The sequence below is a fragment of the Dipodomys spectabilis genome, unplaced genomic scaffold (genome assembly GCF_019054845.1).
Source record: "Dipodomys spectabilis isolate Male_0828 unplaced genomic scaffold, ASM1905484v1 ptg000533l, whole genome shotgun sequence".
NCBI lineage: Eukaryota > Metazoa > Chordata > Mammalia > Rodentia > Heteromyidae > Dipodomys > Dipodomys spectabilis.
Genome location: NW_024871210.1, coordinates 4,758,099 through 4,902,277, shown reverse-complemented (window position 1 = coordinate 4,902,277; position 144,179 = coordinate 4,758,099).

Sequence of the window (144,179 nt, the reverse complement as noted above, 5' to 3'; positions counted from 1 at the left end):
TAATAGTTTTGGGAAGTCACAACATGATCATGATGTCACAGTGGCAATGTGATGTTAAAATTAGTCGGTGATGGGGATGGGAAGGTGGCTCAGTGGTAGAGTGCTTACCTTGTATGCATGAGGCCCTTGGTTCCATTCCCCAGCACCCCATAAACAAAATGAAAAAAGCTGGAAGTGGCACTGTGGCTCAAGTGGTAGATTGGTAGCCTTGAGCTGAAGAGCTATAGGACAGTACCCAGGCCCATAGTTCAGGCCCCACGACCGGACACCCCCCAAAAATTAGTTGCTGATGCCATAGTGGTGATGTGGTTACAATGTTTGTGATGTCATAGTGTGTTAGCAATGTCAGAGCAAGTTTGTAATATCGCAATGACATGTCAATTGCTACTAATTCTAAATGAGGATATCAGTTCACAGAAGGAGATGAAAGTCCCAAAGTGCATCAATTGTCTGTCATGAGATCTTACTAGGTTTCTGAAAACATGATGGGACAGTGATATAAAATGTTAGTATGATCATGAAACCACATTAGCCATTTTATGTCACAATGCATTGGTGATGTCACAATGGTGATGAGTTTACATGGGTTGATACAGTCACAATGGGTTCGTGATGTCACAATGAATATGTAATATCACAATGACCTGTCCAGTTTGGATTCCTACTAATTTACAATGAGGTTACAAGTTCAAAAAGGAGTTGAAAGTTCCAAATCCCATGAATTTTCTAAAATGTTAGGTGTTTATAATTTTTTTGTGAAAACACAATGGAACCGAGATATCAAAATGTCAATGAATTGTTAGAATATCAGATCATAAAAAGGTTTCATTATCACAATTAGTTGGTAACGCCATAAGGATGAAGAGGTCACAATAGGTTAGTAATGTCACAATGGGTTGGTGATCTCACAATGGCATGCCAGATCTCTAACTGTCATTAATTTATAAGGAGCATATGAGTTCACAAAGGGACTTTGATGTCTCTAAAGCCACGAATGTGATGAAGTCCTAACAGGTTTGTGATGTCACAATGTGACAGAAATGATTGACTGAGATATCAGAAAACCACGTATTTTTTCAAAAGTGCTAAAATCGCAGAATAGGTTGGGTTGTCACCATGTGATTGTGCTGTCAAAATGGCAATATGCTGTCACAGTGGTTTTGTTTTGTGGTGTCACCGTTGTGATGAGGTAACAATGGGTTTGTGATGTTACAAGTTTATAATATCATACTCATATTTCCTATCTCTGTTGTTTTTTGTTCATGAGGATGCAAGTTCACAGAAGTAGCTTCAAGTCCCAGTACATGAATCTCCTAAACTGTTATGAGATAATTCTAGTTTTATAAAAACATAATGTGACAGTGATATCACAATAGCAATATGATGTCAAGATATTATATAATAATGTTTTTATGTCACAATTAGGTGTTGATACCATACTGGTAATGCAGTCATAATAGGTTTATGATTTCACAATGGGTGTGTGATGTTACAATGGCATTCCAGGTTTAAATTGTCATTAATTCACAATAAGTATATGAGTTCACACAAGGACTGTGATGTCTCCAAAGGAATGTCTTGTAAGAAATGTGATGAAATCCTAACAAGTTTATGATGTCACAATGTGAAACAATTGTCATGACATCTAGAAGTAATATCACAATGATCCTGAAATCACAGTAGATGTCTGATATCACATGTAGTACCTGAAATGTTCTGAGGTGGAAAACTGTCTCACAAAAGGCCTAAGATATCACAATGGCAGCATGTTACATAATTTTTGAGTAGAGGGCAGGTTTGTGATATAGAATCAACCCAGATGCCCTTCAGTAGATGAATGCATCAAGAAAATGTGGTATATATATACAATAGAATTCTATGCCCCATCAGACATAATGAAATCACCCCCTTTTTTAGCAAATGGAAAGATGTCACAATTTGTTGGTGATGCCATATTAGTGTTGAGATCCCAATAGGTATGTGATGTCACAATGGTTTTGTGGTGTCACAATGACATGCTATATCTCAATAGTCATTAACTCACAATGAGTATATGAGTTCACAAAGGACTGTGAAGCCTAGAAAGGCATGTGCTGTCACAAATGTTTGACGTCCTAAGATATCAGGCCTGTGATGTCACCTTTGGTTTGTTATATCATAATGGCCAAGTGAGGTTATGAAGGAATTGTGATGTTACCATCAGTTTACAATATCAAACTACGTGCCATTTTGAAATAACATGAAATCACAGAATAGGAATTATCAATGTGATTATGATGTCTCAAAGATAAAGTGATGTCATAATGTTATGATGTCATTGTAGTTTTGTGATGTCCCAATGAGCTGTTTCATACTCAAACAAGTACATTGTGACATGACATTCCATTGTACCATCAGAATCACATTGTGACATCCCAAATCTATTATGTCTTCTTAGCACCTTTGAAAAAGCATATGCTTTTTTGACATCACACTATAGTTGTGTGCCAATATTTTTTTTATTGTGAAAATACTGTACAGAGGGGTTACAATTACATGGGCAAGATAATGAGTATGTGTGCCAATATTTTGAATAACAATTATATGCATGCCTCTGTAACATCACAACCACTTCGTGACATCATCACCACCATGACACCACACTGTCATTATGACACCATCAGCTCATTGTGATTCACAAACCACAAAGACAGCATAGAATTATGGCTTCACATTGTCATTGGGATGTCATAGACACATTGTGAATTCCTATTATGTAATTCATTCTATTTCAAATGTGGCATATGTGTTATCAAAAACCTATTGTGACCTCATTACTATTCATCACCGGTGAAACACCAATTTGTGGCATCAAAATATTATTATGGTATGATATTGGAAATCCCATTTGTGTTTTGATATCAGTCGTATTTTCTCAATTCAATTATGATCTCATAACATATTAGAAAATTCATGGCCTTTGGGACTTGAAAGTCCTTCTGTGAACTCAGAGCCTCAGTGTGAACTATTAGCCATTGTTTTTAGACATGTGATTGTGATATTACAAATTCCTTCTCACGTCATTGGCACATTGTGACAGCGTATTCCATTGTGACATCACAATCATTTTGGGACATCCCAAAGCTCTTATGATCTCTTAGGTTCTTTGAAAAAACACATGATCTTTATTACATCGCAGTCCCTTTCTGTACACATATCCTCATTGTAATCTAATGACAATGGAAATCAGAGATGCCATTATAACACCACCAGCCCTTTGTCACATCATCACCAGTGTGATGTCATATTGATCTTCTGACATGATCAGCTCATTGTGACATAATAAAAAGAGAATATCATAACATTATGACATCACAGTGCCATTGTGACATCATAGTCACATTGTGAATACCTATTCAAGGATTTATTTCTATTTAAATTGTGGCATGTTTGTAAACATTTGGGTAAATGCCCAAAAGTGGGATTGCTGGGTCATAAGCGAGCTCTATGTGAAGTCTTTTGAAGATTCTCCATACACCTTTCCAAAGTGGTTGAACAAGTTTACATTCCCACCAACAATGAAGTAAGGTCCCCTTCTGTCCACATACCCTCCAGCATCTGTTGTTGTTAGGAGTTCTTGATTTTTGCCATTCTAACTGGAGTGGGGTGGTATTTCAATGTTGTTTTGATTTGCATTCCTTTTAAGGCTAAGGATGTTGAGCATTTCTTCATGTGTCTATTGGCCATCCTTCTTTCTTCTTCAGAGAAGTTTCTCTTTAAGCCTTTAGCCCACTTATTTATTGGGCAGTTGTTTCTTTGAGGATTTGTTGTTGGGGGATTTTTAAAGCTACCAGCACAACTGCTGCATTATTTACCATAGCTAATATATGGAACCAACCCAGATGCCCCTCAGTAGATGAATGGATCAAGAAAATGTGGTATACATACACAATGGAATTTTATAACTCCATCAGAAAGAATGACATTGCCCCATTTGTTAGGAAATGGAAAGACTTGGAAAAAAATTATATTAAGTGAAGTAAGCCAGGCCCAAAGAAAAATAGGTCCCATGGTTTCCCTTATTTGAAATACCTAGTATATGTATGAGTCAAGCAAAAAGGTCAGATAATGTGATGTTAGGAAAATGAACCCTTTGATATGTATTCTAATGTTTTTTTTTTCTTTCATGCAATTGATTCAAATGCATTCATAAGATTATCTCTTTGTTGCTTTGTATGTCCCTCCCCCACAGTATAACCCCTGCTTTCACTATACTTGATTTCAGTATAACCTGTGGAGGAGATGGGGAAAAACAAGTCATTTAAGGATACAGGTGGACCTGTTGCAACAATGAGAAGTACAAGATTTCATGTTGAAAACGAGCTTTACAACGTTGGTGCGGGGAGGGGGGGTGGGTAGGATTGCGGGGGGAGGCTGGGAATGGATGTGAAGGGTAAACAATGGAGGAGGCTGCAATGCTTGATAAGAAATGTACGTATTTTCCTGCCCATGTAATTGTAACCCCTCTCTACAGTATGTTCACACAAAAAAAAAATTAAAATAAAAAAATAAATTGTGGCATGTGAGTAGATATCATGAACACATTGGGATCTCCTAACCACTGTGACATCATAATCCAATTGTGACATCATATTGCCAGTATGCTATCATTAATTCACTGTAACATCACAAACCTGTCCTGTTCTCATGACTTTTTTGTGTCTCAATCATTGTGCTGGAATGCTGTGCCTCAGTGCTGTCCCTCAGATCTTCAGCTCAAGGCTACAATTCTACCTCTTTACCAGAAGCACTACTTCCATTTTTTTGTGGTTTATTGGAAATAACAATCTCAAAGACTTTCCTGCCCATGCTGGCTTTGAAGCACAATCCTAACAACTCAGCATCCTGAGTAGTTAGGATTAGAGGCAGGAGCCACTGGCTGCTCCTAAGTTTTGTGAAAAACCCATTGCTACATCACAAACTATTGTGACCTCATCACCAGTATGGAATCACCAATTAATTATGACATCAAAACATTTATATGACATGATATTTTGTTATCACATTGCCACTGTGATATCACAGTTCCATTCTGTTTTAACAAATGACCTTAGAAAATTGATGACTTTGGGAATTCAAGCTCCTTCTCTGAACTCATATCGTTTTTGTTTACTAGTAGCAATTGAAATCGAATGTGTGATTGTCATATGTAGAACTTGTGAAATCACTATCCAATAGTGACCCAGTCACTACAATGACATAAAAAACCCATTGTGACATCACATTGCTTTGTGACATTGTGATCACATTATGACATCCAACTATTGTTATGTCCTCAGTACCTGTGAAAGAACACAAGGCTTTTGTGACATCACAGTCCATTTGGGTAACAACATTATCATCGTGAATGAAAGACAGTTGAGAGATTTGCCAATTTAACATCACAAAATCTTAATGACATGACTAGTGTGACATCACATTGTCATTATGACACCATTAACTTATTATAACATCACCAAAGTACAATTATAGGATTATGACATTACATTGTCATTGAGCTATTGTGGACATATCTTGCATGCCTATTCTGTGATTTCATTCCTTTTCAAATGTGCCATGTGGATGGCAGAAACCCACTGGGACCTCATAAACACTGTGAAATCATATTGTCATGGTAGTAACCCTAACCCACTGTCGCATCGTAAACCGGTGCTATCCTCTTAACTTTTGTGACATGCTGCTTTTGTGATAACTTAGCCCTTTTTGAAGTCATAATCTGTTTTCAACCTCATAATATTTCAGGTATAACATGAAATATGGAAATCCACTGTGATACAATGAGCATTGTGATATCAGACTGCCGGATATCATGATCATTGTGTCACTTTGTGGCATCACAAACTTATTAGGACTTTATCACCTTTGTGACAACACATGCCTGTGGATTCATCACAGTTCCTTTGTGATCTTACATATTCTTTGTGTGTTAATAAAAATTAATATCCCCATGCTATTGTAACATCCCCAACCCATTTTTGATATCAGAAAGTTATTGTGAACTCAACACCAATTGTGACAATAAAACATTAGGACAAGATGGCATTCTGTCATCACATTGCCAATGTGATATCATATTTCCATTGTGTTTTCAGAAACCTATTATTATATCATATTTTTTTAGAAAATGCATGTACATTGGGAATGGAAGCTCCTTTTGTGAATTTGTTCCACATTGTGATCTAGTAGCAATTGAAATTGTACATGTCATTGTGTTATTACAAACTCATTTTGACATTGCAAACATATTGTGGCATCATCAATTGTGACTTCACAAATCTATTAAGATAACACATTGTCATTGTGACATCAATACCAAAATGTGAAACCTATTATGAAAATAACTTTGAAAATAACATTGCCTTTGTGCCATCAGAGGTTCTTCATGTACCTGGTTAAACTCGTTATGAACTAATGGCAATTGACATCCAGCATGCCATTGTGACATAACATACATATTGTGATTTCATCACCAGCATGGCATCACCAACTAATAGTGATATCTTAAAATTATTATGTCACAATGTTTTGGCATCACATTGCCTTTGCTTTTCACAAACGTATTATGATATCATACATTTTAAACAATTCTTGAACTTTAGGTCTTCAAGCTCCTTCTGTGAACTTGTATCCTAATTCTGAACTAATAGCAATTGAAATTGGACAGGTCATTGGACTATTTCATACTCCTGTGATCTCAATCACCCATTATGACCTCATCAAACCACTCTGACATCACAAACCTGTTATGATATCATAATACTGATGTGACAACATGATCACATTCTGACATCCCAAAACAATCATGACTTCATTGCAACTTTGGAAAAAAAATGTCTTTTGTGACACCACAGTGCCTTGCATATGCCTATCCTCATTGTGACCAAAGGACAATTGAGATCAGACAGCCCATTGTAATGTCAAACCCTTTGTGACACCATCACCAGTAAGACATCATATTGTATTTATGAAATGATCAGCATATTGTGACACACAAAACTACAATAACATCATAAAACTATGGCATCACTGTGTCATTATGATGTAATAGACAAATTATGAATACCTAATCTGTGATTTCATTTTATTTCAAATCTGGCATGGGGCTTCATATCAGAAACCCATTGTGATCACATTACCATTGAGACATCAAACTCCCTTTGTTACATTACTTTGCCATTGTGATATCACTAAGGCATTGTGACATCACAAGCCTATACTGTCCTCAGTACTTTTGTGCCATTCTGCCATTCTGACATCTTAGGACTTTTGTGAGCTTATAATCTGTTTATGATCTCATCATATTTTAGGTATGATATTTGATATCAGAAATCCTCTGTGACCTCATGACCATGGTGACATTACAGTGCCAAAAATCATGAATATTGTGTCACATTGTGAATTGACAAAACTTTTATGACTTCATCTCCTTTCTGACAACACATGACTGTAGACAACACAGTCCCTTTGTCAACTCATATACTGATGGTAATTTAATGACTAATGAGAACTGGCATAATATTATGAATGACCAACAAAATTCATTGGATGTTATCACCAGTATGGTCTCACCAAATAATTGTAACATAAAAACAAGATTATGACATGATGTAGTGAAATCACATTGACATTGTGATATCAATGATATATTGTGTTTTCCCAAACCTGGAAAGGGCTCATAACATTTCAGAAAACTTATGGACTTTGTGGTCTCAAGCTCCTGTGAACTCATACATAATGTGAATGAGTAGCAATTGAGTTTGAACATGTGTTTGTGATATTACCAACTTGTTGTGTCTTGACAAACTGATTTTGAATTCATTATGGTATCTATGACATCACAGTATTGTTCTGTGTCCATATCCTCATTGTAAACTAATGACAATTGAGATCAGACCTGCCATTATAACATCACAAAAACTTTATGACATCATCACCACTGTGACATTGCATTGTAGTTATGATACCATCAGCTCCTTGTGACAACACAAATGACAATGACATCATAGAATTATGACATTACAATATCAGTGATGTCTTAAAAACATTGTGAATGCCTACTCTGAGATTTCATTCTGTTCCAAATGTTGCATGTGGGTTGGTATCAGAAACCAACTTCGATCCATAAAGGTCATCATCAAATAATTTTGACATCAAAACTTTATTATGACATGATATTGTGACACACATTGCAAGTGTGATATCACTGTCCCATTGGGCTTTCCAACCCTATATTGACCACATAACATTTTAGAAATTTCATGTACTTTTGGACTTTAAGTTCCTTCTGTGAACTCATATCCTCATTGTGAACTAGTAATAATTGAAATACATGTATGACGTGAGATCAGAAATCCATTGTGACATCATCACCATTGTTACATCACAATGACAGATGTCATGATCATTGTGTCCCATTGTGACATCAAAAACCTGTGAGGACTTCATCACATTTGTGCAACACATGCGTTTTGAGACATCACAGTCCTTGTGGGAGCTAATATACTCATTATGAGTTAATGACAACTGGGATCTGACATGCCATTGTGACATCAACAACTGATAGTGACATTACAAACATATTGTGACCTCATGACCAGGATGATATCAACAAATAATTTAATCAATACATGGTATTGTGACATCACATTGCCCTCATGATATCAGAACCGCATTGTTTCCAGAAGCCTATTGTTACCTCATAATGTTTTAAAAAATTCAAATTAACTGGGCACTGGTGGCTCAGGAGGTTGTAATCTTGACTACTCAGGAGGCGGAGATCTGAGGATCATGGTTCAAAGGCAGCATGGGCAGAAATATCCATGAAACGTTTATCTCTAATAAACCACCAGAAAACAAGAAGTGGCATTGTAGCTCAAGCTGTGGAGCGCTAGCCTTCAGCTAAAGAGCTGATAGTGCTGAGCCCCAAAGTTCAAGCCCAATAATAACAAAAAAGTAGAAAAGAAAATGCATATTCTTTGGGACTGGATGCTTCTTTTGTGAACTTGTGTCATATTTGAGAATTAGTAGCAATTGAAAATAAATACATACTTGTGATATTACCAATTCATTGAGATATTCCTAACCATTGTGACCTAATCACCAAAGTGACATGAGAAACTCATCATGACATCACATTGCTGTTTGTGACATCATGATCACATTGTTACATCACAAACCTATTATGACCTCTTAACACCTTTGAAAAACCAACTCACATTTTTGACATCACAGTCCCACTTCTGTCTGAAAACACGCTTAAAAAAGGCTCTGAGTCTCCAATAGGTGGAGTCAACATACACCAAAAGGTTAAAAGCACATTGAAGAGCATACTGGAGAAATCTGAGAGGGAATTATCAGACATGAAAAATAGATTTCAAAAAATAAAAAAGGAACATGTAAAAGTAAAAAAATGAGAAAAATGCTCAAAAGGAATCTAGAAAACAGTCAGTTTGAAATGAAATCCATGACCCACTAGCCTGGGTGAGAATGAGGCAAAATTGGAGACCACATGTCTGAGGCTGAAAGATGCACTGGATGCCAATGCTGCCATCCTTGCTGAATGCAAGCCAGCCCAGGAGGAGAACCTGATGCTATATGTGGAAATCAAGGCCTATTAAAAGGATTTGGACATGATACAAGAATGTATTAGGCTGAAGTACAGACTGATTACAATCTTTGAAGTGTGTGAGCAGAAATTTAAAGCAACAGAAAAAGAACTGATAGTGTAGTTAGTGAAGCAGACACAGAAGTGTCATGTTCTAGAATAGGAGGCCAAAAAAGTAAATAGAAAAATATCAGGCTCAAGAAAGAGATTGTTCTCTTCAGAAAGAGATAAAGGACCAACATACTCGGATAGGGAATGACTGCAAATGGGAAAAAGTATTAGGCAGAAAAACAGAAGAGTCAAACAGTTGAATGATCTGTCACAAAAATACACAGAAGTGAAAAAAAAAGAAAAAGATGCTACTAGAGGAAAAAGACCAAGAGAGCAACAAGGTCCTCACCAAAAATGTAAGGAGAAGCATTGTGGAGCAATGGAACAAGTGGAGCAAGGAAACAAATCCACTCAACAACACCATTGAGAACTTTAAGGAGGAGCTGCATAGCAAGCAAAGGTGCTGTGAGAAGGAACAGCAGTTGGACGGTAAAGGAATTCTGCTGTGACCCTTGCAGAACACTTTTAGGTTAAGGAAGACTTTGAGAAGGAGATTGGGATCATGAAAGCAAGGAGCAGGATAAAATGGAAGAAGTCTCCAAGCTGCAGACTGAGGTTCAGAGTACTAACCAGAAGTTAACGAAACTAGAGACCCCAAGGATATGGCAACAAGTGAGCTGGTCAGGTAGCTCAGGAGACCACTCTAAAATCAGTGGGGTCACTAGAGATATTAGTGATTAAGATTAAAGGAAGAAGTCAAAACACTGGTAACAAGCTTGCCACTTGTGGTGACTCAACTTGTGAAAAATGGTTACATGCCTTTTGTCTGTTTATATCTAATTATTGGGCACCCTGATAAGTTGTCCCGTGTCACTTCCTAAAACTGTCTTCAAAACCAATAGGCCCTCAGCCTAACAATCTTATGTGATGTATATAGAAAGTTGTGAACTGGTAAATGCCAAAGAGCTTGAAGATATAGTGAAGGCTTATGTGAGGAACCTCACCTGATGAATTTTGGAAAGCAGACTTCACAGAGAGAAAGTCTGGAATGTATGGTTTTAGGTATCTGTTATTGATAGTGGACACTTTTCCAAGCTGGACTGAGGCATTCCTGACAAAAACTGAAACGAGTCAGGTAAAAGCCAAAAATTTATTCCATGAACCTATTTCCTCAATTTGACTTACTGACAGCAGTGGGGTCCTACAATGAGCAGGACTTTACAGCCCAGGTTGTTGAATTAGCTAAGGCCCTAGGGATAAATTGGAAATTACATTGTATTATTGACCTCAGAGTTCATGACTGGTAGAAATTTAAGGAAACTTTATATTAATTACAGAGACTAGCCATGACTGGGTACATAGGCTGACCGTTGGCTCTCTTTGAGCAGGAATCACCCCATATTTAAAGAATTCACTCCCTTTCAAATAATTTATGGTAGATCACAGCCTTTGGCTCCTAAATTTCGGAAAGCTATAGTAACATAAATGTCTAACCACAATCTTGTATAGTCCCTGCAGGTTTTGCAAGAAGTTCATTTATGTCCTTCTACTTTGGTAGCTAAGGCTTATCCTGAGTAAAACTCCACCAACCATTTCTTGCCTGGACAGCTGGTGTGGGTTAAAAGCTATTGTGCTCCTGAATTGGAGCCCATGCGTCAAGGACCTTAATTGATTGTGGTAACTAAACCACTGCCTATTAAATATGCATGGAAACAGCATATTTCACTATCAAGTGAAACAGACAGCGGACCAATATCCAGAGAAGACTACAAGATGGACAGTTCAAGACACTCAGGATCTGTTAAGGATAACACTTACTAAGTGGTAATTATTCTTAGCTAGTGTGTTTCTATGGATTCTTCCATGTTATCTGTTAAATTTGCATTTCAAGTCAGTTCAATGCAGGGAGAGAAGGGACGCTTAGGTTTTGGTCTAGAATTATTCAAGGATTTGATTGGACATGAAAACCAGTGGAGATTGTAAAAACCAGTGGGGACCTACTAATTGATGGGACCTGAGAATCAGCATAGTCCCTTTGCAAACACATCTAAACGACATAATATCATAATGCTATGATGCTATTGTAATTTGGTGAAGTTACAATTAGCAGATGGTGTCATAAAAAAACTATGATGACACATTAGAGATGATGGAACAAAGTGTTTTTGATGTTAAAACCGAATATGTGATCTCATTTGACATTAGCTCAAAATAAGGATATGAGTACACACAGAGACTGTGATGACAGAAAGGCCATGTCTTTTTACAAGGTGCTATGAGTTCATGAGTTTTGGAATGTCACAATGTGATCTTGATGTCAGAACAGCAATATAATATCACAACTGGTTTGTCATGTTACAATGGTGATGAGGTGACAATGGGTGTGTGATGTCACAATGAGTTTGTAATATGGCAATCGCATTGCAATTGCTACTAGTTCAAAATGAAAATATGAGGTCACAGGAATTTAAAGTCCCAAAGACCATGAATTTTGTAAAATGTTACCAGGTCAAAATATGTTTGTGAAAACACAATGGTATAGTGAAATCATAGTTTAAATATGATGTTACATCATGTCATAAGAATATTTTGATTTCACAATGAGTTGGTGATGACACACTGGTGATCAGGATACAGTAGGTATGTGATGTCACAATGGATTGGTGGTGTCAAAATCACATGACAGATCTCAATTTTCATTACCTCACAATGAGGATATGAGTTCTCAATGTGATGTTGATGTCTCAAAAGGCATATTTTGTCATAAATATGATACAGTTTTAACAGATTTGTGCTGTCAAAATATGACACCAAGGTCAGGTGTCTGTAAGAGTATGTCACAGTGATCCTTATGTAACAGTGGATTTCTGATATCACATATCATTCCTGACATATTATGAGGTGGAAAACAGACTATGAGCTCACAAAGAGCCTAAGATATCACATTGGCAGTATTCATTGTCTTTGGGACTTCAAGCTCCTTCTGTGAATTCATATCATCATTGTAAACTAGTAGCTATTGAAAATGGACATGAGGTTGTGATATTAAAAACTTGCTATAAAGTCAAAAAAAAAAAAAAAAAAAAAAAAAACAAAAAAAAAAAAAAAAAAAAAAAAAAAAAAAAAAAAAACAAAAAAAAAAAAAAAAAAAAAAAAAAAAAAAAAAAAAAAAAAAAAAAAAAAAAAAAAAAAACAAAAAAACATTGTGGCATCACATTTACGCATTGACCTGATATCCTCATTGTGAACTAATGACAGTTGAGTTCAGACATGCCATTGTAACAATACAAAACATTTTTTACATCATTACCAGTGGGACTTCACATTGTCCTTTTCACACCATCTTGTTGGCTATATCCTTTTCCCTGCAGAAACATTGCAATTTCATGCAATCCCATTTGTCCATTCTTAGATTTGTTTGTTTCTAGGACCTCATTAAGAAAATTTCAGCTTGTGCCAAGGAGCCTAGAGTTTCTCCTATTCCTTCCTGTAATGTCATGCAATCCAATTTGTCCAAACTATCTTTGATTTGTTGCATTTGTGGATCTTTATTAAGAAAATTTTGGCCTGTGCCTACGAGCCCTAGATTTTTAATCCTATTCCTTCATGTAATATTTGCAAGGTGTCTGCTTTGACTTTGAGGTCTTTGATCCATTTACAGTTGAGTCTGGTGCAAGGTGATATATATGGATCAACCTTCATTTTTCTGCGTAGTTTACCAATATTGCAAGCACTGTTTACTGAAGAGGATGCTTTCTTCCATCCTATATTTTTTGCTCTGTTATTGAGAATTAGGTGTTTCTAGGACTGTGGGTTCATTTGTGGACCTGCAGGACCTGATACTCAGGCCTGTTTTTGTGCCTAGTACCAAGTTGTATTAATTACTATGGCTTTGTAGTAGAGTGTGAAGGTTTGTTTTGATATTATTCCAGTAATTTTCTCTCTGCTAAGAATTATTTTTTGCTATTTGGGGTCTTTTTTTCATATAAGGTTTTGGGTTGCTTCTTCTATTTCATTTGAGAATGAGGTTGGAATATTGATGGGTATTGCATTGAAATTGTAGATAGACATTGGCATTATTGCCATTTTCATGATGTTAATCCAACCAAGACAGGATCATGGTAGATATTTCCAAATACCCAGATCTGCTTTAATTTCCTTTTTCAGGTTTCAAAAGTTTTTATCATAGAGGTCTTTCACTTCTTTAAGTTATTTTAGTTTTTTAGTTTTGTGTGGCTATTATAAAAGCAGTTGCTTTCCTATTTCAGCCTTGTCTTTCTTTGTATTGACATACAGAAAAGCCATTCATTTTTGAGGTTTAATTTTATATCCTCTTCCTTTGCCAAAGTTATGAATCAGCTCCAGTAACTTGAGTGTGGAGTCCATGGAATTCTCTGTATTCCAGATCATGTCATCTGCAAAGAGAGGTGAGTTTTACTACATCTTTCCTTTGGGATCTCCTTTTCTTTTCTTATTTTTTTGGGGTCCGGTCGTGGGGACTGAACTCTGGTCCTGGGCGCTGTCCCTCAGCTCTTCAGCTCAAGGCTAGCACTCTACCACTTGAGCCACAGCGCCACTTCCAGCTTTTTTCTTCTTGATTATGTGGTGCTGAGGAATTGAACTCAGGGCCTCATGCATGCAAGGCAAGCGCTTTACCACTGAGCCACCTTCCCAGCCCCTCCTTTTCTTTTCATCTTGTCTTATTGCTCTAGTGAGGCACTCTAATTCTAAATTGAAGAGAAGTGGAGAGAGTGGACATTGTCTCATTCCTCAATTTAGAAGAAATGGCTTTAGCTTTGCACCATTAAGTATAATGCTGGATCTAGGTTTGGCCTACACATCCTTTATTATATTGAGGAATGTTTCATGGATTCCTTGATTTTTGAGAGCTTTAATAATAAAAGGAGGTTGTATGTAGGTAAATGCTTTACTTCATGTGGTTCTTATCCTGGCTATTGTTGACATGGTTAATTGTATGGATTGACTTGCAAATATTGAACCAGCTTAGCGTCCCTGAAATGAATCCAGTTTGATCACGGTTTATGATTTTTTTTTTTTTTTTTTTGCTGTTTTTGAATTCGATTGGTCCAATTTTTTTTGAGAAATTTTGCATCGATGTTTATCAAAGAAAAAGGTCTCTTTCTTTGATGAGTTCCTCCTTGGTTTTGGAATAAGGGTTATTACAGCTTCAAAGAAATTCTTAGGTAGTGAACTTTCACTATCAATTTCATTGAAGATTTGGAAAAGTATTGGGGTGAATTCTGCTTTGAATGCCTTGGGTAGTCCACATGTAAATCCATCTGGTTTTGGACTTTTCTTGTGTTGGAGGTCTCTTATTGCTCTTTTATTTTGATGCTTGATATGATTCCGTTAGTTGCTTTAAATCATCTTGGTTTAGTTTGGGCATTACAAAATTTGCTAAAAAATCAACCATTTCCTTCTGATTCTCGAACTTATTAGCATAAAGGTTTGGAAGTATTTCTTTAGAATGTTCTGAATCTTGTTTTGTTGTTGTTGTTGTTGTTTTCCTGTGGTGATGTTTCCATTGTCATCTGAGTTTGTTTATTTGGGTGTGTTCTCTTTTTCTGTTATAAGATTTGCTAAGACTCAATTTTGTAATTTTTTTCCCTAGAACCAACTGTGTTTTGATGATTTTTTATATGTTTATTTTGGTACCTGATTCATTTAATTCTGATTTAATTTTGATTAATTTTACTGTATACTGGATTGGGGTTTAGTGTGGAGGGCTGCGGGAGCCACGCCCAAAGACGGTGCAGCCGTAAGGCGCGGCCGAAAAAGCAACATTGTAGCTCCTTGGTTCATGGCACGGCTGCGACCAAAGATGGCGCTGGCTCCACCTTCCGCTGGCTCCACCTTCCGTCTTCCCTGTGATGAGTGCTCTCTGTAAAAACAACTCCTTATATGGCTATGACTTGCTCCTAGTTTGCTTCCGCGTTTGCAGCCCTATGGGTATATGCCACGTGGTGCTTCAGGATTGGCCATCCAGGAGGCTTATAACTGGAGCTCGTGGGCGGGGGGGGGGGGGGGGGGGGGGGGGAGGGGGGGGGGTGGGGAGGGGGAGGGGGGAGGAAGGAGAAGGAGAAGCAGGAAGAAGCCAGAGGGAGAGAAGCTTGTAGACAAGGTTCCTGAATAAACTGCATTGAGAAGAATCCCGGGTCACGTCTTCCTTGCTGGTCGAGGTGGTCGCGACAGTTTAGATTGTTGCACTTTTTCAAGAAGGTTAGGTATCTCATTAAATTTTGGTTTCAGATATCTCCAATTTGTTGTAATTGGAACTCAGAGCTATAACCTGCCTTTGCTGTGTCCCAGAGGAGCTAGTAATTTGTATGTTCATTTTTGTTAAATATCAAGTACATCTGAGGTTCCTTCCTAATGAATTCCAAGACACACTAGTGGTTCAATTGTGTGTTGTTCTGCCTCCATGTGATACATGATTTCTTTTTTTTTTATTTTTTTGGGTCCTATTGTGGGGTCTGAACTCTTGGCCTGGGCGCTGTCCCTTAGCCCTTCAGTTCAAGGCTAGCACTCTACCATTTGAGCGACAGTGTCACTTCCGTATTTTTTTTCTGCTTACGTGGTGCTGAGGAATTGAACCCAGGGCCTCATTCATGCAAGGCAAGCGCTCTACCACTGAGCCACCTTCTCAGCCCTCTGATACAGGATTTCTTTGGTGGCTTTTGGCCTTGAATTCCACTTTTATTATGCAGGGGATAATTTCAATATTTCTGAACTTGCACATGTGGTTTATTTTGGAGAATGTTCCACGTGCTGCTGAGAAGAGTGAATTCTGCTCCTTGTGGGTGAAATATTCAGTAGATGTCAGGACTACATGATCTATTTAGTTGTTTAGGTGTGAGATTTCTTGAGTTTTTCCTAGGTTGATTTATCTAGCAAAGATAATGTTGTGTTAAAGTCTGCAACATTTAATATCTTTGTACTTATGTTATATTTTATGGACTGTAATGTTTCTAGAATAAATATGTGTGCTCCGTTTTTGGTGAATAGATATTTAAACTTGTAATATCCTCCTGAATTAGAGATCTATTAATTAGTATGTAATGATGTTCTTTATCTCTTCTCATTAACTTTAATTTAAAGTCTACTTTATCTGATATTACAATTGCAACTTGCACCCGTTTATGGGGACTGTTTGCTGGGTAGAAATTATTCCAAATTTTCAGGATGTATTTGGTTTTGGGGGGCAAGATCTGTCTCTTGAATGAAAAAGATAGAAGGATCTTCTTGCTTTCATTGTTTCTGGTGAGTATGATGAAGTTTTTCTGATAGGTTTCCTTTTATAAGTGATTGACTTTTTCTTCAGACAGCTTTAAGGATCCTTTCCTTTCTTTCCATTGAACTTTTTGGATTACAATGTAATGGTGGGATGCCCTGTTCTGCTCTGATCTCTTTGGAGTGATAATGGCTTCTTGTATCTCAATCAGTCTATCTTTTTGCATGTTTGGGAAGTTCTCTGCTAGGATCCTGTTAAATTTCCCACACCTTTCACATCTGTCTCTAGTCCCTCTTCTATAACCCTCAGCTTTAAATTAGGCTTTCTGGTGGTGTCTTATAAATGTTGAATAGATCTATTTTATTTCTTCAATTAGTCTTGAATACTTGTCTGTTCTTTCTTTCATGTCTTGACTGTGTTTAACTACAGAGATTGGATCTTCTTCATGGGCTAACCTACTGTCAATGCTTTCAACTTTTTTTTTCTTTCCTTTCATTCTAATTGGTCAGATTTATGGTGTCAAATTTCTCGTTGAAGCTTTGTTTTAGGTATTCTATAGACTTCTTTAACTCCTCAATTTCTTTTCATAGTTAATGCTCAAATCCCTTAGTTGACTGGTTATAGTTTTTTTGGACTGCCTTTCCTTCAGTTGGCTTCAATCAGCATTCCATTTGTGGCCTCCATATATTCCTGCAGCTTCCTGTTTGTGTGTTCCATGATTATATCTATTAATTTTTTTTTACCTCTCACTCAGGCAATTCCTTTCTTAATCTATCATTGGCCTTCTAATGTTCATGAAATTCTTGAATTAATTTTTGGTTAGTCTCATCATGCTGATGCATATCCCTATCATACTTATACCGAGTTCTTTGCAGGCTTTCAATCTTCACTCAGCAAGTTTACCAGTAATATTTCTAGAGAATTTGGGAACTCTCCTCTGGATTATTCATTAACTACTCTTTTGCCTAATTACCATGTTTGGGAGTTGCCATTTTACTTGTGTTTCTCTGGCTTGTTCTGCCCATTCAGTCCTAGAGCACTATTTTAAGTCAGGCATAATACAGAGCCCTCTAGTTGTACAGATTGATGCAATCAAAACGAAAAGAGACATAATCTAATTCAACAGATACAACCTAGTTCAACATAAACCAACTAGGGATCCATGGACTAAGAAAATAAAAGCTAAGTCATCAGACAAGAAACTAATAGGTTTAGGGAGAATTGTGAGCAGAAAATATTAGAGGAATGTGGGGAAGGAAATGGAGAGAAGGAATATCTATATAATTGATGCTCTCCTCTATCTAGTTGCTAGATGTCAGAAGTAGACAGCAACATTTCTGCCAACTTCAGTACAGATTAGAATGCAGGAGTTATAAAGTATTCATTTTAGCCAGGTCACCAATATTTAATTTCATGCCCCAAACTCTTCCACTTGCCTTTTGCTCTCTAGTAGTTGTTTTTTTTTTTTTTTTTTTTTTTTTTTTTGGCCCGTCCTTCCCTGCTGCACTCAGACTTCATTGAAGGACTACCACCAAGGGACAGCTGCTGCCTACTCCCGGAGGGGACCACATTTCAGCATTTTACCCCTGATGTCAATGTTTCTAGCCAGCAGGTACTAGCCAGAGAGAATCTGCACCCTTTCTATAATTCTCAAAGGCTGGAATGTAAGGTCTGCCCAAGGCCATGCAGTCCACTGTGCAGACACTTCCTTACCTCTTGGATAAATGTCTGTCCATTTTCTGTTACATAGGTAACTGGAACACCTGGAAGTACTCCAACTTGCCCTCTTTTTAGGTCACATCCTGGGTCGCCCCAGCTCATGCCTCCCATCTGACCATAAGAGTGTCACTGTCCCTGAGGTTATATCCAACTCCAGTGTAGCCATAACCTTTTGCTACCTGGCACCCTCTCTTCCTTTACCTGGCCGAGATAACTCCATGTCCAATAGTAGGACTCCTTTTGCTGCCATGGCTCTCCACCATGCAGGGTGCGGGCAACAGTTTGGTATTTTCCCTGATTAGCACATTTTCTTCATCATGTACCTAAAGAAACCTACCAACAGAGTATACCTTAAAATCACAAATCCATTGTGTTCTCATCACCCCTGTCATATCAAAAACCCATTGTGACACCACATTCCCATTGTTACATCATGATCATATTGGACATGCCTTTGTTATACCTTTGTGTACTCATATCCTCATTATGAACTAAGGAAAATTGGGATCAGACATACCATTGTAACATCACAAACCCTTTCTGATGTAATCACCAGTATGACAGCACATTGTCATTGTGATACCCTCAGCTCATAAAGACATCACCAAACTACAATGACATAATATAATTACATCACATTATCATTGTGATGTTATAGACACATTGTGAATGCCTACTCTGTGATGTAATTCTACTTCACATGTGTCATGTGAGTAGATACCATAATCCCATTGTGGCCTCATAACCATTATGACATCACAATCACTTTGTGACACCACATTGCCATTGAGAAATCACTGTCCAATTGTAATCATGGCCTCTGGGACATAAAGCTCCTTCTGTCAACTCCTATCCAAATTTTGTACTAGTAACACTTGAAATGGGACATGTGATTCCTATATTTCTAACTTGTCATAATATAGCTAACCTATTTTGACCTCATAACCACTGTGACATCTCATACACATGAAATCACATTGCCGTTGTTACATCACATTCACATTCTAATACTCCAAATATAGCATGATCTCTGAGCACCTTTGAAAATGAATATGGCCTTTGTGACATCACTATCCCTTTGGGAACTAGTGTCAATTTTTATCAGACATACAATTTTAACATCACAAGGCCTTTGCAACATTATTACCAGTGTGGCATCACACTCATTTTGACACAATCAGCTCATTGTGATATAACAAAATTAAAATGACATCATAGAATTATGACAGCATATTGTCATCTTGCTATCATAGGAACATTATGAATGCCTACTGTGTGAGTTCATTCTATTGCAAATGTGGCATGTTGGTTGATATATGAAAACTATGATATCCTCATAATGATAATGATATCATATTTCAAAAGTGACATCACTCAAACAATGTGACATCACAAACCTGTCCTGTCCTCTTAAATTTTGTGACTTGCTGTAATTTTGATACCTTAAGTCTCTGTGAGATCATAATCTGTTTTGGAACTCATAATATTTCTGGTATGATATGTGACACTGAAATCAACTGTGACTGTCAAGGAGAAAAGATCAATCACTTCAAAAAGGAAATGAATTAGAATCACCTCAGATTTTTCAGGAGAGACAACGCAAGAAGAATCTGGAATGATGTATGCCATGCCCTAAAGACAAACAACTATCAACCAAGAATACTGTACCCAGCTATATTCTTCTTTATAACTAAAGGTCAAAGAAAAACCTTCCATAGCAAAGAAAAACTGAAACACTACTATCTCCATCAAACCAGACCTATAAAAGATACTTAAAGATGTCCTATACAGAGAAAAGCAACAAGACCAGAATAAAGGCCAAGAAACAGCACACAAATGGAGAATCCAAGAAACATGGGAAGAACCCAGTTGACACAGCCCCCAGCCACCAAAAACCTTTCAGTCCTAACTCTCAACATTAAGGAACTTAACTCTCCAATTAAGTGACATAGACTGTCTAGTTGGATTAAAAACCAAGGTCCTTCTGTTTGCTGCCTTCATGAGACACACATTTCCCATAAAACAAACACATTTTAAAAGTGAAAGGCTGGAATAAAATCTACCAAGTATAGGACCCCACGCACAAAAAAAGAGGTGTGAGTTGCAATGTTAATATCAGATAAATAGACTTCAAATTAAAATTAGTGAGAAGAGATAAAGAAGGTCGCTACATACCAATTAAGGGATCTCTCCTTCAGGAAGATATTAAAATTATAAATGCCTATTCGCCAAACAATGGAGCACCAAATTTATCCACGAAACTCTGCTTTCCCTCAAATCTCACTTAGATCCAAACACATTAATTGTTGGGCATTTTAATAAACCACTATCCCTACTAGATAGATCAATTCCACAAAAACTCAACAGAAAAACCCTAGATCTACTACATAGATCAAATAGATTTAACATACATCTATCGAAATTTCACCCAGAAGCATCAGAGTACATGTTTTTCTCAGCAGCACACAGAACATTTTCCAAAATAGACCTCAATTTATGTCACAAAGCAAACATCCAAATTCAGAAACATTGAATTTATACCTTGCATTCTCTCAGACCCCAAGGGAATAAAATTAGAATTCAACACCAAAAGCCACCAAAGAAAGTCCTGTAACACATGGAGGGTGAACAACAACACACTATTGAGTCACCAGTGGGTCATGGAGGAGATTAGAAATGAAATTCAAATGTTCATGATATTCACCAAAAAAAACACACAATTTACCATCTCCTCTGGGACACAGAAAAGGCAGTACCCAGAGGTAAGTTTATAGCTCCGAGTTCCTACATCAACAACTTGGAGAGATCTGAACACAACAATTTAGTGAGATATCTGAACCTCTTGGAAAAAGAGCAACAAGATAAACCCCAGTCCAGTAGACAGAAAGAAATAATGAAAATTAAATCAGAATTAAATGAATTAGAATCCAAAAAAACACAGAAAGAATCAACAAAACAAGGCTTGGTTCTTCATTCGCATTGTGACTTCCGAATCCTTTTGTGACATCACATTGCCAATGTGATATACCTAACCCACTGTGACATCACAATCACTCTTTTCTCGTAACTATTATGCCATGCTGCTATTGTGATATCTTGGGCCATTTGTGAACTCATAATCTCCTTTAAACCTCATACTGTTTAAGGTATGACATGTGATATCAGAAATCCACTGGAATTTCATAAACATTGTGACATCAAACTGCCAGAGGTCATGATCCACATGTCTGATTGGGACATTACAATGCTGTAGGGACTTCATCACATTTTGACAACAATTTTGGAGACATCACAGTCCCATTTTGAAATCATATTCTCATTGTGAACTACAGACAATTGAGAGCAGATGTGCCGTTGTAATATCACAAAACCTTTGTGATATCATCACCAGTATAATATCTCATTGTGTTTATGACACCATGAGCTCATTGTGACGTCAGCAAACTACATTGGCATTATAGCACCTTGACATTACATCATCATTGTGACATCATAGGCACATTTTGAATGCCTACTCTGTGATTCATCTTAATTCAAATGTGGCATGTGGGTTGATATCAGAAACCTATTGTCACCTCATAACCATTGTGATATCACATTTCCATTGTGATAAAAGTAAAACAATGTGACATCACAAGCCTGACATTTACTAACTGTGTGACATGTTGATATTTTGAAATAGGCCTTTTGTGAGCTGATAATCTTTCATTCTCTTCATATTGCAGATATAACATGTGATATTAGAAATCCACATTAACTTCTTTATCATAGTGACATCACACTGCCAGACATCTTGACCATTTTGTCACAATCTGATATCAAAAACCTGTTAGGGACTTCATGACATTTGTGACAACACATGCTTTGGGAGACATAGTGTCAATGACTGAGGTATTGGGATCCCTGGGTATGGTTCGTGAAATCACCAGGACACAGAGTATGCTGAGTGCAAACAGCAATTGCCACTGCATGCTGTGCTTTATTCCTTGTGGGTATTTAAAGACAAGCAAGCATTATCTTTGCCATGATTTAGTCAGGAGACATTCACACAAAAAAATTTCAACAGATACAATTTTGCTTAAACTATGAGACAATATCTTTGTATATTTTTATCTAAACTATTTTAGAGCAAGCTCAAACCACTTCCTCATACTCAGGAAAATGCTTAACTAGCTGTTCATCTATGTGACTAACTGTTCGTCTATGCTTAAGTAAGCAGAAGAGCTACTTTCTCAGCTCCCAGAAGTCTGTAACAAGTGCTTTGAGATAGGGAGAGGGAACATGTTCCCTCTCTAGCCCCGCATGCCAAGAGCTTCCTACATGCACAAACACAATCCTCAAATAATCCTGAGGCTGGAGTCTGCATTATTCTGCCCCTCCAACACAGACACTGAGTCTTCACAATTTCCTTCTTTTTTCTTTTGTTTTAAAAGTAAAACTTTCCACAGGGTTATCATAGAAGCTTGTATTGGTTTCATAAAAATCAAACATAACAGTACAAGTATAAACAAAACAATAGCAATCATAATTCCCATACCACTAGCAGCATGTGAAATGCTTTGTAGTAATTCTTTTGGTTCCAACCCTTCCAACTGTTTAATAAATGCATCAGCAATATTAGAAACATCATCATTTGTAAATTGTTTAAGAAAATATCATGTACATTACATTGTAACTGAGCAATCAACTGAGCCGCAGTAGAATTTCCAAATAAATACTGCTGTATTACATTCCAATCACATATAGATTCATTATATTTTACATTAGTAATGCAAAAGGTAGTAGAATTCCAATCACATTTCAATAATAACTGTTTTTCCACAACCAATAACTTTTTTCCTAACCATCCAACCATCTGTTTAAGAACATTAATCTGTGTTTGTAACTGAGCATCAATTTCTACCAGTGAAACCGACAATTCATGTCAATCCCAGTGCCAATCTTCCACAGTGTGTAGTTTTTAAGGAAGTATGTAGGGCAATTCCAGACACTGCAGCAACAGTGGTAATAGCAATTAAGCTTAAAATCACAGCTACAGTGGCTCCAATCATACGCTTTGTACGTTTTAGCAGTTAGTTAAAAAGTTGATTAACAACACTATCCAGGGGATTTGGGGACCATTCTCTTCCTAATTTAACAGGCAACCAAATGTGAGTTCTTTGTTGAAAAGTCATAATACTATCACTGCCTTAAGATCGAGAGGAATTAACGCAAGAATACAGGCGACAATTAAAACAAGAAAGAGTAGGAGAAACTGTAAAATTTCCTACTAAAAATACATAAGCCAGAGGTACACAAGCAGTTACATCATAAGATTTGTACAAAGTAAAATTATAAGTGGACGCAGTGATCGCCGTTCCCAAAAACGATCCATTTGATAGCATCACGGGTTTCAGCACTGCTGCGACCTTCCCCAAATGAGTCTAAATAGCAGTGGGTGGAGCCATGAAAGCCCATTGAGCATCTGCAATGCCTCCATCTCCCCAGGCCATCAATCCAGCTCTGGTAAGCGATCCATTAATGGCATCAGGCATCCGAGTAACATTAGATAAATCATATCTAGTAATATTCCATTCTGAACATGTATTAATAAACTGTCCAAAAGGTCCCCAATTAATTAAATTATACAACATTTCTCCAAATGTTCATCTACACTCTTGCCACACAAAAGCCTGATATTTTAAATCAATATAAGTGAAATCAGGGCACATAGGTAAGGATAACTCTCTATCCAAGGTGATGCTTTCCCAGCTACTATTAGTGGGCCAACTAGGCAATCACTGCAGCTGTGTTCTAGAATTGGAAGTGCCTTTAGCAGGGAAGACCCAGTGTTGCCAATTCATAACTAAACACAGAGGAGGTCCCAGAAAAACTGGCAAGGAATGAGTATAGTAAGTAAAATTTCAAAAGCTACCATCATCCTTATTGTTAATTGTCAAATTATTCCAAGGAGGAGATGAAACAGCAGGGAAGGTATTGAGAGTTATATGCATGTCTCCCCATACAACGGGTTCCAATAAAGGAGTTTTAGGAACAAAGGCCCAATAACTTACATTGGCATGGGCAGAGTTTACAGAAAGAAGGGTGCACATGGCCAGGAATAAGTTCTCGGCTGTGACAGGTATACTAGTGCGTTGTAACATCTTTTGTCCTTCTCCAGTCAACTTTTTAACCTGTCTCCAGTTGGGCAGCGGGGCAGCCCACTGACACTGATGGTGACGTCGTCCCAAAGCTTAGTGAGACATGGCCTGCACGGGGGATTTCTTCTTCCTCAGTAGGTGGCCAATTCCTTATAGGATACGGGGCTGTCATCACTAGGCCGTGTCTGTATTCATCGGGCATGAAACCAGTATTGTCTGCCATCCTGTGTAAACACAAAACCATATCCTCGCCCCTTATGCAATAATGTTCCTGTTTGTCATTCAGCATCCAATGTAATCTTAATCCATACGGGACCATTTAAATAAGGTGTTCCTAATATTTGTTCAAAATGGCCCTCAGCTGTAGTTAAAATATCTCCTTGTGACAACTTTAAAAAGTTAAGAACATAATGAGCCTGATGTAAAATTATTTCAGGATTTTGCATGGAAAACCACAAAATATCCATACATTTGTCCAAACTTTTCCTCCTTCTTAATTTTTTTAAAAATTTGTTGTTTTACTGTGCATGAACTCGTTCATTAACGGCTTGTCCTTGGGGGTTATATTCTATTTCTGTAATATGTACCACTTCATAAAGTTCACAAAATCTTTCAAATTTGATACGTATATAGGCTGGTCCATTATCAGTCTTTATTTTGGCAGATACTCCCTTGATGGCAAAAGCTTCCAATAAGTGTTGTATTACATGGCTAACAGTTTCTCCCATAAGGGCAGAAGCCCAAACAAATTTGGAATAAGTATCTATTGTAACATGTACAAAGGAAAAATGGTCAAAGGCTTGTACCTGGGTAATATCTATTTGCCAAAGTTCATTAGGTTGTAATCCTGGAGGATTTACTCCAGGAGTTAAAACTCTCAGATGCATTGGTCTGCAAATAGGACATTTTTAAATAATTGGTTTAGCTTGAGAATAATGCATATGTAAAAGGTCAGCATTTGTATATAAATGAGTGTGATCCTGTTCAGCAGAAGCAAAACTAATTTATCCACCTGATCATTGCCATACACAAGGTACCCAGGAAATGAAGAGTGAGCCCTAATGTGTTTTACAAACATTTTGGCATTACATTGTTGTAGTAATGCTTGTAATTGTTCATTTAATTTGTTTAACTGGGGTTTAGATGAATATGTAATAGCAGTGACTCTCTTAGTCACAACTCCTACAGCATAGGCAGAATCAGTATCAATATTAATATCTCCCACAAAACCTTGCAACACCTTAATAATAACAAAATGTTCATCTGTTAAACTTATGTTAAAGTAGTACTTTGCACCGAATATGTATTTGTCGTCAAATAAGCACTCTTTGTTTTGAAGGCATCTGTAAAAACGGTAAGAGCAGTGGGAATAGAGTCCTTGGTAATTATATCATTAATGACAAATTGTTGTTTACCCAATGAATCCCACAGTTTACCTTTGGGAAAATTGCACAGTAAAATTTACTAATGCTATTTGTAGCATTTCAGACATGTTTAACAGGAAAAATGATTTCAAACAAATCATACCCCAATAGAGTATATACCCGTTGCCTGGCCTGTTGAATAATAATTGCCAACTGTTGTTCATAAGCTATAATATTTTTGTAAATCTATGCAACGTATAAATACACTCTAATGACAGCTCATTTTGTCCTATAATTCCTGTTGGGTATATCCAAAATATATAAACTTTATGGATTGATCCAGGGTTACTCGATGTATAAACATTTCTGTCATGCTCTGTTCTACATATTGTAATTTTCTTTCAGCCTCCTTGAAGTTCTTTTGCTATGTAAATCAGGCTCCCCTTGTAACAATGAAAACAAATTATGTAATTGATAAGTAGGGATTCCTAGGGCCGGTTGCATCCAAATAATAACTCCTCCTAAATATTGAAAATCATTTAACATATGTAATTGATCATATCATAAATATATTTTTTGAAGTGCCACTTTGTCTAGAAACAACATATCCTAAATATTTTACTACTGTATCTTTTTGTATTTTTTCAGGTGCTATTATTAACCCAAAATCTTTAAATATACAGGGTAAGCACTGTAACACCATTTCTAATTCTGCCATATTTGGTCCTGCAAATAAAATGTCATCAATATAATGAGAAATACAAATGTGAGGCCATTTTTGTCTAACAGGTTTTAAGGCGTTATCAACATATATCTGACACATGGTTGGAGAGTTCCCCATTCCTTGGTGCAACACCTTCCATTAGAGGCGCTGACAAAGGCCTTGATAACTTATTTTTGGTAAAGAAAAGGCAAATCTTTTACAATCTTTTACATGTACAGGAATGGTGAAAAAAAAAAACAATCTTGTAAATCTATTACTATTTTTGGCCAATTTTTAGGAAGCATGACAGGCAATGGTATACCATGTTGTAAAGCCCCCATAGGGTACATGGATGCATTAACTCCTTGTAAATCAGACAGCAATCTCCATTTCCTTTACTTATTTTTAATAACAAATGTTGGAGAATTCCATGGTGACATAGACGGCTCAATATGTCCTTTGTTTAACTGTTCTTCAACTAATTGTTGAGCTGCATCTAATTTCTCTTTTGATAAAGGCCATGGTTCAATACAAAGAGGTTCGTCAGATTTCCATAATATGTTTATGGGCTCCATCTAAAAATGTTAAAATGAATATGAGCTCCTCATTGTTCCTGTACATCTCTACCAATTATGTTAACTCTAATTTCCATAATATAAGGTTTAAGGACAGCGGTCTGTCCATCTTCTGAGGTTATAGTAACATACAACACCACTTGTCCTATAGAATTTATGGGAGTATTGCTAACTCCTTTAATATTACACGGGATTATTTCATATAATAAATGATAGGTCATTCATGAGTGTTGATAATAGTAACATCTGAGCCGTTATCTATTAGTCCTGTTAATATCTTTCCCTGAATATTAATTTTAATCTTAGGCTGTATTTTAGTAATAGGAATAGTCCAAAACACCTTTTGTTGGTTAGTATTTCCAAATCCCCCAAAACAGGCTGTAAATGACTTTCCAATAGATATATATGGTAATAACAAAATTTGAGCAATTCGATCACACTTTATGAAGGAAATATCTGCAGCAGCTGACATTAAGATTTTTATTTCTTCAATTTAGTCAGCATCAATCATTCGTAAATGTACTAAAACTCCTGCATTAAGAGTGGATCTACCAGTCAATATGCCAAATGTTCCTTCAGGTAAAGACCCATAAATTCTGGTAGGAATTTTTTGTGGCCTATCACCAACTTTCAAAGTAAAATCTAAGATTGGCATGTCCACTGCAGCGCTGTGGGCTGTGGCAGGGACAAGGGAGAAAATGATTGGCTGTCTTCGGTTATTAATCCTGGGCCCCTGGGCTAGCCCGATGGAGACTTTCCCTGCATAGGGTAAGCATTTTTTATAGAAATTCCAGTATTATGTAATTTTGATTACAATCTCTTGCCCAGTGCTGTCCTTTTTTAGTGAAATTACTGGTTTCTCTTGTTAACATCAGTAGCCTTTTTACAATTCTCCTTTATATGTCCCATTTGACCACATCCAAACATTTTAGAGGCTTTGGTTTTAAAGCATGCCAGGTAGTGGCCATAGGTTCAGCAAAGAACTGCATACGTCGGGATTTGGATGTAATATCTTTACACATCCTTAAATATTTATTTACATCCCCAGATTCTTTAATAAGCAATAAGGCTTGTCTAAAGTCTTCATTAGCATTTTCATAAGCCAGCATGGACAGCAGTTTTTGCCGTGCAGCCTCTCCCACAACGGTACATTCCAAGGTAATTTCAATCGTGATAAAAATTCAAAATAAGATTCATTAGGTTTTTTAATTACTTTAGTACAGGAGCCATAATGCTCTCCTACCAGCCTAATCCTCTCCCATGCCTCAATATCTATGTCTGGTAACTGCTCAGGGATCTCTTCAGGAGAGTTCATTTGCATATGAGCATCTGCATATTGTTCTGTTGTTCTGTTCCTCTCAACATGGGAAAGGTTATGACCTGCAGGCATGGAGTATTGCCCTGTCCATTTTGTCTAGCCCTTTCTGTAAGTAAACCATATTTTCCATTGTAGGTATTCAGGTTCCTTAAGCAAGACTCTACAAAGCATCTATCAATCCTTGGGAGCAAAATTATTGTAATGTCCGGAAAGCCCATTAAGCAATTCCTTAACATAATGAGACTGAGGACCATATAAAATCACTACCTTTTTAAGTTTACCAATATCATCTATAGCACACCCTCATATCTGGCTGGTTGAGCTATAACATTCATAGTGGGTGGTCGGATTACAGGATAAGAAAAAATAGGCATTTCATCATCGGACTCACTGTCTGAGCCCTTTGTTTTGTGAGGGAGTGGTGCCATAAAAATTGCATCCGCAAGCGGAGGAGCCGAAGGCTGTTTTACTTTCACTTTCTCAGATTCTCCTTTCACTCTGCTAATTTCTAACTCAATATGTTGTAAGCTTGATAAAATCACTTCAATTTGCTCTGACCTTCTATTTAGGCTTTCAGTTTATTCCTTTTCAACCTCTTTTACCTGTTGTTTTTATTCCGTTAATTGCGATGCATCCTTATCTATTGCGTCCTTAACCTCAGAGTTCAATTGTAAATCTACAATAGAAGGGGCAGCCTCTTTCTTGAAGTCTGCTATTAATCCTCATTTAAAGCTTTAAGAAGGGTATGTAAAATAACCCAAATGAACGAAAATCTAATAGGAATTCTTTCCACTTCTTGAACAGCTCTTTCTACATTATACTCTACTCATTTCCTGTTATCAACATCTACCGTCCCTTCCTCTGGGAATCAAGAATTCCATTCCCTAAATATATTAATACACATTTCTATGTCAGAAGAAGAAATAGTTACACCATAGGCAGCAAGTAAATGTTTTAGCACATGTAAGTACAGAGTAGACTTAACTTGTCCCATCACCCTGTAATTAAAAATACTTACCTGAATATCCCTTCCTGAATTCAACACTGCAAGGTCCCTGTTCAGTCAGCAATTGTCAACAACTAAGTTGTTGGGGTCTCTGGGTAAGGGTCGGGAAATCAGTAGGACACAGAGGACACAGAGTACAAATAGCAATTGCCACTGCATGCTGTGCTTTATTCCTTGTGGGTATTTATAGACAAGCAAGCATTATCCTTGCCAAGATTTAATCAGGATACATTCACACAAAGAATTTCAACTGATACAATTTTGCTTAAACTATGAGACAATGTCTTTGTATATTTTTATCTAAACAATTTTAGAGCAAGCTCAAACCACTTCCTCGTATCAGGAAAACGCTTGACTACCTGTTCCTCTATGCTTAAGTAAGCAGAAGAGCTACTTCCTCAGCTCCCAGGAGTCTGTGACATGTGCTTTGAGATAGGGAGAGAGAAAATGTTCCCTCTCTAGCCCCACATGCCACGTGCTTTCCACATACATAAACACCATCCTCAGATAATCCTGAGTCCAGTGCCTGCATCATTCTACCCCTATATTACAGAACCTGAGTCTTCACAACATAGTCTCTTTTTGAACTCATTTACTCATTTTGAATTAATGACAATTGAGGTCTGGCCTGTCATTGTGACCTGGCCAACACATTTTTATTTCTATACCTATTGTGACCTCAACACTAGTATGGAATCACCAGGTATTTATGATGACGATTTTTTTTTTTTTGGTCAGTCATAGGTCTTGAACTCTATGCCTGGACACTGTCCCTGAGCTCTTCAGCTCAAGGCTAGCATTCTGCCACTTGAGCCACAGAGCCACTTCTGTTTTCTCTGTTTATGTGGTAATGAAGAATCAAACCCAGGGCCTCATTCATGAAAGGCAAGCACTCTACCACTGAGCCACTTACCCAGCCTAACATACAATATTATGACATATTTTTCCATCACATTGCCAATGTGACATCACTGTCTCATTCCATTTTCACAAACCTATTATATCCTCCTAACATTTTAGAAAATTCATGGTCTTTGGGACATGTGCACACCTGTCTTCACTGTTTACTAGGAGAATTGAAATTGGTCATGTGGTTTTCATATTACAAACTCATGAAATCATAACTTCATTTTGAATTCATTATCACAAACCCAGTGCAAAATCACATTTCCTTTGTGACATCACCACCACATTGTGACATCTCACACCTATTATGAAAAACCACATTGCCTTTTTGGCACAGTCCTTTAGTTTACCCATGTCCTCATTGTGAAATAATGACAGTTGAGATCAGCTATGCCTTTGAAACATCACAAACCCTTTGGGAAATCATCACCAATATGATATCATATTGTCATTATACCATCAGCTCATTGTGATAAAAAAAATCTATGACATCAAAGCATTATTAAATCATATTGTCATTGTGACATAGACTCATTCTGAATGCCTATTCTCTTATTTCATTCTATTGCAAATGTGGCATGAGTTTTAATATCAGAAACTCATTATGACACCATAATCCCTTTGTTAAATCACATTGCCCTTGTAAAATTACTGACCCAGTGTGACATCATAAACCTCTCCTGTCCTCCTGATTTTTGTCATATGGTCTCATTGGGCTACCATTTTTAGTTCATAATCTGTTTTTGAATATAACATTTCAGTTATGATATGTGAATATAATATTTCAGGTATGACATGTGACATTATGATCATTATGACATAACTCTGTCAGATATCATGACCATGAGTCATGTTGTGACATCACAAACAATTCATGGCCTTTGGGACTTCATGCATATTTGTTTAAATTGTGACCTCATTTAAACTAGTAGCAATCGAAATAGGACATATATTTTGTGATATTACAAACCCGTTGTGAAATCATAAAACCATTGTGACCTCATCAGTGCTGTGGCATCACCAAGCTATTGTGAAAGCACATTGCCATTGTGACACCATAATCACCTTGTGATATCCCAAATCAATTAACACCTCAACATCTTTGAAATCTAAATGGCCTCTGTGATATCATAGTCCCTTTGTGTACCCATATTCTCATCGTGAACTAAGTATGGGACAGGTTTTTGTTGTCACAGTGGATTAGGGTTTTCACATTGGCAATGTGATGTCACAAGCTCATTGTGATGTCCCAATAGTTATGAGGTCACACTGGGTTTTTGATAATCTATATAACACATATAAAATACTATGAAATCATAGAATATGCATTCACAGTGTGTCTATGACATCCCAATGGCAATGAGATGTCATGATTCTATGATGCCATTATCGTTTGTGATGTAACAGTGAGCTGATGGTATCATAATAAGAATGTGATGACATTCTGGTGATCGTGTCACATAGTGCTTGTGATGTTATACTGACCTGTTTTAAATCAGTCGTCATTAGTCCACAATGAGTATACGGGTATATATAAGGACTGTAATGTCACCAAGGCGATATGTTTTCAAAGAATCTAAGAGGTCATAATAGTTTGGTGATGTCAAAAGGTGGTTGTGATATCACAGTAATATTTGACATCACAATCATTTTGTGATGTCACAATGAAGATGTGGTGACAATGATTTTGAGATGTCACAAAAAGATCGCAATAATGGAATGGTCAGTTTCAATTGTTAGTATTTCAAAATGAGAATACAAGTTCACAGAAAGAGCTTGAACACCCTAAGTCCAACAATTCTGGAAAATATTATGTCATTATAGGTCTGTGAAAACATAAATGGGCAGTGACATCACTATAGCAATGTGATGCAGAATATCATGTAATAATAATGTTTTGACATCACAATTATTTGGTGATGACATACTGGTGATGAGGTCAGTAGGATTGAGATATCTCAATTGGGTTGGTGATGTCACAAGTGCATGAGGGATTCTCAAGTATTAATTTACAATAAGTATATGAGTACACACTTTGATTTCTCCAAAGTTCCATGTTGTCACAAATGTGATGAACTCCTTATAGCTTTGTGATGTCACAAGGTGACAACATGGTCATGACCTCTGATAGTCTGATGTCACAATGGTTATGATTCAATAATGGATTTCTGATATCACATTTTTTACCTTAAATATTATGAGGTGGAAAACAGATTATGAGCTCACAATGGGCCCAAGATATCACAATGGCAGCATGTCACAAACCATATGATGATGAGAAGTTTGTGATATCAGAGTGGGTAAGTGATATCACAATGGTACTGTGGTCTCACAAAGGGACCATGATGTCACAATGATCATCTGGTGTCAATTCATTTCTGATATCAATCCACCTGCCACATTTGACATAGAATGATATCACAGAATAGACATTAACATTGTGTCTATGAAATCACAATGACAATATGATTTCATAATGCTATGTTGCCATTGTAGTTTGGCATGCCATGATAAGCTGATGATGTCATAACAACAATGTAAAGTCACAGTGTTGATGAGGTCCCAAAGGTTTTGTGTTGTTACAATAGCATATCTGTTCTCAATTTTCATTAGTTCACAATGAGGAGACAGTACACATAGGTAATGTAATGTCACAAATACCGTGTTGTCTTTTAAGTTGCAAAGAGTTCATAAATAATTTCGTATGTCACCAAGTGGTCATGATGTCACAGTGGCAACTTTTTATCACAATGGATTTGTGATGTCATCATTGTGATGAGGTCAAAATTGGTTTGTCTTGTCATAGCTTTGTAATGACTTTGTAGTGACTTTTACAATTTCAATTGCAACTATTTCACAATGAGAATACAAGTTCCCAGAAGGAGCCTGAATTCACAAAGACCTTGAATTTTATAAAATATTATGAGGTTATAATTGCTTTGGGAAAACTCAATGGGACAGTGGTATCACAATGACAATGTGATTTCACTATGGTTATGGAGTCACAATGTGCTTCTGCTATCAACATACAGGCTACAGTTTGAATAGAATGACAGAATAGGCATTAACAATGTGTCTATTATGTCACAATGACAACGTGATGTCCTAATTTTATGAAGTCATTGTATTTGAGGATGTTACTATGAGCTGCTGGTGTCATAACGACAATGTGATATCACACTGGTGATGACGTCACTAAGGTTTGTGATGTTACAATTGTATTTCTGATCTCATTAGTTCACAATGAGTATATACGTACACAAGTGTATTGTGATGTCACAAAACACCATGTGTTTTTTCAAATGTTCTTAGAAGTCATAATAGATTTGGGATGTCAGAACGTGATTGTGGTGTCATATGGCAAAGTGATGTTATAATGGCTCTGTGATGTAGGAGTGGTGATGATATCACAATGGGTTAGTGTTGTCACAATGAGTTTACAATTACATATCCAATTTCAATTGCTACTAGTTCACAATGAAGATACAGATATAACCAGGAGGGCTCACATTATTGGTGGGATTCATTATCGGCCCATGTGTGGGCCAGGTGGAGGAGGGGCAAATGCCATTAAAAGTTGGTGTGTATACTCCTATTGGGATTGGGGTGACAAGCCCCACATAGTGTACTGTCAAGAAGTCTTTGGGCAGTGGGTAGTTTGAGATGTGATAGTTGAAAATTGTTAGGGTTTATTGGAGTCGGGGAGGGAGGGGTCCCGTCTATACATGGGCAGAATGTTTGGAGCAAAAGAAGGGGAGAGAAAGAGAGGAATGACCTGGAAAGAAGGATGGGAATTGACAGAATGGAGGAAAGACTGGAGGAGAGGAAAATTAAAGGAAGGTAAGGATGGCAACTGGCCACTGGACTGCATCAGGGCAGGCTAGTTGAGAGTGAAGTGCCCTGAAGAGAAGAAGGAAGTAGGGGAAAGAAAAAGAGAAAGTCTTTGAAGGAAGGAATGGTTATGCAGGAGTGAGGAACGAAAATGGAACAAAGCCTTGCCTTTTGAAGTTTGGAGCTTTAGAGAAAATACATTTTGAGGTTGGTGGTTTGCAGAACAATTAACAAAGTGTGGGTGATCTGAAGTTTGATGGTCGAGGCTGCTCTTGGATCTGGGCATCCAGCCTAGGGAAAGGTATTTGCAGGCCACTTTCTAATATAAATAAATTTGTTTATTATCTTAAATGTGTCTCAATGGACGGTCTCACACTTTAGAGTTCATAATTATTGGATCCCCCAGTGAGATAGTCCACCTGGATGGCATCAGGCCTTTGTCCCCTAAAAACTTCCTCATAGGTGAGCGTCTCAGCCCTCAATGTTTAGATCCTCCTTCGAGTGTTAGTTTGCTGAGGACCAATAAAGACAAGAGTTATTTAGAACGCTGTAGGGTTAAGTCTGGGCAAGCTTTCCAGCATATATTGGGGGCTCCTTTTGGAGGTTATTTGGGATTTCCTTTGGAAGCCATCTGTATCTCCTCAAGGATGTCTCCGATGAGAAAGCCCTAGAAGTCATCCAGGTCTTCCTTGAAAAGCAATCTTGAACCTCCTTGGATGTGATCTCAGAGCGACCATCGGAGACCTCTTTGGAAAGTCATCTGGTACCTCTGAAGAAACCATCTGGGACCTCCCTCAGGGGTCATATGGGGCTTCCTTGCGAATCTATCTGGGATTACCACTGGAGATCATCTGTTACTTTTCTGAGGAATCATCTGTGATCTCTTCCAGAGGTCATCTGGAGCTTCAATGAGAACCCATCCAGTACTCCTTGAGAAGTCATCTGGGGCCTCCTCCAAAGGCTATCTGGGACCTATTCTGGAGGTCATATGGGGCCTCCATGAGAGACTACCTGGGAATTACTCCTGGGGTCAACTGGCTTACCTCCAGAGGTCATTGAGGACTTCCCTGAGAAGCCATATGGGACCTTCTCTGCTGGTAACCTGGGACTCTCTCAAGAGGTTCATCTGGGACCTCCTGCAAAGGTCATCTGGGGCCTCATCTCAAGGTCATTTGGGGTTTCCACAGGAAGCCATCTGGGACGTTTATGAGAGGCCATCTGTGTCCTCTTTAAGAGGCTATATGGGACTTCCTCCAGAGGCCATCTGGCAGTTCCTTGAGAGTGCATCTTTGATAGATGTGGGACATGTGTGTTAAGGGTTCGTGGCTATTGGTTTATGTGTGATTCTTGATAGTTCTATCTGTTTACTCCTTTTTTTGAGGATGAGAGAAAAATATCGTATAGTTCTCTTGAATGAAGATCATTTCCCCTGGTGTTAGCAACATTTTCAGATGCTGTACACATGGGAGGAAAGGGAGAAAATCCAGAGCAGTGCCTTGAAAGGGGTCCTTGGATGAGATGGTTCCCTGACAAAAGACCCAGTCTGGAGCAAGTCTTTCCCCAGAATTGCCCAGGCTGTGACTACAAGTGATCGAGGTAAGGAGCCACTTACCAATTATTGCCAGATTGTGTTAGTAGGAATAGCCTCAGCAGCTAGGAAAGCCAACCCATTTCTCATTTAACTAAGGTAAGTGAGACAGTACAGCTCCCCATGAGTCCCCAATTGCTTTTGTGGAATGGTTCCTAGAGGCATATAGGAAATATATACCTAAAGAAGCTGAGGTCCCTGAGAATCGAAGAGCCTTAAATATAAACTTCTTTTCATAGTCAGACACACCTATTGGGAGAAAGCTTCAAAAGCTAGAGAGTCTTGAGGGAACGTTGTTATCTGAGATGGTAGAATTTGTCTAGCAGGAATTTGATATCAGAGATAACCTGGGAGAAAAAAACAGCCTAAGAAAGGGAGTTTTTGGTAGCAGCACCTGGACATGGATCAAAAAAACATCAGCAAAGACAGTATAATTCATTTGCAAATGGCAGTAGGTAACATATAGGGCTAGATCAGTGTGCTTATTGGTAGCAAAACAGACATTGGAAAAGGGAATTCCAAAGGAGGGGAAAGATAGAAAATGACAGGTGATGTAAGAATGTTAGCCACCTGGAAACTGCATTCAGATCTCTTACGAATCATGGAAAGGAGCTCTGCATTCTGAAATCCAACTATGTTCAACTTAAAAGTCAGCCCGCTGTACTTATAAACAAATGTGGTGAAGAAAAATATTCACACACATACCTGAAAGCACAGGCTTAAGAAGACTCTGAATCTCCAATATTTTCCAGAAAAAAACACCAATAGCTTAATACTGCATTGAACAGCATATGTAAGAGAGATTTTCTTGGATGTAAAGAATAGTTTTGAAGTCACAAATCAGTAACTTGTGAGAGTCAAACAGAATAAAATCTCAAAAATGAACCAAGAAAAACACTCAGAATGAAATAAAATTCAAGTATATCTGACAGGGTGAGAATGAGGCACATATGGAGAACACAGGTCAGACCTGAAGGAGAGACAGGAGTCCAACACTGCCATCCTTGCTGACTAGAAAGTTGGCTAGAAGGAGATTCTGATGCAGGATTCAGAAATTAAGGCCCAGTAAAAGGAGCTGGACATGTTATAAGGAGGTTTTAGGATTCAATACATGCTGATTATGAACATTGTAGAGAGTGTGAGCTGAAATTCAAAGCAACAGATAAAGAACTGAAAGAGGAGTTAGTGAAACAGGCACAAAGTGCCTTGCATTGAAGAGGAGACCAAGAAAAGTAAACAGAAATATATCGGGCTCAAGAGACATTGCTTTCATGGGATATTCCTGGGAAAGGGAAAGAGCATTAGGCAAAAAAACACAAAAGCTAAACAAATAGTTAAAAAGATCTGCCACAAAAGTACAATGAAGTGAAAAATAAGAAAGAGAAGCTAATAGAAGAAAAGTCCAAACAGACTGTTGAGATTCCCACCATAAATGTAATGCAGAGGCAGAATGTCCCAATGGAACAGCTGGAGGTGAAAAAAAAAACAAAACCCTCTCAGTAGTACCATTGAGAACTTTACAGAAGAAGTTGACTAGCAAGCGAAGGTTATATGAGAAGAAACAGCAGTGGGATAGTCAAAGGAACTCTCCTATGACCCTGGTAGAACACTTGCAGGTTGAGGAGGACAAGTGTGCAAAATGTGGAGAGTGAATTTCAGAAAATTGTTTACAGGCTTACACCTTCTGCCTGTACATATCTGGTTATTTGGGGCCCTTGTAAATTGTCCTGGGCCACTCCTAAATCTATCTTGAAAACCCCTAGGGTCTTGGCCTTACTATCTTATATATCATATATAGAAAATTTCCAAGAAGTAAATGATGGAATGCTGAAACATATGGAGAGGGCAGTTACACTTATGTGAGAAACCTCAATTTGTGAATTTTTGGAATTGGACTTCAATGAGGGAAAGTATGTTATTACAGTTTGTATTATGTTAGTATTACTGTTAGTAATAATGTTCACTTTTTCAGGCATGGTGACACAGTCAATGGACCAATCTCCAAAGAAGGCTGCAATTTTGGCTTGTTCAGACACAGACGGTCTATTGAGGATACAACTACAATTGTTAGTTTGAGTTAAGTAGATTATTTCTTTGGTTTTCTTATTTTCTGATAATTTTGTGTGTATTAATTCTGTACTATAGGTGGGGGGAGAGAAGCAATGTTTAGAATTTGTTCCAGAAGGAATCAAGGATTTGATTAGACATATAAAATAATTGGGAATATTATAACCGGGGGGCTCCAATAATCAGCAGATCTGCTAATCAGTGTGTTCTCACATCCAGTCTGCTGGAATGGATAGGGTGCATGGTGCTGAATGGGTGTGTCATGCTGCTGGAAGGTCTAACAAGAAGGTACTGGACAGTGGACAGTTTTGGAAATGATGGTTGAAAACTATGAGGCAGTTAACCCTTTGGAGTGGGGGAGGGATACAGAGGATATATAAGCTGTCTGTTAAGAGAGGAGAGAAAGAAGAAAATCCTGGAAGGAAAGAAGTGGTGAGACAGCAGAAGGGAAACCTGGGAAGAGAGGAACTTCAGGGAGAGCAGGGGGGGAAGGTCAGCAACTGGCCACTGGGACAGAGCAGAGCAGGCTTTTGGAAATTGAAGAGGACTGAAGAGAAGGAAGAAGTGGTGGAAGGGAAAAAGAGAAATATCTGAAAGGGCAGATTGTAGAGAAGAAGCGAGGAAGGGAAAAGGACAAAGCTTTCCCCTTTGAACTTTGGAACTTTGGAGAACATAATTTAGGAGTTTGGTGATTTACAGACCATTTAACAAAGTGCTGGGCTGCCCATTGTTTGTCTGATGTTTAGTAGTCGAAACTGCTGTTGGCTCTTAATATCCAGCCTTGGACAAAGAAGATGTAGGCCCCTTTCTAGTGTAAATCATTTTATTATCATAAATATACCTCAATTGAATGTCTTGTCCTTTATGGGTTATAAGTTTACAAGTTCAACAAAGAGCTTGATGTCCCAAAGGCCATACATTTTCCAAATTGTTATGAGGTCATATTAGATTTGTGAAAACCCAATGGAACAGTGATATCACAATTGCAGTGTGATGTCACAATACCTTGTCAGAATAATATTTATGATGTCACATTTACTTAGAGATATCATACTAGTGATAAGGTGACAATAGGTTTGTAATGTCACAATGGCTTGGTGATACAACAATGGCATGGTGGATATCAATTGTCATTAACTCTCTCTGAATGTATGCATTCACAATGGGACTTTGATTTCTCCAAAGGCATTGTGATATCACAATGTTTACAAAGTGAAAATGGATTTCTCTTATTACATGACATATGTGGAATATTATGAAGTTGAAAACAGATTATGAGCCCACAAGGGGTACAAGATATCACGGTAGCTTTATGTCACAAAGACTGGAGGAGTTTTTGATGACAGAGTGAGTTAGTGATATCACTATGTAAGTGTGATGTCACAAAGCCTTTATAAAGTCACAATAGTTAAGGGTCAAATGGATTACTGATATCAACCCAAATGCTACAATGTAAATAGAATGAAATCATAGAATAGGCACTCAGAATGTGTCTATGATGTCACAATGACAATGTGATTTCATAATGCTATGAGGTCATAAGAGGTTTTTGAAAACACAGAGGCAATGGTATCACTATGGCATTGTGATGCCACAACTTCATGTCATTAATAATGTTTTGATATCATGATTAGTTGATGAGGTCACAATAGTATGCCAGATCTCAATTGTTAATAGCTCATAATAAGTATAAGAGGTCTCAATGGGAGTGTTTTTTTTTTTCTCCAAAAGCATGTGTTGTTACAAAATTGATTAAGTCCTATCAGGTTTGTGATGTCATGATATCTGGCAGTGTGATCATGATGCCATATCATATTTCTGATATCACAATCATACCTGAAATATTATGAGTTTAAAAACACATTATGAACTAACAAAGGGAGTATGATATCTCAATGGCAGTATGTGACATAAGTTTATGAATAGTTTGAGATTTCACACTGGATTACTTATATCACAATGGAAATATGATATCACATATGAATTGTGATTTTACAGTGGTAATTATGACACAATGTGTTTCTGATATCAACACACTGGCCACATTTGAAATACAATTAAATCACAGTATACTCATTCAAAATGGAACTATGATGTCAAATTAACAATGTGATGGCATTAATGCTCTTGTGTCATTGCAGCTTTGTGATGTCACAATAAACTGATAATGTCAAAATGACAATGTGATGTAACATTGCTGATGATATCACAAAGGGTTTTTGATGTTACAATGGCATTTGATTGATCTCAATTGTCATTACTTCACAAAAAGGACATACATATACAAAATGTGATGATACAAAGACCTTGTGTTTTTGCACATGTGCTGAGAGGCCATTAGAGGTTTGGGATGAGAAAACGTGATGGTGAAGTTGCAATTGCAATGTGATTTCAAAATGGATTTGTGTTGTCACAGTGGTGATGAGGTCACATTGTGTTAGTGTTGTCAAACCAGATTGTAATATCACAATCACATATCCAGAGTATGAGCTCTAAATGGCCTAAGATATCACAATGGCAGCATGTCACTAAAGTTATGTGGACAGGACAAGTTTGTGATATCACAATGTTTTAGTGATATCAAATGGCAATGTGATATCTCAATGGTTATGAATTTTCTTTAGGTTTCTGATATACACACAAATGCCACATTTTAAATAGAATGAAATCATGGAGTAGACACTTACAAGGTCACCATGGAAATGTGATGTCATAATGTTATGATGTAGTTCAGTGATATCACAATGAGATTATGGTGTCATTATGAGTATATTATGTCATATTTGAGGAGGTCATGAAGTGTCTGTGATGTTACAAAGATGATGAGGTCAACATGGGTTCCGATATCCACATAAGCTACATTTGAAATAGAATGCCATCACAGAACAGATTTTCATTAGTGTCTATGACATCACAAAGGCAATGTGATGTCATAATGCTATGAAGTTATAGTAATTTGGTGATGCAGTAATGAGCTCTCATAATGACAATGTGATGTCACATAATGATGATGTCACAAAGGGTATGTAATGGTAAAATGGCATGTCTGATCTTGTGTCCTTAGTTCACAAGGATGATATGGTTACACAATGGGACTGTGACATCACAAAGGACATGTGTTTTTTCATAGGTGCTAAGTGGTCATTTAATGTTTCAGATGTCACAATGTGGTCATGATGTGACAAAGGCAATGTGATGTTAAAATGGGCTAGTGATGTCACAGTGATGTTGAGGTCCCAAATGATTTCTGACTTCACAATGCGTTTGTAATAACACAATTACATGTACAATTTCAATTGATTTTAGTTCACAATGAGGATAGGAGTTCATAGATGGAGCTTGAAGTCCAAAAGGCCATGAATTTTCTAAAAAGTTATCAGATCATAATAGGTTTGTGAAAAAGAAAACAATGGAACAGTGATAGCACAATGGCAATGTGATGTCAAAATAATAGGTCATAATCGAATTTTGCTGTCACAATTAATTGGTGATGCCATCTGGTGAGGAGGTAATAGGTTTGAGATGGGTTGGTGATGGCAAAATGTCTGCCAGACCACAAATATCATTAATTCACTGTGAGTATATAAGTTCAAATAAGGACTGTGATATATCCAAAGGCATATGTTCTCACAAATGTGATGAAGTCTTAAAAGAATTGTAATCACAACAAAACACAATGCTCATGATGTCTGGCAGTGTGATATTACAGTGGTCACGATGTCACAGTCATTTCTGATATCACATATCTGAGATCTTATGGGGCCAAAAATACATTATGAGTTTTAAAAAACCTTAAGTTATCACACTGGCAGCATGCTACAAATATTATGAGGACAGGACAGGATTGTGATGTCACAATGTGTAGATGATATCACAATAGCAATGTTATGTCACAAAAGTATTGAAATGACACAATTGTTTCCTTGTGAGTCAATGAAAATTGAGATCTGCCATGCCATTGTAATATCTCCAATGTATTGTGACATCACAAACCTATTGAGACCTCATCACCAGTATGGCCTTATCAACTAATTGTGACACCAAATCATTATGATATGATATCGTGACATCACATTGCCATTGTGATTTCACTAACCTGCTGTGACATTGAAAACCATTCCTGTCCTCAAAACATTTGTGACATGCTTATAATCTGTTGTAGATCTCATATTTTAGGTTTGATATGTGCTGTGGAAATACACTGTGAACTTATAATTGTGACCTCACACTCAAGATATCATTAACATTGTGTCACATTGTGATATCACAAAACTTTTAGGACTTCACATATGTGCCAACACATGACTATGGAGACCTCAAAATCCTTTTTGGAACTCATATCCTCGTGAGGATTTAAAGGTGGAGGTCTGACATACCACTCTGACATCACCAACCGATTGTGACATCACCAAAATATTGTGACATCAGCACCTTTATGACAACACCAACTAATTGTTACAACCAAACATTATTATGACATAGTTTTGTGGCATCACATTGCCATTATGATATCACTGTCCCATTAGTTTTTCATAAATCTATCATGAGCTCATGACATTTTAGATAATTCATGGCCTTTGGGACTTCTAGCTCCTTCTTTAAACATGTATACTTATGACCTATGAAGCAGAAGACAGTCCATTGAGACTTATTTAAGACAATAAACAAAATTATTTACTAGAAAGCGTCCTTAAAATAACTTGTTCTGGTCTGGATAGCCAGAGTGAACCAAGAGCTACACTGACCACCAAACGTCAGAGCTGCCATGGGTGGCCTCAACCTTTGTTAATTTGTCTGCAAACCACCAACCCAAAATTTATGAACTTCCAAGGGCAAGGCTTTGTCCTTTTCCCTTCCTCTGTCCTTCTTTACAGATCTGTCCTTCTTTCCAGGTTTTTCCCTTTTTCCCTTCCACCACTTCCTTCTTCTCTTCTGGCCTCTCCACTCTTCACTGGCCTATCCAGTTTTATCCTGGTGGCCAGTTACCATCTTTGCCCTCCAGTTCTCCTGCAAATTCCTCTCTTCCTAAGATTTTTCCCCTTCTGCTGTCTCTGCAATTCCTTCTAGGTGTTTCCAATCTTTCTTTCCCCTTCTGTTGCTCTGAATGTGCAGGCTATATATAGACTGTACCCCTCCATGACTTCAAAGGGTCTCCTGCCTAACAGTTTTCAACCATCATATCCCAAACTTCCCACAGCTCAATCATGTCTTGATAGCTCACATGTGGGACATGATACCTCAAACCCTACAGCAGCATGTCCAGCCCCCGTCAGAGGCTTGCCCCATGCTCTCCAGGGCCATGGGGTCATTGTAATTATTGGGCCCCTGCTTGTTATTACATTCACCACTGATTTTCATATCCAATAAAATCCTTTATCCCTTCTTGACCAAATGCTAAACGTTCCCTCCTCATTCCTATATTGGACAGGTTTGAAATCCAAATTAAACATATAACAAGGAGGAAACCATAGAAAGACACTAGTTAACACCAATTAACTCTTGGTAATTCTTATCTTTAACAGATCCTCTGAGTGTGTTTGAACATTCCATCTTGCAGCCTTCCCTGGATATCATTCCACTTTTGCTTCCATTTGAGAGTGATGGACTCAATGCTGTTTTCCTGCAACATTAGCCTATGGTGTAGTTAGCACTACTGAGTAAGGTTCTTGCCACTTGGTTTCCAGTTCTGAAGCATGTTGCCTTTTTACCCACACCAGCTGTGCAGACAGGAGGCCAGTGGGCCTCAGCTATCAAAGGAGAGACACCTCCAAGAATATGTTGCAATGCCTTCAGGGACTGTGTAAGATTGTGATTAAACATTTTTGTTAATATAGTTTACCAAGTTTAGGAACCAAAGAGGATGATCTATAATAAATTATTTTGAAAGGAGTGAATCCTTTAACATAAGGTGTGTATCGTTCTTGAAAGAGAGTAATGGGGTGGAGGCTTAGCCAGTCATGGCCAGTCTCTGTAATTAATTTAAGTTTCTTTAAGGTTAAATTCATTCTTTCTATCTGCCATGAACTCTGAGATCAATAAATACAATGGAACTTCCAATTTATTACTAGAACCTTAGCTAATAATTGAATAATTGGGCCTTGAATATGGGGCATTGCTAGTGGTAAACCAAATCGAGCATCTATTTAATGGAACCCTTAGATATGTATTTTAATAGTTTTTTATTTCATGCATTTGTTTCTAATGCAATTATAAGATTATCTCTTTGTTGCTTTGTATGTCCTTCCCCCACAGTATAACCCCTGCTTTCACTATATTTCATGTCAGTATAACTTGTGGAGGAGATGGGGAAAAAACAAGTCATTTAATGCAACAGGTGGACCTGTTCCAACCATGAGAAGTACAAGTTGTCATGTCAAAAAAGAGCTTTACAACGTTGGTGCGGGTGGGGGGTGAGGGGTGAGGATTGGGTGGGGATGTGTGAGGAGGCTGGGAAGGGATGTGAAGGGTAAACAAAGGAGGAGGCTGCAATGCTTGATAAGAAATGTACGCATTATCCTGCCCATGTAATTTTAACCCATCTGTACAGTATGTTCACAAAAAAGAAATTAAATTTAAAAAAAAGAAGTTCCTGCCTGTACCTATAAATTCAAGTGTCTCTCTTAGTCTGTGCTTTAGTAGATTCAGATTTTCAGTATTGATGCTATGGTCTTTTATCCATTTTGAGTTGTCAAATATCAGATGATTGTAAGCATGTGGTTTGATTTCTGGATCTTCTAATCTATTCCATTTTTTTTCTTTTATGCAATACCAAATTGTCTTCGTTATTATGACTCTATAGGAGAGTTTGAAGTCCAGCATAGAGAATCCTATGGTTTTTTTGCCTAGAATTGTTTTGGCACCATTTCCTGGTGTCCTGATATTTTATGATTTTATACTTTTCTTTAAATAAATAATTTCCATCTTTGGTAAGGTTAATGCCAAAATATTTTTTTTTAATTTTTACTTTTTATTATGAAAATACTGTACAGAGGGGTTACAATTACATGGCAAGATAGTGAGTACATTTCTTATCAAGCATTGTAGCCTCCTCTTTTGTTTACCCTTCCTTTCCCTTTCCATCCTCCCTTCCCCCCCACCCAACCCTCAAACAAGTTGTAAATTTCGTTTTTGATATGACAACTTGTACTTCTCATTGTTGAAACAGGTCCACTGTATCCTTATTTAAACTACTTGTTTTCCCTCCTTCCCCTCCACAAATTATACCAACATCAAATACAGTGAAAACAAAAATTATACTGTGGGGGAGGGACATACAAAGCAACAAAGAAATAATCTTATAATTGTGTTTGAAACAAATGCATGAAAGAAAAAGAAACAGTTAAACACATATGTTAGGGTTCATTTTCCTCACATCACCTTATCTAACCTTTTCTGCTTGACTCATACTAGATACTGCAAATAAGGGAAACCATGGGACCTATGTTTCTTTGGGCCTGGCTTACTTCACTTAATATAATTTTTTCCAAGCCTTTCCATTTCCTAACAAATGAGGCAATGTCATTCTTTCTGATGGAGGCATAGAATTCCATTGTGTATATATACCACACTTTCTTGATCCATTCATCTACTGAGGGGCATCTGGGTTGGTTCCAGACCTTAGCTATAGTAAATAATGCTGCAATAAACATAGTTGTGCTGTTAGCTTTAGTGTGGTCTTGTTTGTAAACATTTGGGTAAATGCCCAAAAGTGAGACTGCTGGGTCATAGGGGAACTCTATGTGGAGTCTTTTGAGGAAACTCCATACTACTTTCCAAAGTGGTTGAACAAGTTTACACTGCCAACAACAATGAAGTAAGGTTCCCTTCTGTCCAAATCCCCTCCAGTATCTGTTGTTGTTAGTGTTCTTGATTTTTGCCATTCTAACTGGGGTAAGGTGGTATCTCAATGGTATTTTGATTTGGAATTCTTTTATGGTTAGGGAGGTTGAGCATTTCTTCATGGGTCTATTGGCTATCCTTCTTTCTTCTTCAGAGAAATTTCTCTTTAAGTCTTTAGCCCATTTTTTTATTGGGCAGTTGTTTCTTTGAGGATTTGTTGTTGGGGGATTTAATTTTTTTGAGTTCCAAGTATATTTTAGATATGTGACGCTTGTCTGTTGTATGGCTAGTGAAGATCTTCTCCCAATCCGTGGGCTTTCTATTAATCTTGCTAGCTATGTCCTTTGCCATGCAGAAGCTCTGCAACTTCATGCAATCCCATTTGTCCAACCTTTCTTTGATTTGTTGTGTTTCCGGGTCTCTATTCAGAAAATTTCGGCCAGAGCCAAGGAGACCTAGGGTTTCTCCTATTCCATCCTGTAATGTTATCAGGATGTCTGCTTAGTCTCCGAGTTCTTTGATTCATTTGGAGTTGATTCTGGTGCAGAGTGATATATGAGGATCTAGCTTTAGTTTTCTACAAGTAGTTAACCAATTTTGCCAGCACCATTTACTGAAGAGGCTGTCTTTCTTCCATTCTATTTTTTTAGCTCCTTTATTGCATATTAGATGGCTATAGGTCTGTAGGTTAATTGCTGGGTTTCCAATTCTTTTCCATTGGTCCTGAGAGCTGTTCTTATGCCAGTACCAAGCTGTTTTGATTACCATAGCTTTATAGTAGAGTTTGAAATTTGGTACTGATATTCCTCCAGCAGTGTTCTTTCAGTTGAGGAGCATTTTTGCTATTCAAGGTCTTTTATTGTTCTATATGAATTTTTGGATTGCATCTTCTGTTCCCTTAAAGAATGAGGTTGGAATTTTGATATGTATAGCGTTGAATTTGTAGATAGCCTTGGGAAGTATTTCCATTTTCATGATGTTAATCTTTCCAATCCAGGAGCATGGGAGGTTTTCCGATTTTCTAAGTTCTGTTTTAATTTCCTTTTTCAAGATTTTAAAGTTTTCATCATAGAAGTCCTTCACTTCTTTGGTTAAGTTAATTCCTAGGTATTTTATTTTTTGTGGGGCTATTACAAATGGAGTTGCTTTCCTAATTTCAGCCACACTTTTCTCATTGTTGGCATACAGAGAAGCTATTGATTTTGGGGGGTTAATTTTATACCCTGCTACTTTGCCAAAGTTTTGAATCAGCTTGTGTAATTTGGGAGTGGAGTCTATGGGATTCTTTAAATACAAGATCATGTCATCTGCAAAGAGGGAGAGTTTTATTTCTTCTTTCCCTATTTGGTTCCCCTTTATGTTTGCATCTTGTCTTATTCCTGTAGCTAGGCATTCTAATACTAGATTGAAGTGAAGTGGAGACTGGATATCCTTGTCTTGTTCCTGAGTTAAGAGGAAATGGCTTTAGTTTTCCACCATTAATTATAATGCTTGCTGTATCTTTGTCATATACAGCCTTTATTGTATTGAGAAATGTTCCATGGATTCCTAATTTTTCCCAAACCTCCATCACAAAGGGGTGTTGGATCTTTTCGAATGCTTTTTCTGCATCTATTGAGATAACCATGTAGTTCTTATCCTTGCTCCTGTTGACGTGATGAATAATATTAATTGATTTGCGTATATTGAACCAGCTCTTTTTGACGTGATGAATAATATTAATTGATTTGCGTATATTGAACCAGCTTTGCATCCCTGAAATGAATCCTGTTTGATCTTGGCATATGATTTTTTGGATGAACCGTTGAAATTGATTGGCCAAAATTTTGTTGAGAAATTTTGCATCAATATTCACCAAAGAAATGGGTCTGTAGTTCTCTTTCTTTGATGAGTCCCTGCCTGGTTTTGGGATAAGGGTTTTGATGGCTTCATAGAATGTGTTTGGTAGTGAACTTTCTCTTCCAATTTCATTGAAGAGTTGGAGGAGTATTGGTGTGAGCTCTGTTTGAAGGCCTTGTAGAAATCCGCTGTAAAACCATCTGGTCCTGGACATTTCTTAGCTGGGAGGTCTCTTATTGCTGTTTCTATTTCAATGCTTGATATGGGCCTTGTAAGATGGTTTAACTAATCTTGGTTTAGTTTTGGCATGTCATTATTTGCTAGGAAAAGGTCCATTTCTGTCAAGTTCTCAAACTTATTAGCATAAAGTTTTGAGAAGTATTCCCTTATAATGTTCTGAATCTTGGTTGTTTCTGTGGTGATGTTTCCATACTCATCCCTGCATTTATTTATTTGGGTGTGTTCTCTTCTTTTTCTGATAAGATTTGCTAATGGTCTGTCAATTTTGTTAATTTTTTCCAAGAACCAACTTTTTGTTTTGTTGATTTTTCTATAGTTTTTTTGGATTCTAATTCATTTAATTCTGATTTACTTTTAATTATTTCATTCCATCTACTGGATTCCGGTTTATGTTGTTGCTCTTTTTCATCATAACAAGTGCTGTGGTGTAATTTTGGGAGCTTTATTCTTCCCGCAGCAGGGTAGAGGGGCCCCTGAATATGAGGAAGGGGAGGTGAATGTAGAAAAGCTCTGGGATCAATATCAATTCCTCAACGCTAACATGAAGGAAAAAGCAGCTGGCAAGGTAGAGAACACCTAATGCAAAGTGTGGCCTGGTTCATGAAAGTTCTCTCAACACTCTGTGTGTGCACATATGTGCAACTTTATTCCTGTGTGCTTCATACTTTGGTCTTGCAATTAAATCTTTTCTTCCACAGCTGTCTCTGTACCCTGTCCACCTACTTATCTCCCAACAGTCTGGAAGGCCTGATAATTCCCTCTCCTCCCTTTCTATTGAAAGCATAAAAGTGTAGAGCCCCTCCTCCCACATTACACACTCCCTTCCTCCCAGCCAAGGCCTTCCATGTTCACATAAAGGGAACTATTTACATATAAAGCAGAAACAAATAAATCAAATGTGAGAAATATGGAAACAGATGGATTGCCTACTCTTCTAGCAAAAAGTACATTTGTGATTCACAAACTAAAACTAAAACTAAAATCTTTCTCCAGCAATGGAACAAACACAGAAAAATAGTTGAGTCTCCAGTAATTGAGTACCAGTATTGAGCAGAGAGAAGCTCAGAGACTTTCTCAAGTTTCCAAATTTAAAGCCCCGGTAAAGTATTCAAGGTTTAAGTCACTTGTTCAAGACCCAGAACTTAGTTCAAGTCCCAGGCTCCTAGTTGAAGGCACAGGCTGTGAATTCAATTTCTAGGTCCTATATTCAGGGCCCAGGCTACAAATTCAAGACCCAGAAATGATTTCAAGTTCCTGGGCCAACATTCATGGCATAGACAGTTAGGTCAATGAACAGCTTGGAGTTCAAGACACAGCCTTAGTTGAAGGCCTAAGAACTAATTTCAAAGCCCCAGCTGTGTGTTCAATTCCCAGGCAATGAGCTCAGGCAAGGATACCTATTCAGGTCCCATGTCCCCATTTTTCAATCTCAGGTGACAAGTTCATGTCAGGACATGAATTCACGTCCCAGGCAGTGAGCTTAAGGCTCACACCTGACTTCAATGCCCAGCTACGAGTTAAATGCCTAGGATCCAAGTTCAGTTCCTAAGCACTAGTTCTAGGAACAGGCCGTGAATTCTATTCCCAGGCCACGAACTCAAGTGCAGGCCTGGGTTCAAAGCCCACATTGTGAATTCAAGGCTCAGGCCCAGAGTTTCTGGCACAGGATAGGAGTTCAAATTCCAGCTCAAGAGTACAAGTACAATCTCAATCCCAATTTCAACTTCCAGGCCAGGAGTTTAATTTCAGATCTTCATGCTTGGGTTAGTCAGGGAGGATAAGGTGAAAGGAAAGTATGAAATGATTTTGGATGGATGGTAAGAGATGGAGGATAAATGAGAATAGGAAGAAAGAAGGAAGTATAGAAATGGAGAAGATAAAACTGAAAGGAAGGAAGGAAGCAAGAGGAAGGAAGGAAGGAAGGAAGGAAGGAATGGAGGAAGGGAGAAATACAGGGCAGTAGCGAGAAATATAGACAGGAGGGAGGGAAAGAAAAGAGGGGGAGAAGAAGAGAAGAAGGGGAAAGGGAAGAATGTGAAGTAAGGAAAGAAGGAAGAGTAGAAGGAGGGGAAGAGAAGGACGAATAGTGAAAGGAAGAAGAGCAAGAGGATGAGGAGTGGGAAAAGAGAGGGAGGGTGAGGAAGAGGAGGAACAGGAGAAGTATCTTTCCCAGGATTTAATGTAAGTATTAGTGTTGAATCAATCCAAAGAATTTTATTCATGTTCAAAGTTTGCTTCGAAATTTGGAGGACATTGATGGTAGGAAAAAACAAAGGGGAGAGGCAACGATGCTTGATAGGAATTGTATTTATTACATTGCTCATGTAATTGTAACCCCTCCGTAAGTATTTTCACAAAAACAAACTTATTGAGAAATTGTAGCCAATTTTTGATACTATTCATTAGGTAAATGTAGCTGTATAAATACGCACATCCTCAAAAACAACCTGTTTTCAAAACCACCATGTCTGCTCATCATCTTCTGAATTCACATATCTATACTATACTCTAACTGCATTGTTCCATCTTTCTTTCTCATGGTATATCTTCAGAAAAAAATGCTTGATGTACCAATCCAATGAGAAACAGGGCTGTATTCAGTGTCTTATGTGTTCATGTGCAATACTGTTGGAAAACAAATTCTATTTTCAGAAAGACAAGCATTACACCGGTTAGTGTGAACAATAAAAGATACAATGTGGAAAAGAAGTAATAATTAGTGATTGAACTCACGTGTAAAATTGTTAAAATTGATATGAACTTAGGTAGCTTGTGCTTACTGCCCTTCTATACTTCGAAAATAGCTAATAGAGTTCTTAGCATTTATCAAAGTTGTACACCAGTGATTGCTATTTTCCTTTGACTCAAGAAAGAATGAACAAGTGTATTTTTCTAAAATTTTCTTGTCATTCTCTGAAAGAAATTAAAAGATACAGTGTGTTCCATGACGGCCTTTCTTTTTCACAGTTCATGCATTTTTTTGGTCAACTGTTTTTGAACAATGTTCAGAGTTCCCATCATCTGAAAAGTATATCTAAATATATGAAAATGAGGTGAAAGGTATGATTTTGTAATTGTCAACCAAATTATATGACAGTTGTAATTCAGCAGGTAATAATTTTTTCTCACTAAGTCTTAAGACTATCTAATGACTGTATTTCTCGAGATAATTTTTATCTCTTCTTAGTGTGAATTCTATAGTAATTATTAAAATTCTATTCTTGTCCCTTGTGTTCAAATTTATTTTGAGGGTCTCTTCCATCCCATCAGTATAAAACTGACCATTTATTTGCTATAATTAGCATATAACTATGATAATTTTATCAGATTAGAAGAAAAGCTCCAAAGCTCTATACTTTGGTAAAGAGAGAGAGAGGGAGAGAATATATTATTATATAAAATGAAGCTCCAGGAAATGAATATCAAGATAGCTTCGGAACTGTTTATGCTTATACTTCTGGTTCTTAATAAAGCATATGATTATTTTTGTCTCTACCTCATGTTTTTCCTCCTGTTGTCATTGTATTTGATTTTGGTTCCATGTTGTATGTTGATTTTTGTAATGATGGGATAGGAGAATAAAAAAATTCCAGATATAAGAATACAGGAGGAGTAGGGAGTACTGGGAAGATGGCAGGGGCGAAGCTGGAGGCTGGACAAGCTCTCCAATAGAAAGCAATTTGGTGTTCCAGAGAAATACACCAAGTGTGCCATCACAGTACAGAGAGTTTGGCCACAGAGGGAAAATCCAAGCAGGAAGACAGTTATGAACAGTTAGCAGTAGCTGCAGCTGCGGAGATGGTGGCTTAAATGGCCACCATTCCTACAACACAGAGAGTCCAGGTCAAAGGCTCTAGCCAGAGCAGGTGAGCATATTCTACTCAACACCAGCAATAACTGACAAAGAGCAGATACCTTCATTCTGCAGAACCCACACCAGAGACGATCCAGAAACCAATAGTATAGCAAGAGTAGAATCCTGACATCCTCACTCCTATACAGGGAGTAGAGGAGGGAAGGCCACCTCTCCCCCACCCACTACTGGATATCTCCATCTTTGATACTGACAAAGGCCCATTGAGCAGCTTGCTCAAACAAAGGCCTTGGAAGAAAACAAACAAGTCATTTAGCAGGTCACAGGAACCTGACCTGCCCTGCCAAGCTCAGGTCCACCCAGGAGAAAGTCACCCAGCCTATTCATATACAAGAAGCTTTTAGAATCCATAATAGATCAGACCATAACAGGATATCCCACCATCACAGTATAATCTGCATAGGATCAATTCCGACCAAGGAAAAGATCCTTAAAGCTGTCAAAGATACAAGATAAATCACCTATAAAAGGGAAACTAATTAGAATCACCTCAGATTTCTCACAAGAGACAATGAAAGCAAGATGATCCTGGAATTATGTATGCCATGACCTTAAGACAAACAATTATCAACCAAGAATACTCTACTCAGTAAACTCTGCTTCATAACCCAAGGTCAAATAAAAAACCTTCCATAGCAAAGAAAATGTGAAAGAATATATCTCAACCAAAGCAGCCCTACAAAAGATACTTAAAAGATGTCCTACACATAGAAAACCAACAAGACCATACTAAAGGCCAAGAAACCGCACCCAAACAGAATTCAAGAACCATAAGGAAGAATCCAGTTGCCACAGGTCTCAAGGTAGTGGATAAGATGGTTGGACATCCCAAATACCTCTCAGTCCTATCTCTCAACATTAACGGAATTAACTCTCCAATTAAGAGACATAAACTCAATAGTTGGATTAAAAACAAAGATCCTCCTATCTACTGTCTTCAGGAGTACACCTTGCCCATAAAAACAACACATTTTGAAAGTGAAAGGCTGGAATAAAATCTACCAAGCCAATCACCCCTATAAACAAGCAGGAGTTGCAATCATAAAATCAGATATAATATACTTCAAGTTAAAATTAGTGAGAAGAGATAAAGAAAATCAATGCATAAAAATTAAGGGATCTCTCCCTCAGGAGGATATTATAATTCTAAATCTCCATTCGCCAAACAGTGGAGCACCAAAATTTATACAAGAAACACTACTTTCCCTCAAATCTCACATAGATCTAAAGACATTATTTGTTGGGGACTTTAACACACCATTATTCCTACTAGGTAGATCAACCCGGCAACATCTCAACAGAGAAAATACAGATCTAAACAACAGTATAGATAAAATAGATTTAAAACCATGTACGGAATATTTCAGTCAGCAGCATCAAAATGCACATTCTTCTCAGCAGCACATGCAACATATTCCAAAATAAACCATGTTTTAGGTCACAAAGCAAACTTTTCCAAGTTCAGAAAAACTGAAGTTATACCTTGCATTCACTGAGGCCACAAGGGAATAAAATTCAAACTCAACACAAAAAGCCACCAAAGAAAGTCCTGTAACACCTGGAGATGAACAACACACAAGTAGAATCACAAGTGGGTCATGGAAGAGATTAGAAAACAAATCCAAAGGTTCACGATATTCAACAAAAATAAACACACAAATGACCAGCTCCTCTGGGACACAGCCAAGGCAGGACTCAGAGGCAAGTTTATAGGTCTGAGTTTCTACATCAACATATTGGAGAGATCTGAAACCAACAATTTAATGAAACATCTGAACCTCTTTGAAAAAGAGCAGCAAGATAAACCCCAGTCCATTAGCTGGAAAGAAAAAAAATAGAAATACATCAGAATTAAATGAATTAGAATCCAAAAAAACTATAGAAAGAATCAACAAAACAAAGAGTTGGTTTTTCGAAAACATTAACAAAATTGAGAGACCCATAGGTAATGAGTACATTTTTTGTCAAGCATGTTGTTTCCGCCCTTGTTTTCCCTTCCTATCCCTTCCCATCTCGCACATCCACTCTCACCTCCCAACCCCTACCTACCGACAGAGTTGTAAATTTTGTTTTTCGACATAACGACTTTTACATCTCATTGCTGCAAGGGTATACCTGTATCTCTGGTGAAACCACTTGTTTTTTTATTCCCTTCCCCTCCACAAATGATCAAAACATCAAATAGTTTCTAACATATTTACAAGATGATTTTTTTGGTTGCTTTGTATGTCCCTTCCCCATGGTATAACACCTGCTTTCATTGTATTTGATGTTGTTATAATTTGTGCAGGGGAAGGGGAAAAACAGTTTAGATAGGGATACAGATGGACCCATTTCCACAAGTAGTTATGCCATAAAATGAACTTTACAATTTTGGCTGGGGGTGAGGGGTGAGGGGTGAGGGGTGAGGGTGGGGGTTGAGGGTTGGGAGATGGAAAGGGATGGTAAGGGGAAACAAAGGAGGAGGCAACAATGTTGCATAAGGAATATATTCATTACCCTGCTCTTGTAATTGTAACCCATTTGTACGGTATTTTCACAATAAAATGTCACTTTGTGACATCATCTCCACTGTGTCATTTTCACATATAACACCATCAGTTCATTGTGACATAATCAAAATTCAATGTCATCATAGCATAGTCATTGCCTTGTCTCTGGGATATGGACACATTATAAATGACTATTCTATGATTTCATTCCATTTGAAATGTGGCTTGTAGGTCTCTAGCCAAAACCCTTGGTGACTGCATAAGCATTGTGACATAACCATCCCTTTGTGACATCACATTGACATTGTGATATCATTAACCCACTGTGACATCACCAACCTGTCCTCTCCTCATACATTGTGGGACATGCTGCCATTGTGATATGCACCTTGTGAGAAGATTATCTGTTTTTGACCTCAAATATTTCAGGTATGACATATGATATCAGAAATACACATTGACTTCAAGATCCCTGTGGCATCACACTGCTAGACTTCATGACTATTGTGTCACATTGTGACATCAAAACCTGTTTGGACTTCATCATATTTGTGACAACACTTGCATTTGGAGACATCACAGTCTCTTTTGAGCTCATATACTCATTGAGAGTCAATGAGAATTGAGATCTGGAATTCAGTTATGACATCATCAGCCCATTGTTATATCACAGAACTATAATGTCCTTATCACCGGTATGGCATAGCCAATTATGCATTCAAACTATTATCATGAGGAGATATCGTGACATCATATTGACATTGTAATATCACTGTCCCATTGGTTTTTCACAAACCTATTATACGTTACAACATTTTAGAAAAGTCATGGCCTTTGGAATTTACACTCCTTCTCTAAACGCCTATCCTCATTTTGAACTAGAAGCGTTGCAATTGTACACGTGATTGTGATATTACAAACTTGTTGTGATTTCACAAACCCCAAGGGACATCATTACCACTGTGTTATCACAAACCCATTGTGATATCACATTGCTGTTGTGATATCATGATCACATTGAGACATCACCAAACTCTTATGAACTTTCAGCTTCTTTCAAGAAACAAATTGCCTTTCTTACATCACAATATCTCTCATTACCCACATCCTCATTGTGACCTCATGACAATTAAGATCAGACACGTGTTATAACATCACAAACACCTTTTGATATCATCACCAGTATGATACCACATTATCATTATGACACAATCCACTCATAAGTGACATAACAAAACTACATTTGCATCATAGGATTGTGACATCTCATTGACACTGTTACTACATAGATACATTGAGCATGCCTATTCTGTGATTTCATTCTATCAAATATGTCATGGGAATTGATGTCAAATGCCATTGTGGCAGTTGGGTTGATGCCAGAAGCCCATTTTTATCTCATTACAATTGAGCAGTCACAATCCATTTGTGACATCACATTGCCATGTTGATATCACTAACCTGAGACATCACAAACCTGTCCTCATAACTTTTGTGACATGCAGCCATTATGACATCTTAGGCCCTTTGTGAACTTATAATTAGTTTTGGGCCTCATAATACTTCAGGTATGATATGTCATAGAAATACACTGACGTCATGACAACTGATTCATCAAACTGCCAGATGTCATGACTTGGTGGCACATTTGACTTCATAAACGTGTTAGGACATCACCACATTTGTGACAACACATGCCTTTGGAGATATCACAGTCCTTTTGTGAATTCATATAGTCATTGTGAGTAACTGAATATTGAGATCCAGAATGCCATTGTTACGTTAAAACCCATTTCGACATCACAAAAGTATTGGGACCTCATCTCCATTATGGCATCACAAACTAAATGTGGTATCAAAATAAGAGATCCAGAATGCCATTGTTACATTAAAACCCATTTTGACATTACAAAACTATTGTGACCTCATCTCCATTATGGAATCACTAACTAATTGTGACACAAAACAAGATTGTGATGTGATTCTGTGCCATGACATTGCTGTTATAACACTATCACATTGTCAGTTCCCAGACCTCTTATGACTTTTTAGCACTTTTGAAAAAACATATGGCCTTTGTGTCATCACACTCTTTGTGTGATGTCACCTATATCTTCATTGTGAGCTAATGACAATTGTGATCACACAGGCCTTTGTAATATCACAAACACTTTGTGGCATCATCACATGTGACATCAAATTGTCTTTGTGAGACCATCCGTTCATGAGATACCAGCAAAGTACAAGGACATGAAAGCATTATGCTTTCACACTGCCATTGTGATATCATACACACATTATAAATGCCTATGCATTGGTTTCATTTTATATCAAATTTGGCATGTGGGTTGACATCAGAAATCCATGTGACATCATAATTATTGTGACCTTACAAGCACTCTGTGAAATCACATGGACATTGCAATGTCACTAACTCACGGTGACATCACAAACCTGTCCTGTTCTCATGTACTGCCATAGTTATATCTAAGTATATTTGTGAGCTCATAATTTGTTGTTGACTTCATAATATATCAGATATATCATGCGATATCAGAAATCCACTGTGGTATCATGACCATTGTCAGTCATCATGAACCTGTGTCACATTGTGACATGAGCACATTCTTAGGAATTTTTGCATTTGTGACAACACATGTCCAAGGAAATACCTCAGTCTCTGTGTGAATTCATATACTTATTGTGAATGAATATCCTTTGATATCAGTAATGCCATTCTGACAAACCCGTGCATTTGACATCAGAAATTTATTTTGACCTTATCATCAATATGTTATCACCACCTCATAAGTACCTTAGTATGATGTGATATTTTGAAATCATAATGACATTGTGATATCTCAATTCCATTGTTTTCACAAACCTATTATGACCCCACAATAATTTGGAATATTCACGTACTTTGAGTACTAGAGCTCCTTCTGGGAACTCACAACCTCATTGTGAACTAGTACAATTGAAAGTGAACATGTAGCTGTTATAGTTGTTATATTACAAGCTTGTTGTGACATCATTAACCCTTTGTGATCTTATTACCATTGTGACATCACAAACCTATTTGATATCACATTGCCCTTATGAATTCATGATCACATTGGGATATCTAAAACTTATTAGGACCTCTAAGCACTTTAAAAAGAGTTCATGGTCTTTGTGACATCACAACCCCTTTGTGTACCCATCTGGACATTGTGAACTAATGGCAATTGAGATCAGACATGTCTGTAACATCGTAATCACTTATGATGGCATGTTATTGTCATTATGACAGCATTAGCTCATTGTAACATCCCAAATATAATAATATCATAACATTATAACATCACAGAATCATTATGAAGTCAAAGAAATATTAGAATGCATATTATGTATTTTCATTCTATTTCCCATAGGGTATATGTGTTGATATCAGAAACCTATTCTGATCACACAACCATTGTGACATCACAAATCCCTTGTGATATCACATTGCCATTGTGATATCACAAACCCACTGTGACATGACTACACTCTCCTGTTCTCATAACTTTAGTGGCATTCTGCCATTGTGATATCTTAGGACTTTTGTAAGCTCATAAGCTGTTCTGTACCTCTTAATATTTCACATATGACATATGATACATAAATGAACTGTGATATTATGACCTCTATGATATCTCATTGCCAGATTGCATAACCATTGTGTCTCAGTATGATATTGTATCACAGGTTTGTAACATCACAAAACAGGACTTCATTAAATTTGTTACAACACATCTGACATCTGTGTAGACATCAGTATCTGTGAACTCATATACTCATTGTGAGTTAATGATTTTTATCTTTCAGCATTCCATTGTGACAACACCAATTTATTGTGACATCACAAACCTATTATGACCTCTTCACCATTATGGCATCATGAAATATTTGTGACATTAAAACATTATTATCACATGATATTGCTACTTAACATTGCTATTATGATACCATTGTCTCATATTTTCACAAACATAGTATGACTTCATAACATTAAGAAATTCATTGCCTTTGGGACTTCAAGCTCCCTCCGTGAACTCATATTCTCATTGTAAAATAGTAACATTTGAAATTGAAGATGTCACTGTGATATAATAATTCATAGTGACATCCCAAAAGCTTTGTAACCTCAACATCACTGTAAGATCACAAACTGACATCAGATTGCTGTTGTGACATCATGATCACATGTTATCTCAAATATATGACTTCTTAGCATCTTTTAAAAAACATATGTCCTTTGTGGCTTTGTGACAGCACAATCCCTATTCATATCCTCATTGTGAAATAATGACAATTGAGCCCACACATTCCATTGTAACCTCACAAGTACTTTGAGACATCATGTAAACTGTGACATCTTATTGTTATGATGAAACCATCAGCTCATTGTGACATAATAAAACAGCAATGGAACTATAACATTATGACAACACATAGTCATTGTGATATCATAGATTCATTGACAATGTCTATTGTATGATTTCATTCTATTTCAAATGTGGCATATGTATTGATATCAGAAACCCATTGTGACATCACAATCCATTTGTGACTTCACATAGCCATGGTGATATCACTACCACAGTGTAACACCATAAACCGGTCCTGTTCTCATAAGTTTGTGGCATGCTATAATCATGATATCTTAGGCCTTTTTTGAGCTCATAGCCTCTTTTGAAGCTCATAATATTTCAGGTATGGCATGTGATATGAGAAATCAACTGTGACATCATGACCACAGTTCCATCACACTTCCTGACATTATGACCATTGTGTCACATTGGGAACTCACAAAATTGTTAGGACATCATCACATTTTGTGTTTCGAGACATCCTATTCCCTTTGGGAACTCATATAATCATTTTGATTTAATCATAATTGAGGCTTGGCATGTCTCTCTGACATCATAAAACCATTACAACATCACAAATCTACTGTGACCTCATCACGAATTTTGCGTCACCAACTAATTGTTACATCAAAATATTATTATGGAAGGAGGACCCAGATGGCAACAGAATAGTTGTGAATCACCACAGCTCTCTCCAACCAAATAGAGTTCAAGTTCCAAATGTTTACATAGCAAAATGATGAATACCCAGAGAAAAACAGGAGGTGTAAAAAACAAAAGGATAATATTTCAGAACAGAAAAGCATGAAGACCTTCCCTCACCCTTGATAAACTGTGGCCTGGCTCAGTCTGGAGCTGCCAGAGTTCCCAAAGCAACTATGGATAATCTGCAGAATGCCAGTGCAGCAGACTCCCAAAGTGGTGACCTGGTGAATATAAACAGAGAATCCTTGTAGTTTGGAACCGGAACAAAGACCCTTCGCACACCCCTCATTAGCAGAGCAGCTCCCCACCATCCCACTAAGCCAATTGGCATGAAATCCATGGGGGGAACCCCGATAAACAGAGGTCTGACCACAGAACACCAGTGCAGAGGACTCCTACGGTGCCAGTGCTAACCCAGAGAGTGCAAACAGAGACAATTATTGGTCCAGAGAACGTGCACCAAGACCCTTCCTCCACTGCCTGCTGATGGCACAACTACATGCCATGCTTTAGCATGGTCCAGTCTAGAGTGACCAGGGACCCCAGAGCAACAGTGGGTATTCTGCAGAATGCCATTGCAGCAGATGTCCAAGGTGCCTGTGTCAGACCTGATGATTTCAATCAGAGCAATCTTGTAGCTTAGACCTTTCCCACACACTTCATCAGTGAAGCAGCCCTGTGCAATTCCACCAAAGTCATCGGGTCCCACAGCTGTGCGCTGAAACCCCAGAAATACAGAGGTCTATCCACAGAATGTCAGTGCAGAAGACTACCAAGATGCCAGTGCGAACTCAGACAGTGCAGAGAAAGAAACCTTGGAGTTTAGAACCTGCATGAAGACCCTACCCACTCTTTGCCAGCAGATCAGCTTCTCATCTTCCCACCAAAGATCACCAACCCCCAGAACTAGAGTGTTCCATGCTATCACAAAACAAGCCTATGGCACTGATCTGGACCACATAAAAAGAGGCTGAGATGGTGTATAACACAGACCCTGAGCCACCAACACCATCTGGCCCAGTTCACAATTATCTCAATGGATCTCAGAATACGGTAGCATCCAGTGTCCTACAGCTCACAGAAACAGATAGACCACAGCAATACTGAAGAGCTCCCAACCTGCTCCTGGATAAGTGGGCACACCACAGGAACACCTTTTCCCCAAGGGAGACCAGTGCTGGTAGTAACCCCCAAACTTCATCCAGATCCCACTGCCTACCACCTAGACTACAGGCCCTATTAAAACTGGGAAATGTGCAAGATTCCCATTACCTTTTGTGGTACAACCAGCCCACCAAGCTTGACCAAATGTGCCCTGGGGCAGAATCATAAAGGCTCAAGCCAAGAACAGCACCTATGGGCGACAACAGTCAGCAGAAGAAATCTGAACTGCATACTCAAAGCGGGAAATCCAGCATAACAGGTCCGGCCTGAGCCCAAATAGTGTGTCGCAGTCTGGGGACCAGGAGCCAGGGCCAGGACTTGGGAAAGGGTTCTTGAGCCACACAACCCACCAGTCATGATTGAAGTGAAAAGCTGATACATGCCTCAGAAGAGGGTTGAAAGAAGGGAAAATCCACCCCTAGGAACCATTCCTGTGATGGCAAAAAACCTGTGTATCCAGGGAGCTAGAACCAGAAACACAAATCTCATCAGTACCTGACCTATATATCATGGGCGGGGGATTGGACAGCTTAGGGTACTAGCACATTATTACACTCAGGAATTCCTGAAGGACTCCAGCAACTGGAGGCAAGAGCACCCATAGGAGGGAGCAGGAGCAGTGTAGGCTGCTTAGTCATTGGTTGAAGATGCCTGTGATCTCCAGAAGACAACTGAGAGTCCTGTGTGCATCAGATTAGAAACTGGAGGTTGTTCTCTCTCCTAACAGAACTGAGACAAAGTAAAGATTCAGCCAACTCAAGGCTGAGAGTGATCTTCTGCAATTGGTCCAGGAACCAACTAAGAACCAAGCAAACTCAGCCAGCTATTGACCAAAGCAGTCAGAGTTTGTAATTGTGCTCCAATAATCCCTGAAACCTCATGCAAAACCCACAGCAAAAAATTACAAAATTCATAAATAGCGAAGATAGAAAGCCAAACTCAAATACCAACAGAAACCCAGAGAAGAGCCCAAGTGAAAGCAAAACAGAAATGGAAGACAAATAATAGATCCAAGAGATATTATAAATAATGATTCAATTATTAAAGCAAGACATATCAGAAATTTGAAGAACAAGAAATGAATTATCAAAAGATATACAGGATTTTCAAACAGGAGATGCATTAAAAAATAGAAGCATTACTCTGAGAACCAACATAAAAAAAGACAAAGAAGAGCATTCTATATTAAGTCAGGGAACAATTCAAGAAGAAGATAGTAACCTCTTTAACTTATACTCCTCAAACCTTGATGCACCCAAGTATGTTTGGTAAATACTGTCAGACTTACAGAATAAAATAGATCCAAATACAATAATACTGGGACATGTTAATACTCCACTCTCACCAAAGGACAGATCTACCAATGACAGGAATGGCAAAGAAGCCTCTGAATTCAATGATGCCATAATTCAAGCAGAATTCATTGACATCAATCATGTTTTTCACCCTGCAACAATCCATTACACATTCTTCTCAGCAGCCCATGGAACTTTCTCCAAAATAGACTATATCATAGTTCATAGAAAGAATTTAAGCAAGTAAACGTGGATGGACATATTCCCTTGTAATCTGTCTGACAACAGTGGAATCAAGCTAATTCTCAATAAAAAAGCACACCGTAGAAGTAATAAAATAGATGGAAATTGAACACATATTTCTGAGCAACACTTGTGTAACAGGAGAAATTAAAGATAAAAGCAAAAGTTTCTAAAATTCAATGAAAATGAATACAAATCACAAAGAAACTTGTGGGACATGGCAAAGGGAGTGTTGAGGGGTAAAATCTTCCTCTCAGTGCATATATCAAAAAAGTAGAAACAGAGCAAGTAAATAATGTCATGTTGCAAATAAAACTTTTATCAAAGCATGAAAAATTGAACCTAAAGTTACTAAATGGAGTGAGAAAACCAAAATCAGAGCTGAAATTAGTGAAATAGAGACTAAGAAAACTATAAATAATATTAGTAAAACAAAAAGCTGCTCACCTGAATAACGCTGGCAAGATTAAAAGAAGAGAGGAAATCGAAATCAATAAGATCACAGATTCACGAGAAAAAGTATAACAAATACCCGAGATTCAATTATAAAGAATTATTTCCAGAATCTAAACTCAGTAAGGGAGGAAAACATCAGAAATGGATGAAATTTTACAGAAATACAAATTACCCATACTGAACATAGAAGAAATACATCAATTAAAATACGATAACTTACAATGAGATAGATAAAGCAATCAGAACATATGTAAATCAATAAATATATTTCCTCACACCAACAGGTCCCAGCTCAAGAACGACATAATTATCACCATTGACATGGAAAAGGCATTGGATAAAATAAATATTCATTCATATTAAAAGATCTTGAAAGCATAGGTATAGATGAAACATTCTTTGAAACAATAAAATCTATATATGACAGAACAATAGCCAATATTATACTTAATGGGGAGAAAACAATTCTAAAATCAGGAAGAAGGCAAGGATGCTCACTCTCTCCACATCTCTTTATTACAGTTCTGGAATCCTTAGTGAGAGGAGTAAAGCAAGCAAAAGACACTAAAGGAATCTGCCTAGGAAAGGAGGAATTGAAACTATCCCTTTGGCCAGATGACATGATATTATACCTCATTTGTCCCCAAAAAATCCAGCCTCAAACTTTTAGAACTTGTAAATCACTTTGGCAATGTAGCAGGATACAAAATTAACCCACAAGATCAGTTGCCTTCTACACTCTAAGAACATAAATGCAGGAAGTGAAATCAAGGAAAGATCCCCATTCACAATAACCTCAAAAAATAAAATATTTAGGAATTATTTTAACCAGAGATGCAAAGAAACTATTTAATGAAAACTATAAAAACTTAAAGAAAGAAATCATAGAGGACTCCAGGAAATGGAGATTTAATATGAAGAAAATGTCCATACTGCCTAAATCAATATAAAAATTCAATGCAATTCCCATTAAGATCCCAATGACGTAATATATTAAACTGGAGAAAACAGCCACAAAATTCATAGCCAAAACCGTTCTATGCAGAAACCTCAACAACACTGAAGAAATGATGACATGGTTCTCAAACTATACAATAGAGCCACGATAATAAAGAGAGTAACTTGGTACTGGCAAAAAACAGGCCCAAAGTCCATTGGAATGGATTAGAAGATCCAGAAATAAAACCACATTCTTACAGTCAGCTGATATTAGACAAAGAAGCCAAAGACATAAAGTGGAATAAACATAACTTCTCCAACTAATGGTGCTGGGAAATGTTGGCAACCACATGCAGAAAACTAAAAATGGACCCTACATCAACTCAAAATGAATTGAAGACCTTAACAACAAATGTGAATTTCTGAAACTACTTCAGGACAGAGAAGGAGAGAAATGAAGTTATAGGCACAGGCAGGAACTTCTTGAACAGAGTCAGGGGTCAAAACAAAATTGGAGAAAGATTCCACAATAGAACTAGCTTAAATTAAAAAGTTTCTGCACAGCTAAAGACATAGAAACCAAACTACAAAGACAGACAACTAATTGGGGAAAAACAATTTACCCATGATATATCAAGTATATACAGGGAAATCAACAACATAATCCTTCCAAAATACAACAAACTAATTTCTAAATGACCAAGGGAACTCAAGACAGACTTCTCAGAAGAGAAAAAATAGCAAAGAAACACAGGAGGAAATGTTCATCATCCTTGGCTGTAAAGGAAATGCTAATAAGAGCAACTCTGAGATATCACCTTACCCAAGCACAATGGTCCACAGCCTAAATTCAGCCAATGACAGATGCTGGAGTGGAAGCAGAGAAAGAGGAACCCTACTGCTCTGCTGATGGGAATGTACACTAATACAAATACTTTGAAAACAATATGGAGATACCTATGAAACCTCCCCTAATACCCTGCCATACCATGCCTCAGAATTTACCTGAGCAATAGGAACCAGTATACAGTGACACATGCATCTCCACATTCATTGGCGCACGGTTCACACTAGCCAAGATATAAAAAGAACCCCAGAAGCCCCAGTGCAGGTGAATGGACCCAATATTCTATTGTATACAATAGAATATTATACAGTCACTAGAAAGGAGAAAATAATGGAATTTGCAGAAAAATACATGGACTTTAGAAAAAGTTATTTTGATGGAGGTAAGCCAAGAGTAAAGAGACAAATGGTATGATGTCCCTGATATGTGAATGTAAAATACAAAATGTATGGAGATATGACAAAGTAAACAGGTCTCAGGAACCAATGACCTCTACTGGTCTTGTTATATCGTTACATAATGACCTAAGTCTACTGACCAAATATGTGCACTTCTGAGGGAAACTAGGAGGAATACACCAAACCAGAGGTAAACTGGGAAGATCATACAACAGAGGGGCCCATCAGCTGCACTGGACACTGATGAAAATGAACTGGACATGTCACTGTGATATCACAAACTTTTAGTGACATTACAAACCCATTGTAACCTCATCACCACTGTGACAAAACCATTGTGATATTGCATAGCTGTTCTGACATCCTGATCACATTGTGACATGCCAATCCTACTATGACCTCTTAACAACTTTGAAAAAGCACATGTGTACCGTTGTCCTCCTTAACAAAAGACAATTGTGATTACATGCTATTTTAACATCACAACCACCTTGTGACATCATCATCAGTGTAAAATAACATTGTCATTATGACACAATCCGTTCATTGTGATATCATAAAATTACAATGATATCATAGCATTATGATATCACAATGTCATTGTGAGATTATAGGCCCATTGTGAATGCCTATTCTGCAATTCCATTCTATTTCAAATGTGGCATGTTTGTTGATCTGTGAAACTCATTGTGATCTCATAAACACTGTGACATCACAATCCCTTTTGACATCACATTTCCATTGTGACATCACTAACCCACTGAGACATCACAAACCTGTCATCTCCTCAAAACATTTCTGATATGCTGCTATTGTGATATCTTAGGATCTTTGTGAGCTCATAGTCTATTCTGGACCTCATATTTCAGGTATGTCAAGTGATATCAGAAATCCACTGTGACATCATGACCATTGTGATATCACACTGCCAAACATTGTGACCATTTTGTCACATTATGATATTGAAGTTCTGCTAGAATTTCACATTTGTGAGAACACATGTGTCTCCACATTTATACCCTTGTTACCAGTTTTTGCTTCCTTCAATGTTATCTACTAGTTTTAGTCTGGTCTACCGACCTACATAATCAGCTCAGTGGTTTCTCTGAACATCAGGAGACTCTAGTTCCTTTAACTCCTGCTTTGTGTTTTTAACTTCAGTCTGGAACTTGGAAACTTCTCTCTTTTTATCCTCCTCCTTTTATTTCATGCAAGCTCCCTTTCATGATCCCAATTTCCTTCTCAAACTCTTCCTTCACTTGCAAGTGTGCTTCCAGAGTCACAGGAGAGTTCCTTTGGCTGTCCAACTTCTGTTCCCTCTAACAGCACCTTTGCTTTTCAGCTTCACCTTGAAATTCTCAATGCTGCTATTGAGAGTTTTTTCATACCTTCACATTTTCCAATGAGACATGCTACTTCTGCATTACCTTTCCATTGAGGATCTCAATAGTCTGTTAAGACTTTTCCCTTACTAGTTTTCTTTCTTGTTTTTCACTTCAGTGTATTTTTGTGACAGATCTTTCAACTGTGTGTTTAGCTGTAATGTTCTGCTGTCTAATGCTCTTTCTGTTTCCCAGGCATTCATAATCAGAGCATGTGTGTATTTTAGCTCTTTCTGAAAAGTAACCATTTTTCTTTTTTATTTTAAATATATATTTTTATTTATATTACTCTAATCCTATTTTTCTCCCTGATTCTCCTTAAACCTATTAATTTCTGGTGTGCTGAATACCTTTTTGATGTTCTTAGCCCAATAATCCATAGTAGTTTGATGTTGAATTAGATTGTATGTATTCTTATGATTGTATCTGCAGACATTTTGACTGCATCAATCAATCTGTACAACTAAAGGGCTCTGGTTGATGCTTGCCTTAAAATAGTTCTAGTGTTAGGCTCATAACAAAAGAAAAGTGGCAAGTCCAGGTGTCTCAACTCCCACTCATGATATCTGGTGACAGAACATTTAATGAATAATCCAGAGGAGAATTGCCCAGAATTTCTAGAAACACTACTGGCAAACATGGTGAATAATAAGATTGGTGAATAATAAGATTGAATGCCTGCAAAGGACTCAGTGTGAGCATGATAAAGAGCAAGAAGATGCTAACCAAAGATTGATACACTAAATTCGTGAACATAATGAGGTTGACAAAAATTATTACAGGAATATCCTGACCTTGAGGAAGCTAATCAAAGATTAATACAGGAATTGCCTGAGCAGGCAGAGAAAAGAAACTTATTTAAAGAAAAATTACACCAGTATTTCTAGCTATTCAGGAGTGTGCAAATCTTAGGGTCATATTTCCAAGCTAGCTCAGGAAAAGAATCTGATAGACTCCATCTCCAATTTACCAACGAAACCAAGGCAGGGAGATAGTTCATTTAGTAAAGCATTAGCCAATAAAGCAAGCAGAGTGAGTAGGAAGTCCTGAGTTATAATAATAGTACCAGCAAAATCAAGAAAAAAAAATCTCATTTTTTTCTTTCCCAGTAATCATATTGAAATATGTTTTACATTTTTGGGCTATTTGTGTTTATATTTTAAGATGAATTACAATTCTGGAATATAATTTTAAAATTTCTGGTTACTATTTGCAATTCCTTTTTTGAAATTTTATTGTAAAAATGATATACAACATGTTTACAGTTAGGTATGGAGTACATTTCCTTTGAACAGTATCATCCCCTTCTTTATTCTCTCGCACCTGATTCTCTCCACGTCCCAGTTATATAGTTTATTTTAAACATATTTTTCCATTTGATTTCTTGTTATATTCATATTCTGTGTTTTTTCATTCATATACAATTTTAGTTAGAATGAATCAATTCCTTTACTTCTATCAAAGAACAGAAATGTAACTTATTTATATTGCTTTTTGGTGTCTCTTTTATGTTAGCCCATATATACAGAAAAAGATTTCATTGTAGTATTTACCTGCATTTATATAATTTTCTTTGATGAAGACCACCTTGAGTTACATCATTAAGTTTCCATAAAATTGTATAGAATCTAATGATCGCATTTCAATCTACTCCATTTGCCCACTGCCTCTCTGTAATCTTCACTCCAAAATACTCTTTATTTAGTGTATGTTATTTATTTTTTAAGGTTCCAAATGCACATATAAAATTCTGTCTGATAACATTAGTCTTTCTGCTGAATTTAGAACACTTGACATGGTGACTTTCAATTTTTCCATTTTCCTGCAAATGACATAATTCTTGATGGATGAATAATACTTGATTGTGTAAAAACACTACATTTTTAAAATAATTCATTGTTTGAATGGATCACCTAGCTTGATTATATTGATTGTGTAAATTATGCTTTAATAAATGTTTCTGGGGGCTGCAAGGTGGATCAGTGGTAGAGTGCTTGCCTTGCATGCCAGAAGGCCTGGACTCGAATCCTCAGCACCACATAAGCAAAAAGAAAAAAGCCAGAATTGGCGCTGTGGATCAAGTGGTAGAGCGCTAGCCTTGAGCTGAAGAGTTGAGTGGCAGCACCCAGGCCCAGAGTTCAGGCCCCACGACTGGACACCCCCCACCCAAAAAAAATAATGTTTCTGTGAAACTGTCGCTATTGTATATTGATTTACATCCTTTTGGATGTATTCTTGAGTGGAATTAATAGACCATATGTTCTAAACCTCCATTGTGATTTCCATAGTGGCTTTACTAATTTACATTGCCATAAATAGCATAGGGATTACTATTTTCCCTACATCTTCAATAACACTTCTTGGGGTATTTGTTTTGTTTTGTTTTGTTTTTATTTGAGGATAGTTATTCTGACGACAATAATACAGAATCTCAGTGTCTTTTTATTTGTATTTTTCTATATAGGAAAGGATGTCAAATAGTTCTTTATATATTCGTAAATCATTTGTATTCCTTTGGAGAAATGACCACTTATTAAATTGTTTGGTTGTTTCGTTCTATCCTCATATTGCACCTATGTCACAATATAACCAGATCATATGTTTATATTTGAGTCAGACCAAATTTTTTCAACGGTTTTTGGTAAAACTAAACTTTCCTTCTCTTTCCTTTTCAAATCTGAGTCAAAATATGCTGGTATATGAAGACTGAGGGACAATGGGACATTTAGTTTTCCTTTTCTCTCTAATCCATTTTCAATGCCTTCCATTATAATAGGTTTTACGCTCTTCACAACTATACTGTGTTAACCTTTTTCTCTCTTTCTCTTAGTTAAAATTAATAGATGTTATTTAACCTGATTACAGTTAAAATTAATACGTATTATTTAACTGGTTTACCTGTCTTCTTATGTTATGATAAGCGGTGCTATTCGGTGTTAGATTTCTATCTTATAGAAAAAGACACAAAACCTTCTACTGGTTGCTTGCACACATGAAAGAATATCCTGAACAGAAGCAAAGGGCAGAAAGCTCAGATTCTCTTCCAAAATGGTGTTCCAAATTTAATCTGCAATAGGGTTTATTAAACTACTCCTTCTATACCTGATATAAATTAATGGTCAGGTTTATTGTCTCCAAAACTTTTTATATTTTTCTCCGAGCTCAATTCCATTTGGAAACCGAGATCACCAAGGACAGATTGTCTAGGTCAAATACACACATATACACACACACGAACACACACACACACACACACACACACATACACATATGTATCCATATGCTATATATCTCATTATAATCAGTAATGTGGTGATAAATATCGTCGTTCTGTTTGCTTTCACATGTTTCAGTGTTCTGGGACCACACATATAATGGACAGGATTTACTGATAACAATCTTAAGTCCATCTATTTAACTGTAACATTTCTTGTTCACTAACATTGCTGTAAAATCATACTTGTTGAACTCATTTTCTAAATTTATTCATACTAGTAACTCTATATAATTATTATATGTGCCGACTCCTAACTCCCTTCCCATCTTTAATTTTCTCTCAGTGGATCACTCAGATTTTAACTTGGTGTTTGATTAACTTATCTGTCTCTTCTTCTAAACCCTGTTGACCCAATAACCTTAATCTTTCACTGGGTTCCTTGTAGACAAATCACAAGAGAAAAGTAAAGTGATAGACTGCGTTAATGAATTATGCACAAGGAATGAATTGTCTGATGAAATATAGAATACCAGGTTGAATTTGCATTTCAGATGAACATCCTTTTACTAAAAATTACATGTTTATCTGAAATGCAAATTCAAGTGGATATTTTGTGATTTTTTAATTTTTTTAATTTTTGCTAAATCTACAATCCTATATATTTAACAAGAATTTGGTACTTCAGTTAATCACATTTTATAATTTTCATCATACTTTCTTTATTCATATTTTATTCAGTCCAATTTATGCCTATCAGATGCAATTCCTATGACTCCTCTATCCCCCATCCAGTCTAATGTGGTTGCTTCTTCAAACATTTCTCAAGGGCAACACCTGCAGAAAATTAAGCTATTGATCTAATATGTAACTAAATACTGATCTATTTGTTCATAGACCCACACTGGAGAACCTGGTTCAAGTCCCATCAGTAAAATAGTTGTTAGGTCTTATCTCATTGCCCTTTTTTATATTACTTTTAAAATTTATTATGCTATGGAAAACTCAAATTATTAAATGAAAATAAATTGATAAAAGTATTTACTTAAATTATCTAGGGAGAGGATCTAGGATATAGAAATAAATTGTAGTTATTAATATTGCTCTGCCTCAACAGAATGGTGCAGAGGCCAGGGAGATCCAAAGAGAAGTCACCAAATTATATGGGAATTAGAGGAAGAAAGTGCCTTCTGTCCCATTAATGCTTGTAAGAGAAAATACGGAGAGACCAACAGATTTGTTCCCTAAGAACTAGCAGAAAATACTATGTGGACTCAAAAGGCAGGAAATCTGAGGTGGTGCAGTTCAAGAAAGATGTCATATAGGATGGAAAACAAACCTAAAAAGAATATACCCCTATCAGCAAATAAGAAAGTATGTAAATATTTAAATCTATCCTAAGTAGTCATAGAAAAAAAGTAAATGTCTAATTGAAGATGTCAAATATATCACAACTATTGAGTGATCAAAATGGGAAATCTTTTCAACTGAAAAGTTACTTTTGGATATTTGCAACATCATGATGTAACGTGCACAAGTTTCTCTCACAGACAGACAAGTCCAAGGCAGCCAACAAAAAGCCTATGTGTCTGTACTGTCATGTACGACATGATTTTGTGAGATGTATGCTGTCATTGAATATTCCCTACACCTCCCCTTCTCAAGCCTGAACTACGCTTAGTGGTTGAAACTTGCTATGTTCAAAGATACATAAAGATAATATTATTGGGTAAGAATGAAAATAATAATCTAGTATTAATGAAAATGTTAGTGGAAGTATAGTCGTGTATAATATTGAGAATAACAATGATTCTGCATGCCACAAAATTTGAAAAAATTACATGGACGTAAGTATTATTTTATAAAATTATTATGAAAAAGTAAAAAAAATAATTACAAGAAATAATGTGAATTTTGTGGAGTGGTGGATAACAGTAGAAGTAGGGACTGTCAATAGAGAAAATAATTGTGAATTTGCTTGAAATGGTTTCTATGCATGTAACAAAATAAAACAAGAACATAGAAAACTTTATCAGAGTAAATTGCATATAAGAATTGAAATGTCATTAAGAATTCCCCCACTTATACATCTAATAAATATTGATATAAAAATGCCCAATCTATATTCTGAAAATTAAAATGCAAGTATTTATTCTAAAAAATCAGTAGACAACTGTGTTTGGTTTGTAGATACAAAAATTTATACATGTATATAAGAATATTCATTCATGATTGTAAAACCTAAAAGCAATTTAAACATGATAATAAGTATTTAAATAAATATAGTGTAACTAATTTGCTCTCAAAGTGCTTTTGATTCAGCCATTATCTGCATGAAAATTACTTAAATGAAGAGATTTATAAAATGAAATATACACTGCCACTGAACCTTTATTTAAAAAGTATCTTGATAGGCATAAACCCTAAAATAATGGCTAGAAGTAATTTTGATAGGAAATATCTCTGAGTGTCAAAAAATAAGTGATTACAGTTTCTTGTATATATTTTTTTCTTATAAAATTCAGATTAATATACTCAGCACTTTAATCCCTCTGTACATCATCTTGATAAATATTTATTTTAATATTATTTTATTAATTTAATTAATATTTAATGTAATAATTAAAAATGTTTAATTTAATATAATTAAATTTAAAATAAATAATAAAAATCAGTTTGGGTTAAAATTCATTTGTAATAAAATACAACTTTACCAGTTGCCACAGGCACTTCTTCTGGAGTAGCTAAGATCTAAGGATTGTAGCTCAAAGCCTGCCCAGGCACAAAAGTCTGTGAGACACTTTCTCCAAGTAACAACTGGAAAAAGTGAAGTGGTGCTATGGCTCAAATGGTCGAGCACTAGTCTTGAGCTGAAGAGCTCAGGGACAGCCCCAGAATTCAAATCCCATAATGAAGGAAAGAAAGGAAGAAAGAAAGGAAGGGTGAAGGAAAGAAAGAAAGGAAGGAAGGAAGGGTGAAGGAAAGAAAGAAAGAAAGAAAGAAAGAAAGAAAGAAAGAAAGAAAGAAAGAAAGAAAGAAAGAAAGAAAGAAAGAAAGAAAGAAAGAAAGAAAGAAAGAAAGAAAGAAAGAAATCAGGGAAGGAGGGAAGGAGGGAAGAGAGAGGGAAGAGAGAGGGAGGCTATTGACTTTTGTCTCTTTTGGTTCTGTTTTTTTTTTTTTTTTTTTTCCTGCATCAGAAAACCACAGATGAAGTTCAGGAAGTCTTTCTTTACATTAAATGTCTCCAATATTCATAAATTCTTATTATACATTCTCATAGCTTCATTTATTTGCCCTGCTCTTGTATTTCAAATTACATTTTCTCTCCAACACCCTTCATTGAAATGATTCAGACTTCTCAACACGGCGCCAGTGCCTTACACCTGAAATCTTCCTGCGATCTGAGAATCATGATACAAAGTTAGCGCAGGCAGGAAACTCCATGAGCCTCTTTGTCTTCAATATACCTCTATAAAACCGGAAGTGGTGCTATGACTGAAGGAGATGAGCATGCATCTTGAGCTGAAGAGTGCAGGGAAAGCACCCAGGCCCAGAAATCCAGCACCATGACCAATAAATAAATGAATGAAAAGAAACGATTCAGAATTCTCATAAATAATGCTGAAGTTTGTATGCTGTATACTTAAAATTTGTATTATTCTACTTTTCTATGACCTATCAGTATACATTTCATTTTTGAAGCAGGAAGATAATGATTACCTCTGTAAGACATATTTATTAGTTTGGATCTGTTCTTGAGACTATTCTTTCTAATGTTCACTTATTAACTTTGTAATCTTTTATTATAATGTTATAAATAAATTATTAAATTTATTTAGACAAAGTGCACATTTCCTTTTGGACAATGTTGCCCCTTACCTTGATCTCTACAAAATTTATCTCTCACCCAAACCACACATTATATTGTTCATTTTCAACATAGTGAACACTGAGAACCACAGCTATATTTTTCACTCTTTGTGCCTCCGCTTACAATCCCAAGGACATATAGACAAACTAAGAAGACTAAAATAAAAGAAATTTAACCAAAAAAAAATCAGAAAAAATCTTCTGTCCATTTATTGGGAGTATTGTTTGATAAATATTATTTTGTGTGATCAGATACACATAGACATTTTGCCATTTTGTTCCTCTCTTTGGTCTCACTTTGTAGGTATGCCTAGAGAACTGTATAATTTATTATGCCCCCATGTATGTTAGATCTAGCTTTTGCATATAAGAGATTTCTGTAATTATTTTAAATTTTATTTCATTGTAAAGATGCTGTACAGAGGGGCTACATTTAGATGAGTAACGTGAATTCTATAATTTTTGAACAAATATAGAATAAAAAGGACAAAAATAAGCCATATTTTCATTATTTTACCTTTGAATCTACAATTTACCCTAGCAGAGATTATGTGTTGCTTTGCATTCTCATATTAAAAAGTCTTTGAAAGTCTTCCTATATTATCCCAGAGTGTCTCTGCTAATTATTTAGAATAATATAAAAGAAGGAATTTTTAGAAACAGATGAAGCTACCTCATATAGCCTAAAACTTAGACTCCAATCCTCGGCTAAGCTTTGGTGGTATAAATTATGTTTAATAAGTAGGGTGTAAACTCAAAAAATTAAACCCCCCAACAACAAATCCTCAAAGAAACAACTGCCCAATAAATAAGTGGGCGAAAGACTTAAAGAGAAACTTCTCTGAAGAAGAAAGAAGGATGGCCAATAGACACATGAAGAAATGTTCAACTTCCCTAGCCATAAAAGAAATGCAAATCAAAACAACATTGAGATATCACCTTACTCCAGTTAGAACGGCAAAAATCAAGAACTCTAACAACAACAGATGCTAGAGGGGATGTGGACAGAAAGGAACCTTACTTCATTGTTGGTGGGAATGTAAACTTGTTCAACCACTTTGGAAAGCAGTATGGAGGTTCCTCAAAAGACTTCACATAGAACTCCCCAATGACCCAGCAATCCCACTTTTGGGCATTTACCCAAATGTTTACAAACAAGACCACACTAAAGCTACCAGCACAACTATGTTTATTGCAGCATTATTTACCATAGCTAAGATATGGAACCAACCCAGATGCCCCTCAGTAAATGAATGGATCAAGAAAATGTGGTATATATACACAATGGAATTCTATGCCTCCATCAGAAAGAATGACATTTCCCCATTTGTTAGGAAATGGAAAGGCTTGGAAAAAATTATATTAAGTGAAGTAAGCCAGGCCTAAAGAAACATAGGTCCCATGGTTTCCCTTATTTGCAATATCTAGTATATGTATGAGTCAAGCGGAAAAGGTCAGATAATGTGATGTTAGGAAAATGAACCCTTAAATATGTATTTTAATGTTTCTTTTCTTTCATGCATGTGTTTCTAACGCATTTATAAGATTATTTCTTTGTTGCTTGTATGTCCCTCCCCCACAGTGTAACCCCTGCTTTCACTATATTTGATGTCAGTATAATTTGTGGAGGAGATGGGGAAAAACAAGTCGTTTAAGGATTCAGGTGGACCTGTTGCAACAATGAGAAGTACAAAATGCCATGTCAAAAACGAGTTTTACAATGTCGGTATGGGGGGGAGGGCACGAAGGACTGGGTGGGGGGGCAGGGGGGAGACTGGGAAGGGAGATGAAGGTAAACAAAGGAGGAGGCTACAATGCTTGGTAAGAAATGTATGCATTATCCTTCCCATGTAATTGTAACCCCTCTGTACAGTATGTTCTCAAATTAAATTAAATTAAATTAAAAAAAAATAAGTAGGGTGTATAATTTTATTAGTGCTGTTCTTCTGTTTGATTGAATGGTTGTGGCTAATCCATTAAGTAAAATGACTTACAGATATAAATTTTCATGACTCATTGAAGAGTCATAACATGTATGGCTTGTTAAATGTTAAAGTGGTAAATGCTTCCAAGAGTTCATCTGCACTGAATTTCATTTTGTCACCCTCACCATTTAAGGAAACAATTCATAACATATTTGTCAGGCGAAGATTTTTATGAACTTGCTGCTTTTATTGTAGGATTGAGCAAAAGAAATTAGGGTCATTAGATGATAATGTCAAAGCAATAATGTCACCACCAATAACAAAGAACTGCATGTTCCTACTAGGAGATCACACAGAAAATGTTATGAAATGTTACAGCTATGAATTGTGGCTATTGGTCTAATAGGCAAATAGCTCGTTAGGTCATTATTCCAGATCTATGCTCATCTCTTTAAGGCTACTACAATTTCTATTTTTTAAATATTTATTATAGAAAAGTATACTGGATATTTTTTGTGTGTGATAGCCACACTTTTTCTCACTACTGCTTGTATGACTCAGCATAACAATTTGAAAACCACATGAAGGAAATAAGTGGCTAGAGAAAATCTCATAAAAAACTTTTAGATTTAACTATAGACTCTTTCAAAAACAACTGATATTTCAATCACTGATTAACTTTAAGATCCCTGATCCTAGCATGTGCATTAAAAACAAAATCGCTGTTATTTCAGACATGTCTCTGCTATTTTTTTCTTACCTGTTCTGAGGCTTGAACTCAGGTCAATGTCCCTGAGTCTCTTTGTGCTCAAGATTAGCACTCTATAACTTGAGTCTAGGATCTAATTCTGAGTTTTTCTTCATAGTTATTTGAGATTAGAATCTCAAGGAATTTCTTGCTTGGGCCCATTTAAACCAAATCTTCAGATACCAGCATCCTGAGTAGCTAGGATTACAAGTGTGTGCCACCCTCTATTAACATTTTTGTTCCAATGTATAAGTTATGCTGAGGGTAATTCTCACATTAATTTCTTTAAGATAATCAGACTATTTTCCACTGTGGCTCTCTAAAACCACTCACATTCCTGCCAAAACTGCAAGAGTTCCTTATCCACACTATGGCCAATATTTGTTAATTTTACATTTTTCACTTGAAAATAATATTACCATAATGTGGAAATCAATTTGAGGTGCAAATTGAAATAGAATTTCAATTCTCAATGATAATAGATCCAATAAGGATATTGTACGACCTGATGTCATGCTAAGTTTCTGTTTTAATGAGGTTTAAATCGCCCATACAAATTTTCAAAAGTTAGCATACTTATCCCATTTTAAATACATTTTATTCTAAAAATACTGTACAGAGGGTTACAGTTACGAGAGAAAGGACATGAGTGTATTTCCTAACAAGCATGGTTATCTCCTCTTTTTTTAATTTATTTTTTATTGTGAAAATACTGTACAGATGGATTACAATTACATGGACAAGATAATGAGTACATCTCTTATCAAGCATTGAAGCCTCCTCTTTTGTTTCCCCTTCCCATCCCTTCCATCCCCCCCCTGCCTCCCACTCAATCCTCCCCACCACTCCCCTGCACCAAAGTTGGAAAGTTCGTTTTCAACATAACGACTTGTACATCTCATTGTTGCAATGGGTCCACCTGTATCCCTATTTAAACGATTTATTTTCCCCTTCCCCTCCAGAAATTATACAGACATGAAATACAGTGAAAGCAGAGGTTACATTGTGGGGGAGGGACATACAAAGCAACAAAGAAATAATCTTATAAATGTGTTCGAAACAATCACATGAAAGAAAAAAAAAACATTTGAATACATATCTTAGGGTTCATTTTCCTAACACCACCATATCTGACCTTTTCTGCTTGATGGAGGTATATACTAGATATTACAAATAAGGGAAACCATGGGACCTATGTTTCTTTGGGCCTGGCTTAATTGACTTAGCATAATTTTTCCCAGCCTTTCCATTTCCTAACAAATGAGGTGATGTCAATGGAATATATATACCACATTTTCATTATCCATTCATCTACTGAGGAGCATCTGAGTTGGTTCCATATCTTAGCTATAGTAATTACTGCTGCAATAAACATAGTTGTGCTGGTAGCTTTAGTGTGGTCTTGTTTGTAAACATTTGGGTAAATGCCCAAAAGTGGGATTGCTGGGTCATAGGGTAGCTGTATGTGGAGTCTTTTGAGTAACCTTCATACTGCTTTCCGAAGTGGTTGAACAAGATTATACTCCACTCCCGCCAACAATGCAGTAAGGTTCCCTTTTGTCTACATCCCCTCCAGCATCTGTTGTTTTTAAAGATCTTGATTTTAGCCATTTTAATGGGTTGAGGAGGTATCTCAATGTTGTTTTGATTTGCATTTCTTTTATGGCTAGGGAGGTTGGATTTCTTCATGTGTCTATTGGGCATCCTTCTTTCATCTTCAAAGAAGTTTCTCTTTAAGTCTTTAGCCCAAATATTTATTGGGCAGTTGTTTCTTTGAAAATTTGTTCTTGGGGGATTTAATTTTTTGAGTTTAAGGTATATTTTAGATATGAGACCCTTGCCCGTTGTACAGCTAGTGAAATTCTCCCAATCCGTGGCCTTTCTATTGATCTTTTAGCTATGTCCTTTGCCATGCAGAAGCTCTGCAATTCCATGCAATACCATTTGTCCAAACTCTCTTTGATTTGTTTTGTTTCTGGGTCTCTATTAAGAAAATTTCGGCCTGTCCAAGGGGTCCTTGGGTTGCTCCTATCCCATCCTGTAAAGTTTTCAGAGTGTCTCCTTTGACTCCGAGGTCTGTTATCCATTTGGAGTTGATTCTGGTGCGGGGTAATACACATTTTATGAAGCCATCATAACCCTCATTCCTAAACCAGGCAGGAACTCATCAACGAAAGAGAACTATAGACCCATTTCTTTGATGAACATTGATGCAAACCTTCTCAACAAAATTTTGGCCAATTGACTTCAATAATTCATCCAAAAAATCATACACCACGTCAAATAGGATTCATTTCAGGGATGTAAAGCTGGTTCAATACACACAAATCGTTCAATATAATTCATAACATCAACAAAAGTAAGTATAAGAACCACATGGTTATCTCAATAGATGCAGAAAAAGCATTTGACAAGATCCAACACCCCTTTATGATGAAGGTTCAGGAAAAATTAAGAATCCATGGAACATTCCTCAATACAATAAAGGTTGTATATGACAAACTTACACCCAGCATTATACTTAACGGTGAAAACTTAAAAGATTTCCTCTTAACTCAGGAACAAGACAAGGGTGTCTACTCTCTCCATTTCTCTTCAATCTAGTATTAGAATGACTAGCTACACCAATAAGACAAGATGCAAACATAAAGGGGATCTAAAAAGGGAAAGAAGAATAAAACTCTCCCTCTTGCAGATGATATGATCTTGTATTTAAAGAATCACATAAACTCCACTCCCAAATTACACAAGCTGATTCAAAACTTCGGCAAAGTAGCAGGGTATAAAATTAACCCTCAAAAATCAATGGCTTCTCTGTGTGCCAACAATGAGAAAAGTATAGCTGAAATTAGGAAAGCAACTCCGTTCATAATATCGCCACAAAAAATAAAATATCTAGGAATTAACTCCACCAAAGAAGTGAAGGACCTCTATAATGAAAATTTTAAAAACTTGAAAAAGGAAATCAAAACAGAAATTAGAAAGTAGCAAAAACTCCCATGCTCCAAGATTGGAAAGATCAACATCGTGAAAATGGCAATACTTCCCAAGGCTATCTACAAATTCAATGCGATATCTATCAAAATTCCAACCTCATTCTTCAAGGAAATAGAAAAGGCAATCCAAAAATCCATATGAAAAAATAAAAGACCCAGAATAGCAAAAATGATCCTCAACAGAAAGAATAGAGCTGGAGGAATAGCAATACCAAATTTCAAACACTACTATAAAGCCATAGTAATTGAAACAGCTTGGTACTGGCACAAGAACAGACCTCAGGATCAATGGAATAGAATTGAAAACACAGAAATGAATCTACAAATCTATAGCCATCTAATCTTCGATAAGGGAGCTAAGAAATAGAATGGAAGAAAGACAGCCCCTTCAGTAAATGGTGCTGGCAAAATTGGTTAAATTGGTTAAATACTTGTAGAAAACTAAAGCTAGATTCTCTTTTGTTCTTATCCTATGCTCTATCCCCTCCAACCTCCGCAACTACAATACTCCCTCCCCCTTCTCAGCCTAATTCAGAAAGTTTGATTTTCTCATTATTACAATCTCATTATTGCAATGGGTCAACCTATATTCTCATTTAAGCATTTTGGTTTTTTCCTTCCCCTCCCCGGTTAGAGAAGTGTATGTACAAAATACAGGGCACTGAAATCAAATACTGAGAATACAGGGTTTATATCGTGGGGTAGGAATACACAAAAAAACAAAAAAAAATCACATGATACTTTACACATAGTTTAGGAAGAATAGCAAAAAAGGAAAAAAAAAACACTTGTGTGCCTACATTGGCATTCATCTAGCTTAACATCATGTTACATGGTCATATGTAAATAGCTTTTAAACTTTTCTGCTTGTCCCAGACATTTACTACTTACTTCATGAAATAGTTCCAGTAGGATCACTAAGGAATACAGAGAAAGATTAGGAGAAAGAATGAGAATGAGGATTAGATTGCAGGCTGGTCAATAACAGGGAAAATTCCGTTTAATGTTCAAAAGAACTGAATTTTAGTACAGTTGGATTGAATTTCAGATCATTTCACCATAAGAAGAAGGAATTGGATATTTTGTTATACATTGATTCATTTGACTGAAGCACATATTGAACTGAAATTTCTGATAACTTGGTTCTTACCTGAGTTTACAAGAATGATGAACACACCCAAAATAGAGAGAAAATCTGATCAATGCTTCTGAGAAGCTTTCTGATGGGAATTATTTCCTGCTCAGCTTTGGTGTATCTGATTAATTTCAGGAGATATCAAGTACAACCATACCATCCCTTCTTTTATCAGTACCTGTGTTCATGTTATTTGGATTGCTCAGAAATTTTGACAGGTTCTCCATTTAAAGACTAAACAGACTTCTAATTCTTCTCTCCCATATCAGTCTTGTTAAAATTGTCTCAAACCATATGCATCACAATATTGAAATGCTTCAGTTCCTTAGGATTCATAAAACAGTAATTCCAAACAGGCAGATTTGGAAACCCACAATAAGATGTCCTTATTATTGTAACACCAAACAGTAGTTTTATTACCGTTTCTTTGTTTATATACACTATATATTTAATGAAAGAACTTGCCACTGAATAATGCATACTTCCAATATCCATATTTAATTCCCCATAATCCCAAAGTTCCTTCAGTATAAACCCAAAATTTTTGGTAGAAGATTCTGGTATAAAATTACTTGTTATTTATGAAAATTAATGAAAGGCACTATACCTAATACTAAATCAGTGACATATAATAGACATACCTTATATATTTCAGTAGACATTTTACTCCCATTTTTCAAAAGCTGCATAATTACATCATATTTTCAGTAAATCCTAATTGAATTTCATGTCTTCTACATAAACCTGCAAACAGAGGCTTTACTGAAAAATTATGCAATTATTATTTATGTTCCAGGATATTTATAAGTCATTTATACAATTTTGATTAAATGTAATATCAATGCAAAAGCCTAATGTATATGCATAAACCACATGTTCACTGATATATCTCTATATATTCCATATTTATTTCTTATATTATATAGTATATTATTATATTTTATATTTATATTTTTATATTATATAGGAATTAATATAGTAATTAATATTTGTTTAATAAAATATCCGGTATATACATCAAAAAATCCTTCTCCCTTCTGGTAAACGTTCTCTTTCCTGCTTATTTTGTTTAACATTTGCTAGCACTTACTTTGGAAATCTTAGCCCATTTTACTGTTACTTTGAATCAATATGAATTTAAGATGTGAATTCAGAAGATAAAAACAAACATAAAGCATATCTACAAGGCAGGCAAAGCAACATATGTGTCAGAAACTGGATAACTTCTAAAAATGCCTTGTATTGAAATTACCGTCTACTAAACATAAACATAAAACTGGACAATCTTATAAAAAAAAAAAAAAAAAACTATCCTTCTCATACAAAGTCTATCCTTACTATATTGTTGTCCCCTTCGTGTCAGAATGGTGACTGAGAATGTGCATGAAAGTTTTATGTAGAAACAGCATACAAACGTAACCCAAATCAATTTGGAATACAAAATTTGCAATAGAAATATTTACATTTGTGATGTGTTTGCATCATTGTTCAGTAGGCACCCATTCATGACCACAAGCACTTTCTGAAAGCCCCCCAAATACAGCCCATTTCTTTCCCTAAGAAACCATTTTCAGATTTTCCTAGACATCATTATAAAATTAAGATACCAAACAAGTGAAGAAAATAATATTTAAAGATTGATTTATTGCAGCTGCATAGGCTAAGAAGGAGGAGTTGATACCTAGATGAAAATGTGAGACAAAAAATAAAATACCTACGAGGTAACTCAAGAAGTGAGGGACCTCGATGATGAAAATTTTAAAAACATGAAAAAGAAAATTACTAAGGAAGCAAACAACAAGAACAAAAAAACAAAAACCTCCCATGCTCCTGGATTCAGAGCTTTAACAGCGTGAAAATGGCAATAGTGCCAAAGGCTATCTACAAATCCAGTGATACTTATCAATATCCCAACTCATATTTCAAGGAAATAGAAGAACTAATCTATAAATTGGTATGGAACCTTAAAAGAATAATACCAATACCAAACTTCAAACTCCACTTCAAAGACATAGTAATCAAAACACCTTCGTACTGGCACAAGCACATATCTGAGGACCAATGGAATAGAACTGAAGAAAAAGAAATAAACACACAGTCCTATAGCCACCTAATCTTCAATAAGGGAGCAAAAAAATATAATGGAAACAAAACAGCCTCTTCAATAAATGGTGCTGGCAAAATTGGTTGAATCTCTTGAAAACTACTGCTTCAAATTTATATATCACCCTGCACCAGAATCAACTCCAAATTGATCAAAGACATCGGAGTCAAAGAAGACACACTGAAAATATTAAGGATGAAACAGGAGAAACTCTAGGGCTACTTAGCAAGGGCCAAAATTTCATATTTTAATGGATCTTTTTCTTTTCCTTTTTGTAGTAAGTTTTAATTGTGAAAAATACTGTACAGAGGGATTACAATTACATGAACAAGGTAATGAGTGTATTTCTTATCAAGCATGGACTGACTCAGAAAGACAACAAATCAATGAATGTTTTGACAAGTGGGATTGCATGAAACTGCATAGCTTCTGCATGGCAAAGGACATAGCAAGCAAAATCTATAGAAAGCCAACCGATTGAGAGAAGATCTTCACTACCCATAAAATGGACAAGGGTGTCATATCTAAAATATACTTCGAACTCAAAAAATTAAATCTCCCAACAACAAATGCTCAAAGAAACAACCATTGATTAGCAAGAGGGTAAAGACTTAAAGAGAAACTTCTCTGAAGAAGAAATAAGAATGACCAAAAGACATGTAAGAATTGCTCAAGTTCTCTAGCCATAAAAGAATTGCAACCTCCGATGTCACTGTATTTGATTCCATTGTCCTGCAACATATATATACATTTTTTTTGTAATTTCAGGAGGGAAAGTGAAATAACAAATTGTTGAAATAAGTATATAAGATGACCCATTGTAACAATTAGATGTACAAGGCACTACGTTGAAAATGAACTTTAAAATTTGCAAAGGAGTTGAAGGGAGGAATTAGGGAGGGTAGGGAGAAGAGGAATGGTAGAGAAAAACAAAGGAAGGGGAAAAATATTGATATGAAATGAACTTTTTACCTTGTATATATAATTTTAACCCTTCTGTACAGTCTCTTTTCTATATATGTATATACATATATATATTTAAAATACAGAAATAAATAAAAACAGAAAAAAACAATATTGAGATTACACCTTACACAGAATGGATATAATCAAGAAATGTACTACCAACAGACATTGGAGGGGATGTGGCAAAAAGGGAATACTACTGCATTGTTGGTGGGAGTGTAAACTTGTTCATCCACTTTGCAAAGTATGGAGGTTCCTCAAAAACTACACATAAAGCTCCCCTATTACGAAGCAATCCCACTTTTAGTCATTTATCCAAAGATCACAAATAAGGCTATACTAAAGCTACCAGCACATGTATGTTCATTGCAACGTTATTCACCACAGCTAAGATATGGAACCAACATAGATGTCCCACAGTAGATGAATTGATCAAGAAATATATATGAACCTCTATGTCTCTATCAAAAATAATGTCATGGCACCGTTTGTTAGGAAATGGAAAGACTTAGAAAAAATTATATTAAGTGAAATGAATCAGACCCAAAGAAACGTAAGTCCATGTTTTCCCTTATCTAAAATAAACAGTATAGGTTTAGGATAAGCAAAAGAGTTCTAAAGCTATGTACATATCACCATATAAGCTGGTGCTAAGTGAAATGAACCCATAAAGAGATAGAAGTTTTTAACTTTCTTACTCTTCTTTTTAATGTACTTATAAATTACTATGTAATTTTACTTGTTGTTCTTTCTTTGTATGTTCTTCCATGGAATAGCGCCGGTTGTCACTGTATTTGGTTTTAGTGTCCTGCATTTTGTTTATACATTTTTCTTATTTGGGAAGGGGATTAGAAATATCAAAATTCTGAATTTGAGATGTATAATGTACTATGTTGAAAATGAATCTTACAACATTGGGTGGGGGAGGGAAGAGTTGGGGATGTAAGGAGGAAAGAGATTTTAAGGGGAAATCAAAGAGGGTTAACAATGCTCAAGAACAAAGGGATTCATCATTTTGTTCATGTAAATGTAATACCTCTGTACAGTATCTATATGGCACACGCATACACACTCACAAGAGAAGTGTGGGAAATCAGTTCACAGTGGTCCACTACTTAGTGCTCATGCAATTCTCTTCCACAGAATTATAATCCAGCAATGCATAGTAAGAGAAAGTGAGATGTTATCTCCCTGGTTCAGGCCATCAGTAACCATTTCTGTTTTCATATAGGGAAAGAGGGCTGACTTTCCTCTGCTGGTTAAAAAGAAGTGGGATTACTGGCTACATCACAGTAACCATGGCCTCACCCAGAGAAGACTCTCCACTGAAGAATCGATTGCTGTAGAAAACTAAGAGAGGGATATCTTCCATCTTTGGGAGGAAAGGATACTGAACATTTTTGGTGAATCCAGTATACTTTATGAAACAGGTCACAGTTCCTTGCCCTCTTTTAACTCTTTCCCACCTTACATATACATACTATCTTTTTGGCTCGTGAACATCACTGGGACATTTCTCTTAATGGCTTGTTTTCTTTCTACAAATGACATCCCAAGTTATATTTACTAAAATTTTCTCCAAGTTGACACTATTGTTCAATAAAAGTATCAAAACATTTTACTTCACCACACTTCAGAAAATAGCAATTATCATTCTGGTGATCTTAAAATTTACTTCTACTCCTGTCACTTTTATGTGGGTCCTATATTTAAATGTCTTCTGTCTTGGCTTCATGGCCAACTAAACACCTTCTACTGAAATTTAATTCTTATTAAACAACAGCCCTAGTCTCAAACTTTGACTCTCATTATTTACAATTTTTTTTTTTGCTTTGAGATTTATATCAAATCTAAGAAGCAGTTACCTGAATGATTCTTCCTACTGATCTTATAATCCTAGTAGGAATCAAGATAGATGTAAAAGAATGGCAAATACTCCATCAGGTGTGTATATTTTAATGGGTGTTTTATATTTTTAAAGGGTTAATGGAATTGGTTATCTCAGACAACCATAATTTAGAAAACCTTTTCCAAATTCGCTCAAAAGTTGTCCCTTTACTCGTTGTTCCTTTACAGGTTGTCCAAGATGAAGAAAAAAGCTTGAAAAGTATGAAATTTGTTGAGTACAAAAGCTTTAATTTCTTGGCAAGACTTGGAAAAAATTATATGAAGTGAAGTAAGCCAGACCCAAGAAAACATATGTCCCATGGTTTCCCTTATTTGCAATAACTAGTATATGTCTGAATCAAGCAGAAAAGATCAGATAAGTTGATGTTAGAGGAATGAACCCAAAGATAAGTATTCAAATGTTTCTCTTTTTTTTTTTTGCTTTCATGCAAGTGTTTCTAACATATTTATAAGATGATTTCTATGTTGCATTGTATGTCACTCCCCCACATTATAACTAACCCCTGCTTTCACTGTATTTGATGTTGGTATAATTCGTAGAGGGGAAGGGCAAAAACAAATCGTTTTAAGAGGGAATACAGGTGGACCCACTGCAAGAATGAAATGTACAAAATGAAAAACGAAAATTTACAACTTTGGTGGGGGCATGGAAAGGATTGGTTGGGGTGTCGGTGGATTATGGGAAGAGATGGGAAGGGGAAACAAAGAGGAGGCAACAATGCTTGGTAAGATATGTACTCGTTATCTTTCCCATGTAATTGTAACTTCTCTGTATGGTAATCTCACAATGAAATAAATAAATAAGTAAAAAAGAAATAAAGCCTTAATTTCTGTTGCTTGTGATATCTATATGTGACTCTAATCTGTGAAATACAGAAATCAATGTATTTCAATTAAAATGTGTCTAGCTACAAAAAGATTTAGAAATGACTATATTTTTCTGTAAGTTTTTTCCTTTCATTAAAGAAATCACATTTAAGATATCTAATTTTGAAGTGCGTAATCATGATTTTTCATGAAAAATTTTGCTCCCCACAGGACTTGCTGACATTTACTTGCCTGTCACAAAGGAAGAAGTCACACACGTTTTAATAATTTATTTTCTTGGTCGAGTTCACCTTATTTTCTTCATTTATTGATTCACAGAAATTATATTCACATGAGTAGACAGTACAGGTTAGATAGCATTAGTCTTGATGGACTCTGAAATTTTAAACATGTGAGAGTACATCAGAATGTAATTTCCACAGTAAAACTCAGTGTCATAGTTTAATCTTCATTCTCCTAAAAGGGAGTCCTAAGGTATTCTATAGGTCTAAACGTGAATAACAGCAAAGATGGCTATTTTCCGCAATGTACTGCTTTTTCTCCAATACAGGTTTTTTTTTTCCATTTTCAGAGGAATCCGTTGATCATGAGATTTTATTGCAATAACCCTATGACCAAAATCTTAAAATTAGGTCCTGCTGGTTATACCATCTGGTGAAATGTAGAAAGGTAATGTTGGTACCACATAAAGTCTCCATTTATGGATAAATTTTGGTATCTTAACAGGTAAATGTTGGTAAAGTATGTCAATTATGTCAGAGAATGTGTGGGAAGAAATGTCATGGACAGACATTTGTATATCTTCTGAAATCTCAGCAGAATTCAATGGAAATTATGATAGTGGATGTTCAACTTGTGTTTCTAATGAAGAAAATAGGAGAGATGTTTTGTGTTGGACAAATATTTAAACCTGTGTTTAACTGTGGAAGTGGTTTTTATTCACCATTACCTAATGGCGAAAATGTAAATTACTGACATTATTGAAGGTTAACTTTTAATGTGTTAAGACATCCACTCTATTATAATATGACTAGAATTTAGCCTGAATCCTTGAGAGTTCAGGCCATGGTTGTAAACTGATAACTCTGAGAGATTCATTGTGTCTCTTTCTATATCTAGGATAATGATTACAAAATGGCTCGTAGTTTAATATAAAAAAAAACTTCACAGTATTTGAAGGTTGAGAAAACTGTGTGTAGAAATTATTTTTTTCTTAATTTAACATTGCTACAGTAAGTTCTAGAGGCATAGAAGTGGAAGTTTCTGCTGTTGTGTTTTGTAAAGAAGACACCTAGGATATCCTTTTCTATCCCCTTTTGCATGCATTCATTAAATATCTATAAGTAAACATTATTTGCATAAACAGAGGCCAAAATTTTGAATATAAGTATGTTTCTAAAGAATGATAAAAATATTTTATGGAGCTTCCCACTGGTTCTCCATGTATGAAATCATATCTGTGAAGGAGTTTGAGATCCGAGTATCATTTTTTTAAATGAGCATGGACACAAGTTTCACAGACTCTTATATAAGCAATCAAATAAGAATTAAAAGAGTTTCTCTTGCTAACTAACCAATCTACCAGGCCAGCCACCAACCACACAATCATTCCAACAAACAAGCAAATAACCCACAGTCTGATCAGTCGACTAGCCCATCTTTTGTGAGTGAGGTCAGAACTTTGCCAGAGGTCATCACAAACAGGATTTTTCCTGGGATGCTATCCAAGGCCCTAAATCTCTGTGAATGCCATCTATTTCTTAAACTCCCTATTCCCTGCACCTCCCTCCACCCATCTTCCCCAGCGATTCCTGATACTGGTGCAGGGCTTCCTGTTGTCCCTGGCCTCCTATGGCTGAACTGGCTGCAGCATGGTGCAATGCCTTTCCCCAATGGTAATCCAATCGTTGTCCATTCTCTCCTTGGGGTCGATGGAGGTAAAGGAAGAGGAAGAGGAAGACAATGATGAGGAGGGGAGCTTCCAATATCAATGTCTTTTAGATCTCCATTTCAACATTTGTGAGGAATGCATAAACACAAAGCACGAGGTGTTATTATTTCATTGCATGTATCCTAACAAAGAAACATGTTTAATGTTAGGCAAATAAATTATGAAGGGATGATATGCAAATACATTCTGGTACAATTAAAAGCAATGTGCTATTGGTTAAAACAATAAACTTTTTTCATTATTTTTTATAGACAAAACAAATTTGATTGTGAAGTGACAATACATTGTGAAGTGTTATCAGGTAAATATTTGCATCAGGCCAGAAAAATAATTAATATTTAAGGAATATATGCATGTCACCTGCCAGTATGAATACAGAAATTGGACTTTGCTATGAATATTGAAAACATTGCCATTAGCATTTCTTTTGTTAAGATTATATTCTCAAATATGTTTGACTTAGAGAATTATATGCGAGAGGTACACAAAAATTTGGGATACTTTGCTGGGATCATGACCAGGTTAAGAGGTTAAAACCAATGGTGCAATCATGGTTTCAGTCCTCATTACCAAGGAAGAAATATAAGAAAAATATCCTGGACAAACTATTAATAAAGTCTACCATGATTGAATGAAATCAAGAATTGTAGGAAGGCAAAATCTCCCCATTTTTAAATTGCAAAAATCATAGTAATTTGCCCTGCTTCACCTTATCTGTGCTGAAACAGAATAGGGAAAAATTGTGAAATTCCAGTTTGTACACATACACACATACGCACACACACACACAAATATTTGCATCTACAAATGGACAGGCAACAAAAATATCTGATTACACATACAAATCTGCTCACATATACATAATGATAAATATAGGGTTGATTAAAACTTTGAGACAAATCAGCCAGTAACAGGTCTCCTATATTGTCACAGATTTTGTCATTAATTCTGAGGTTCTTTAGTTCTAGTATCATACATTTTTGAGAAGCCAGAAAAAAGTATGGTTCCATTAGATATATAAGGATAAGGAAACAGGACTCATTTCCATGAAGTCATATTCAGTTTTCTAGCTGCTAAATTAGTTAGGAAAATATCACTGCCACATTAAACATTACTCTCTGAGTTTCAAAGAGAAAATGCAAAATGGTCCAAATAGAGAGTGAATAAAAATGAAATGATCTTTTTTGGTGAAAATAATTCAGATTGTGGCAATACTGTGAGTATTGGACATTACTGATTAATATTGCTTTACATTTCTTGCTCTGCTATTTTGTGGTGCTGGTCATTGGCTTTTACTGCGGACTTGGGTGCAAGCCCAGACCTATTCACCTAAAGGCTAATGATCTACCAATTGAGCAACAATTCCACTTCGAATTCTGAGGTGATGAATGAGTAATGAGAACCTCCTAGAGGCTCCTGATGGGCTGCCATGAAACCTGATTCTCAGATGTCAGCCTCCTACAGGTTTCTTAATGACCTCGATCAGGCTTCTTTTCTCTGTTATATATACTGTGTTGATAGCATTTTTGCTTGTTTGTCCCTACTTTCATGCATACTGAAGGTCTACGTGTAACCATGATTTTCCTCAAGGATAATTCTCTCTAGTATTCCATTTTGAAGGGCTTCATTCCCTAAATGATGCTGAGAAAAATCCTTGACTTTATTGATTTATAATGAGAGCCTCATGTATAAATATTACATTGTACTGAGGAAATTTTATGGGTTTGGAGAAAAGAAAGTATGTTACTCACTTAACCTATTTCTTTTCTTTCAATTTTACAGACAATTGTATGTCATAGCAAAAGAGCACATGATTAAACATCATGCACGTTCATGCTGAACATCTTACATGTCAGCAGGTTCACTGGTACTAACAAACCCAAGCATTTCAGGGTACACATAAACTGTACTAGGAGTCCTCAATACTGATGCTGCAAGTGCAGTAGCAGGATAAATAGCACTGACAGAACAAAGGATGCCAGGATAAACATGCACAGTGCGAGGAGCCAACAGTATAGAGGACACTTATGCCTGAGCAGGCCTGCCCAACTAAGGACCCAAGGACTCCAGAGTAAAAATGCCAGGTCTCTACATCAAGTTGCAGGCCCTGAGATGAAAGCCAAGATGATGATTTCAATCCTCACACTCTTATTACAAAGTCCTGGGCCCCATTTAAACTACCAGCCGATGAGTTCCTGCCCCAGGCTATGAGTTCAAGGACTAGCCTGTGACTTAAAGTCCAGGCCCAGAGTTTAAGGCCCAGCTATAATTCAAGTCCCAGGCCAACAGTTCAAGATCTTAACAGCAGTTCGAGGCCTGGGTTTTGAGATCAAAGTCAAAGCCCTGAGTTTAAGTCACAGGCCATGAATTCTAGGTGCAAGGCCCCCGTAAAAATTCCAGGTTGAGAGTTCATGGCTCAGTCTCTGAGTTTAAGTTATAGGCTTTGAGTTCAAGGCTCAGGACACAAGTTCAATACCCAGGCTCTGAGTTTATCCCAAACTTTGAGTTCTTGGCCCAGAAGTCGATACCAGGGCCATGAGTTTAAGGTCCAGCTAATCAGCTAAAGGTCCGATCCCCAATTTGAAGTCTCAGTGCTCCCTTTCTCGCTGAGTTGAAGATCCAGGGACCCAGTTCAAGTACCAGTCCATAAATTCAAGGCCCAAGTTGTGTGTTTTAGGCCCAGTCTAGGAGTTCAATACCCAAGTTCAATATCCAAGTCCAGCATGTTAGGCCCAGACTATGAGTTCAAGTCCCAGGAACACAGCTCAAGGACTAAATGCTAAGTTCAAGGCTCAAGCCATGAATTCAAGTCATAGGCCCTGGGTTCAAGGCTTAATCTTTGAGTTCATAAGAACTCAAAGAGTTCTAGGCCAGGAGTTCAAATCCCAGGCCAAGTACCAGATCATGCGTAAAAATTCAAGGCTAAGAACTCAAATTGCAGGCCCTGAGTTCAAGGGCCTGCATTTGAGTTGAACATCCATAGCCCACTGTTTAAATCCTAGGTCATTAATTTAATGCCAAAAAGAGGAGTTCCATTCATAAGCACGGTATTAAAGAAATACCCAGACCAACAGTTCAACTCCTAGGCACTGAGTTTAAGGCCCAAGACCTGAATTGAATCTATGCTGAGAGGTCAAGTTTGAGGCTTCAAATACAAGTCTCAGTTTGACAGTTCAAAGCCCAGGCCAGGACTTCAAGATAGAGGCTGCAAATTCAAATCCCAGGTCCTGAGTTCAAGACCTATGACACTGTTCCAGTGTCAAGATGAAAGTTCAAGACCCAGGCCCCAAGTTCAAGTCTCAGGCTGTAATACAATTCCCAGCCATGGATTTCAAAGCTCGGGTGCAGTTTAAGGCTCAGGCTGTGAGTTTAAGTCCTAGTCCCCATTTTGGAGACTCAGGTCCACCCTTCCTCCTGTGGTTCAACATTTTGGGATCAAGGCCCAAGTTGTGAGTTCAAGGACTACTCTGTCAGTTCAAGACCCAGGCCCAGAGTTTCAGGCCCAGGCTAAGAGTTCAGTTCCAGGTCCCAATTCAAGGCTGAGGCACACAGTTCATTGCCCCTATTACAAATTGAAGGGCAAGGTATTGAATTCAAGGCCCAGGACTAGAGATCAAATCCCAGGCTTTCAGTTCAAGGCTCAGACTATGAGTTCAAAGCCTAGGCCCCAAAATGAAGTCACAGTACCCACTTCTCATCGAGTTCAAGTCCAAGGACTCAGATCAAGAACCAGAAAATAAGATCAATGCCCAGTCTGTGAGTTGAAGACCCAGGCCAGGAGTTTAAAAGTCAGGCTGTGAGTTCAAGGCCCTGGGAGAGAATGCAAGGCCCAATTTCTGAGTTCAAGGCCCTGTCCCAGAGTTTAACCCTCTAATATGAGTTCTATTCCCAGGCTCTAAGTTCATGGCCCAGGAACCCAGTTCAGGACCTGGGTTGTGAATTCAAACAGAAGGTCCAGGGTAACATTTCAATACCACCTGATAAGTTCAAGCCCCCAGGCTGTGAGTTCCAGTTAAAGGCTCTGAGTTTAAGCCTACCATGAAGTCAAGTCCTAGATCCTGAGTTCAAAGCCCAGTCCAAGTTCATATGCCAGGCTTTTTAATAGCCCCGGCTCATGTTCAACTTACATACTGTGAGTTCAAGGCCTGGACACTAAGGACAAGGTCCAGGGACCAGTTCAAATCCAAGTATTTGAGTTCAAGGCCTAGCATGCGAGTTCCAGTCCCAAGTTTGAGTTCAATTCCCAAATTCCAAGTACAATTCCAGGCAGAATTCATGTCCCAGGCTACATTAACATCCCTTCCACATTTCAAAATTGAACACTGTGAGTTCAAGGCCAAAACTGAGTACAAGTTCCAGGCCCCCAGTTCAAGTTCTAGGTTGTGAATTCAAGGCCCAGCATGAGAGAACCTGCCTAAAGCCTTAGTTCAACTCCCAAGCTCAACTTCAAATTCCTGGTCCCAATTTCAAGGCCCAGGCTGAAAGTTAAAGGCCCAAGCCCTAAGGATCTGACTTTAAGTTCTAGGCCCCAAATTCAAGTCCCAGGCTGATAGTTGAAAGCCCAAGCCATAAGTTCAATGCTCATGTTGCAAATTAATTCCCGGGTACTGAGTTCAAGGCTTGGGCCTTGAGTTCATGGAGCAGGTCAAAAGTTCAAGTTTCAAGTCTTCAAGACTAAGGCTGGGAAATTAAGTCCCAGACACTGAGTTCAAGGCTCAGACTCTGAGTTCAAGTGCTATGCTAATAGTTCAAGACCTAGTCCTAAATTCAAAACCAGGCAGAAAGTTGAAGGCCTAGGTGCTGAGTTCAAAGCTCAGGCTGGGAGTTCATTTCCAAGAACTTAATTCAAGGCCTAGACCCTGAATTTAAGGCTTAGGGGAAAAGTTTAAGTCCCAGGCTCTGAGTTGAAGGTTCTGGCTACAATCCATGTCCCAGGCCTTGATTTCAAGGCCCGAGCAGAAGTTCAAGGTTGTGAATATATAAGTCCTAGATCCCCTCTTAAACCTGTAATTCAAGTTCCAGGGCCCCAGTTCAAATACCACATTTTTTTTGGGGGTGGGGGGGAGTCCGGTCATGTGGCCTGAACTTTGGGCCGAGGCGCTGTCCCTGCTCTCTTCAACTCAAGGCTAGCACTCTACCACTGTAGCCACAGTGCCACTTCCGGCTTTTTTCTTTTTGCTTATATGGTGCTGAGGAATCGAACCCAGGGCCTCAGGCATACAAGGCAAATGCTCTACCACTGAGCTACCTTCCCAGCCCCCCAAATACCACATTTTGAGATGAAACCCCAGGCTGTGAATTCAAGGTTCAGTGTGTGAATTCAATGTCCAAGCCTATTGTTTCATGCCCACATTATATGTTCGAATCCCAGGCAGACCCCATTTCAAGGCTCAGGATCCCAGTTTAAAGATGAGTTTGAATGCTTGCCCAAGGCCTTGAATTTAGCCGCAGTCCAAGAGTTCAACTCCCAAGTCATGAGTAAAAATTCCTGGTCCCAATTTAGAATTGTAGGCTCAGAGAGGAAGGCCAAGGCCCCAATTTTAATTTTCAGACCACGGATCCAAGGTCCAGGGGCCCAGTTCAAATGCCATATGCTCAAGTACCAAGCTGTGAGTTCAGAGCCACAGCCAAGAGTTTCTGGCCAAAATAGGAGTTCAATTCCCAGGACTGCAGTTCATGTCTCAGGCACCGAGTTCAACATCCTTGGCCTCAGTTCAACTCCTAGATCTTGAGTTTAAGGCCCAGGACAAGTTTTAGGCCCTACTATGATTTCAATTTCTGGGAGGTGAATTCAAGACCCAGGCCCTATTTTCAAGGCCCATCCTGAGTTCAAGAGCCAGGCCATGGGTTGAAGGCCCAGGCAATGAGTTCTGGTCCCAGGACTTGAATACAGGTTCCAAGCCATGAGTTCATTTCCCAAGATTTCATTTCAAGGACTGGTCCCCACGTTAATTGCCCAAGCCTCATATTCATTGTTATATAATGCTTAGACAGCATTATACATTCAATGGACCCTACACCCACACTTAATCAATCTTTCAGTATTATTTTCTTCACTTCCTTATTTCTCTATTTTCCTATTAAGAGCTATGAAAGAGATGAAAATATTACTTTTGGTAAGCAAACAAGCTAAATCATTTGAGCCTTAGGAAAATTCCCATGGTCATAAATGGGGACTGAGAAACATGATAATAACACATCACAAAAATAAACCTTACTGGTGCAAATTTGCTAAAGCAAATTGATTATGGTTAAGTTTGAATGCTGTTTATACATAAAATTTTCATGTACATTTTTTTTGGGGGGGGGTCCATTTGTGGGGCCTGAACTCTGGGCCTGAGCGCTGTCGCTCAGCTCTTCAGCTAAAGGATAGCACTCTATCACTTGAGCCACAGTGACACTTCTGGCTTCTTTCTTTTTGCTTATGTGGTGCTGGGGAATCAAACCCAGGGCCTCGAGCATGCAAAGCAAGTGCTCTACCACTGAACCAATTTCCTAGCCCTCATGAACGTTTTGTGTTTGCATTCTGACACGAAGTTGCCATACTGTTATAAGGATAGAGTTTTTCTCAGAATGAGAGTGTCTACATGAATGCCCATTATCAATATGTTTTGTAGAAGGTAGTTTCAAAACAAGACATTTCAGAACGGATTCAACTTCTGCCCAAAACTTTCCTCTGCCTTCCTTGATGTGCTTCAACTTTGTATTTTTAATTCACATCAAAAATTCATATTCATATAAAATAAAATAAAATGAAAAAATTCATATTCATGTGAAGTACAAGTAAAATGGGCTGAGATTTCTGAAAGCAACTAATTACAAATGTAAAATTAAAAGAGCAAAAAAGGAGCAAGTTCCAAAAATGTTTTGCTCATATATAATAAATATACACATACTTATATATGTTTATATATTTATAAGCATACATATGTACATATACACACATATACATATATTTATACATATATATATACAGTTAGTATATAAAACAATGCAAAAACATTGTGATTGAAAGTATTTGGAAATTACCTGGAATATAATTTGAGTTTGTAGAATTTTCACTTAAAGCCTGGGTTGACAGGCTTATACAGGTGTAATTTCATTACACATGAAATTAAATTAGGTATTATTAAAAATAGTTATTATTCAAAGATCTAAAAAGTAGAATTAAAACGTGTAATGACATATAGCAGGTGGTCAACTGTATATGTCACTCTTCTAGTATTAGGTAGTTTCCCTAGCCATAGATTTCATAAAAATCAGTAATTTCATTTAAAAATCTCCTACCAAATATTTTTGGGTTAATATTCAAAAAATTTTGAGAGTACAAAAATTTAAGGATATTGGTAGTATGTATGTATAACTCAGTGTCAATTTCCTTCATTAAATATCTAGTGTGTCTGAAGAAAGTACTGGAAATATAAGTAGTTGGTATGAAAATAAGAAGAAAAGGAAAATGTGGGTTTTCAAATCTCCATGTTTGGAATTGCTGTTTTGTGAACCTGAAGAATGGAAGAATTTAAATATTGCTATGTATAGAATAACATGTTTAAGACAATTCTAACAAAACCACGAAGGGAGAAAAGTATTACAAAGCCATGATTTGACTTTAAATGGAGAATCTGGCAACATCCCTAAGCAAAAACAAAAACATGGTCAATTTGGAACTGATAAAAGAAAGAATGGTGTGGGAGTGCTTGATATCTCATGATATCAAAATTAATGAAAATATGTTGAAATGTATGATTTTGCAATCTTCAACCAAATTGTATGAGTTTGTATTTGAAGAGGTAATAATTTATCTCACTATCCCTGAGGAATAGCTACTAAATATTTTACGAGACAAGTTTTATCTCTTCTTGATGTGACTGATATAGTAATTTTCAAAATCCTATTACACTCACTTCTGTTCAGCTTTATTTGGATTATCCCTTCCAAAGGATCAACACAAACTGATCATTTATTTGCAATAATTAGCATATGTCTATGCTAATTTTATCAGATGATCCGAATAGCTTAAAAGTAACATAGATTTGTATAGACAGACAGATACATAGATACATAGATAGACAAATAACTAAACATAGCTATTTTATTTCTATATAAATTGATGTTATGTGAAATGAGCCACAAGGTATAGATAGAAGAGTTTTTTCTAGATTTCATTATACTATATGATATTTTTGTTTCTACTTTACTTTCTTCTTCCTATGGTATATATTTGTTTATATTCTATTTGATTTTCGAATGCATTTTTACATAAATTTGTCTAATCTGGGAAGGGAAGGATGATAAGAAAATAATGAAACTAGAACACAGGATGATCCATTTGAATAACTATGTCAGTTGTCACTATGTTGAAAATGAAATTTACTGCTTTGACATGGAGAAGTAGTGGAGATGGAGGAGGGAAAGTACAGTAGGAGAAAACAAAGGAAGGGGTAACAATACTGCACAAGAAATGTGCTCATTACTAACGTAACTGTAACTCCTCTGCACAGTACCTTTACAAGAAAATATTTTTTTGAGAAAACGGATAAAAATACCAACAGCAAATATTTCCTCCAAATGCCCAATTACTCTGTATGGGGTAGAGGTAGCTTTATCACATGTGACAACTATTGGATTGTGAAATTTTTGCTCTTTTTGAGATTTCAAAGGAAAACAGCGTTTCCTTCAAGGTAGTTAAAATATGATCAGAATGTAAGGTTGTTATAGACAATATAGCATTTGACATCAAACTGTATAATTCCCTAAGTGCTAAGTCAAAAAAACCTGTGAAAAATAAAATGATCATCTTTCTTCTATGAAGAGTGGAATTTGATTGTTTTAGTCAGAAAAGTGAAAAGCATTTAAACTAAAGGGAAATAAAATGTTTACCTCATATTTATTGATATTCAGAATGAGTTAATTCCCTGAAAAATTCTTGTCAAATTCGTTGTAATTTGAAATAAATGTACAAACGTCATGAAATTAGAAGCATATATTGTGGTTTGGAAATGAAAACTTCCTTTAAAAAAAAAGGAAAAAGAAAAAAATGAAACTAAAAAACAACAAAAAAACATACTTTTATTATAGTGCAATGTCCAACCAAGACAGCATAGTTCATCAGCTTTATTATATGTAGTAATTCTTTCAAGTAACAAGAAAATGAGAGGAAGTAAAACAGTTAAGACTGGGATTCGTACTTGGCTAAATGAACTTCTCAGCAACTTGGCCTTGTATAACATTTTTGGGGGGTCGTGTGTGTGTGTGTGTGTGTGTGTGTGTGTGTGTGTGAAGGTGTAACTTGCCAATAGTTGTAACATACTGTAGAATATTTCTTAAAATTTATGAATTTCAACATAACACATAGTATAATTTTGCAGGCTTCAATGAAGTTTTTGACAAAATACATTCTTAAAATATTCAACATGTGTTCTTTCTTTTTGTAGCTGCTTCTACAATAGAGTACCTACTGCAATCTAAACAGTTCATACTACATTAATGATTTCACTCAGTGGTCACCTGAGTTAAACAATGATTCTGTCAAAACTCTGGCAGCACTCGATTTCTCATTCCATTGTTAGTCTACCTTCCTGTGTTTCGAACATATATATCCTTATGAAATTTCTGGAGAATACCCGATTTTGTGATTTATTTGGTATTAAAAAGCAATACCTGAATTGGAGAATACCATTCACTGGTAACAACACCACTTTTATATATTTCCTGTGCAAAAGACTTTAACATACATTCTGTAATCTGGAAAAAAACTGGCATGTATATTCATAGGGATTGTTATAGATACCAGAATTCTGAAAATCGCACTTGTCTTGGGCTGGGAAGTTCGCTCAGTAATAGAGTTCTTGCCTTGCATGCATGAGGGTGAAATAATAGAGCACTAGCCTTGAGCTGAGAAGGTGAGGGACAATGCTGAGACCTAGATTTCAGGAACCACAAATGACAAAAACAAAAATCTCTTGCACATCATAGTGTGAAGGGATGCATAGTCTATGATGAGGAAACTAAGATTAATTTATTCAAGATTTACATCATCTTCCAAAAATTGTCAAGTGATAGGATAAAAAATCTTGAATATAATTAAAAAAGGCCTGTCATGCATAATAGAACCACTATGTTTGAACAGATAATCAGTTTGTTTCCTTTAAGAAGTGTGAAATATTTGTAAAATAATCACAGTCACAGTAGTTATAATAAGGAAAGATATAGAATGATGTAGAACTATATTTTAATTAATATATAAATGTCACTAGTTCATGTGAATGTTGCAGTTCAGCAGCAAAATATGAGGATTTTCTAAAGCATAACTTCTGTTAAAAATGTTTTTACTTATCTACATACTCAGAACTCTGCTGAAGGGAATATCAATATCTTTAAACCCTGTAGATGTTAGACAACTCAGTGGTTATCTTTTATTTTATTTATTTTTTTATACATTTTTTTTGAGGGGGGTCTGGTCGTGGGGCCTGAACTCTGGGCTTGGGCGCTGTCCCTCAGCTCTTCAGCTCAAGGCTAGCACTCTACCACTCGAGTCACAGCGCCACTTCCGGCTTTCTTTTTGCTTATGTGGTGCTGAGGAATCGAACCCAGGGCTTCATGCGTGCAAGGCAAGCGCTCTACCACTGAGCCACCTTCCCAGCCCCTTTATTTATTTTTTATTGTGAACATACTGTACAGAGGGGTTGGTTACAATTACATGGCCAAGATAATGAGTATATATCTTATCAAGCATTGTAGTCTCCTCTTTGTTTACCCTTCACATCCCTTACCAGCCTCCCCCGTGCCTCCCATCCAAGCCTCCCACCTCCACCAAAGTTGTAAAGTTCGTTTTTGACATAACAACTTGTACTTCTCATTGTAACAACGGGTCCACCTGTACCCTTATTTAAATGACTTGTTTTTCCCCATCCATTCCACAAATATTACTGACATCAAATATAGTGAAAGCAGGGGTTATATTGTGGGGGAGGGACATACAAAACAACAAAGAAATGATGTTATAAATGCGTTAGAAACAAATGCATGAAAGGAAAAAAAAACATTTAAATACATATCTTAGGGTTCATTTTCCTAACATCACCTTATGTGAACTTTTCTGCTTGACTCATACATATAGTTGATATTGCAAATAAGGGAAACCATGGGACCTGTGTTTCTTTGGGCCTGGCTTAATTCACTTAATATAATTTTGTTCCAAGTCCTTCCATTTCCTAACAAATGGGACAATGTCATTCTTTCTGATGGAGGCATAGAATTCCATTGTGTATATGTACCACATTTTCGTGATCCATTCATCTACTGAGATGCATCTGGGTTAGTTCCATATTTTAGCTAGGGTAAATAATGCTCCAATAAACATAGTTGGGCTGGTAGCTTTTGTGTGGTCTTGTTTGTAAACTATTGGGTAAAAGCCAAAACCAATGGGATTGCTGGGTCATAGGGGAGCTCTATGTATAGTCTTTTGAGGAACCTCCATACTACTTTCCAAAGTGGTTGAACAAGTTTACACTCCCACCAACAATGAAGTAAGGTTCCCTTCTGTCCAAATACCCTCCAGAATCTGTTGTTATTAGAGATCTTGATTTTTCACATTCTAACTGGGGTGAGGTGCTAACTCAATGTTGTTTTGATATGAATTTCTTTTATGGGCTAGGGAGGTTGAGCATTTCTTCATGTGTCTATTGGCCATCCTTCTTTCTTCTTCAGAGAAGTTTCTCTTTAAATCTTTAGCCCACTTATTTATTGGGCAGTTGTTTTTTGAGGATTTGTTGTTGGGTGATTTAATTTTTTAAGTTCCAAGTATATTTTAATATGAAACCCTTGTCTGTTGTATGGCTAGTGAAGATTTTCTCCCAATCTGTAGGCTTTCTATTGATCTTGCTAGCTATGTCCTTTGCCATGCAGAAGCTCTGCAACTTCATACAATCCCATTTGTCCAACCTTTTTTTTTGATTTGGTGTGTTTCCAGGTCTCTATTCAGAAAATTTCGGCCTGCGCCAAGGAGACCAAGGGTTTCTCCTACTCCATCCTCTAATATTTTCATAGTATCTGTTTTGTCTCGGAGGTCTTTGATACATTTGGAGTTGATTCTGGTGCAGGGTGATATATAAGGTATAGCTTTAGTTTTCTACAGCAGTTAACCAATTTTGCCAGCACCATTTACCTGAAGAGGCTGTCTTTTTCCCTTCTAATTTTTTAGTGCCCTTATCGGAGATTAGATGGATATAGGACTGTAGGATCATTTCTGGGTTTTCAATCCTATTTGATTGGTCCTGAGGTCTGTTCTTGTGCCATTATGAAGCTGTTTTAATTACTATAGCTTTATTGTAGAGTTTGAAATTTGGTATTGACATTCCTCCAGCAGTGTTCTTTCTGTTGAGGAGTATTTTTGCTATTCAGGGTCCTTTAATGTTTAATTACTATAGCTTTATAGTAGAGTTTGAAATTTGGTATTGATATTCCTCCAGCAATGTTCTTTCCATTGAGGAGCATTTTTGCTATTCGGGGTCTTTTATTGTTCCATGAGAATTTTTGGATTGTCTCCTCTATTTCCTTGAAGAATGAGATTGGAATTTTGATAGGAATCGCAATGAATTTGTAGATAGCCTTTGGAAGTATTGCCTTTTTCAGGATGTTAATCTTTCCAACCAGGAGCATGGGAGGTTTTGCCATTTTCTAAGTTCTGTTTTGATTTCCTTTTTCAAGATTTTAAAGTTTTCATCTTAGAGGTCCTTCACTTCTTTGGTTAAGTTAATTGCTAGGAATTTAATTTTGGGGGGCTATTACAAATGGAGTTGCTTTCGTAATTTCAGCACCCCTTTTCTCATTGTTGACATACAGAGAAGCCATTGATTTATGGGGATTAATTTTATATCCTGCTACTTTGCCAAAGTTTTGAATCAGCTTGAGTAATTTGGGAATGGAGTCTATGGGATTCTTTAAATACAAGATCATGTCATCTGCTAAGAGGGAGAGTTTTATTTCTTCTTTCCCTATTTGGATCCCCTTTATGTTTGGATCTTATCTTAGTGTTGTAGCTAGGCATTCTAATACTAGATTGAAGAGAAGTGGAGAGAGTGGACATCCTTGTCTTGTTCCTGATTTAAGTGGACATGGCTAGTTTTTCACCAATAAGTATAATGCTGGCTGTAGGTTTGTCACATACAGCCTTTATTGTATTGAGGAATGTTCCATGGCTTCCTAATTTTTCCAAAACCTTCATCATAAAGGGGTTTTTGATCTTGTCGAATGCTTTTTCTGCATCTATTGAGATAACCATGTGGTTCTTATCTTTGTTCCTTTTGATGCAATGAATAATATTAATTGATTTGGGTATATTGAACCAGCTGTGCATCCCTGAAATGAATCCTGTTTGATCATGGTATATGATTTTTTGGATGAAGTGTTGAAGTCGATTGGCCTAAATTTTTTTGAGAAGTTTTGCATCAATATTCATCAAAGAAATGGGTCTATAGTTCTCTTTCTTAGATGAGTCCCTGCCTGGTTTTGGGATGAGGGTTATGCTCGCTTCATAGAATGTGTTCAGTAGTGCACTTTCTCTTTGAATTTCATTGAAGATTTGGAGGAGTATTGGGGTGAGCTCTGCTTTGAATGCCTTGTAGAATTCCGCTGTAAAACTATCTGGACCTGGACTTTTCGTAGCTTGGAGGTCTCTTATTGCTGTTTCTATTTCAATGCTTGATATGGGCCTGTTAAGATGGTTTAACTCATCTTGGTTTAGTTTTGGCATGTAAGTATTTGCTAGGAAAAAAGTACATTTCTGCCAAGTTCTCAAACTTATTAGCAAAATGGTTTGAGAGTATTCCCTTATAATCTTCTGAATCTTGGTTGTTTCTGTGGTGATGTTTCCATTCTCATCTCTGAATATATTTATTTGGGTGTGTTTTCTTCTTTTTCTAATAAGATTTGCTAATAGTCTGTCAATTTTGTTAATTTTTTTGAAGAACCAACTCTTTGTTTTGTTGATTCTTTCTAGAGGTTTTTTTTTATATTTAATTCTGATTTCATTTTAATCATTTCTTTCAGCCTACTGAATTGGGGTTTATCTTGCTGCTCTTTTTCAAGGAGTTTCAGGTGTGTCATTAAATTTTTGGTTTCAGATCTCTCCAATTTGTTGACTTAGGAACTCAGAGCAATAAACTTGCCTCTGAGTACTGCTTTGGCTGTGTTCCAGAGAATCTGGTCATTTGTGTGCTCAATTTTGTTGAATAGCATGAACATTTGAATTTCCTTTCTAATCTCTTCCATGACCCACTCGTGATTCAGCAATGAGTTGTTCAGCCTCCATGTGTCACCGGACTTTCTTTGGTGGCTTTTGGTGTTGAGTTCTAATTGTATTCCCTTGTGGGCAGAGAGAATGCAAGGTATAACTTCAATGTTCCTGAACTTGGACAAGTTTGCTTTGTGGCCTAAATTGTGATCTATTTTAGAAAATTTTCCATGTGCTGCTGAGAAAAACGTGTATTCTGATGCTGTTGGCTGAAATATTCAGTAGATGTCTGTTAAATCTAGTTGATCTATGCAGCTGTTTAGATCTGCGGTTTCTCTGTTGAGTTTTTGCAGAGTTGATCTATCTACTGGGGAGAGTAGTGTGTTAAAATCCCCAGCAATTAATGTCTTTGGATCTATGTGTGGATTTGAGGGAAATTAGGGTTTCTTGGATAAATTTGGGTGTTCCGTTGTTTGGCAAACAGATATTTAGAATTGTAATATCCTCCTGAAGGAGAGATCCTTTAATTAGTATGTAGCAACCTTCTGTATTTCTGCTCATGAATTTTAAATTGAAGCCTATTTTATCTGATAATAGGATTGCAATTCCCGCCTGTTTTTGGGGGGCGTTTGCTTGATAGATTGTGTTACAGCCTTTAACATTGAAAAATGTGTTTGTTTTTATGGGCAAGTTGTTACTCCTGAAGGCAGATAGAAGGATCTTGTTTTTTAATCCCACTAGATAGTCTATGTCACTTAATTGGAGAGTTAAGTCTGTTATTGTTGATAGAGAGAACTGAGAGGTATTTGGGAGTTCCTGCCATATTATCCACCTTCTTGGGGGCTGCAAAAATTGGGTTCTTCCTATGTTTCTTGGATTCTCAGTTTGGGTGCAGTTTCTAGGCCTTTATTGTTGTCATGTTGGTTTTGTTTGTGTATGTCATCTTTAAGAAACTTTTGTAGGGCTGGTGTGGTGGAGAGGTATTATTTCAATTTTTCTTTGCTATATTTGGCCTTCAGTTATAAAGTAGAGTTTAACTGGGTACAGTATTCTTGGTTGATAGTTGTTTGTTTTTAGGGCATGGCATACATCATTCCAGGCTCTTCTTGCTTTGATTGTCTCTGCTGAGAAATCTGAGGTGATTCTAATTGCTTTCCCTTTATAGGTGATTACCCTTTTCTCCTTGACAGCTTTAAGGATCTTTTCCTTGGTCTGAGTTGATACTGTGTGGATTATAATGTGACAGTGGGATGTCCTATTCTGGTCTCACCTATTTGGAGTTTTTAAAGCTTCTTGTATCTGAATAGGCCTAACTTTTTGCATGTTTGTGAATTTCTCTGCTAGGATCCTGTTAAACCAATTCCCTGGACCATTTACTTCTGTTTCTAGGTGTTCCTCTACACCCATTATCCTTAGATTAGGCCTTCTGATGGTGTCTTCTAAGTGTTGGATAGATCTATCTTATTTCTTGGATTAGTCTTGGATGGTTGTGTGTTCTTTCTCTATAATATCTAGGCTGTCTTCAATCCTTGAGATTGGATCTTCTGCATGGTCTAACCTGCTGTCAAGACTTTCTACTTTGTTTTTTTTTTATTTCTTTTTCCTTCTAATAGGTCAGCTTTGATGGCTTCAAATTCTTTGTTTAAGATTTTGGTATAGGTCTTGTATGAACTTCTTTACTTCCTTAATTTGGGTTCGGTGTTTATTCTCAAATCACTTATTTGATTGTTATGTTTTCCTTGGACTCCTATTTCTTCTGTTGGGTCCCATTCAGCATTCCCTTGGTGGTCTCCCTGACTTTCTTCAGCTCTTTGTTACTGGATTCCATTAATACTTTTAGTGATCTTTGTGTATTCTCTTCCTGCTCTCTCAATTCCTGTATTACTTTTGCTTAGCTTCCTCACATTCATACCATTCTTGTAGTTCTCTTTGAGTGTTCTCAGCCTGCTCATGCCATTCTTGTCTTTCGCTTTGAGTATGCTCAAGCTGCTCACGCAAATCCTGTATCAGTTTTTGGGTAGCTTCCTCATGTTCAGGGTATTCCTGTATAAACCTTTGGATTGTGTTCTCTCTCTCCCTATCACGCTCATACAGACTCCTTTGTATGTTTTCAATCTTTTCATTTATTAGGTTTGCCAGCAGTGTTTGTAGAGCTATTTGGGAACTCTCCTCTGGTTTATTCATTATCTATTCTGTCCCCTGATTATCATGAGTGGGAGTTGAGATACCCGGATTGCCATTGTGTTTTTTCAGTTTACTCTGCCCATTTGGGATGAAAATAAGACCAGTTTTGTGCTAGAACACTATCTTAAGGCAAGCATCAACCAAAGTCATTATTTGCATAGTCCATAGTATGCTGATACACTCTAGCTCAACAGATACAGCTATTCAACATCAAACATCTATATATTAATGGGCTACAAACTGCAAAGAAGAATTTGGTAAACCATAAATTATTAGGTTTAGGGAGAGATGTGGGTAAAAAATAGGAATATTGTGATGTGGGAAGGCACAGGGAGAGTTAACTAAGTCCTAATATCAAAGCAGGAAATAGGTTGGATAAGATGAAAGTAGAGAGAGAGCAAAGAAAGAAGAAAGAGAAAGGGGATAAAAAGAGACCAGAAAAAATAGAAAAGTAATAAAATAAAATGTTATGCAGAAACGAATACAAACTATTCAGTGAAGCGTGGATATAGTGAGAGAAGGGGAAGAATATACAGGAGATGTGAAAAACTTAAAAATAAAAATACTTAAAATATTATATAAGTATAAAGAGGTAGTACTGCTATCAAGGAATTTAAGTTTAAGAGGTTTTGAGTTGAGTAATAAATTTGTGGAGTAAGTGTGTACATGATGGGGGATAGGGTCTTATATTCAACTATGGGTTTATCTGAAGATGTGCAGAACAACAATTATGTCACATAAAAAAGAAGGAAAGAGAAAAAAGGTGAAAAGGATAAGAAAGAAAGAAAAAAGATCAGAAGTTCAGTATAGCTAAACAAAAAAAAAATTGTAAAAGGAAAAAAGAAAATAAAAACGTACACACACATATACCACTAAAGTAAAAATTATCAGAGGAAAAAAAGTTACTAGAGAACAATTTTTTTCAAAAATGGTAAAAATTAAAAATTAAAAAAAATTTAGAAAAAAATATTTTAAAATGTACAAAAAAAAAGAATAAAAATATTTTTTGATTTTTTTGGGAGGGGTAGGGAAAATCTTGTATCTCCCTTGTGTCCATAACAGCCTCTTGTTGGAGTCTCTGGTCTGCTTGTGGTCTTGATTTTCCTGTGCCTTGGTTGGTATCTTAAGTCAGTTTGTTTGAACAGGCAGAAAAATGCTCTGCTTTACCCAGGATTTTGTCATCCTCCTCTCAGGTTAGTTAATGGGAAGGAGATCTGCTTTGATTATCACAAAAGAGGGAGATGGCTTTTTCCTCAAGTTTGGAGATGCTGTGATGAGGCTAGGTTCTGGGTAGAGTTGAGACCTTTCACCAAACAGTAGCTTTTCCCGGGAGCAAGCTTATGAGAAACTCACAGAGCCCAGCCTGGAGCCACTCTCCAGGTTTATGTTTACTGAATTTCAATTGATTGTCAAGGCTTCTAAAGGTAGGGGCAGCCTCTGGCTCTGATTACCCAGTGAAGAAAGCCATTCCTGGGGCTGGCGCCCGTACTGGGTAGTTTTTCTCTGGGTGGAGCTGAGTCTGGCAGGTCAGATTAGGTTCTTGTGACCTGCTAAATGACTCTAGGTTTTTTCCAATGCCTGAACTGGAGCTAGCAGATCCGCGGAGCTTTGTCAGTATACAAGATGGAGATCTCCAGTACTGGGGGTGGAATGAGATAGGTGGCCTTCCCTCCTCTGCTCCCTGAGGAGTGAGGATGTTAGGCTTCTACTCATACCGAGTTTTGGTTGCTGGGTAGTCTCTGGTCTGCGACCTGCAGGATGAAGATGTCCGCTCCATGAAGATGTCTAGTTCTTGCTGGTGTTGAGTAGAATCCACTCGCCCGCTGCTTCTGGCTCTTTTGTCCCGGACTGTCTGTTTTGCAGGTATGGCGGCTTTGGCTATCACCACCACCATTGCCGTTGCGGCGGCAGATGCTGGCAAGTGCTCAGATCTGTCTCCTTGCCTGGATTTTCCCTCTCTGGCCTAACTCTCTGTCCTGTGATGGCACACTTGGTGTGATTTTCTGTCTTAGGACTGTTCACTGGACCTCTAAATCTGCTTTCTATTTGAGAGCTTGTTTAGCCTCTAGCTTCTCCTCCACCATCTTCCCAGAAATCCCCCTCAGTCGTTATCTTATTGAGTGATGCGAAGTGTAGTGTAGGAGACAGGTAAAAAGAGTCCATTTTCAATATTACATCAAGGTGCCATATTGCACATATTTATGTTTGTAATCATCCTATGACAAGAAAGGGAATATCCCCACTTGCCTAATTAATGTAAGAAAAAAAATTTTTTTGCAATCGAGAAGGTATAAGTTGATACAAGATTGCACCATGTCAATCCAAATGTGCTAGAAACATGCATAAGAGAGAATTGCTCTAAAAAATTGACATGAAATTAAACAGAGTTGAGTTTACACACATTAACACAGTTCATCACAAAGAAGCAAATCAAAATGGTTTAAAAATACTTTTGGGGAAAACAAAACATTAATTCAGGCACTGTATTTTCACATGTTCTCTTAACACAAAATCTAGATTTTGTTATTCTTCCCTCCTATTCTCTTCCCTCCAACTATCAGGAAATGTTCTTGCCTTTTGGATTTCTCTTTCTAGAGTCACTACAATCTTAGTAGGATATATTCTTGTAGAAGATGTTTAAATATGCTCCAGCAATGCTATGTCTCCTCTAGGTCCATTTTTAGAAACTGTTGACATGAAAAACTAGAAATATTATCTTAGGACTTATTCATATCTTAGATATCTTATTCTTATCTTATTCATATATTGGATATGAATAAGTACTAAATTCATATGAAGTCCCATTTCAGATATGATTTCTCAATATTTATTCAACATATTTTGAACTTAAATTTTAGTAATGTTTGTGGAATTAATCCTGTGCTATTAATTGGTGCATAGCATATGAAGGATAAGCAGCCAAATTCACAGAAGTATTCAGATGACTTGTACAGTTTCTAATAATTTTTAAAACGTATATTTTGTTTAGTGAATTTCATAGAACCTGTCTACAATGTGGATTACATTTCGAATTATGCTGGAAAATTCTCAGGAACTTACTGAAAAATGTATAATTGTAAAAGTGCAGGTTCCTGGGTAATATCATTTTTTAAAAGTATATTTTGATACTTATCTGTGTGCTATTAATAACTATTAGGAAATTACGCTGAAAAACTTCCTAGAAAAGATATATTTGGTTAATTTTGGGTAGCTAATGCAATATGGGCCAGGTATTTAGAGAGAGGTGCTATAATTATGTGATAGAACTAATACTGGAATTCAGAGTGTAGTGTCCTGGCATGTCAATCAAACCTACAGATTCCAACCTGGGAATGAACTTGTAGGAACACAACTGATATTCAGAAAAGCTCTGAATATGATTAATGTTTATAACTGAGAGTAAAAGGAAAAATGGTACTTATCCAATGTTACATGGACGGACCAAAGACAGCCTGAAGCCCTTCAATCAAGTACACATTTCCTTTGCCGTACTCAATTCCAGTGTCTCCTCTGTATAGGACCCCAGTTCTTGTACTACTGACATAATAATGCCCGTATTCGTGATTTCAGGTCCATAATCAGCAATCCAGCCTATGTCAATTGAAATGTTCTCTTCTGGCCCGAAAACCGAAGGGAAGATTTCGTTTCTAAGTGCTATAATTTTCAAAATAAAGTTCAGTGGATTGCTGTTAGGCTTAAATACAAGGGTGCTGATAATATTTTTAACCTCTAGCCTATTTGTACTATGATCATTCTGTTAATACCTACATAGAACTGCTTTTACATCACTCTTGTTTCAACAGTCTAATCTAGTGATTTATTTTGTTCCCTAAAATATTCCCAGAAATATAACTGGATTGTTGTATTTCAGCCGCTGAGACAGGGTGACTACTTCATGAAGTTTATCCAGCAAGGACTGAAGTAATTGCTGGCAAATATAAATATCTTAATAAAGGTATCTTAGGAAATATTTTACAGCATGTAACATATTTTAAAAGTATGTAAATCCTGTACCTTAAAATAAGACATGGAGCTGGACACTGGTGGCTCATGCCTGTAATCCTAGCTACTAAGGAGGCTGAAACTGATGATCAAGGTTCAAGGCCAGTCCTGGCAGTCCACTCAGTGAGAATCTTATCTCCAACAAACCACTAGAAAACCACAAGAGGCATTATGGCTCATGTGACAAAACACTTACTTTCAGCTGAAGAGTGCAAGGACAGCACCCAAGCCCAGAGTTCAAGCCCCACCACTTAACAAAAAGAAAAAAAAAGGAAGAAAGAAAAAAGAATCTGACATGGAGTTATATTTGATTAAAAAGTTCTCAAAAAATTAACGAATTAATGTGAAGAGAAAAATAATGTCAAGTTTAGATATAATGCTAACACCCCCGCCCCGGGTTTTCTCAAATCTATTGATGACTAAGAGCAAGATAGAGAGAAATACTCAACATAGGTGTCAAATAAAGGTATATAGTGGCAGTTAGTCCTCATAACTTTGCAGGCTTAGACTGTATTACCCATATATTTTGGAACTTTTCTTGATAACAAATGAAAGAAGAAAACAATTCACAATCATATTTCAAATCGTGTGAAACTTTTTGTGAAATGTTTAGTGATGTGTATTAGCCACTAACAATAATGTCATTTTTTGAAACTTCCTTTTTTTTGCAACTAGCACATTCTGATACAAAACAGATAGGCTTTTGTATAGGTCATTGCGCTTAACCACAGGGCCCTTCCATATTTCTAAGATCTTTTTATACAAGCCAAATACTCTATTATTTTGAACCAATGTGATACTTCCTGTGTTCTGGTGTTTGATTCAAAATAAGACTCTAATATAGTCTCCTGCCCTGGTGGCTTTGACCCACTATCCTCCTGAGTAGCTAGGACTGGAGGCGTGAACCACCAGGACTCAGCTATAAAATTTTACACAAAAGTATCTCTTTTTTTTTGTCTTCCATGGAGCTTGAAGTCTGGGTCTGAATGGTGTCTCTCAACTCTTCAGCTCAAAGTTATCTCTCTACCACTTGAGCCACTGCACTTTCTGATTTCTTTGTGGTTTATTGGATATACAAGCTTCAGGGACTTTCCTGTCCAAGCTCGCTTTGCACTGGGATCCTCAGATCACAGCCTCCTCATTTGCTAGAATTAGAGGCATGAGCCACAGGCGTTCGGCACACAAGAATATCTTAATGAAGATGGAAATGATGGAAAAGTAAAATTTGGGAATATTAATCAAAAGCTGTTGTTGGAACACACTTATAAGTGGTAGCAAACTTCTTAATATGTAACTGAAGTGACTGAAATGCACAAGAGAAGAAATATGAATATCTTCTTTTCAAAACTTTAACATGAATATCAGTGACATTTCCATTTATATGAGTTTGAAAAGGCAATTTTCTAAACTAATAGAAACAGAAGAATTGTAGTGCTGATGCATATAGGACAAAACCTGCAATTTTTAGAGACTGCCATCAAAACACACATTGGAAACTGGAACTAGAAGGATAATATTTTTTGATAATGTAGAAACAACCAAGAGCCATATAACCTATAAAAACAGTATTCGGAAGGTGCACAAATGATACATTTTCGTTGATATCACCTAAAGTAAATCAGATTCAGTAAAGCAGGATCCTCCCATAAGAAGGAAGAAAACATCCCCATTGTTCTGTTTTTACAAATAATAATCTTTTGACCATATCTCTTGAGATTTGTCTTTTTCATTGTGAAGAGACAATGAATGGCCATTTCCTTTTCATAACTTCAGGACTCTCAGATCAAATTGTGCTTCAGTCAACTGAAACATAAAACAACCTGACGAGGTGTAAATTATATTTACTATTCTTTTATATATTGAATTTCATGAAAACTATGTTATTTTTAGGAGAGGTGTGCCTTGTTTGAATTTGCTGTATTTTCCACGATTCTCCAAACAGGAATTAAACTTTTCCGTGGATTATTTATTGCTTATGCACACTTAACAACCCTGTATTTTCCTCCACTTTTCGTCTAGAAATAAAATCAGAGGAAAATGTATAGTTGTGTTATAGCATTTATCACAGCAAAAATAAAATAAAATTAAGCTTGATTAGTATGGTTTGGAATCCTAGAGTGTGTGGAGACTGACAATCTGAATACTGGTCTTTTCATGAAAGTTGCCAACCAACTGTAACACAGAACAATTGGGCCTCAAGTTTTAAGTTCTCTGGATGGTGCTTGAAATCCTCGAATTCTCTAATGTGGCTGGAAGAGAATGCGAGAAAAGAAAAATCATGTCTGCAAGTCTGACAGCATATAAAGGACACTCACTGGATGAAAATTGGCAACCATATAATATTGTTTACATATTTCACACTGCTTATATGTCATTTTACTTGCCAGTAAAGTCCTAATTTACTTTAAGAATTAACCGAGAATATACTAATTTTTTCAACCATGCATCCATAGAGGTATGCTATCAATACCTATATATCATTTTTATCTTGGAATTATATTTTGAGTGTGTATCAATCAATACTCTGTTATACTAAATCATATTTTTTCATGTGAAATGATGTCAATGTACTCTAGAGTTATTAAAGCAGATCATTGTCTGAAGTGCCTTATTCTGAAGTCAGATTAAAATATAATAATAAAGAAAAATAATATCACATATTGATATATATATATATATATAAACATATGGCATTCTTTGTATAGTTTTATGAAACTCTAGGACCATACCTAAAATATTGAACCTATATTCTTTTGACTAGAATATATAACTCCTTCATCAAGTATAGAAAAAAAAATGTTACAGATTGAAAACTAGGCAATAAAATCTGAAACCTTATTGTGAATGTGTACTCCTAGGTAGGAAGAGTTGTAAGTTGCTGGCCACCATTCTGTCTATATCTTTCTTTCTTCCCATGATTGATTGAGAAATTGCAAGGAATTGTATAAGGGTTAATTGCAGAGAATTTTCATCAAAAACATTGAGTGTATTTTGAATTCATGGAAGTTAAAATGTTGGCAATGGAACTCTATTTCAATTTGTAGAAACCTTCTTAATAGTAATGCTTCATGGAAATAACTAGACCCTTTACAGAAGAGAAATATGAATACCTTGTGTTGTACTATGGCAGCATACATCCCAGGTATTTCTAGGACTAGGCAATTTTGAAATTCCTATATCGTGAGTTTAGAAAAACCTATCAATTAGTTAATGTACCAATTGGACATTTGCAGCACCGTTCAGAGAGCCATGGCAAAAGAAATCAGTCTGCATGATTTGGAAAGCCACAGCTCTTCTGTAGAATGTTCACTTACTACATGTAATAGCAAAACTTGATAAAGTTTACTGATATGTAATCAAAATAAATCTTAGAAAGATCGTTTTTTCTATCTCCTCAACTTCTCTGATTTAAACAAAATAGACCTGGAAGAGAAAATAAATACACCACGGGAATACATGGACAGAAGTGATTATAATTAAAGTGGAATTAAAAATGACAATCATCAAAACCATTACAAGGACTGAATAAAATAACAATAGGTTAGTGGGAAAAAACAAAACTGATAAACCCTTAGCAAATCTGAAGGAACACAGAGAGTGAGAGAAGAGGGACAGAGTCAAGATAAAGAAGAGGATAAGAGAATATTGGGAAAAGCCAGAAAAATAAATCCCTAGACAAAAAAGGTTTACAGATCATTTCTGGAAGTCCTTCAAAGGACAACCCCCTATAATCCTCTTAAAATCTTTCATGAAACGGTCAATGTTCACAATGAACTTGCTTTATGATGCCAGCATACTGCTTAACCAAAAACCTGGTATGGATTCATCAATAAAAGAACTGTAGAAATATTTCTTTCTTGAACATCAGTGCAAACTTCCTCAATAAACTTCTGGAAAGCTGACATGAAGAATTAATAAAATAAGGCACAAATAAGCCTCTGACCAAAGGGGAATCATACGAGATGGGAAAGTTGCTTCAATATATACAAGTCAATCCATGTAATTCAGTACACCAGTAGGAAGAAGCACACGAATCACAGGATCATGCATATATCTGTACAAAGGCATTTGATAAGATCCCATGCCACATTATTATGACAACTATGGATAAAAAAGAAACCCATGGAATATTCCTCAATATAATAAAGACTTCCTATGACAATCTGACTGTTCCCTGACACTTAATGGTGAAAGGAAAATACATTTCCACAACAATTAGGAATGAGAGAGTGAATCCCTGCTCTCTAAAGCTCTTCAGTATACAATAGGAATTCCTACCTGAACTAATACTGATATAATTTGGGAAGGGGAAGGAAAAAAACGAATTATTTAAATAGGGATACAGGTGAACCATTGCAGCAATGAGTTGTACAAGACGTTTTGTTGGAAAAGGAACTTTAAAACTTTGAGTTGGTGGGGAGCTGGAAGGATAGGGATGTTAAGGGGAAACAAAGGAGTAGGCAACAATACTTGATAAGAAGTGTAGTCATTACCTTCATCATGTAATTGTAACCCCTTTGTATGGTATTTTCACAATGATATCTATATCTATATCTACCTATCTATCTATCTATCTATCTATCTATCTATCTATCTATCTATCTATCTATCTATCTATCTATCTATCTATCTACCTATCTACCTATCTATCTATCTATCTATTTCTCTCTATATATATAGATATCAAAGGAAACATAAACAAATGGGATCCAAATAGGGAAAGAAGAAATGAATCTCTATTTCTTTGAAGATTACTTGATCCTCTATTGAAAGACTTATAGACTACACTCACAATCTTTGGCTGTTCTAATCTTTTGCAAAGTAACAGAGTTTAAAATGAACTCACAGAAATTATCTCTGTATGCCAAAAATGAGAAGAATGAAGCTTAATCCACAAAACAACGTCTTTTGTGATAGCCTCCAAAAGAAAATATGTAGGACTTCATGTAAGAAGGGAAGTGAAGGACCTCTGTGAGGAATACATCAATCATCTGAAAATAGAAATTCAAGCATATTTAATAACATGAGAAAACCACACATGCTCTTGTATTTGAAGTATTGACATCAAGAAATTTAGGAAATTCTCAAAAGCTACTACCTCCAAAATCAAACAGTACTGACAACATCTCTAAATCATTATCTAATGAAAGTCAAGTAGTAATAAAAAAAAGTCATATGGAAATATATAAGAACCAGAAAGCAACCCTTAGCAGGAAATTCATAGCAAGAATATCAATACTCCACTGGAAACCCCATTATTAAACATACAGAAAAACCTCAAAATACACACAAACTCACGCACACACATATACAAATAAAATATATGCAAACAATTGCACATATACACACATGTGTGTATAGTGTATACAGACATACACATACATACATATATAAAAATAGAACTGGCACATAATCATGCCTAAAGACCAATGGAATATCATTAAAAACAGAAATCATCCAAGAGATTTATGGCCACCTAAATTTTGATAAAGGTGCCAAAATCATCAGATAGAAGAAAGGGAAACTCTTCTCAATATGGTGCAGGTAAAAATAGCTATACATGAATGAATAATTTAAAGTATATATATATATAAATTTAAGCCGGAACCAAGTCTAAATGAAATAAAGGCCTCAAAGTAGATTTATGTATCATGAAATGTGATAGTATGGAATAAGGGATGATGTATTGACCTGCATAGTCAGGTCAAAATTTAGTACGTAACAATCCAGTCACAACGAATCAATGGAGGGCAGAATATATGGGATTGCATTCAACTGAAGGGCTTTTACATGACAATAGTTAGAGGTAGCAAGATATATACGAGTACAAAACCTACCATTTGGGAGACAATCTGTTGGACTCTAACTATACAACATGCAAGGGCGACAGAGCTCACAAAATTATATCTCCTCAATAACAAATTCACAAATCCTCAAAGAGAAAACTGCCTGATAAATAACAATAGTTACAGGTAGCAAGATATATACGAGTACAAAACCCACCATTTGGGAGACAATCTGTTGAACTCTAACTATACAACATGCAAGGGCGACAGAGCTCACAAAATTATATCTCCTCAATAAAAAATTCACAAATCCTCAAAGAGAAAACTGCCTGATAAATAAGTGAGCTAAAGACATGAGAAACTTCTCTGAAGAGGAAATAAGAACGACCAGTAGACACATGAAAAAATGTTCAACCTCTAAATCTATAAAGGAAATTCAAATCAAAACAACATTGAGATTCCACCTCACCCAAATTGGAATGGCTATAATCAAGAACTCTATTAATAACAAATGCTGGAAGGGTTGTGGCAAAAGGAAACCCTACTGTATTGTAGATGGGAGTGTAAACTTGTTCAACCACTTTTGAGGATCCTTAAAAGACTCCACATAGAGCTGCCCTATAACCCAGGAAATGATCGCACACAAGACCATACTAACCCTACTAGAACAACTTTGTTCAATGAAGCATTATTTACCATAGATAAGAAATGAAACTAACACAGATCCCCCTCAGTAGATGAATGGATCAGGAAAATGTGGTACACACACACACACACACACACACACACACACACACACACACACACACACACACACACATGCACACATACACAATGAAATTCTATGCCTCCATCAAAAAACATTTGTTAAGAAATAAAAAGTCATGGGAAAAATTATATTAAGTGAAGTAAGCCAGACCCAAAGAAATAGGTCCCATGGTTTCCCTTATTTGTAATAAGTAGGATACGACTTGGACAAGCAAAGAAGTTCAAAAGCTACCTATATTTGACAACATAAAATGTTAAGTGAATGAACCCAAAGATAGGGACACAATTTTTTTTTTTTAGTTGGTAATGTTTCTAACACATTTATAAGGTAACATGTGATTTTTTATTGCTTTTTATGTTCCTCCCCCACATTATCACCTAAGTTTTCACTGAATTTGATGTTGTTGCTGTGCATTTTCTCTAATTTGGGGAGCGAAAGGGAAAGAAAACAAAACATTTAAATATGGATACAATTTGGACCATTGTAAGAATGAGATGTACAAGACACTATGTTGAAAAACAATCTTTACAATTTAGGCAGGAAGGGGGAGAGTTCACTTGTGGATGTGGCAGGGAAGGAATGGTAGGGGAAAAACAAATGAAGAGGGAAAAATGCTTGATAGGAAATGTATCCCTCTGTAACCCCTCTGAAAGTGTGTTTAAAATTAAAAAAATCTTAATAAAAACAAATTCATTAAGAAACAACCACCCCATTTATATGTTGTCTAAATTATCCAAGAGATTCTTCTGGGTATGAAATAAAAATGACAAATAGATGCATTCACAGATATTTAAAATCTCTGGCCAAAATTGAAATGTAAATAACTCCAATGTACATCAAAAATATTGCGTTTATTATTAGCATGAATTTATTTAATATATCTTTTTATTGTAAAAATAATTTACAAAGGGGTTACAGTTACATGAGTAAGGTAATGAGTAGATTTTTATCAAGCATTTTTGCCTGCCCCTTTGTTTTTCCCCTACCATTGCTTCCTTCCCCACCTCTCCTACTATTCCCACCACCGAAGTTGTAAAGTTCATTTTCAACATAGAGTCATGGACATCTCCTTGTTACATTGGGTCAACCTGTATACCAATTAAAACATTTTGTTTTTTACCTTCCCCTCCCAAATTAGATAAATGCACATACAAGAGGCAGGACACTGGAATCAAATAGAGTGAAAACAGGGGTTATATATATGTGAGTGGGGGAATATAACAAAGAAACCAAAAAGGCATTCTACATTTTAAATACATTAAAGAATAGCATGGAAAAAACAAACAAACATTTCCCAATCTTCGGGTTCATTTTTCTTAATAGCATATATGTCTCTGTGTGTGTGTATGTGTGTGTGTGTGTGTGTGTGTGTGTGTGTGTGTGTGTGTGTGTGTGTGTGTGTATGTTTATTAGTTTCTGACTTTTTTGCTTGCCCTGAATTTATACTAGTTATTCCAAATAAAGGAAACCATGGGAAGTATGTCTTTGGGCCTGGTTTACTTCACTTAATATAATTTTTCCAAGTTTTTTCATTTCCTAACAAATGGGTTGGTCATTCTTTCTTATGAAAGCATAGAATTTATATATATATATATATATATATATATATATATATATGCCATTTAGTAAATGAATGGATCAAGAAGTGGGGCATATATATACATGTATATATATATATATATATATATATATATATACATGTATATATATGCCCCACTTCTTGATCCATTCATTTATTAACTGGCATCTGGCTTGGTTCCATATCTTAGCTCTGGTAAATAATGCTATGATAAACATAATTGCATGGTAGGTATAGTGGTCTTGTTTGAGATCATTGGGGTAATTTCCCAAAAGTGGGATTGATGAGTCATAGGGGAGCTCTAGGTGCAGTCCTTTCAGGAAACTCCATTCTACTTTCCAAAGTGGTTGAACAAGTTTACATTCCCACCAACAATGCAATCAGGTTCCCTTTTTTCTTGCCCCCTCCAAAATCTGTTGTTAGATTTTTAAATTTTATTCATTCTAACTGGGTAAGCTGTATATCAATGTTTTTTGATTTGTGTTTTTATGGCTAGAGAAAATTTTCATTTCTTCATGTGTATATAGACCTTTCTAATTTCCCATTCAGTGAAGTTTCTCTTTAAGACCTTGGCCTACTTATTAACCAGGCAGTTGTTTCTTTTCTATTTTTTAAAAAAAAATTTATTGTGAAAATACCATACAGAGAAGTTACAATTACATGGGCAAAGTAATGAGTATACTTCTTATCAAGCATTGTTAGTTCCTCCTTTGTTTTCCCTTCACATCCCTTCCCATACACCCCTCACCAACCCCATACCCACCCCCGCATAGCCAAAGTTGTAAAGTTCGTCTTTTAACATAACGACTTTTACATCTCATTGTTTCAATGCATCCACCAGTATCCCTATTTAATCGGTTTATTTTTCCCCTTCCCCTTCACAAAATTTACCAACACCAAATACAATGAAAGCAGGGGTTATACCATAGGGGAGGGACATACAAAGCAACAAAGAAATCACCTTATAAATATGTTAGAAATAATAGCAAGTAATAAAAAAATTTAAATACTTATCTTGGGGTTCATTTCACCTAACATCAACTTATCTGAGCTTTTATGCTTGTCTCAGACATATACTAGTTATTACAAATAAAGGAAACCATGGGACCTATGTTTCTTTGGGCCTGGCTTAATTCTCTTCACATAATTTTTTCCATGTCTTTCCATTTACTAACAAATGTTATAATTCCATTCTTTCTGATGGACTCATAGAACTCCACTTAAAGAGAAACTTCTTTGATGAGGAAAGAAGGATGGCCAATAGACACATGAAAAAATGTTCAACCTCTCTAGGCATAAAAAATGCAGATCAAAACAACATTGAGAAACCACCTCACCCGAGATAGAATGATTATAATCAAGAACTCTAATAACAACAGATGCTGGAGGTGATGTGGACAGAAGTGAACCCTACTGCATTGTTGGTCGGAATGTAACCGTGTTCAAACAATTTGGAAAGACAGTTGTTTCTTTGAGGATTTGTTGGAGGATTTAGTTTTTTGAATTCTAAGTATATTTTAGATTTGAGATCCTTGTCCATTGAATGGCTACTAAGGATCTTCTCACAAGCCATGGGCTTTCTATTGATTTTGCTCTCTGTATACTTTGCCATGCAGAAGCTCGGCAGCTTCAATCACCATGAATTTCTATACATAAAATCTGATAAGAAAAACGAGTTTGTTTTATGGCTGTAAGACACATTACTATAGTGACACATCTTCATTTGTTCAACTCAAAATTCAAGTGTACACTTCTGAGTACAATGGCTGATAATTATTCTTTCTCACAGTTGATTTTTATGAATGTAACATTAATTTGTTTGTCCTCTTTGATTCACCTTGTATTGAAGTTAATATTTTTATATTAATGATGATTAATAGATTTTAATCTATTTTCCTATCTGTTGATAATGTGTTATCCTTAAATGTAGCTAGTAGTATACAAATGCCTACTAAGGAAAAAGAATCAATGTTGTTAATAATAATGGTTAGATATTAGCTTGCTCAGGCAGCAAATGCATCCTTCTTACCCTACAAGATTGTTAATATAGAGTAAAGGAACTTCCTTGCATTAACATCAAGTTTGACTGCAAATTTGAAACAATTTCCAGGAATAAAAGAATACAAATGAAAACAACATTGAGATTTCTACTGACTCCTGTTAAAAAAAGAAATCATATCAGAAGCTGGCACATGTGTGACCAAATGAGAATGCTGCTAGTCTGTTATTTTAATATAGACAAGGTTCAACCACCTTGGAAAGCATTCTGGAGGTTCCTCATATGTTAAAAACAGAGTTCCTGTATAAATCAGCATTCCTATTCCTTTGCATGACTCAAAGGATCACATGCTAGGACACAATAAACATACCAACATGACTATGAATATTGTTATAATTATTTAATATAGCTAAGGTATGGAACAAACACTGGTAGATCAGTCCCCTTTGGCACACTGCATATAAACCATTTCTTGAAATGTTTACATCCTGTAAATTGCATAAATCTATCAGAGGCCAAAGGGGTTGTAGTAGATAATGGTAATGAGGATAATGTTAAACAAGACTGTCACTTATTGCTCGAAGTTGTCAGCTTTTCCCTTCTTATTAAATCTCATGATTTTGTCTGTCATTGGGCCTGAACTCTGGGCCTCAGCACTGTCCTTCAATACTTCATCTCAAGGTTAGCCCTCTAGCACTTGAGCCACAACACCACTTCCTGATTTTTCAAATTCTGTGGTGCTAAATAATCAAACCCAGAGCCTCTTATATTAATTTCCCAGCCTTAAAAAATTCATTCTTGAATCCAACATATAATAATTTTCCCAAATGATCAATTATACTGATCACATAATTTAGTTTGATTTCACAACCTAGTACCCGATTAGAACATTTTAGCCACACACACACACACACACACACACACATAGTCACATTGCCCCACCAAAAATTCACACTGAAAGAATGAATAGAATATGCAGCATGTTACTAACACGAGTTGAACCAGAAAGGAATCCAAGCTTGAAATTTTTTTTCATTCATTCCCTCACATCTTCCGTGCCTTGAATGATTTTCACTAAACTTATTCAACTATAGAAGACCAGTTATCACGGATGAACACTGAAAAATGACAAAACATGACACACTTTAATTACATTTGAGATATTGTACAATTTAGACTAACACATTTGTGCATATACTTGAAGCCACAGAATCTTTATGTACACCCAAAGCAATGAAGACCCATTGAAAGAATTTGAATTTAGGTTGTGGCAGGGATTCACAGCAGTTCATTGTCTAATTGGACAATGTGTACACAACCATTAGAAAGAATACTTGATTGCTCTCATGATTTTGAACATTACTTTATGTATGTACAAAAGAACATGATTTGAAAATTATCGTATCACAGCCACTGTGCATCTCTCTGTACAGAACACGTGAAATTCCATTAAGGTATCAAATATCCCAATTTGGTATTTCATAGTGTAATATGTATACAGAAAATGAAGCATCTTCTACATGGACAAAACAATAAAACAATGGAATATTGTTTACCATAAAGCAAATCATGAATACATTTTAATGATTTTGTTAACAATTCCTAATATAATAAAATATGCTTGAAAAGGTAAAAAAAATATTATTTTAACCAAGTCAGAAATACTTGCAGTTGTTTGTGTTGTCAATAGCTATTTAAGAAAAATTATCTTTATACTTACATATAAAATAATATATATGCATCGTAAAATGGACAGAGTTAGTAGAGAAAATATAAAATGATTCCTCTGATTCCATTGAACATTTAGTTATTGAAATTGCAGTTGAATAAATGAAAATCAGGTTGAAATCATTGGTAAAGTTTTCAAATTGAGGCATTTTGAGAAAGGAATTCAGTTAATTCCTGTTTATATGTTTTTTTAATAAAATAATGTCAAACGTATTTTTCTAAGTTGGAAATAAACAACCTGAATATATATAGGTAGATCTAAAGGTACATGAAATTAGAAAATGACACTGGCAAATATTCTCAAATAATTATGTGCTCTGTTCAACTTATTGATCCATGAAAAGTTGATAATTCCCAAATGAGAAAATGAAGAGTAATCCTCAGACATTGTCTTCCCCATCAAGTCACCAGGGTGTTCCTTCCATTGTTGTATGATAGAGTTCCACTTAGAATCTTTTTCTCACATTACAAAATTGAAAATAATATACTTCTGTAAGGTGATCATGTTCATGTGAATAGTTTTCATTCAATACAATTCTTTTTATCTTTTATATAGTAAAGCATAAACATTTATTTAAAATACACAGTAATGTTTTTTTAAAAATATATGAAAGGATTAGGATAAAAGGATTGATCAGACAAAACCAGAAAAATATTTCCATGTTTACTTGGATATTCCTATTGAGTTGATGAGTAAATTTGAAAAGTGTAAAGAGGTTAAAATGTAGGAACACGTAGATTTTCCTCTTGAAAATAGAAATTGTTCAACTAAGAATGACAACGATTTTTGGTTTACTCATTGCATTTAAAATAGTGATCATTACCCTACATAGATTGTTTTTCTTTAATTACAGAATCAGCGTTCAATCCAAAAAGGTGCTGATTGTTAAGAAGGAAGTTTATTGAGAACATTACACTTGTTAGTTATTTTATATAGTTTGTTTATTTTCTTCTCACACAGGTACATCGGATATAGATGAAAATTGCATTTCAGAAATACAGTCACAACAGTATTTCATTGTGTTTCCAAAGTTGGGGGCTAAGGTATACCCAAACATAATTGCTATGTAAGATACAGATACTCACTTTAGGTGAGAGATGAGGTCTGAGTTCAGGCACTTTGCTGTCAAATTTACTTTCAGCTAGATATAAACAGGTGTTTTGAAGAAACTAAGCTATTACCACGAAACAGGGAACAAAAAAGTAATTACAAATAGTTGTAAAGCTTCAAGAAGAAAATTTAAAAATCCTTCTTTTAGACATGCTTTGTTCATTTGGTCAGAATTGCCACACTTCAAGTAATAAAGTGATATAATTTAAAGATTTGCGTTTGTAAGGATAAAATTACTGAGGAAACTATTCAGTGAGTGAACATGACAGATAAAGGTGTCATCATTATTTAAAGGGAGATTTATGCATAAAACGAATTGTTTAAAAAGGGATGCAATGGACCCATTGTAGAAATGAGACTGTTGTACGAGACGTTATGTCGAAAAATGAACTTTATAACTTTGGCCCCCAGGGATGGGGGCAGTGGTCGGGGGCGAAAGCTGGGCAAAAGGGGGATGGGAAGGAATGGTAATGGGAAACAAAGGAATAGGCAACGACGCTTGATAAGAAATATACTCATTACTTTGCCCATGTAACAGTAACCCCTCTTTACAATATTTTCGCAATTTAAAAAAGAAAAGAATGGGAAACTAAAGGAGCTCTTTATACTAAACTCAGTCATCCTAAAAGAAAGGACATTGTGATGTTACCAAGTGTTGACTACAAGATCAGAGAAACAAACATCAAACATTGCAAAGGTCTAAAAGGACTATGTTATTGTAGTGATTGTATTAGAAATGAAGCCCAAATATACTTTCCTTTTTAAACTATTGTTCCATTGGACATAGTATATGCTTATTGGTTTGATTCCATGGAACTCAATGCTGAACATTGACAGCACACACAGCCAAATTTGCAGAAATGCTTCTATGCAAACAATGTTCTCATATAGAGAAATTGAACATTTTCTATTTTGATGACTTAAATTTGTTCCTAGAATATGGATTACAGCATTAAATAATTGAAAATTACTCCATAAAATTCTGAATCACATATCGTGGACCAGCAGACCGATGAAGGTCCCTTAAATAGTATCATGTCATTTACCCAAACTATAGCACAGTCTTGTAGCTTGATTAACAGCAAGAAGTCCGACTTACCAAGTTCTTATGAAAGATTTAATGTGTAAACGTGGGGAAAGTGAGGGAATATTTAGACTCACTTCCAGAGATTTCAAATGTACTTCCACAGGAAGAAAATATTTTAATTGTGTAGTTAGTTGTTTGAGTAAAATATAGGAAATAGAATAAGACACTAAACCTGTAAGAAGCCAAACCACTTATTTTAGAGAAACTGAGGATAAAGTATGTTACTTATATATGAGAGGATGGTGAAAAATATAAGCTAGTACATGATAGGGAATGAAAATAAATCGAGCCTTTCTGCTTACCCTTTGGATACATAAGGACTAACATCGAGTAGGTGTCTCAACAGCAGTAGTCACTTGCTTGCAATGTGCCTGCAGGATGGGACTTCAGCTATTCTATCATTGATCGAACCATAATCTTTGTCATGATTACTCAGTTTAGTGAACATCATTACACCTTGTGGCAAGTCAATGCTTCCTTGCAGGTACAAATAATAAAAACAAATGTCGCCCAGCATGCTATATTTTTTCCCTTTTAGATTTTCTGAGAAATCTGCTATTGTTCGGTAGAATTGAACACTTGGGGCTTTCTAACCCTTTGTAACTCACATATAAAAATATCATCCTGCTTATTTGGTGTGTTTACTGTTCTATCTGGTTTGATTGGTGCACTAATTGCAAGTGCAGGTTTTACTGTTTTTTATAGCAGTTTTCATAAGAACAGGAAATCAGAAATTCATATATTATAAATTAGACCTAAAATTGTGTGCATATAGGGCAATAGAAGACTTTTTTTCATAATGACCCCTCAAATTTCTTGATCATCTACAGAAGACATGTACTCACATAAAGAAGGTTTTATCACTATCATGTCAGTTATCCAATAATTACCATGCTCTTCCACCTGGACTATGAGGCAGCAGGAACTACTTCAGTTCCTTTTTAAAAAAAATCATTGAAAATATAGTGTACGGAGGGGTTGCAGTTACATGAGTAAGATAATGAGTACATTTCCTTTCATGCATTATCTCCTCCTACTTTGTTTGTCCTGACAATCCCTTCTCAACCCAACTCCTCAACTCTCTCACACCCCCAAATTGTAAAGCTGGTTTTGAATATAATGTCCTATACATCTCATTGTTATAACGTGTCAACCAGTATCCAGTTTCGGCATTTGTTATTTTCCTTCCCTCCACACATTAGAAAAATTTATATAAAACACGCAGGGCATTGTCATCAAATACAGTGAAAACTGGGGTTATAACTAAGGGGAAGAACATGCAAGAGAAACAAATCACATAAGTACTTTAGAATCATTAAAAACAATAACAAGAAAGTAGAAACAACTTGTGTCCCTATCTATGGATTCCTTTCATTTATCATCTTGTATGGTCATATGTACATAGCTTTCGGACTTTTCTACTTCTCGATTTATACTATTTATTGTAAATAAGGGAAACTATGGGACCCATGTTTCTTTGAGCCTTGCTTACTTCACTTAATATATATTTTTCCAGTTCTTTCCATTTCCTAACAAATGGAGCAATGTCATTCTTTCTGATGGAGGCATTGAATTTGGTTCTAAATGAGGATTAGAAGGATAAATGTGGGGATAGTGAGGAATAGTGAATGTTGTGAATTAATGAGTTTTGTCCAGTCTTGAATAAAAGTAATTTTTTACAAAGTAAGTGTCTTCAGGAAGGGAATATGAGATGAGAAATATATTTCACTGTGTAGATAGTAAATAAAGTGTAGAAATTGTATCTAATCTTATAACAAAGAGGCAAATGGTAGCACCCTTTTAGAGGTATATCTTTTCTCAATATATATCTTTTCTTTTAACAATGGTTAAAAATGAAAAACACTGGCTACTAATGTAATCTCACTTAAATGAATTCTTTCCAAATGAAAGATAATTTTCCTACAATATCTTCAATATTTTGTGAATATGTTTATTCATTTTAGATCTACATGTGTCTGATAATTTTCCTTTTCCTTCTTCATTAATACCTGGGTTTCTTCTCAGGAGGAAGCAATATCAAAGGACTGGAACACTTCATTGCAAATTTTCTCTCCAGAGATGCTGTGAAATTTCTTAGATGTTTTAATTTTTGTGAATAATTTTAAGTTAATACTATGGTACTTTATTAGAGAAAAATAAGAACAGCTGAGTGCCAGTGGTTCAGGCCTGTAATCCTAAGTACTCAGGAAGGTGAGATCTGAGGATAAGGTTCAAAACCAGCAAAGGCAGGGAAGTTCATGAGATTTTTTTCTCCAAATGACCACCAGAAAACTGAAAGTGGCGGTCTCTCTCAAGTGCCAGAGTTCAAGCCTTGAGTTAAAGTGTGCAGAGACAATGCCCAAGCTCACAGTACAAATTCCAAGACAGAAAAATAGACAGAAGAGAAGCATTTTCAATATTTCTGTGTAACATTGAAGGTGTAGAAAGCATAGTGTATGGGCATTAGTGTTTCAGATTACTCAATGCCTTATGATGAGATGACATTTTTGCAGGAATTGTATAGAGAGGTTTGTCAAAGTTCTGAATCTATGAATTCAAAATTTTCCTTCAAAAACATTTCAGTCTCATTACAAAGGGGTTTCCATGTGAGAGAGAATGTGTGATATTAATGGCCTTTTCTTACATATATCTTGATTCTTAACAATGTGTTATGTACTATCATGAGTCTTCCATGAACGTCTTACTGTCAGTAGATATTTACCAATGTACAAAGGAATCTTTGGGAATATTGACATGCCAACATGGAATTCGAAATTAAGTCTTTCCTGAGAATGCAAAAGTTAAATGAATGTTTTGTCCTACAATGACAGGGACATGAGTTACAGGGAATTGTCAAGGAAGATATAAAAGAATCAGCTTTTTTCTGATCTTAGGGAGAATCAAGAATCTTGACTATTTTACACAATGAATAATTATGCCTAATTGGAGAACATTCAGTCAAACAAAATGTGGGATTGAATGGCATACAAGCCATAAGTGAGTCTTTCAGGGACACCTTGAATTTAGCCAAGTGCCCATTACTTAGGATGCCTAGGTTGTTGGGTGAAGAAAGAAACCTGAGGAAAGGACTGTTTGCTAACTTCTAAATGTAAGTTGACCCCTCACAATAGTTGCATTTGTCTGGGAATAATATGTTCCATTTCACTTGTTAATATTGTAGACTATTATAAAAACATAAGAAAGCTAAAATAATGTGTGTTTTATAATACAAATTTCCCATTATTTTCTGTGTTCCAAAAAGAAGAATGGCTAGGAAAATTTTATGGTTTTTTAAACCACCTAATTTTGCAACGTATTTCTCAAGACACAAGATTCTAAATCATCTCAATATTTTTCATATGTCATCTAATCGGCAGAAAAATTCTGTGAATTCTTCCCATTGTCTCTGACAGGGAAAAAATAGATCCTTGCAGAAGTCTAAACAACCTACATTTATTAGTTTTGGGAGGCAATGTGCACTCCCTAAAGATGCTATATTTTGTACAGAGAATCTGTGATTTATCAGACAAGAATTTGTGCATCGTTTGAGAAAATTTCCACTATATTACTAAAATGTTATGCGAAGATTAATCTGTAAGTTTGGATTGTAATTCAAGATCAGTTAGTGAAACCGTATCCAATGAACGTTTGTTTTTGACTTATGTATAAATTGCTCCTCATATTTATGCACACCTGTCACACAATTTTTTAGTTCATTTGGCATTCTTGGTCCACAACATTCCTATTGCTAAATGAAATAAACTTTAAAGTATATTTTAGGAAGATCCCTCTGGCCAAAAAATATTTATGACTTGTTAGATTCCTACGTAATCAAAATAAATGAAGTATTTGACTACAGATGAAGAAGATTCAAATGGGAGAGTCTTGCTTACCTTTATGATAGGTGTGAAAATATGAGGGTTTCTGATTTGGAGCATATTTGAGCATCAGGAGCTCCTGGTTTGCAATTTCAAATGACTATTTAGATTCCTTCAGAAATATTTGAAAAAAATGATTTCAACGTTAATTTGTAAATGTTGTCTTGAAACCTGGTGACCTAGCAAATATGCCCTTGGGAATGTCAAGATATCAGAACTATTTTCACATGTATGTATATGTAATACACAGCCATCGACTTAAGTATCTACATGTAAACTTATGAGAATTGAGAAGAGTGTATTTATCAATATTCTTCTTCCTAATGAAATCTTGTCAAAGTGATGTACAGAGGGATTTGAATTACATATGTAAGCAATGAATGAGTACTTGCCTCATCATATGTTTTTATCCATTGTTCGCTTTTACTGGTTTTTTCTTAGTGGCCTAAAATCTCTATCCTCTCCCACCAGGTGTAATGTTTCTTCCCAACATGTAGTTTTGTTGGGATTGTTCTTGTATAGTTCGCCCATTATCCTTTGCTCAGATTTAGTTGTTTCCCTTCCCTTGCCTAATTCTCATTAACTTACATGGAATACAGTGTGTAACAAAAGCAAATACAGTGACAACATTGTAAAAAATATAGGAAAATAAAGGGAAAAGGCAAGTAAAGAGAAATACCTTTACATAGTACATTTTTTTAAAAAATCAAGAAAGAGAAATGAACTGATTTGGTATTTCAGAGTTTATTTTCTTTAGCCTAATATTCTATGGGCATGTTATTATATTAAGCTATTGTGATCCTCTTCTAGGACTAAAATGGACATATACCAGTTTTTAGAAAGAAGAGAAACCATGGAGCCTACGTTTGTTTGGGTCTGGCCCCCTTTAATTCATGTTATATATGTAAGTTTTTCCACTTCCTTCAAATGGCACCATGTCATTATTTCTAATGGAAAATAGAATTCCATTGTATTTATACCCCACATTTTCTGATCCATTAATCTACTCTCAGGTGTCTGGGGTTGTTCCTGGTTTTCCCTATGGTTTTCTCCATTCTAATGGAATGTGGTGGAATTTCAGTATTGACTTTATTTGGCTTGATTTTATTGTCAGAGGCATTGAGCATTTCTTCATATGTCCTTTGGCCATTCTCAATTAGCCATCAGTAAAGTCTCTCTTTATTTATGTATACTTCTTTTTCTAGAGTGGGGTTATTATTCAGGTTTTTCTTTTTTGGAGGGGGGTATTTGACTTGTTGAATTTTGTTTATATTTCAGCTCTAAGACCCTTTCTATTTCTTGGCTAGTGAAGATCTTCTCCCAGTCTTTTTTTTATTTACCGATTTAGTTATGTCCTTTGTTATAAAGAATCTGAGCATGTTCAAGCAATATATTTGGTTTAATATTTTTTGTCTTGCTGTATTTGTGCTTCTGTAATGACAAAGTTTCAACCTGTTTTACGAGACCTAGGATTTCTGTATTGCTTCCATTCTGAATATTTTAACTTCAAGGTCTGATTCATTAGGAAAGTGTTTTGACACAGGGTGATGTATAATCTAACTATAAGCTTTATAAGAATTTAATGAGTATTACAACACTATTTATTGAATATTGCTTTTTCATTTTACTGCGTTTACCCTACTTCTATTTAAACTTACCTAATTAAGAGTCATATATTTTCTTTAGAAGTGGCATTTAAAAATATAGGTGCCCTACTTTCTTTTATTTGTCTTAACTGATATATGCCCAGTTTCATCCAAAGAGGATTGCAAGAGCTTAATTGCTATGTATATATGAACAAGAAGATTAGGGTAAGAAAACTGAACTCCAAGGAACGTGAGGTTTATCATGATTGGTGTTTTGTTTTGTTTTTGTTTTTTAAAAATACTGTGTAAAGCTATTTCTCTTTTCTGGCTGTTTTTACTTTGTTTTTTCATAGGGTTTTTCCCTTCTTGTCACTATATTGGATTTTGGTAGCCTCTGGACTGTATAAACTTTAATCTGAGTACGGCAAAGAAGAGGAATCAAAAAATTTAGAAGTAGAGGACAACGGGTGAACCAATGCCAAAAAAAATCCTCACAAGACAACATGTTGAAAATGGCATTTACAACAGGGGCGGGGGAGTTTTGAAGCAGAATAAAGTGTAAGAAAAATGAAGGATAAGGTAACATGTGACAAGAAAACGTTTCATTGCCTTACGTACATAATTATAATCACTGTACATAACACACAATAAGTTTAATGAAAAAGAATATCGATACATATATTTATTTTTATTTTCATAAGTTTACAGATGGATTTGTTTGTAGATTGGTTTTCAGTCTATACACAGATATGTGTTGATAGATCTGTGTTCTTCATATCCCTACCAGAAAAGGCTCAGGGTTCTCTGAGTCTACAGGTTCCAAACTATCTTTCATAAATTAATGTTGAATTCATTCCTGCTCACAATTTCTGAAGGAAATCCAAGAAATATTTGCAATTATAAGCTCATAATCAGTAACTCTCCCATTTCAATGCCAATAATAGATATGAGCCATATTCTTACATCTTTAACTTCCTTATCTGTACCCAAAAGATTCAACTCAATTTATCACATAGGAGTCTTAACAATTTTTACAAGGTGGATCTCCTAAAATATGGTTCAAAAATTATTCAATTTTGAATCAGGAACCTTTTGCACCACATTGCCAAATCAACCATAAATATGTGGGGGCACATATATGTGGGGCAAATTACACACAAATTGAATATGAAGTTAGTCATCGAATGTGGTTCCATAAAACTATATTGTTACACTATACAGATACATTCCACTCTTTCTTGGAACATTTTAGGATGCCAAAAGATGCATAACCTCCTGCCCTAAAATTATCATGCTATCTCACATGGCAATTTGTCCCTTCAAAAGAAAAAAATTTGAATGTTATTTTGTGTACACCTACATTAACCTGTTTTTTTGCCACATGTTTTGCAAAGAATTCCCAGAATCCTTGTTTAGATGAGATTACATGCTGAAATCATTGAGATGGATGAAAAGCTTGTAAAGTAAGATATGTGCTTCAGAATGCTGGTTGAAAAATCATTTTGAAATTTTAATGGCTATTCTATATGGGAATAAATAGTCGGTGTAAGATTTGTATAAGAGGTCTCATATCATTACATTTTTGTTATGTATTTATTAGGCTCTGCAATTATACCAATATATGAAATGGAAGATGATATTCACAGGCAAACTTAAGGACAGTGAATGAGGAATTACGATTTTTTTCTCTATTGGGAAACAAATATAGATTTTGATTTGATTATTGAAGTTTCTATATTCCAACCTTACCATGTCTATGTGGATAGTGACATGGTAAATTCCAATAAGGACATAAACACCCAGCTGGAGTTTTGGATTCAAGGTAAGGATAAATAGGGACTCAATAGGTAGTAGAAATTAAAATGAATTCATTTGGTTGAGTGAGCATCACAATATATTAATAAATGTAACATGTTGATGAAACAATGAGAAATGGTTTGAACTGATGGGTTGTTCATAGAATAATTACTGCAAAGAATAGCAAAAATTTTATTTTACTTTCTGTGAAAAACATTAGAATATATATATATATATATATATATATATATATATATAATTCTGTATTCTGCATATGGAAAAGAACTTCACTAGCAGTTCAAGAGATAATCAAAAATTAATGAGAGCACATGATCAGTTATTTTCAAAAAATGTCATCCTTACTTACACTTTCATTTCCATTGAAATTTGATCACTGTATACAAACTTCACAAATTACACTTAGACACCTCTGCCTCAACACAAACTTCATTGAACATTTGAATTGTGACCCTAGTAAATCTATTACTTCAGCGATTATTTTCCAGTTCTTCAAAATTTACTCTAATGTCACCCATTCAGGCTCAGCCATGTCTTGGCAAAGTTTCTGAACTAGGTCTCATGTAATGTATCCATGGATGTATCATGCATCCAGGAAAATAGGAAGAATTACTTCAAGGATTGGTACAGAAAAGAAAATCCATACTGGTTTTACTATGTAATGTTATTGCACTGAATTTAAATCAACGCTGCATTACAATATTTGTGAACGGATGCATAGAAACAACCCACAAACAGTGATTGTTTTATGAGATGTATCCTACCAAAGAATACATTTTTATGATAGGCAAGTAAAATATGAAGCGATACCATGCAAATGCCTTCAGGTACAATTACAAGAAATATTTCATGGCTCAAAAAATAAACGTATTTTCCATTCTTATATATGTACAAAACAAATGCTATTGTGAAATCACAACTACATTATGAGGTAGTATCAACTAAATATATTCAGCAGTTCAGAAAAATAACCTTTCAGACCTATATGCATATCACTTCTTAGTATGAACACTGAAATGTTGCACTTTGAAATGAACATAGAAAATTTCCATTAACTTAGGATAACGTTCCTACATTAACATTGCTTTCTCCATTAACATTTCTCCAATGTTAATGGAGAAAGCAATGTAGGTTATGACAATTCTATGCCGGAGACATACCAATATTTAGATCGAGCCCAGGGTAAGAGCCTTTAATATCAGTGAACCAATCAAGGATTCAATACTCATTGACAAAGAAGACACATAAAAATACCCATGATAACCTGTGATTAATTTTTACCATAATGGAGTAAAATCAAGAATTCAAGGGAGGAAAAATATCCTCACTTTTCAATTCCAAAAATCATAGTAATGTGCCCAGCATTGACTTATGCGTGTTGAAACAGCACAGGAAAAAATGTACACCATTTCTGTTTGTACATAGAGACACAAAATTTGCATCTACAAATGGAAAGCTAACAGAAATATCTGATCACAAACACAAATCATCTCACAGATAGATAGATAGATAGATAGATAGATAGATAGATAGATAGATAGATAGATAGATAGATAGATGATAGATAGATAGATAGATAGATAGATAGATAGATGATAGATAGATAGATAGATGATAGATAGATAGATAGACAGATAGATAGATGATAGATAGATTGATAGATAGATAGATACATACATACATACATACATACATACATACATACATACATACATACATTAGATGGGCAAAGCTAGGGTTGGATAAATTTGAAGAAAGCGACATGGCTCCTACACTGACACAGATTATTTCATGAATTTACAGCTTCCTTGCATCTACTTTTCAGATGTCAGAAATATTATGATTCCATAAGTGAGATATATTAGCATTAGGAAAGAGAATTTGTAATCCCATTAGTAATCACATTGTGTTCTAATAACTAATGAAGTAATAAAATATCACTGCCTTATTAAACATTACTTTCTGAAATTCAGATAGAAAATACATGATATTAAGAATAGGGAGTGAATAAAATCTGGCTCTTATGTGGAAGGAAAAAATTCAGATATTTTGGAAATACCAGTGAGTATGGGGCATTGTTGATGAATATTGCATTCTATTCCTGTCTTTGCTTATTGTTCTTGTTGGTCATTGGGCTTAAACTTTGGGCTTGGGCATGATCCCTGATCTCTTCAGAGCTCTAATGCTCTACCACATGAGCTACAGAGCCACTTCCAGTTTTGAGATGGTTAATTGTTGATGAGAGTGTGACAAATATTCCTGAGATCTGATGCTCAGATCAGATCTCTGACTCCTACAGGTCCCTGAGCAACATGTACCAGGCTTTTTTTTCTCTGTTATCCAGATTGCTCTGATGATTTTTGAGTTTATCTGTTCCCATATTCATGCACATTGCAGGTCTATGAGTAACCATGGTTTTCCTTAAGGATAATGCTCTCTATAGTATTTGATTTTTAGGGTATTAATTCCAGAAATGAATGTGAAAAAAATCCTACATTTCCTTAATCTGTAATTAGATCCTTTTTTTTTTGGGGGGGGGGTTCCAGGTCGTGGGGCTTGAATCTGGGCCTAGGCTCTGTCCCTCAGCTCTTTAGCTCAAGGTTAGCGCTTTACCACGTGAGCCACAATGCCACTTCCGGCTTCTTTCTTTTTGCTTATGCAATGCTGATGAATCGACCCCAGGGCCTCAGTCAAGCAAGGCAAGCGATCTATCACTGAGTCACCTTCCCAGCCCCTATAATTAGATCCTTATGTGTCAAACAACTGAGATGTTAGAATTAATGTTATCACCTGGCCTGGCTCAAGTATTGTTTTCTATCCCCAAAAATGTTTCCCATAACATATTCTTTTTCCTCTGCATAGCAGAGGATGAGAAACTCTCCAACCCCAGGGATAAATGTATTCTATTGATCAAATATTAAATTGATCTGTTCAGTTTTTAAAAAGGATGAGTTTTAGTCCTTGCTAAAATCTTCATGAATTATGAAATTGTCATCAGATGCAAGGGTGAATTTATTTATTACTATTACTCCTCCTCAGCACTTTCTTCACTATATAAACTGCCAATTCATCCTCACGTAATTTTGTATTATGTTTGACATACAGCAGACATTTAAGGACAAATTCTTAGTATATTTACTATGTTTTCACTGGAAGAATGTATGAGGCCTGACCATGATGACAGGCTCACATAAATTCATTTTGGTCTCATGTTGAATAAGCTGGTTTTTTACCTAGACTGATCAGAGGAGAAAAATCTTAACATTATCAATGCAACTAGAATCTATTGTCTCACTTATAAAACAGAAGAGGTCTCATATTGGCAAGCAAGACAAATTGCATGATTCCAAATTAAATAGATGCTCACAAAGAATTCCAAGAAAATCCAATTACTTTTCAGTTTTTTCTGTATTTGCTATGTCAGAGAGACTTGATTTTTTCAAATACCATAAAATCAAAAATATAATCTCTATTATGACTCTAGAAGGACAAGTTCATTCTAGCAATTAAAATTCTTTAAACAATCCCATAAATATTCATTAAGAGATAGCATATCTTTTGTACTTACACATCTAATTTTGAATTTCAAATCAATACCATAACCAACGCATATTTATACTTTATAAAGGAATGTGAAATTTGAAATCCATATATGTATTGGTCTATAAGAATAGCTCTAAATACATTTTATTAATATGTATCGTTGCAAAGTACGAATTGTAAATCATCTCAAGAATCTCCTCAATTTGGGACTGGGAAGGTGGCTCAGTGCTAGAGCACTTGTATTGCATGCATGAATCCCTGGGTTCGATTTCTCAGCATCGCATAATCAAAAAGAAAGAAGCCGGAAATGGTGCTGTGGCTCAAGTGGTAAAGTGCTAGCCTTGAGCTGAAGAGCTGAGAGACAGCTCTCAGGCCCAGAGTTCAGGCCCCACGAGTGGAATCCCACCTCCCCAAAAAAGTATCTCCTCAAATAGCTTATACTAATTTGTGGAAAAAATTTAAATCAGATAGTCATTCCTATAATATTCATTAATGAATTCGAGAAGGAAGACATGGTAACCCACCCATAAGTCTGTAAATTTATCAATTACCATTTGAAGATACTGCCATTTACACTATCACAATTGATGTGATGAGTGAATCCTCAAATCATGAAAATGGTTATAAAAAGATTGGCGCAACATAATACTGTTATATATGGCTTCCCTGATTTAAACAGATTATAATAGAATGAGAAGAACATTCATATAAGGTATTTCTGATATGAAGTTATTTGAGTGATTGCATTTCTTATCGGTCCTAGTGAAACAATACTTGACTTTTGCCACCAATTACAGGATCATGAGTTCAGACAGCAATCCAAAACTTTGTTTGTAGAGAGCAAAATATATGGGTATATTGAACAGAAATTTTCTTATTCATTTATCATATTTCTTTACTTTGAATTTTAACAGACAATAGTACATCATAAGTAAAACATTTTCTTTACATGTTGTTGCCAGATGATTTGATTGTGACCCAAACAAAACTTGGGCTACGATCTTCCAAGGATTCTGTCAAAGGGAGAATTACATACTTGAATGAGGTGCTAGATTAGATTGGCTCTAACATTATACAATGATAAAGAAAAACAACAAAGTTGATGGCCTTAAGAGCCTTCCCAGAAATTTTAGCTGGATAATAAAGATTGCAAGAATGAGTTCACTCCCACCAACAATGCAGTAAGAAAGTAGTATGGAGGTTCCTCAAAAGACTACACATAGAGCTCCCCTATGACCCAGCAATCCCATTTTTAGGTATTTACTCAAATGTTTAAAAACAAGACCACCCTAAAGCTCCCAGTACGACTATGTTTATTGCAGCATTATTAACTATGGCTAAGATATGGAACCAACCCAAATGCCCCTCAGTAGAAGAATGGATCAAGAAAATGTGGTATATATACACAATGGAATTCTATGCCTCCATCAGAAAGAATGACATTGCCCCATTTGTTAGGAAATGGAAAGGCTGGGAAAAACAATTATGTTAAGTGAAGTAAGCCAGCCCAAAGAAACATAGGTCCCATGGTTTCCCTTATTTGCAATATCTAGTATATGTCTGAGTCAAGCAGAAAAGGTCGGATAAGGTGATGTTAGGGACATGAACCCTAAGATATGTATTCAAATGTTTTTTTTTTTTCTTTCATGCGATTGTTTCTAACGCATTTATAAAATTATTTCTTTGTTGCTTTTCCCCCACAGTATAACCCCTGCGTTCACTGTATTTGATGTCGGTATAATTTTTGGAGAGGAAGGAGAAAAACAAATCATTTAAATAGGGATACAGGTGGACCCATAGCAACAATGAGATGTACAAGTCGTTATGTCAAAAACGAACTTTACAAGTTTGGTGCGGGGGAGGAGGGAGTGAGGAGGATTGGGTCGGGGGTCAGGGGAAGGATGGGAAGAGATAGGAAGTGGAAACAAAGGAGCAGGCTACAATATTTGATAAGAAATGTTCTCATCATCTTGCCCATGTAATTGAAACTCTTCTGTACAGTATTTTCACAATAAAAAAAAAAAAATTCGTGGTATGTGCAACAGAATCAGAATGCTTCTTTTCCTATCAGTTTAGGAAACTATAGTATCAAGCAAGCATAAATGCAAAAGTTACTGATATTCATGTTATGGTTTTGAACACCAGAAAATATTTATATTTCTTCTCTTTTGTGGTTCAGAATCACTGCACATGTGTACTAGGAGTTGTGCTTCCATTTATAACTGAGTTCTAAGAACAGGTTTTAGTGTTATTTCCCCAAAAGTTTCTTTAGCAATTTTCATTATGGTTTTCTTTTGCAAAATTTCATACCTGATTGCTGGTGGCTCAGATCTCCAATCCAAGAGAGCTGAAGCTAATGCTTAGTCGATCAGACCCACTCAAGTGGAAGTCAAGCATTTTAGAACACTAGAAGCATATCAATGGTTTAAACTAGTAGAGCTCTGGCTTTGAACCAAAAGACCTTAGAGATATAGGAAGGTCCCTGAAGTCAAGCAAAATAAACTATCCAAAAGACTTTCTGGTATTCATCAGAAGATGCCAGTTGCAAAGAAGGGAATAATAAAAGATGACATTAACTGCTAATAGATAACAAACATTAGTAAACATTTCAAAAAATGTTTCCAACAATTTGAAATACAATTGTGAACTGAATCTTCGTCATATGTTATCAAGACAATCACTAAAATTATGGGTAACACATTCTAGGCCTGGAAATATATAAAAAGAAATGGCCACCTATATCTATTTTCTTTGACTTATTATATGGCCACCTATATCTATTTTCTTTGACTTATTATATGGCCACCTATATCTATTTTCTTTGACTTATTATTTTATAAAAACCTATATTGAGTGTTTCCTTCTTTCCTACTGTTTTTACATATGCTTATTCAGTAGTAGTTGTGAGAAAATCCCAGACCTCATGTCTTTGATTTTTTTCTTCATGTCACATTCTAAGACACAGGTTTCACTACTTGTTTAATACATTACACAGTGTAACATATTTCCTAGGTAAAGGTAACTTTAAGATATTCACATTTGGGTGCTGGGAAGGTGGCTTAATGGTAGAGCGCTTGCCTTGCATGATCAAGGCCCTGGGTTCGATTCCTCAGCACCACATAAGCACAAAGAAAAAAGCCGGAAGTGGCGCTTTGGCTCAAGGGGTAGAGCACTAGCTTTGAGATGAAGAGCTGAGGGACAGTGCCCTAGTCCAGAGTTCAGGCTCCACGACTGGACCTCCCCCCCCCCAAGAAAAAGATATTCATATTTGCAAACTGGTTCTTCTCCCTTTGCTTGATAAACTTCATTCTGGAGAAAAGTACAATTAGCCCTATTTAAGTGGTTGAAATATAATGCAGGTACTATTTTTTGCTTGGAATATTTTTAATGCAGACATATCTACTTCCCTAGATCAAACCTACCATTGAAACAATTGCCATATAAACTGAATTCTAGAGGATTGGAGCAAGATGGTGGAGGAGAAGCTGGAGGCTAAACAAGCTCTCACATAGAAAGCAGATTTAGTGTTCCAGTGAACAGTCCCAGAGAATTACATGAAGTGTGCCATCACAGTACAGAGAGTTTGGCTAGACAGCGAAAATCCAGGAAAAGAGACAGATCTGAGGACTTGCCGGCGGGCAGCGGTTGTGACTCCGGGTGTAGCTGCCATACCAGCAACACAGAGAGTCTATGACAAAGGCACCAGACACAGCCGGCGAGCAGATTCTACTGAACACCAGCAAGAACTGACAAGGAGCAGATATCTTCACCTTGCAGATCTCACACCATAGACGACCCAGGAACCAAGACTCCAGCCGTGTGAGTAGGAGCCTGACATCCTCACTTCTCTCAAGGAGCAGTGGAGGGAAGGCACCCATCCCCCATTACACTACAGGAGGTCTCCATCTTTGGTACTGACAAAGGCCCAGCAGAGCTGCTAGCTCTAACTCAGGCCTTGGGGGAAAACCAGACAGTCATTTAGCAGGTCACAGGAATCTGCTCAGACTTGCCAGACTCAATTCCACCCATGAAAAAGTCACCCAGCCCAAGCAGAAGAAAATCTGCTCCCAGGAGTGACTTTTTCCCTGGGTAAACAGAGCCAGAGGCTGCTCCACCCTACAGCAGCCTAGACAATCAATTGAAATTCAGTAAACAAAAACCCTGAGAAAGGCTTGAGGCAGGGGTCTGTGAGTGTCTCAGAAGCTAGGCCCTCAGGGAAAAGCTACAGTTTGCTGAAAGGCCTCGACTCTACCCAAAACCTAGCCTCATCATAGTATCCCCAAACTAGAGGAAACAGCCATCTCCCTCTTTTGTGATATTCAAAACAGATCCCTCTCCCACTGAACTAGCCTGGGAGGAGGATCACAAAATCGAGGGTAAAGCAGAGCATTTTTCTCCTTGCCCAAACAAACTGACTTAAGCAACCTAATTAGTTGCTTAAGCCATAGGAAAACCAAACACAACAAACAGACCAGAACTCCAAGATGAGACTGGTTATGGACACAAGGGAGATAGAGTCTCCCCATCCTCTCCCCCCCCCGCAAAAAAAGTCGAAGAACTTGCTTTTTTTTGTACCTTATTTTTATTTTTTAATTTTTATTTATTTAATTTTTGTTTTCTATTATTTTTTCTCTTCTCCATGTAAATTTTTATTTAAGGTGTATATATGTATGTGCTTTTTTTAAGCTCCACTAACCTTTTGACCTTTATTTCTCTTTCTTTTCTCATTCTCTCACTTCTCTTTCATTCTTTTGTGCGTGACTTAATTGCTATTCTGCTCACCCTCAAATATACCTGTCGTCGTCGATTACTAGACATTATCCTCAATTGTGTGCACACTTAATCCAGAAATGTATTACTCAATTCAAAACCTCATATAATTAAATTCCTTAATAGCAGTATTACCTCCTTATAAACACATAATACTTTAAAACATTTTTATTTATCTAGTTTTTCTTGACTCCTTCCTATCCCTCCCCACCTCTCATCCCATTCCCATTGTTCTCTAAAACTACTGCTTAAAACTTGCAGTTTTTAAGGTTTTCACTTTTTAATTTAAAAGTTTTGTTTTTCCATTTTTTCTTTTTCTTCATTTTTTCTTGTTATTTTTTCTTTCTTTTTCTTTTTTTCCCTCTCTGCTATCATTCTGTCCAATCCACTTCTCTCTTTGAGATTTGGACATGGTTAATTCAACTCTCCCTCACCATCCCACATCCCCGTAATTCTATTTTCCCCCACGTTTTCCCTTAATCTAATAATTTTTGGCTGCCAAATTCTCCTTTACTGTTCTTAGGCCATTAAGACATAGTTGTTTGTTATTGAATAGATTGTATCTCTTGAAACAGATGGTTTCTGCATGCTTTTGACAGTGCAACTACCGACATTGGTTGATGCTTGCCTGAAAATAGTGTTCTAGCACAAAACTGGTGTTACTCTCAAATGGGCAGACAATGCCGGAAAAACACAAGAAAAATAGCAAGCCTGGGGATCTCAACCTCCCACTCATGACAATCAGGGAACAGAACAGATAATGAATAACCTAGAGGAGAGTTCCCAAAAACTCTACAAACACTACCGGTAAACTGGTAAATGAAAAGAGTAAAAACCTGCAAAAGTCTCCCTGTGAGCATGATAAGGAGAGAGAGGAGGCAAACAAAGATCAATACAGGAGTGGTCATGAGCATGAGGAAGTTACTCAAAGATTGATACAGGAATTTCATGAGCAGATTGAAAACACTCAAAGAGAAATAAAGGAATTACGTGAGCAGGTTGAGATCAGTCAAAGAGATAGACAGGAATTGCGTGAGCAAGTTGAGATCAGTCAAAAAGATAGAGTGGAATTGCATAAACTGGCTGAGAATAGACAAAGAGAAAGTCAGGAATAGTATGAGAAAAGGCTGAGAACACTCAAAGAGAGCTACAGGAATTGTGTGAACCTGAGGAGGCTAATCAAAGAGAAATAGAGTAACTGAGAGCTCGGGGTAAGACTAGACAGAGATCAATGAAGGCATTCATGGAATCCATAAACAGAGAGTTGAATGAAATCAGCAGGAGTGCAAAGGCAATGCTTAGTGGAGCCAGCATAAGGAATGGGAGTCCAAGGAAACCGTAACAAATCAACTAAGTGATTTGAGAATAAACACAGAACACCAAATTAAGGAAGTAAAGAAGTTCTTACAAAATCTAGAACAAAGTTCGAGGAAAGAATTTGAAACCATCAAAGCTGACCAATTAGAAGGAAAAGAAATAAAAAACAAAGTAGAAAGTCTTGATAGTAGATTAGACCAGGCAGAAGATCGAATCTAGGGGATTGAAGACAGCCTAGATATTATAGAGAAAGAACATAAAACCATACAAGACAAATCCAAGAAACATGATAGATTTATTCAACATTTGGAAGACACCATCAGTGGGCCTAAACTGAGGTTAATGGGTGTAGAAGAACACCTCAAGACAAAAATAAATGGTCTAGGAAATCTGTTTAACAGGATCCTAGCAGAGAACTTCCCAAACATGCAAAAGATAGGCTTATTCAGATACAAGAAGCTGTTAGAACTCCAAATAGACCAGACCAGGACAGGACATCCTGCCATCACATTATAATCCGCACAGGATCAATTCAAACCAAGGGAAACATCCTTAAAGCTGTCAAGGAGAAAAGATCAATCACCTATACAGGGAAACCAAATAGAATCACTTCAGTTTTCTCAGCAGAGACAATCAAAGCAAGAAGAGCCTGGAATGATGTATGCCATCCCCTAAAGACAAGCAACTATTAACCAAGAATACTGTACCCAGCTATACTCTCCTTGATAACCGAAGGTCAAGTAAAAACCTTCCATAGAAAAGAAAAATTGAAAAAATATATCTCCACCAAACCAGCCCTATAAAAGATTCTTAAAGATGTCCTCCACATAGAAAACCAACAAGACCTCAATAAAGGCCTAGAAACTGCACCCAAACTGAGAATCCAAGAACCATAGGAGGAACCCAGTGTTTGCAGCCCCCAAGAAGGTGGATAAAATGGCAGGAAATCCCAAATACCTCTCAGTCTTATCTCTTTACATTAACAGGCTTAAGTCTCCAATTAAGAGACATAGATTGTCTAGTTGAATTAAAAGGCAAGATCCCTGCTATCACTGTATTTGATGTAGGTATAATTTGTGGAGGAGAAGGGGAAAAAGAAATCGTTTAAATGGGAATACAGGTGGGCCAATTGCAACAATGAAATGTACAAGTTGTTATGTCGAAAAGGAACTTTACAACTTTGGTGTGGGGTCACGGGGAAAGGAAGGGGATTTGGGGGGAGGAAGGGACGGGATGTTAAGAGGATAAGAAATGTACTCATGAGGAGTTCTGGGAAGATGGCGGAGGAGAAGCTGGAGTCTAAACAAGCTCTCACAAAGAAAGCAGTTTTAGAGTTCCAGTGAACAGTCCTAAGCCAGAGAATCACACCAAGTGTGCCATCACAGGACAGAGAGTTAGGCCAGAGAGGGAAAATCGAGGCAAGGAGACAGATCTGAGCTCTTGCCAGCAGCTGCCGCAGTGGCAACAGCAGTGACAGCAGCGACCACAGGCACCATACCTGAGCCACAGAGAGTCCAGGACGAAGGAGCCAGACACAGCAGGCGAGCAGATTCTACTCAACACCAGTAAGAACCGACAAGGAGCAGACATCTTTATCCTGCAGTTCACAGACCAGAGACGACCCAGGAACCAAGATTCGGCATGAGTAGAAGCCTGACGTCCTCACTCCTTCTCAGAGAGCAGAAGAGGGAAGGCCACCCCTACCCCCCACCCAGTAATGGAGATCTCCATCTTGAATACCGACAAAGCTCGGGAAGCTGCTAGATCCAACTCAAGCATGGGAATAAAATGAGTCATTTAGCAGGTCACAAGAACTTAATGGCGGTGTGATCTGCCAGACTCAACTCCACCCAGGGAAGAGTCACCCAGCTTGGGTGCCAGTCCTAGGAGTGGCTTTCTTCACTGGGTAATCAGAGCCAGAGGCTGCCCCTCCCTCTAGCAGCCTCCACAATCGATTTAAATTCAGTAAACAGAAACCCTGAGAATGGCTCCAGGCTGGGCTCTGTGAGTTTTTCACAAACTAGCCCCCGGGAAAAGCTACTGTTTGTTGAAAGGCCTCAACTCTATCCAGAACTTAGACTCATCACTGCATCTCCCTCTTTTGTGATACTCAAAGCAGATCTGCCTCCCATTGAACTAGCCTAGGAGGAGGATTGCAAATTCCTGGGTAAAGCAGAGCATTTTTCTGCCTGTTCCAACAAACTGACTTAAGAAACCAACCAAGCCACAGGACCACAAGCAGACCAGAGACTCCAACAAGAGGCTGGTTACAGACACAAGTGCGATACAGGACTTTTCCCAGCCCTCACAAAAAAATCAAAGAACTTTCTTCCTCCTCCTCCTCTTCCTCCTCCTCCTTCTCCTCCTCCTCCTCCTCCTCCTCCTCCTCCTCCTCCTCCTCCTCCTCCTCCTCCTCCTCCTCCTCCTCCTCCTCCTCCTCCTCCTCCTCCTCCTCCTCTTCTTCTTCTTCTTCTTCTTCTTCTTCTTCTTCTTCTTCTTCTTCTTCTTCTTCTTGTTTCTTTGGGTAACTTATATAAATTTTTTTTTTTCTTTTCGAAAACTTTTTTTAATCTTTAATTTTTGCCTTTTTTTTTTTAAAGAAGATTGTTTTCCAGTAACTTTGTTTTCCTCTTATAATTTTTATTTTAGGGATACGTGACTGTGCATTTTTCTTTCTTTTTTTTTTTGTTTTCTTTCTCTTTTTTTCCTTTTTTAATTACCTTTTTGTTTTTTGTTTAGCTTTACTGAACTTCGGATCTTTTTTTCTTCCTTTCTTTTCCTTTTCACCTTTTCCTCTCTTTCGTTCTTCTTTATGTGACTTAATTCTTGTCCTGCATATCCTCAGATAAACCTGTAGTTTACTATTAGACCCTATCCACCATGGTGTACACACTTAATCCACAAATTTATTACTCAAATCAAAACCCCTGAGACTTAAATTCCTTAATAGCAGTACAACCTCTTTATACCTATGTAATATTTTAAGCATTTTGATTTTTAAGTTTTTCACGTCTCCGTTATATCCTTCCCCTTCTCTCAATATATTCACGTTCTTCTCTAAATAGATTGTTTTCGACCTGCATAATATTATTAATTTTTACTTTTCTATTTTTTCTAGTCTTTTTCTTTTCCCTTTTCCTTTCTTCTTTTTCTCTATCTCTTTTTTCATCCTACCCAACCTATTTCCTGCTTTGAGATTAGGACTTAGTTAACTCTCCCTGTGCCTTCCCACATCAATCTATTCCTATTTCTTAAATACTTCTCTCCCTAATCCTAATAAATTCTGGTTTTCCAAATTCTTCTTTGCGGTTCGTAGCCAATTAACATATACTTGTTTGAGGTTGAATAGATGTATCTGTTGAACTAGTTTGTATCTGTAGACTATTGACTGTGCAAATTCAGACTTTGGTTGATGCTTGCCTTAAGATAGTGTTTTAGCACAAAACTGGTACTATTTTTATCTCAAATGGGCAGAGTAAGCGGGAAAAACACAAGAAAAATGCAAGTCTGGGTATCTCAAATCCCAATCTTGATAATAAGGGGACAGAACAGCTAATGAATAATCCAGAGGAGAGTTCCCAAATAGCTCTACAAACACTGCTGGCAAACATGATAGATGAAAAGATTGAAAACATACAAAGGACTCTGTATGAGTGTGATAGGGAGAGAGAGGAGGCAATCCAAAAGTATATACAGGAATATCATAAGCGTGAGGTACCTACTCAAAAACTGATACAGGATTTGCATGAGCAGCTTGAGAATACTCAAAGAGAAAGGCAGGAAAGTTGTGAGCAGGCTGAGAACACTCAAAGAGAACTACAGGAATCCCACGAATGGGAGGAACCTAATCAAAGAGATATACAGTGAGAGAGCAGGAAGTGAATACACAAAGATCACTAAAGGCATTCATGGAATCCATTAACAGAGAGCTGAAGGAAGTCAGGGAGACCACAAAGGGAATGCTGAATGGAACTCAACACAAGGAAAGGGAGTCCAAGGAAAACATTACCAATCAATTAAGTGATTTGAGAATAAACACTGAACACCAAATTAAGGAAGTAAAGAAGTTCATACAATACCTAAAACAAAGCTTGAACAAAGAATTTGAAGCCATCAAAACTGACCAATTAGAAGGAAAAGAGAAAAAAAAAAAAAAAAACAAAGGAGAAAGTCTTGAAAGCAGGTTAGACCAGGCAGAAGATTGAATCTCAGGGATTGAAGATATTATAGAGAAAGAACATAAAACCATCCAAGACATTTCCAAGAAATATGATAGATCTATCCAACACTTGGAAGACACAATTAGAAGGCCTAATCTAAGGATAATGGGTGTAGAGGAGCACATAGAAACAGAAGTTAATGGTCTAGGAAATTTGTTTAACAGAATCCTAGCAGAGAACTTCCCAATCATGCAAAAAGATAGGCCTATTCAGATACAAGAAGCTTTTAGAACCCCAAATTGACCACACCAGAACAGGACATCCTGCCATCACATTATAATCCGCACAGGATCAATTCAAACCAAGGGAAACACCCTCAAAGCTGTCAAGGAGAAAAGATCAATCACCTATAAAGGGAAGCCAATTACAATCACTTCAGTTTTCTCAGCAGAGACAATCAAACCAAGAAGAGCCTGGAATGATGTATGTCATGCCCTAAAGACAAACAACTATTAACCAAGAGTACTGTACCCAGCTATACTCTCCTTCATAACCGAAGATCAAGTAAAAATCTTCTGTAGAAAAGAAAAATTGAAACAATATATCTCCACCAAACCAGCCCTATAAAAGATTCTTAAAGATGTCCTCCACATAGAAAACCAACAAGACCACAATAAAGACCAAGAAACTGCACCCAAACTGAGAATCCAAGAACAA